This window comes from Saimiri boliviensis, chromosome 12 (assembly GCF_048565385.1).
Source record: "Saimiri boliviensis isolate mSaiBol1 chromosome 12, mSaiBol1.pri, whole genome shotgun sequence".
Taxonomy (NCBI): domain Eukaryota; kingdom Metazoa; phylum Chordata; class Mammalia; order Primates; family Cebidae; genus Saimiri; species Saimiri boliviensis.
The window spans coordinates 113,952,924-114,070,628 of record NC_133460.1 but is presented as its reverse complement, the minus strand read 5'-3'; the positions used below and the strand labels follow the sequence as shown (position 1 = coordinate 114,070,628).

Here is a 117,705-nt window from a genome sequence, read left to right as displayed (position 1 = left end):
CACCATTGCACTCCAGCCTGGGCAACAAGAGCAAAATGCCATCTCAAGAAAAAAAAAAAAAAAACGTAAATAAGACTTTAAAGTTTACTATGAAAAGAATGCAATAGGCAGGAAAAAAAAGACATCATGTCATAAAACAAGATACATGTTCTGATTATCATTTTTAGGCAGATTGAATGTAAATGAGACATAAAACTATCCGTGAGTGGTACTTAGAAAAGGATCTCAGAAGAATGCTCCCCAAATTATTACCAAGCTCACTCCAGAGAGCGAAAGCAGAGGAGCACTAAAAGGAGGCCCTTCACTTTCACTTACACGCTTCCTTGTGTCACCTGCATGTTTTCCAATAGCATGGACTGCTTTTGAAATTTAAAAAATAATGAAATTGTAATGCACAAGGGAAATGTGCTATCGTGAATCCTTTTCAAAAAAAGCAGTAATCACCCCTCAAATGTGGCTGTTTTATAAATGCTGATTTTTCTTTTAAATGGAATTTGCTGAAAATAGGACAAACCAGCTGCAGAGCAGACTCTTAAAAAATGCTGTGAAAACTTCTGGATAACACTTTCATTTCTGCCCTTTTAGTAGTTATTATTGTAGGGGCTGAGAATCACTGACAAAAGAAAGATATACAAATTTACAAATTTATTTGATCACAGTTTTCTAGTGACACAGAAGCCCACAAAGTGAAGACTCAAAGATACGGGGAAAACTGTCCATTTTTATGCTTCGGTTCAACAAAGTATGGGCAGTTGTGTAGAAATACGACTGGACACAGGGGTACGCTCTTATGCTAGCAGAACTGACTGGAGCTTTGCAGATGCTGACGGATGCCCCGCCCCCCAGCCCCCTGCTACCCACCGTGGTCAGTCCCACCAGGTTCTTCAACAGCCATCAGTGGCAAGCCCTGGGGCCATCACAGCCCTTCAAGCTGTTTGAAGACAAGATTCCAAAGACAGCAGAACACTCTTGTGCTCTGAGCAGGGAAAGAAAGGATTTTGTCATAAGGGTTCCTGCTTTCACAGAATTATTCCAGGGTTCCTGTGTTAGGGTGGTGACTTCACACGCCATAATGGCACCGTGGCAACTCCATCTACAGGGAGGAATATGATGATGAAAACTTCAGCCTGAAGCATACAGGTCCGGGCTTGTTGTCCATGGCAAATGCTGGACCCAGCACAAACGGTTCCCAGTTTGCACCTGCACTGCCGACGCTGAGTGCTTGCATGGCGAGCGTGTGGTCTTTGGCAAGGTGAAAGAAGGCATGAACACTGCGGAAGTCCGGGAGTGCTCTGGGTCCAGAAATAACAAGACCAGCAAGAAGATCACCATTGCCGACTGTGGACAACTCCAATCAATTTGACTTTTGTGTTTTATCTTTTACAAAGAACAGACTGGGAAAACCCAGCAAGGCCTGACTGGTGTTCAGATTCTTCCTGGCCTCTGGGCAGCCTCCTTCCTTCTGGGTAAGGCAAGGGCAAGACCTTCTCTAGAATGGGGGTCTCATGACGTATACAGTCAAACAAGATAGGTCAGATCATATCTTTTTGGCCAGTTTTTTTGTTTGTGTGTGTTTGTTTGTTTTTGAGACAGAGTCTTGCTCTATGACCCAGGCTGGAGTGCAGTGACACAATCTCTGCTCACTACAACCTCTGCCTCCCAGGTTCAAGCGATTCTTCTGCCTCAGCCTCCTGAGCAGCTGGGCCTACAGGCATGCGCCACCACACCGGAATTTAGCCATGTTCTATTCCTTCTTGTGGGTGTGGGGGGGTTCCCATAGCCTGAAAAATAAAGACTTGGGGCTCTGGGCCTGGGAGCTGAAGCTTAGGCCTGAGACCTGAAGCACCAGTGGAGGATGCTCTCCTAGCAGCAAAAAAACTCCACCTCTTGCCTGTGAATTGACTGTATTTTAAAGGGTGTGTGTGTGTGTGTGTGTGTGTGTGTGTGTGTGCATGTGAGTGAGAAAGAGAGAAATTGAGGTGTAATTATTTTGCTGAGTAATGACAACTAACATTTACGGCTCCTAAACAGGCAAGGAAATGATTTAGCTGTGAACTTTTCATGATGCCGCATTCCCTCCAGCCGCCCCGTGGTCCTCAGCCAGCGCAGTGTGGAAGAAGCCGGGTGGGGGCTGCAAATAACCCACATGGAGAGGAATGCCCAGTCAGCCTCAGGAAGACTGGGAGGGGAGGTCCCACCTGATGGGGGTCTTTGTAAACCCTACCAAGAAAAGCCGAGAAACACAAAGAGGGGCAGGGAGAGAAAGCAGGAAAGGGTGTTTTAAAGAGTAAATCCTGGCCTTAAAAAGTGTTGTTTCGAGTAAAATGGCCAACGTTTCCTTTCTTTTAAGAGAGACTCTTAAATTCCAATTACTCCGCCCCCGAAGACCAGTTGAGAATAACCCCAACTGGAGGGAATTAATTTCCTTAGGAATTTCACTCTTACAAGATTAATGGAGCCCCCTGCAGAGAAACAGTAAAACTGTAAGTACAGTAGATTTGCACCTGAAGGATACATATTTTAATTTCTCTTCTCAAGCTGCGATAACATCTTCTCCAGCTACTATAAAAAGCATAAATGAGCACCCGCACGTCTGCTGAGGACTTGCAACCCCAGGCTCCCCGGGAGCAGCCCCGCGCCGGCCCCCCACGCTGCTCGCCCGGGCGCGGGGACCGCGACGTGGGCGCGGGGAAGGCAAGGCCCGGAGCAAAACGCCTCCCCGCGAGCCGGGTCGACCCAGCCCAGAGCAGAGCCCGTGGACCAGATTATCCTAAGTGGGCCTCTACCCCACCCCAGCCCCGCCCTCGCTCAGGGACAATTGGCCTGGACCGAGAATGGGGGAGCCGGAGCAGTGGTCGGCCTCCCACTGGCCCCTCTGGAGCCTGCAGCGGGGTTCAGCCTCTGTCCATCAGACTTCCTGGCCCCAAACAGGGGCCCTGGGAAGGGTCTCCCCCAACTCCAGCTTGAGAGCAGCCCGTCCCTTCTCCTTAGCCCAAGCCACACTGGCAATGGGGACCCCCTGCCTGCCTCACCCTAACCAAGGACCGGTCTGGGACGGGAGTTGGGGATGGGCCGTGAGGACCCTGCTCTCAGCCCCTAGGAGTCCAGAACTTATCTGGAAACACATGAGCCGATTTTCTGTTCCCTTTCTTGCCAGGAACTGCTTTTATTGGAAGAACTCTATGCATATGCCTGCTATAAAGGTTGTTTATGCTGTCATAGCTAGATTTTTATAGGTTGTATTTTTGCTGCAGTTGCTTGAAAAATAATTATTTTCAAAGAAAAGAAGAATTACATATCCAGTAAACTAAATAAGACTCACTGTTTATTAGAGACCTCTGACAGCTCCTCAAACGCGAAGAAAGATTTCCAAGCAGTGGATGGACAATTTATGTGTAAGTTTATTTGTAAAACAGATTTCAAGCCATACTTCATCTTGGCTCTGCCAATAAAAATGCATTCCATTTCTTTTCAGAAGTATGTCTTATCTGATGGCTTCACAGTCATCTGGTTTCCCCTAAGAAGCTGAGACTATCTGGATAAGTATGTGTCCAGTAGCCTCATCTAGCTTTGGGTTCAACGTTGTGGGTTGCTATACAGCAGGGGAAAGTCATTACGTCCCATAAGAAGTTCGCTAGAAGAAATGCATTTATAAGAAATGTAGTTTATAAATCCAAACCCAGCTGCTGCAATCTCTAAAAATCATTTCGTTAAAATCATTTTTAAACATGGTTTTAATTGTTTACAATTTATGGGAGGGGGACTCATCTTGGGAGTTGCCTCCCCGTTTTCCATTCCCTGCATAAATTCTCGTCTCCCACCTAGGATGAGCCAGGAGTTGGGCATGAATTGTAGCATCAGATTCCAGCCCGCAGGTGGCATCAGCGACTCTTCAGGCTGGAGAAGCGGTGGCCTTTGTTCAGTGCCACCTTTATTCAACCTGAGAAACCGCAGCTGAGAATTCACACAAACTGATGCTGTATTTGTGGAGGCTGTGCCACCCAAAACACGTGCTTTTCCCCTGCCCTGCGAACTTTTAACACCTTCTTCCCTTCTCATTTCAGTAGGCTGTGTATTTGAGATCCTGCAAGGCTTATCAAGACTGCACTGGCCATATGAAAGCATGTGAACACAGGAGGGAGCGAAGAGAGCCCTCCGTACACACTTCCCAAGCATCCTTACTAACCCGAAGGCCCCGTTCCTGAGGCGACGCCCCAGACACACTGTGCGATTTGTTGGTCACTGAGTGCGTGTACCTAATCACCGCGGATGCTCACATGCAGCTGCACCTTCTCCCCTTTTGTTTTATATGTAAATAGTATTGCGTTCCATTGTGTCCTTAGCCTTCGAGTCCAGCTGGAGTTGATTTTCTGCTGTTATTTGTAGTTCTTGTTAGATAGCTAAGAAACTGAGGACACAGATAAGCTTTCCTTTGTGTCACAAACTTTTTTTTTTTTTTTTTGAGATGATTTTGCTCTGTTGCCCAGGCTGGAGTGCAGTGGCGCATTCTCAGCTCACTGCAAGCTCTGCCTCCTGGGTTCAAGAGATTCTCCTGGCTCAGCCTCCCAAGAAGCTGGGACTACAGACATATGCCACCACGCCCGGCTAATTTTATGTATTTTTAGCAGAGACAGGGTTTCATTGTGTAAGCCAGGATGATCTCGATCTCCTAAACTCATGATCCACCAGCTTTGGCCTTCTAAAGTGCTAGGATTACAGGTGTGAGCCACTGTGCCTGGCCTTTTTTTTTTTTTTTTTTTTTTTTTAAATAGAGATGAGGTCTTGCTATGCTACCCAGGCTGGTCTCCAGCTCCTGAGCGCAAGTGATCTTCCTGTCTCAGCCTCTCCAAGTGCTGAGATTACAGGTGTGAGCCACTGCACCTGGCCAACAAACTTCTGATTGTTACAGAATCAGATGTAATTCCTCAGAGATCTGAGAAGTTCTATAGTCAGGTTCTTTCATGCCATCTGGCTATGAGAGCTCTCGTCCAAAGGAGGTCCCTTCCCAGACACTGTGTCCCAACCCACGCTGCCTCCTCGGAATGTGCCCTCTCTTCTACTGACCTTGGCATTGTTTCACAGGCTGCTTTTGCATCAAGGCATGACCTCCCAGTGGGGACCTCTGGAGTGGCCCCTGGCACAAGGCACAGTCGGCCACTCCTGCCTGTAGAAGGAAATCAGGGTAGAAAGGTCTGGAAAGCACTAAAAACACACACAGCCCTTACAAACACAACTCAGGTACATGCTAAAACACACACAACCCTTACAAACACAACTCGGGATACACGCTCAAACACACACAGCCCTTACAAACACAACTCAGGTACATGCTAAAACACACACAACCCTTACAAACACAACTCGGGGTACATGCTCAAACACACACAGCCCTTACAAACACAACTCAGGTACATGCTAAAACACACACAACCCTTACAAACACAACTCGGGGTACATGCTCAAACACACACAGCCCTTACAAACAGAACTCGGGATACATGCTAAAACACAACCCTTACAAACACAACTCGGGGTACACACTCTAACACACACAACCCTTACAAACACAACTGGGGTACACGCTAAAACACACACAGCCCTTACAAATGCAACTCGGGGTACATGCTAATCATTCTGGGCTTCAAGCTGGGACCAAAGCACAGCCTCCATAGCTAGTTCCAGCCTGCAAGTAGAACACCGTGTGGCCACTGATTTAACTAAGTTTCAACCAAGTCGTGTTCCAGGTTGGGTGACTAGAATGCGACTTGGTTGCAACTTAGTTAAATCAGTGGCCACACGGTGTTCTACTTGCCCAGAGTCCTCCAATGTCCGCCACACCTGCAGTGGCTTCCTTCCCATTCTCTCTCTCCTCTAGAATACAAGCGGCATGTCCCCCACGGGCAGAAAGATGGAACCGGACTATTTCGGTTAATCATCTGAATTTGTGTTCCTGAGTTTCCTCTGGGGTTGTCCATCCTGGGGCTGCATGCACACCGGCCCGCCACAAACGCCGCCCCTCCCGCGGAGGTGAGATGGGCCGGTCAGCGCAGAACGCCCGCTTCTCTCGGCACCCACTGCTCGCTCGGCTCTGGGAGCCCTCCTGCCGTGGGCCAGAGAGCTATGCTAAATGAAGTTCAAGTTCCACTTCAGGAAGGTGGTGAGATGATAAAATAACCCAGGATGACGTGAACGGTTTTGTATTTGCTTCAAACTCTGAAAGGATTCATGGTTCCCACGCTCTCCAGACTGAATGGCCCACTTTGGGTTTCAATGGTGGAATGATTTTTCTGTAGAACAATGGCTGGCTTTAAGTTTCTTCTTCTAGAACAAACCAAAAGAGAAAGGAAAAAACAAACCACTCATTTTTAAAGGATGCATATGTATAAAGAAAGAGAGGAATGCAGCAGTAATGTTCTGCTGAAGGAGCTAATTTCAGGAGAGTCAAGAGGAAGCTTGGTGTTGACTCCATTCTTATCCTAAGTTTGAGGTCGTATCTATTCCTTGGCCATCCTATGAAATACGCTTTACGTTAATCAGAAGCAACATCTCACTGAAACACTTCCATGCCAACATTATCTTCAGACTTTCCCACCATAACACACACTCTTTTTCCAGTTCACCTCTGGTTTAAATAACTAGGAAGTGGAGGTGCCGGAAGAAAGTCGCCCTCCTATGAGAGACCCTAATGGGAAACCCTTTATTCCATGAAACCGAGGAAAGGAGCCGTGCTGAGCCACAACTGGCTGACTCTGCACAGACACAGCAGGGCAGCTCTGCCAGCCACCAAGCCCATCAGCAGCCAGGTGGCCAGTGAGCAGCAGCTGCCCTGAGGGCTGGTGGTAGGAGGCAGAGAGCCCAGCGGCTGAGGCTGAATGAACCAACCCAGGGCTCGGTGCCCTGCTCCCTTCTCCTCAGCCCCTCCATGGGGAGCACAATTTGGCCCCGTTTTCACGACCACTGTGTTTTATTCCTATTGTCCCAAACTCCCCGGCCTTCTTCCTGGAGGAATGCTCTCACCAGTTTGGTTGAAATCTTTTTTAGTGTGTGCATATTCGATATCACTGTGTCACAGCTAAGAGTGACCAGATGTATTAGTCAGTTTCCACGCTCCTAATAAAGACATACTGGTCGGGCATGGTGGCTCACAATGCTAATCTCAGCACTTTGGGAGGCCTAGGTGAGCAGATCACCTGAGGTCAGGAGTTCGAGACTAGCCTGAACTACATGGAGAAACCCTGTCTCTATGAAAAATACAAAATTAGCTGGGCATGGTGCCACATGCCTATAATCCCAGCTACTCAGGAGGCTGAAGCAGGAGAATTGCTTGAACCCAGGAGGCAGAAGTTGCGGTAAGCAGATATTGCACCATTGCACTCCAGCCTGGGCAACAAGAGCAAAACTCTGTCTCAAAAAAAAAAAAAAAAAAAAAAAAAAAAGACATGCCCAAGACTGTGTAATTTATAAAGGAAAGAGGTTTAATGTACTCACAGTTCCACATGGCTTGGGAGGTCTCACAATCATGGTCGAAGTCAAAGGAGGAGCAGTCACATCTTCCACGGTGGCAGGCAAGAGAGCTTCTGCAGGGAACGTCCCTTTATAAAACCATCAGATCTTGTGAGACTTCTCACTATCAGGAAAATAGCACAAGAAAAACCCACCCCCGTGATTCCCACAACATGTGGAAATTATGGGAGCTACAATTCAAGAAGAGATTTGGGTGAGGACACAGTGAAACCCTGTCCCCAGACTGCCTCTTCAGGGAGTGAATCACAAATGCATTTTGGACCACCCAGTTTTCTCCCCACTTGAATCAGGTAAGTATATAATTCCTTGCCCAGAGCTGATATTGGTCATAACTGTATTTGCCTTAAAGAAAAGAAATATGCCCTTTTGCTGGGCTCAGTGGCTCATGACTGTAATCCCAGCACTTTGGGAGGCCAAGGAGGCAGATCACCTGTGGTCAGGAGTTCGAGACCAGCCTGGCTAACATGGTGAAACTCTGTCTCTACTAAAAACACGAAAATTCGCCAGGTGTGGTGGCAGGCACCAAGATCGTGTCACTGTACTCCAGCCTGGCGGACATGAGCAAGAAAGACTTTGTCACATACACAAAAAAAAGAATATGTCCGGGCCGGGCGTGGTGGCTCACGCCTGTAATCCCAACACTTTGGGAGGCCGAGGCGGGTGGATCACGAGGTCAAGAGATCGAGACCATCCTGGTCAACATGGTGAAACCCTGTCTCTACTAAAAATACAAAAAATTAGCTGGGCGTGGTGGCGCGTGTCTGTAATCCCAGCTACTCAGGAGGCTGAGGCAGGAGAATTGCCTGAACCCAGGAGGCGGAGGTTGCGGTGAGCCGAGATCGCGCCATTGCACTCCAGCCTGGGTAACAAGAGCGAAACTCCGTCTCAAAAAAACAAAAACAATATGTCCTTTTATGAGAGATATATTTATTAAATGACAGTATTGTTATTTAATGACTACTTGGCCATTAATACAGCTGGATGAAGTTGAATTCCAAACGAATCCCAAAGCGTAATCCTATCCTTAAATAAAATATTCCTTTTTTTCTTCGAGGAAGGTCTTGCTCTTTCACCCAGGCTGGAGTGTAATGGCGTGATCACGGCTCACTGCGGCCTAGACCACCCAGGTTCAAGGGATCCTCTGCCTCAGCCTCCCGAGTAGCTGGGACCACAGGCTCGTGCCACCACACCTGGATCACTTTTTAATTTTTATTTGTCATAGAGATGGGGGTCTCCCTGTGTTTCCCAGGCCAGTCTCCAACTTCTGGGCTCAAAAGATCCTCTGCCTCAGCCTCCCAAAGGGGATTACAGGCGAGAACCCCATGTCTGGCCTAAAATGGTTTTTTTTTTTTTTTTTTGAGACGGAGTTTCACTCCTGTTACCCAGGCTGGAGTGCAATGGCGCAATCTCGGCTCACCGCAACCTCCGCCTCCTGGGTTCAGGCAATTCTCCTGCCTCAGCCTCCTGAGTAGCTGGGATTACAGGCACGCGCCACCACGCCCAGCTAATTTTTTGTATTTTTAGTAGAGACGAGGTTTCACCATGTTGACCAGGATGGTCTTGATCTCTCGACCTCGTGATCCACCCGCCTCGGCCTCCCAAAGTGCTGGGATTACAGACCTGAGCCACCGTGCCCGGCCTAAAATGGTTTTTTTTAAGGGATGGCTGTAAGAATCTTTAACTACTTAGCAATCCTTTTTGGTGGGGAGGTTTGTCTCTTGTTTATCAGCAAATGTAGTATGAGTTTACATGTCTTTGCTTTCATTTTATAATTTCCAATAGTCAGAAAATATTGCATTCACTGGCAATCAATTTATTTTGATTGATAAAAGGGGTTAATAAAAACCCCCTTAGAAATGAAAAGAAGGTGAATAGTAATAGATCAGTCATGGTGCCTTCTTTCTGCTATGCATAAAGAAAACAAGCTTTTTTACCACTCCCCAATAAGTCTTTTCCCCTTATTTTCTACACCTATGGAGTCATTTATAATCTTTATTATTTCCAACCACACACTAACACGGCATCAGTCATATTTCCACATGCTGGGGTTTTTTTTTTTTTCTTACTATGTTGTGAGAACTGAGAGGCAAAAATGTCCTATAATTTATATGAAAATACATGTCCAAAATGGATTATCAGACATAACCAATGTGACTTCATACACTCCCAAATAAAAAAATTTAGGATGAAATATAAAACATCATGCTAAAATTTCAGTCTATTGTTGAAACAAAGTGTAACACAGAAAGGACGCTGGTGTGTGGCATTCCGCAAACATTGTCAGGCTATTAGAAGCAGGGGCAGGTTAAGATGGGAGACAGTACTTTCCAAACATAAAGCTATTGACTTTTGCAGGCACATTTGTGGCTTATTAATATTTTTATTTATCTACGGCAGCTACGAAGAAAATGCAAAATGATAGACTACAAAATTCTTACCTTCTGTATATAGTGAGCGCTTATGGTTCCATTGTGAGATGGACTAGGGCATATAAATTATACAGTGTCATATAGATCTCTACACTGCACTGGTCATAAAGCCTTTTATTTTATTTTATTTTATTCTATTTTATTTGAGACAGGGTCTTGCTCTTTCGACCAGGCTGGAGTGTAGTGGTATGATCTTGGCTCACTGCAACCTCTGCCTCCCAGGTTCAAGTGATTCTCATGCCTCAGTGTCCTGAGCAGCTGGGATTACAGGTGCCCACCATGACACCTGGCTTTTTATATATATATATATATATTTCTAGTAGAGACAGGGTTTTATCATGTTGGTCAGGCTGGTCTCGAATTCCTGACCTTAAGTGATCCACCCACCTCAGCGTCCCAAAGTGCTGGGATTACAGGTGTGAGCCACTGCACCTGGCCTAAAGTCTTTTGATAGTAAATAATTATTTGTTTCTTTATCATCCTTAACAAGCACATTCACAATGTCAGAAAATAATTTAGGGAACTGGCTTAGATTACAAAAGTCTACATGTAGAGATATTATTTTGAAAGTTGAAAAATAGTGGATTGTTACTTTCTTTTTTGTTTTAATGAAGTATTCCTGTATTGTTATAAGGATTGCATTTAGAAAAGCCTTTCTCTTTTTTTAATCTCATTTTTATGAGCAGGGAGAAAAGTCTTAAACAGAGTCTTATAAAAGAAAATACAGCCTAAGCTAAAATGATATTGGAACGAAACAATGACTCTCAAAAACCAAACATGTGGCTCCCCCTGTAGGGAGAAGGGCAACCTTCATGTTCGAATCCTCTTGGGCTAGAAACCCGCCCTGTCCACAGGGAGAGAAGGCTGAAGACCGGGGCTAGAGAGAGAGAGAGAGAGAGACCAGAGACAGCAAAGCGTGGGACGCTCTGTAGACCGTCCTATGCAACTCCTCTTTAGTGACGTGATTTGAACACACGAACGTCAGATGTCATTAGAAAGTCAGGAAGTGGCGCCTGCCTGGCTTGTGCATTCTCACCTTCTTGTCTCACTTAACATGGAGCTGTGTCTGCTTCTCTGGAGTCTCTCCTGCAGAGAGGGCAGGAGGGCAGGGGTACCCCTCCTAGGGGCCCTCCCAGGGCTGAGCCCGAGTGGACACCCCATAGCTAACTGCTGAACGTCACCCATCCCTTGGCCTCCAGCAGGCACCCGCTCTGTGCCCTGCCTGTGCTGGGCACCAGGACACACCCGGGCGTTTGCACACCTGGACTTGCTCAGGGAGCTTAGTGCCCTGTGTGTGCTTATCTTGTACATCTCAGTAAGATGAGCAGACATGGTGCTTTTTATAAGACGTCATGGGAGTTTGAAAGGGGGAAGATTAGGTAAATGGAAGAACAGAAGTAATGGCTTTGCAACAGTTGAGTCAGAACCGCTCCTTGGCCCCGCCCCGCCACACGCAGACCCCCCTTGGCATGGCCAAGCTGAGTGTGTTCATTGGCAAATCAGCAGCCGCTCTTGGAAGCTCTCACCTCTTTGGAAGGCAGGCGACAGGAGCAGTCTATTTTATTCCTATTTTATAGATGAGGGAACTGAGGCTCAGAAACAAACACTCTTCAGTTGACTACAGGAGCCATTACCAAATCCAACCTCTCTGGAAACTTCCTGGACTCTGTGTGGTCCAGGAATGGGAAAGGCCATGTGCTCAGTTGCAGAAAGGCCAGAGTTAGTAACACCAGCTACCGTTAGTTGAGAGCTTACCAGACACAGGGCTCAGCACTCCACAGTCACAGACAGCATCTCACTTAAAACTCAGAAGTATTCCACTGAGGTAGATACCATTAGCATCACAAGTCTTAATTTTATTTCTTTAGTTTTTAGACAAGGTCCCACTTTGTCCTCCAGGCTAGAATGCAGTGGCCATTCACAAGTTACACCATAGCACACCGTAGCCTCAAACTCCTGGGCTCAAGCAACCCTCCTGCCTCAGCCTCTCGAGTAGCTAGGACTACAGGCATGTGCCACCGTGCCGGGTTTTATTACTCCCAATTTTATACACCAAAAAGGGAAGGGGACTTATTCAAGCAGCTTTGTCCAGGTGCTGAAAACTGGCAGGGTGGGATTGAACTCGACTTCCACCTGAGACACAATGCCCCTGAAGGAGGTGTGCAAGATGACAATTAGTGGTACAGAAACAGGGTTTTTTTGTTGTTATTTTTTGTTTTTGAGGCAGAGTCTTGCTATATTGCCCCAGCTGGAGTACAGTGACATGATCATGACTCACCAAAGCCTTGACCTCCTGGGTTCAAGGGATCCTCCCACCTCAGGCTCCTGAGGAGCTGGGACTACAGGTGCACACCACCATGCCAGGCTAATTTTTATATACTTTTTTGTAGAAACCAGGGTCTCCCTGTGTTGCCCAGACTGGTGTTGAACTCCAGAGCTCAAGTGATCTCCCCACCTATGCTTCTCAAACTGCTGGGATTACAGGTGTGTGTCACCATGCCCAGCCATGAGAAACAATTTTTATTTTATTATTTATTTATTTATTTATTTGAGACGGAGTTTCGCTCTTGTTACCCAGGCTGGAGTGCAATGGTGCAATCTTGGCTCACCGCAACCGCCGCCTCCTGGGTTCAAGCAATTCTCCTGCCTCAGCCTCCCGAGTAGCTGGGATTACAGGCACGCACCACCACGCCCAGCTAATTTTTGTATTTTTAGTAGAGATGGGGTTTCACCATGTTGACCAGGATGGTCTCGATCTCTCGACCTCGTGATCCACCCGCCTCGGCCTCCCAAAGTGCTGGGATTACAGGCGTGAGCCACGGCGCCCGCCCTGAGAAACAATTTTTATTTTTAGAGATGGGGTTTTGCCTTGTTGCCCATGCTGACCTCGAACTCCTGGGCTCAAGCGATCTGACATTCTCAGCCTCCCAAAGTGTTGGGATTACAGGCATGAGCCACTGGACCTAGCTGATAAACAACTTTCATTTTAATAGTTAACGTATTTTTTATTGTGGTAAAATATACATAAGATGAAGTGTGCCACCTTAACTATATTTAGGTGCATGATTTAGTAGTGTTAAGTACATTCACAACGTTGTGCAAACATCGCCATCATTTATCTTCAGAACTTTTTCATCTTCCCGAGTGAAAACTCGACCCACTTCACAGCACCTTCTCATTCCTCCTCCTCCCAGGCCCTGACAATCACCATTCGGCTTTCTGTCTCCATTCGTTTCTCTACTCTAGGCAGCTCATATAAGTGGAATCATAGTTTGGACTGTTTGTGATTGGCTTATTTCATTTAGCATTATGTCTTCAAGGTACATCCATGTTGTAAAATGTGCCAAAATTCCCTTCCTTTTTAAGGTTGCATATTATTCTACCGTATTTTTGTATGGTAGGGTATTATATATATAAACGTAAAAACCACTTTTTAAAATTAATTAATTTATTGAGACAGTCTTCTCTCTCCCCCAGGCTGGAGTTCAGTGTCATGATCTCAAATCACTGCAACCTCCACCTCCCAGGGTCAAGCGATTCTCCTGCCTCAGCCTCCTAAGTAGCTGGGATTATAGGTGCATGCCGCCACACTGGGCTAATTTTTGTATTTTTAGTAGAGATGGGGTTTCACCATGTGGGTCCGGCTGCCTCGGCTTCTCAAAGTGCTGGAATTACAGGCGTGAGCCACCACACACGGTGACCGCATGTTGTTTATCCACTGATGGACATTTGGGTTGCTTCTGACTTTTGGCTACTGGGAATAAGGCTGCTATGAACACAGGTGTGCAAATATCTGCTTGAGTCCCTGCCTTCTGTGTATATTGCCAGAAGTGGAATTGCTGGGTTATATGGTAATTTTATTTTTAATTTTTTGGAGAAACACCACACTGTTTTCAACAATGGCTAGAGCATTTTACATTCCCACCAGCCATGCACAAGGATTCCAATCTCTCCACAGCCTAGCCAAAACTTGTCATTTTCTTTTCTCTTTTTTTTAAGGGGGCCTTCATCTGTTGCCCAGGCTGGAGGAGTGCAGTGGCACAATTTCAGCTCACTGCAGCCTCAACCTTCCAGGCTCAAGCAATCCGCCCACCTCTAAGCCTCCTGATTAGGTGCGACTACAGGCAGGAGCCATGATACCTGGTTAATTTTTGTATTTTAATGAGGTCTTGCCATGTTGCCTGGGCTGGTCTCAAACTCCTAGGCTCAAGTGATGTACTCAACTAGGCCTCACGAAGCACTGAGATTTCAGGCATGAGCCACCCACCATACCCGGCCACTTTTTTTTTTTTTTTTTTTTGAGATAGTCTCACTCTGTCACCCAGGCTGGAATGCAGTGGCGTGATCTCGGCTTACTGCAACCTCCATTTCCTTTGAGTTCAAGCAATTCTCCTGCCTCAGTCTCCCAAGTAGCTGGGATTAGAGGCCTTCACCACCACACCTGGCTGATTTTTGTATTTTTAGTAGAGATGGGATTTTACCATGTTGGCCAGGTCTTGAATTCCTGGCCTCAAGTGATCTGCCTGCCTTAGCCTCCCAAAGTGCTGGGATTACATGCATGAGTCACAGCACCTGGCCATTGATTTTTTTCTTTTTGATAATAGCCATCCTAATGGGTGTGAAGTGGTATCTCAATATGGTTTTGATCAGCATTTCCCTAATGACTGGTATCATCTTCATGCGCTTATTGGCCATTTGTATATCTTCTTTTGAGAAATGTCTATTTATTTGTCTATTTTTCTGTTTTCTTTTTTGAGACATAGTCTTACTCTGCCACTTAGGATACAGTAGAGTGGTGAGATCATGGTTCACTGTAACCTCAAACTCCTGGTTTCAAGTGATCCTCCCACCTCAGCCTCTCTAGCATGAGGCTAATTCTTTGCTTTTCAATCAGGTTTTTTGTTGTTGTTGAGTTGTAGGCATTCTTTATATAATCTGGATATTAACTCCTTATCAGATATGTGATTTGAAAATATTTTATCTCTCTCTTTTTTTTTAAAGATGGGGTTTCACCACGTTGGTCAGGCTGGTCTTGAACTCCCGACTTCAGGTGATTCGCCCACCTTGGCCTCTGATTTTCTCTATTTCATGGGTTGCTTTTTCACTGGATTAGTAGTGTCTTTTGATGTATAAAATTTTAAATTTTGATATAGTTCAAATTATTTTTTCCTTTTGTTGACTGTGCTGTTGGTGTCATATGCAAGAATCCAGTATCATGAAGTTTTCCCATATTTTATTTTTTAAATTTTGAGACAGAGTTTTGTTTTGTCACCCAGGCTGGAGTGCAGTGGTGTGATCTTGACTCGCTGCAACCTATGCCTCTGGGGTTCAAGCAATTCTCATGCCTCAGCCTCCCAAAAAGCTAGGATTACAGGCATGTGCCACCATGCCTGGCTAATTTTTGCATTTTTAGTAGAGACTGGGTTTTGCCATGTTGGCCAACTGGTCTTGAATTACTGGCCTTAGACAATCCACCCATCTTGGCCTTCCAAAGTGCTGGGATTACAGGCATGAGTCACAGTGCCTGGCCCCCCAAATTTTCTTCTAATAATTAACCTATTTAACATATTAAAATAATGAGCATTCAAACCATCATTTTATAGATGTTACATATTATTTTTAAAGGTTTTCAAACTTAAGCTATTGAGAATTTAAATAAATATGCTATGTAAATCATAGGAGAGATTTGGTATACATCTTGCAGTTAGTAGTACCCAAGTGACTGATGCTGGGTAAACAGTGTGCTAAGCTAAACTGCATCCTTCTAAATTTACCTACTGCGGCATCTCGTTCCTGGGCTAAGTATCCTCCCCGCATTACCAAATGCATCCACGTAAGAATGACAGCAGGCCAAAATCAAAACTGGAGTCATGAATGCTAAGGATCCATGCCACCAAAGTGAAACCGGGGTTACTTACTCGTAAGATCTGATCTTCTGAGAAATCAGGAGAGAGAAGAAAGCTAAATAAGCCACGCTTTCATTTCCACCCCTATAAGGAAAGTAATCTTGAAATGACTGATCTGCTATTTGTTCATTCTTCCTGCTTTCCTCCACGTTTTTCTGCTGGTCAAACTCAGCCACTCTCTCCTCACTGGAGCACTTTTCTATCTTGTCTACTGCCTGGTGCATGCATTGCTAATAAAAGCCAATCAGATCCTTGAAATTTGTTGAAATTCTGACACATCGGAAAAGCAGCCACAAGTATAAAGTCCAGTGATATAAAAAAAAAATGGGTGACAAAAAAAGTCAACTAATCTAAACTGCAAGACAAACGTTTTTAGAGACCCACAACAGTACCTTATTTTCAATTTTGAAATGCAGACTCCTGCAAATCATTAGTTTTTCCCCACCTTTGGAGTAAACTCATTTGAACGGATGTGAGACTATTTACAACCTTTGTTATTTATTGTATTTATTTTATTTGAGACAGGGTCTCGCTAGCCCAGGCTGGAGTGCAGTGGTGTGATACAGCTTGATGCAGCCTCAACGTTCCAGGTCCAAGCAATCTTCCCACCTCAGCCTTCTGAGTAGCTGGGACTACAGGTGGGCGCCACAGTGCCTGGCTAATTTTTTTTATTTTTACTTTGTAGAGACGGGGATCTCACAATGTGTCCTGGGCTGGTCTCAAACTCCTGGGTTCAAGCAATCCTCCCGCTTTGGCCTCTCAAAGTACTGGGATTACGGGCACTGTGCCTGGCCCTATTTGCAACCTTTATATATACCACTTAGGGTGAGTATTTGTGAATACTCACACATTTCTGTTACAGAAATACTGTTTGACTACGGGAGTATACAATGTATCTCACCTTTTTTAAACATTCGAAAAATTCTTTTTTTTTTTTTTTTTTTTTTGAGACGGAGATTCGCTCTTGTTACTCAGGCTGGAGTGCAATGGCGCGATCTCGGCTCACCGCAACCTCCGCCTCCTGGGTTCAGGCAATTCTCCTGCCTCAGCCTCCCGGGTAGCTGGGATTACAGGCACGCGCCACCATGCCCAGCTAATTTTTAGTATTTTCAGTAGAGACGGGGTTTCACCATGTTGACCAGGATGGCCTCGATCTCTTGACCTCGTGATCCACCCGCCTCGGCCTCCCAAAGTGCTGGGATTACAGGCGTGAGCCACCGCGCCCGGCTCACCTCCCTTTTTAACCAGAAGAAAAGCAGTTCCCAGAACTCCGCCTCAACAGATCTCGCTTACTTCTCCCCGGCCCATACTAGGTCATATGCCCACTGCTAGCCAATGGCCGGCAATGGAGTGGCCCCGTTTTAATTCATCCACAAAAGGCGCCGGTCCGGGCTGTTCGGAGCAGTCAAGGGAGCTCCATGCGACGGCAGGACGGGCCTGGACCAGCGGCTGCAGGAGTCCGGGCCTCGGTGCCCTAAGACGACCGCGCCGGGCCGGAGACAGAGCGGCCGCCGGCGGGGAGGGTTGGCTGGATCCCCGGCAGCGGCCACGCGGGGCGACAGCGGCTGCGCTTCTCCCCTCCGGCCCAGCCCAAAGGCCCCGGCAGCTCGGCACCTGCGACCTCACAGTGCCCTCCGGCCAGCCGAGAAGCAGAGCGCTTCCGGGGCCCCCCACCGAGCTGCGCGCCGCGGCGGCCGGAACGCTCCGCGCCTGCCCTCCGCGGCGCCCGCCTCTCTCACCCGGAAGCGAGGCGGCCCCGAGGACCACAACTCCCAGAAACCCCCGCTGTCTCGCCCCCGCGTTATTGTCAAAGCTCGGCGGCTTCCTGAAAGAATGGTTTCTTCGGAGCCCCACGGTTGGTCCCGCGAACGGAGACGCGACACGCCGGCCTCTCTGCGAAGCAATGGCTTGGGGCAGACGGACAACGCCCACGCCATTCCAACATCCCCGGAAGTCTCTGGTCTCTGCTACGGCTGCCTGCGGTCCTCGCCTAGGCGCTCTCACGCTTCCCGCGGCGCCCCGCCCCTCCGTCTCCCCATTGGCTCCCCAGGGCGGTGTGCGGAAAGGGGCGTGGCGCGCGGGCCACTGCCGGGCCTGAGAGGCCGGACGGCCTTGAGCCTGGGGCTGCATGGAGAGCCTGGCGCTCGGCCGCTGGCGACGGCGGAAGGCGGAGGAGCTGCAGGTTCTGGGGGACGTGGTGAGCCCCCGGGGCCTGGGCGTTAGGGACGGGAGGACGGATGGCCCCTGGGCGGGCTCCCATCGCGCCTCGTGTTTCCCGGCGCGGTCCTCCCTGTGGGAAGGCCCGGCCGAAGCCCTTCACGCGCCCGCGCTCCTGCCTGGGAGGGCGTGCGCTGGTGGGCGTGGCCCGTTGTGGGCGTGGCCGACACGGGAGGGGTTTGACGCCGCCCTCCCGGTTTCGCGCCTGCGCGGACTCGCGGAACGCGGGCATGTTCCTGACCCGCGCGCTCAGTGGGGCTCCAGACCCAGGCTCCGCAAAACCTGGGCCGGGACACTTTGCATGAACTCGGTGCTTGGTGTCCGGGTCATGTCTTCTCCTGCCGTCTACACTTTACTGTTCCTGAGTCTCGTTCACTGAGCGCCTACCACGTGCCAGGCCCGGGGCTGGGTGTTGGGGGACGGGGACGGGGCAGCGAACAGCGCAGAAAATTACCCGGCATTGAGCGTACTAGGGGTGCTTGGGTTGAGTCCATTAATAGATGAGAAGAGGGTAAGATAAGATGGTAATAGGGGGACCCGCACAAGACCCAGGGTGGAAAGGTAAGTCAGGTGTGTGTGAGCCTTGAAGGATGACCAGGGATAGGCACGGTGGGAGCTGGCAAAAAAAAAAAACAGTGTTGGAGGAAGGAGTTTAGTGTCTCAGGGGAACTGAAAGAAGTCCTGCGGGACTGGAGCAGGAAGACGCCGCTTGGCGTTACTGTATCTTACCTTTCACCTATGCTTGCAAGTTGGCTAGTTCCTAACCTCATTTATTTCAAAGTTCCTTTCTAAGGGCAGCAGTGAGTAGCCAACATACCGAATATTTGCTTTTTTTTTTCCCTTTAAGAGCTGCACAGGCCTGGTAAGTGCAGGATCCGTCTTCCCAGTTAATTCGAGCAGCATTTTTTTAGATGCGTAGGGAGACTGACTAGCTTTTACCCTGCACCGTCTGTTTCCCCGCCACCCACTACCTGACCCTGAAGCCAGTGCCACTTAGGTTTCTGTCACATTCACATTCCCCCTCCAGATACCAATTGTTATCTTACTAGGATGCAGGTTACCCCAGTAATATGGTGATAGTATAGTACAGTAATATAGCAGGTTGGGGTGCTTTTGTAACCAAGAGCCTTCAAACCACGCTGGCCCTAATAAGATGGAATTTTGAAAAGCAAACAGGAAAGTGACGTGATTATGCTGATGTGTTAAGATCTTACTCCACTGCTCTGGAAAGTTAAAGGGGTGGTGGTCAGAGTGCAGGCAGGGAAGCAAGGCTTGCGGCTACAATAGTATATCAGTCGCCGGGCGCGGTGGCTCAAGCCTGTAATCCCAGCACTTTGGGAGGCCGAGGCGGGTGGATCACGAGGTCAAGAGATGGAGACCATCCTGGTCAACATGGTGAAACCCCGTCTCTACTAAAAATACAAAAAAGTAGCTGGGCATGGTGGCGCGTGCCTGTAATCCAAGCTACTCAGGAGGCTGAGGCAGGAGAATTGCCTGAACCCAGGAGGCGGAGGTTGCAGTGAGCCGAGATCGCGCCATGGCACTCCAGCCTGGATAACAAGAGCGAAACTCCGTCTCAAAAAAAAAAAAAAAAAGTATATCAGTCAGAGAAGTGACAGAGGCTTGCTCAACAGAGGGCAGTGGGGTGGTGACACTAGACAGACGTGACTGTATATTTAGAGGGAGGACAGACAGGCTCACTGATGGAGTGGCCATGGCAGGGTAATGTGAAGGGAGGAGTCCAGGGTGATCCCAGGGTTGACTTGCGCCCTGGGAGGGCAGTGCTGCTGTTCCTTGAGAGGAGTGGTGTGGAGCTGTGGGAGGCAGTGAAGAGCTCCTGTTAGATTGTGCTGTGTTTTCTATGACGTTGAGAAATTTAGTGGAGACATGGCAAATACTGCTAGTGATTGAATGGTTATCTGATTTTTCTCTTTCTTTCTTTTTTTTTTTTTTTGAGACAGAGTCTCACTCTTGCCTAGGTTGCAGTGCAGTGGCGCAGTCTTGGCTCACTGCAACCTCCTTCTCCTGGGTTCAAGCGATTCTCTTGCCTCAGCCTCCCGAGTAGCTGGGATTACAGGTGCCTGCCACCACGCCTGGCTAATTTTTGTATTTTTAGTAGAAATGGGGTTTCACCATGTTGCCCAGACTGGTCTCGAACTCCTGACCTCAGGTGATCTGCCGGCCTCAGCCTCTTAAAGTGCTGGGATTACAGGTATGAGACACTGTGCCCAGCCTGGATTATCTGAATTTATAGCACAGCACTGCTAAATTATTCCTATGATACAAGTGAGGCAACTGAGACACAGAGGGGTAATTAACTGGCCTAAGGATACACAGCTAGTTAATGGTGGAAGTAGGTTTTAAATCCAAGTCATCTGGCTTCAAAGCCTGCCCTGTTAACCACAAGGCTACACAGCTTCCCATGTGGCATTTGTGGAACTAAACTACATAGCCGGCCCAGTGCAGTGGCTCACGCCTGTAATCCCAAAACTTTGGGAGGCTGAGGCAGGCAGGTCACTTGAGGTGAGGAGCTCCAGACCAGCCTTGTCAACATGTGATACCCCATCTCTACTAAAAATTGAAACATTAGCTGGGCTTGGTGGTCTAGGCCTGTAATCCCAGCTACTCAGGAGGCTGAGGCAGGAGAATTGCTTGAACCCGGGAGGCAGAGGTTGCAGTGAGCTGAGATCACACCACTGCACTCCAGCCTGGATGACAGAGTGAGACTCTGTATCAAATAAAAGAGTAAAAATAAAAAATACCCACAAAGCTTCCCAGTGAAGTCCTAAATTGGCCATCATAAAATGATGAAAAGTGTGATGCTGTGGGCTGTCAGGGAAGGGGAGCCAGAGGTCGTTATTGATCAGAGAGAACAGGGAAGACTTAATGGAAGACACTCTGAATGATCTATCAGATTGGAATTGCTGAAATTGAGTGCCAGGCTTGAGGTTGCAATACTTCCTGACTGTTACTAAAGAATAATGAGTATCTTATTGCTGTGGTGTATATTGCCTCTTAATTTGATAAAGTTTTGTTTATATTGTATTGTGTCCTAGTTTTTGATTTAATAATCCAGATTGAGTTCAATAAAGTATCCAAGTTGTTCGACCACGTTTTCTGTCTTCTCTCTGCCTCTCTGTGTGTTTCTCTCTCACAGATGTTTCCAGAATTTAGTTACTGAGGAACAGTAACTAGTTTCTTACTTCACAACCTAGAGGCTCTGTACTCTGCATATAATACCAGCAAAGTTTTAGAAAACACAGCAGCCAGGACCCATCTCTGTAGTGACTTGGCTGGTGATTCTTGGGCAGAGCCAGAATGAAGCACCTCTCCTGTAATGTGAGTGTCTCATCACTGTGAGTTTCCTTGCAGTCTGGATAGCTACTGTGAACACGTGTCAGTTCAATGGCAATAGGGTTTATCGTTTCCATTGGGCAGACATGTTTTGAATACCTGCTTTGTCTCAAGCCCTGTCCTAGGCACTGGAGAAAAGATGAATGAAGGCCTTGCTTACATTTACCCTGCATCTCAGGACTAGGCTTACTGTGCAACTCCAGTGCTTGGCTTTTTTCACAGGAAGTCCCGCTGCTTACCACACACTGACCATACTTGTATGTTTGAGATTGAAAGTTGTCTGCCTAGAACACCTAAAGCTTCATGTCCACTCAGTCTTTCATATCTGCTGAGACTCTTCCCTAAAGAACTCTCTGAAGACCTGATTTCTTGGGTAGAGCCACATCTTAGATACTTGGGCTAGAAGATCAAGTTGATATTTATTTTCTAGTGTCATAAGAATTAATTGAAGATCCTTCTTTCTAGCTTTTTTTTTCCCCCTTTTTGAGACAGGGTCTTGCTCTGTTACCCAGGTTGCTGTGCAGTGGAGCGATGATGGCTCACTGCAGCCTTGATCTGGGTTCAAGTGATCCCCCTGCCTCAGCAAGTAGCTAGGACTACAGGCATGCACCACCATGCCCATCTAATTTTTGAAAACTATTCTGTAGAGACGGGATCTTGCCATGTTGCCCAAGCTGGTCTCAAACTCCTGGGCTCAAGTGATCCACCTGCCTTGGGCTCCCAACGTTCTGGGATTATAGGTATGAGCTACTGTGCCTGGCCTAATGTACAGGTGATTGATTGATTGATTGATTGAGACAGTTTCACTATGTCACCCAGGCTGGAGTACAGCGGCACATCTAGGCTCACTGCAACCTCTGCCTCCTGAGTTCAGGCATTTCTCCTGCCTCAACCTCCTGAGTAGCTGGGACAACAGGTGTGTGCCAGCTAATTTCTGTATTTTTAGTAGAGATGGGGTTTCACCATGTTGGCCAGGCTGGTCTCGAACTCCTGACCTCAAGTGATCTGCCCACCTCAGTTTCCCAAAGTGCTAGGATCACAGGCGTGAGCCACCATGCCCAGCCAAGTACAAGTTTTTATACGGGCATATATATGTTTTCATTTCTCTTGGGTATATACTTAGCTTTGGCGTTTCTAGATATCATGGTAACTGTGTTTAACCATTTGAGGAACTGCCATATTGTGGCACAAAGTGGCTGTACCGTTTTACATTCCCACTGGCCATGGATGAGGGTTCCAGTTTCTCCACATCCTCACCAAGACTTACTTGTCTTTTGAATTATAGCCATCCTAAGTGGATATGAAGTGTTTCCTCCTTGTGGTTTTGTTTTACATTTCCTGGATAACTAATGATGTCAAGCATTTTTTCATGTGCATTTTGGCCATCTGTATATCTTCTTAGGGGAAATGTCTCTCAGATCCTTGCCCATTTTTTAATTGGGTGAATTTCTCCTTATTGTTGAGTTGTAATAATTCTTTATACTACCTAGAAGTTCCTTATTGGATCTATTATTTGCAAAAACTTCTCTCATTCTGTATCTTAATGTTTTCTTCTAGGAATCTTGTAATTTTACATGTAGACCTATGTTCCATTTTAGTTAATTTTGAATATAGTGTGGGATGGGGTTCCAAGTGCATTTTTTTTTAAGACAGGGTCTAGCTCTGTTACTCAGGCTGGAGTGCAGTGGTGCGATCATGGCTCACTCCAGCTTCAACATCCCAGCTCAGGGAGTCCTCCCACCTCAGCCTGGAAGGTAGCTGGGACTACAAATGTGTGCCACTATGCCGGGCTAGTTTTTTTTTTTTTTTTGAGACGGAGTTTTCACTCTTGTTACCCAGGCTGGAGTGCAATGGCGCCATCTCGGCTCACCGCAACCTCCGCCTCCTGGGTTCAGGCAATTCTCCTGCCTCAGCCTCCTGAGTAGCTGGGATGACAGGCACACGCCACCATGCCCAGCTAATTTTTTGTATTTTTTAGTAGAGACGGGGTTTCACCATGTTGACCAGGATGGTCTCGATCTCTTGACCTCGTGATCCGCCCGCCTCGGCCTCCCAAAAGTGCTGGGATTACAGGCTTGAGCCACTGCGCCCGGCCTGAGTATTGTAGTTTTGTATTATGTGTTGAAATTTGGAAATGTGAGTCCCTCAGCTTTGTTTTTCTTCCAGATTGTTTTAGCTGTTCTGGGTCCTTTGAATTTCTATTTGAATTTTAAGATTGGCTTGGCAATTCCTGCAAGGAAGTCAGCTGGGATTTTTGATAGGGATAACATTGAATCTATAGATTAATTTGGTGACCTAGGACTACTTTAACAAAATTAAGTCTTCTATTTTTTTTTTTGAGACAGAATTTCGCTCTTGTTACCCAGGCTGGAGTGCAATGGCGTGATCTCGGCTCACTGCAACCTCCACCTCCTGGGCTCAGGCAATTCTCCTGCCTCAGCCTCCTAAGTAGCTGGGATTACAGGCAGGCGCCACCACGCCCAGCTAGTTTTTTGTATTTTTAGTAGAGACGGGGTTTCACTATGTTGACCAGGTTGGTCTCCATCTCTCGACCTCGTGATCCACCCGCCTCGGCCTCCCAAAGTGCTGGGATTACAGGCTTGAGCCACCACGCCCAGCCCAAAATTAAGTCTTCTAATCCATGAACATGGAATGTCTTTCCATGTTTCATTGTTTTTTTCTATTGCTTTTCTATGTACTATCTTACTTATTTTTACTCAGATTTCTTTTATTTACTATGGGTTCAATTGCTTGTCTAAATCTTTTAAGATGGAAACTAAGGTCATTGGTTTGAGATCTGTCATGTTTTCTAGGGTAGATATTTAGTGCTATAAACTTCCTCCCAAGTTCTGTTTTAGTAAAAATTTTGATATAATTTGTTCGCTTTTTTTCAGTTCAGAAGACTTTATAATTTTTCATTCGATTTCTTTTTTGATGCACCGGTTATTTAGACGTGTGTTATTCAGTTTCTAAATATTTGAGGATTTTTAGAAATATTTCTGTTACTGCTTTCTGATTTAATTTCTCTGTGGTCAAAGAACATACTTTGTATGACTTATGTTTATTGAGGCTTCCTTTATGGCCCAGAATATAATCAGTCTTGGGAAATTTTTATTCTGTTGTTTTTGGGTGAAGACTTTTATAAATGTCAAGTGAGTCAGGTTATTTGATAGTTAATTTAATTAATCAATTTTTTTTTTTTAGACAGTTTCACGCTGCCACCCAGGCTGAAGTGCAGTGGTACGATCTCGGCTCACTGCAACTTCTGCCTCCAGCAGTTCTCCTACCTCAGCCTCCTGAGTAGCTGGGATTACAGGGGCCTGCCACCGTACTCAGCTGATGTTTTGTACTTTTAGTAGAGATGGGATTTCACCATGTTGGCCAGGCTGGTTTCAAACTCCTCACCTCAAGTGGTCTGCTTGCCTTGGCCTCCCAAAGTGCTGGGATTACAGGTGTGAGCCAGTGCATCCAGCCAATGGTTTAGTTTAAATTTTCTGTATCCTCAATGGTTTTATTCATATAGCTATCAATATTTGTGAGAAAATACTGAAATTACGAATGTAATTGTGGATTTGTCTTATTTTTTTCCTTGCGGTTCTATCATTTTTTTCCTCACATATTTTGAAGCTGTTGTTAGATGTGTGAACATTGATGAATTTTATGTCCTCTTGATGAATTGACTTTTTTTTTTTTCAAGTACAATTTCCATTTTGTTTTTCTCCAGAGAATAGTTGTCTTCAATCTTTTACTCAGCTCCTTACATGGGTTTTGGTGGGGATCGTGGGGCAGCACCCGCAGGTCTAAATCGGGGTGGGGGTGTTCGGTCCTTGCGGGCTTCACGAGATCGATTCCTGACTACTTTGCTGTGAATTGCACAACTCACACAGTAATGTAGCTTCACATAGAGCTTGGGAAGTACATAGGCATCAAAGACGCTCACTTCAGAAATATCCCTGACTGCTGCGGCCTCCACTATGTTTCGAATGACGAATTTCTTAATGGCCTTGTCCTTGGGCACACATCGGGCACAGTTCGTGCAGTGAATAGGCTGAACGTGGCCACGGCCCTTTTTGGCACGACCGTTGTTCCTTCTTTTCTTTGTCATTTTCGAAGCTCTCAGCAGAGAAAGAAGAATTGACTTTTTTAATCACTGTGAAATCACCTTTTATATCCCTGGTAATATGTTTAACTCTGAAATTGACTTGTCTTTTATTAATACAGCAACTCCATCTTTCTTTTGTTCAGCATTAGCATTGTATATATTTTTTCATCCTTTCATTTTTGGTCTATTATCTCTTTATATTTAAAGTGAGTTTCTTACAGGTGGACTATAATTGAGTCTTGATATCTTTTATTCAATCTGACAATCTCTGCCTTTTCCTTTGGGTATTCAGTTTTTTAACTATGACTATTGATGTAGTTCGGATACAATCTACCATTTTCCTTTCTGGTTTTTACTTGTCCTATTTGTTGTTTGTTTACCTTTTCTGTTTTTTTCCCCACTTTGGAGATAATATCTCATTTTAATTTAGTGGGATTCCATGTTATTTTTTGTTTTATTTATTTTTTTGAATAAAGGTCTAACCCTGTTCCTCAGGCTGGAGTGCTGTGGTGTGACTATGACTCGTTACAGCCTTGACCTCCCAGACTCAGGTGATTCTCCTACATCAACTCCCATGAGTAGCTGGGACTACAAGCATGTACCACCCTGCATGACTAATGTTTTATGTTTTTTGTAGAGTCTGGGGTTTGCTCTGTTGCTCAGGCTGATGTTAAACTCCTAGGTTTGAGTGATTCGCCTGCCTCAGCCTCCCAAAGGTGCTGGGATTACAGGCATGAACCATCATGCGCGGCCTCCGTGTTATTTTCATTGTTGGCTTGCTAGCTGTAGTTTTATTTGCTTTCTGATTTGGAATGCCCGTCTTTGACATATACAACCCATCTTCAGTTGATATTATGCCACTTCACATGTAAGAACCTGCAGTTTATCTACTGTTAACTTTCCTGCCTTTGTAGTCCTGCATTTTACTTTGACATTGGCTATACACTCTCTACTTTATTGTTACTATTTCTGTTTAAACAGTCAGACAGTCAGTCGTGGGTTTTTTGTTTTTTGTTTTTTTGAGTTGGAGTCTCCCTCTGTGGCCCAGGCTGGAGTACAGTGGCGTGATTTCAGCTCACTGCAACCTCTGCCTTCTGGCTTAAAGTGATTCTCCTGCTTCAGTCTCCCAAGTAGCTGGGATTACAGGTGCACACCACCACGCCTGGCTAATTTTTGTATTTTTAGTAGATACGGGGTTTCAACACATTAGTCAGGCTGGTTTCAAACTCTAGACCTCATGATCTGCCTGCCTGAGTCTCCCAAAGTGCTGGGATTACAGGGGTGAGCCACCATACCCGATCTGACAGTCAGTCATCTTTTTTTTTTTTTTTGAGACGGAGTTTTGCTCTTGTTACCCAGGCTGGAGTGCAATGGCACGATCTCAGCTCACCGCAACCTCCGCCTCCTGGGTTCAGGCAATTCTCCTGCCTCAGCCTCCTGAGTAGCTGGGATTACAGGCACGTGCCACCATGCCCAGCTAATTTTTTGTATTTTTGGTAGAGACGGGGGTTTCACCATGTTGACCAGGATGGTCTCGATCTCTCGACCTCGTGATCCACCCGCTTCGGCCTCCCAAAGTGCTGGGATTACAAGCTTGAGCCACCGTGCCCGGCCGACAGTCAGTCATCTTTTTTTTTTTTTTTTTTTTATGAGAGGGAGTTTCGCTCTTGTTACCCAGGCTGGAGTGCAATGGCGCGATCTCGGCTCACCGCAGCCTCCACCTCCTGGGTTCAGGCAATTCTCCTGCCTCAGCCTCCTAAGTAGCTGGGATTACAGGCACGCGCCACCATGCCCAGCTAATTTTTTGTATTTTTAGTAGAGACGGGGTTTCACCATGTTGACCAGGATGGTCTCGATCTCTTGACCTCGTGATCCACCCGCCTCGGCCTCCCAAAGTGCTGGGATTACAGGCTTGAGCCACCGCACCCGGCCTAGTCAGTCATCTTTTAATGAAGTTTCAGTAACAAGAAAAAAGCCATACATTTATCTACTGATAATATAGTTAGCATTCCTGGTATAACTCATTCTTCTGTGTAGGTTCATCTTTCCATCTGGTATCAATTTTTTTTTTTTTTTTTTTTTTTTTTGAGACAGGGTCTCACTCTGTTGCCCTGGCTGGAGTGCAGTGGCAAGGTCTCAGCTCACTACAACCTCAAGTGATCCTACCTCAGCCTTCTGAGTACTTGGGAATACAGGCATGTGCCACCACATCCCAGCTAATTTTTGTATGTTATTGTAGAGACAGATTTTCACCATGTTGCCCAGGCTGGTTTCAGATTCCTGGGCTCAAGCAATCTACCTGCCTTCAACCTCCCAAAACGCTGGGATTACAGGCATGAGCCACTGTGCCTGGCCTCAGTTGTTTTTCTGCCTGAAAGAAATCTTCTAACATTTCTTATAGGACAGGTTTGCCGGTGATACATTTTTTTAACTTCTATATTCTGAAAAAGTCTTGATTTTATCCTTATTTTGAAAGATACTTCCACTGTGTGTGGAATTCTAAACTGATAGGTTTTCTCTTTCAATAATGTGAAAAGGTTGCTCCACTGTCTTGCCACAGTTGCTTCCATTGAGAGATCTGCAGCCCTTCTCTCACTGTTCCTCAGTGTTAAACGTATCCTTTGTCTCTGGCTGCCTTTAGTTTCCCTTTGTCAGTGGCTTTAAGCAGTTGGCTTATCATGGGCTCTCGTATAGTTTTCTTCATGATTTTGTGCTTGGGGTTATTCAAATTCTTGATTCCCTGGATTTATAGTTTACATCAAATTTAGAAAATTTTCAGCCTAGATAGATATTTTTTTTTCCAGACAGAGTCTCTCACTCTGTCACCCAGGCTGGAGTGCAGTGGCGTGATCTCAGCTCTGCCTCTCGAGTTCCAGCAGTTCTTCTGCCACAGCCTCCCAAGTAGCTGGGATTACAGGCACGCTCCACCATACCCAGCTACTTTTTTGTATTTTTAGTGGGCATGGGATTTCACCATGTTAGCCAGGCTGATCTCAAACTCCTAACGTCAGGTGATCCACTCGCCTTGGCCTCCCAAAGTGCTGGGATTATAGGCACAAGCCACCATGCCCAGCCTCAGCTATTGTATCTTTCAATATTTTTTCTGTCCCTTTTCTCTCTTCTTCTAGATCTCCCATTACACATCTATTAAGCTTCTTGATAGTCGTCCCACAGTTTCCTGATGCTATGCCTACTTTCAAAACTCTCTTTTCTGTTTTTGATTTCTGATAGTTTCTACTGCAGTGCCTTCAAGTTCATGAATCATTTTTCTGCAATGTCTAACCGTACACTAATTACATCCAGTGCATTTTTAATCCCAGACATTATAGCATTTGATTTGAATCCGATAACATTTGATTTTGATCTAAAATATGTTTCCGTTTAGTATTTTGAACATATATGGTTATATTAAGTGTTTCAATGTTCTTCTCTGCTAAATCTAACATCTGTGTCAGTTCTTTGTTAGTTTTTGTTTTATTTTATTGAGACAGAGTCTCCCTCTGTTGCCCAGGCTAGAGTGCAGTAGCTCACTGAAGCCTCCGCCTCCCAGGTTCAAGCTATTCTCATGCCTTAACCTCCCAAGTACCTGGGACTACAGGTGCACCCCACCATGCCCGGCTAATTTTTGTATTTTTACAAAAATTAGAGACGGGGTTACATCATGTTGGCCAGGCTGGACTTGAACTTCTGAACTCAGGTGATCCACCTGCCTTGGCCTCCTAAAGTGCTGGGATTACAGGTATGAACCACCATACACAGCCCTATTTTGTCCATTTCTGGTCAGTTCATACAGAATAGTAAATCTTCTTGGTCCAACTTGGCCCAAAGAGGAAGCTGGTTAATACATTTTGGGTCAGAGTTTAAAAGAAAATGAAGGCCGGGCGCTGTGGCTCACACCTGTAATCCCAGCACTTTGGGAGGCTGAGATGGCTGGATCACTTGAGGTCAGGCATTTGAGACCATCCTGACCAACTTGGTGAAACCCCGACTCTACCAAAAATACAAAAATTAGCTGGGCTTGGTGGCGTGCACCTGTAATCTCAGCTACTCAGGTGGCTGAGGCAGGACAATGTCTTGGACCCCAGTGGGGGAGGGTGCAGTGAGCAAAGATCGCACCACTGCACTCTAGCCTGGGTGACAGAGCAATGATCTATCTGGAAAAAAAAAAAAAAGAGAGAAAATGAAACACATACATATATGTGTACATACAATAATGTTAAGTTTGAGAGACTCCTTTAAGAGTTTGAGAATGCTAGGGCCGGGCGCGGTGGCTCAAGCCTGTAATCCCAGCACTTTGGGAGGCCGAGGCGGGTGGATCACGAGGTCAAGAGATCGAGACCATCCTGGTCGACATGGTGAAACCCCGTCTCTACTAAAAATACAAAAAATTAGCTGGGCATGGTGGCGCGTGCCTGTAATCCCAGCTACTCAGGAGGCTGAGGCAGGAGAATTGCCTGAACCCAGGGGGCGGAGGTTGCGGTGAGCCGAGATCGCGCCATTGCACTCCAGCCTGGGTAACAAGAGTGAAACTCTGTCTCACAAAAAAAAAAAAAAAAAAAAAAGAGTTTGAGAATGCTAATGCTAAATGCTTTCTGCCCTGTTTCGGTTTAGAATATTTTTAAGATTGTCTTGGAAAACGTAGTTTGTGCACTGCAGCAGCAGCTTCACTGCTAAGTGAAACCGCTAGCGATGTGAGTTTTCTGTGCCGAGTGCAGCCTGTCAGCTGTGAGTGTGACTTTATGTAGCTGTGCTGTTGTTCCCTCTGTGGATTCGTCTGCAGGTCCGACAGCAGTCTGGTGCTCATTGGCAATTGTGGTTTTCCTTTCATGGACACCCCCATACAGACCATGCCTTTAGTCCAGAAATGAGCAAGCTTGAGCCTTTATTTTGATTTTTCAGCCTGGAATGTTTTTGACACAACTGTGGAAACTTAGATGTGAGTAAACTATAAAGTTCCAATTCCACCAATTCCTGGTATTATGAATAGCCACTTCTGTTCATAAAGAGGCTGAGGATATTTTGCGTGTACTCTGCTCTGTGGTTGTGTTTTAGATCTGATATTGCCAACAGTTGAGAAATTACCCAGTCAAGCTCTAAGTCCTTGTCAGCAAAAGCACTGAAACATATTAATGGCTTTAACTCCATTCAAGCAACCCTAAGGGGTCTAACTTAACAAAGTGAGAAGATTCAGGCAGGGCACAATGATCGAAGCCTGTAATCCCAGGACTTTGGGAGGCCGAGGTGACGGACCACTTGAGGTCAGGAGTTCGCGACCAGCCTGGGCAACATGGTGAAACCCCGTCTTCACCAAAAGAATACAAAAACTAGCTGGGCATGGTGTCACACAGCTGTGGTCCCCAGTTACTCAAGAGGCTGAGGCAGGAGAATCGCTTGAACCCACGAGGTGGAGGTTGCAGTGAGCCAAGATCATGCTACTGCACTGTAGCCTGGGCGACAGAGTGAGACTCTATCTGAAAAAAGAAAAAAAAAGAAGATTCAGATTTAAATTTGCTTGTTTTATCCCATCAGATGCAGGTTTGATAGGTCATCTGCTGAGTGAGATCCCCACCATGAGAACCTGGAAAATCCCAGCTGTTGATGCGGCCGTGACAGAAGCTCTTACCTTGCCTTTCTGTGGTCAGTCTTCCCACTCTAAATCATTATAACCCATTCCTCAAGAAACAAGGTGTTGCATTCTCTCACCCATTTTTCATTTTGAAAACAATCTGTTGAGCTATGTTACACTGTTATACTCAGTTTAATGAGATTCCACCATCATCCCATCTAGATATAGGAAGTCGATTAATGATAATTCATCTTTAGTTACAACCCTAATGCAGGTGTTCACCCTGCCAGTTATCCAGTTATGCCTAACCTCAATCATTTTCTTTTTTTCTTCCTTGCTTTCTTTTTTTTTTTTTTTGAGACGGAGTTTCGCTCTTGTTACCCAGGCTGGAGTGCAATGGTGCGATCTCGGCTCACCGCAACCTCCGCCTCCTGGGTTCAGGCAATTCTCCTGCCTCAGCCTCCTGAGTAGCTGGGATTACAGGCACGTGCCACCATGCCCAGCTGATTTTTTGTATTTTTAGTAGAGATGGGGTTTCACCATGTTGACCAGGATGGTCTCGATCTCTTGACCTCGTGATCCACCCGCCTCGGCCTCCCAAAGTGCTGGGATTACAGGCTTGAGCCACCGCGCCCGGCCTCTTTCTTTTTTTTGAGATAGAGTCTCACTGTTTCACCCAGGCTGGAGTGAAGTGGTGCGATCTTGGCTCACTGCAACCTCCGCCCTCCAGGTTCAAGCAATTCTCCTGCCTCAACCTCCCAAGTAGCTGGGATTATAGGCGTGCAGTACTATATTAATATTTTCAGTAGAGTGGGGTTTTGCCACATTGGCCAGGCTGGTCTCGAACTCCTGACCTCAGGTGATCCACCTACTTTGGCCTCCCAAAGTGCTGGAAATACAAACATGAGCCAGTGCGCCTGGCCAATCATTTCTGATTTTTGGCCGGTTTCTTTATACATGACACAGAAAAGTCACAGTGTGGTTAGCATCAGCAAGGAGGTCATTTTCTGTGCTTCACCATCTCTTTCAGGTGTCTGTTTTGTCCAGCGCTGACCCTGGAAGGACTCTGCCTTGGTTTCTACTTCTTTGATTACCAAGTGCCCAGAACTGAGTGAGGCACATAGTAGGTATTCAGGAAAGGCTTTTTGGTTGACTGACCTGTGAGGGGGTATGTGTGTTTAACTGAGAATTAATGAAAGGATTAAGCAAATGCATAGAATTGTTGGTATTTTCAAAACATCATTTGTTTAGGGAAAAACAATTCATTTGGGGAAAATGCCATCAGTGTGCCACATGGTCACCTTTTATTATCATCACCTAGCTACTATCTTTTTAGATTTCTCTCTTGCAGTTATCAAGACCATGTTATTTAGGTGTAGAGGTATTTTTGTTTTTGTTTTTTTGAGGTAGAGTCTGCCTCTGTCACCCACGCTGGAGTGCAGTGGTGCAATCTCAGCTCACTGCTACCTCTGCTTCCCAGGCTCAAGTGATTCTCATGTCTCAGCTTCCAGAGTAGCTGGGATTACAGGCATGTGCTACCATGCCCAGTTAAGTTTTGCATTTTTAGTAGAGAAAGGGTTTCCCTATGTTGGCCAGGCTTTTCTCGAACTCCTGACCTCAAGTGATCCTCCCACCTTGGCCTCCCAGAGTGTTGGGATTTACAGGTGTGAGCCACTTCGATTGGCCAGGTTTAGAGTTTTAAATTTTTAGAAGTGTGTAATTAAGTGTTTTTTAGTAAATTCACAGCTGTGCAGCTATCACTCCTAACCTCAGGTGATCCACCTGCCTTGGCCTCCCAAAGTGCTGGGATTACAGGTGTGAACCACCACACCTGGCTGTTGATTCCTAACTTTTTAATGATTGCCATTCTAGCTGGCTTGAGATGGTATCCTGTTATGGTTTTGATTTGCATTTCTCTAATGACCAGTATTGATGAGCTTTTTTTATGTTTATTGGCCACATAAATGTCTTCTTTTGAGAAATGTCTGTTCATATCCTTTGCCCACTTCTTGATGGGGTTATTGGTTTTTTTCTTGTAAATTTGTTTAAGTTCCTTATAGATCCTGGATATTAGCCCTTTGTCAGATGGATAGATTGCAAAAATTTTCTCCCATTCTGTAGGTTGCCTGTTCACTCTCATGATAGTTTCTTTTGCTGTGCAGAAGCTCTTTAGTTTAATTAGATCCCATTTGTCAATTTTGGCTTTTGTTGCCATTGCTTTAGGTGTTTTTAGTCATGAAGTCTTTGCCCATGCCTATGTCCTGAATGGTATTGCCTAGGATTTCTTCTAGGATTTTTGTGGTTTTAGGTCTTAAGTTTAAGCCTTTAATCCATCTTGAGTTAATTTTTTATATAAGGTATAAGGAGGGGGTCCAGTTTCAGTTTTTTGCATATGGCTAGCCACTTTTCTCAACACCGTTTATTAAATAGGGAATACTTTCCCCATTGCTCGTTTTTGTCAGGTTTGTCAAAGATAAGATGTTGTAGATGTGTGGCATTATTTCTGAGGCCTCTGTTCTGTTCCATTGGTCTATATATCTGTTTTGATACCAGTACCATGCTGTTTTTTTTTTTTTTTTTTTTACTGTAGCTTTATAGTATAGTTTGAAGTCAGGTAGCATGATGCCTCCAGCTTTGTTCTTTTTGCTTAGGATTGTCTTGGCTATATAGGCTCTTTTTTTGGTTCCATATGAAATTTAAAGTACTTTTTTCTAATTCTGTGTAGAAAGTCAGTGGTAGCTTGATGGGGATAGCATTGGATATATACATTGCTTTGGGCAGTGTGGTCATGATATTGATTCTTCCTATCCATGAGCATGGAATGTTTTTCCATCTGTTTGTGTCCTCTCTGATTTCCTTGAGCAGTGATTTGCAGTTCTCCTTGAAGAGTTCCTTCACGTCCCTTGTTAGTTGTATTCCTAGGCATTTTATTCTCTGTAGCAGTTGTGAATGGGAGTTCACTCATGATTTGGCTCTCTTGTTTCTCTACTGTTGGTGTATAGGAATGCTTGTGATTTTTGCACATTGGTTTTTTTTTTTTTTTTTTTTTTTTTTTTTTTTGAGACAGAGTTTCGCTCTTGTTACCCAGGCTGGAGTGCAATGGCGCGATCTCGGCTCACCACAACCTCCGCCTCCTGGGTTCAGGCAATTCTCCTGCCTCAGCCTCCTGAGTAGCTGGGATTACAGGCATGAGCCACCATGCCCAGCTAATTTTTTTTTGTATTTTTAGTAGAGACGGGGTTTCACCATGTTGACCAGGATGGTCTCGATCTCTCGACCTCGTGATCCACCCGCCTCGGCCTCCCAAAGTGCTGGGATTACAGGCTTGAGCCACCGCGCCCGGCGCACATTGTTTTTTTTTATCCTGAGACTTTGCTGAAGTTGCTTATGAGCTTAAGAGATTTTGGGCCAAGGTGATGGGGTTTTCTAGATATACAATCATGTCATCTGCAAACAGAGACAATTTGACTTCCTTTCTTCCTGTTTTAATACCCTTTATTTCTCTCTCTTGCCTGATTGCTGTGGCCACAACTTCCAATACCGTGTTGAATAGGAGTGGTGGCAGAGGGCATTCTTGTCTTGTGCTGGTTTTCAAAGAGAATGCTTCCAGCTTTTGCACATTCAGTATGATACTGGCTGTGGGTTTGTCATAAATAGCTCTTATTATTTTGAGATATGTTTCATCAATACCTAGTTTAATGAGATTTTTAGTATGAAGGGGTATTGAATCTTATCGAAGGCCTTTTCTGCATCTATTGAGGTAATCATGTGGTTTTTGTCATTGGTTCTGTTTACGTTTATTGATTTGCATATGTTGAACCAGCCTTGCCTCCCAGGGATGAAGTCAACTTGAACATTATCACAAGATAACTAGCTCCCCTAGAATTAAGTTGCCCTCTTACTTTGAGTGTTGGCTTGCTCATCTCATAACTTGCCTTCTCTTTGTCAAGCTAAACTTGGTCAAGAGTATGTACTGAAAGCTTGAGCATAGTAGGCTGAGGAGTCTTTTTTAAAAAGGACACAGTATCAAGATGTTAAATCCAGTTGGTTAAAGCTCCAGCGTGCCCTGGTAATGCAGGAGTTCAGTGTGAGAATCCTAACTTCTGCCCCTCTTTAGTTAATGCAGTACCAAACATCATAGAAAGAAACCTAAGAGCACAAGGTCATTCTCCAAATGAAAACATAGAAAAGGAACGTTTACTTGGTGGGAAGCATGCTTTCTTTCTAAATGGCAGTCTCTGGGGCCTTAATCTTGCGCCATTCAGCATTACCTGTCTGTGTTTAGACCAGTGGGCATCCATATCCGCGGCTCCATCCGGCAGAAGCAGCTTTATCGTGGTAGGACTTTTAACTAAACTGAACTAAGAAACCTCCCTCAGCCAACTGTTCCTGGTAGCTAAGGACTCAATTACCCAGCATTACACACATACGGTATATTCAGCATAAAGGTCTTTAGATCTTCAGCATAAAGGTCATTAGTCAGTAAAAATTCTCAAAACACTTTCAGAATGAAAGATTAGATTATTTTATTTTATATAAAATATATTTTCTTATGGACTTATTGTTAATTATATTCCCAAATTCTAATGATTTCCTTTGGCATTTTAATTAATTAATTAATTAATTAATTATTTTTGAAATGGAATTTTGCTCTTGTTGCCCAGGCTGGAGTGCAATGGCACAATCCTGGTTCATCGCAACCTCTGCCTTCCAGGTTCAAGCGCTTCTCCTTCCTCAGCCTCCCCAGCAGCTGGAATTACAGGCACGTGCCACCACGCTCAGCTAATTATTTGTGTTTAGTAGAGATGAGGTTTTGCCCTGTTGGCCACGCTAGTCTCGAACTCCTGATCTCAAGTGATCCACTCGCCTTGGCCTCCCAAAGAGCTGGGATTACAGGCGTGAGCCACTGTGCCCGGCCAGCTCCTTTGGTAATTTAATTTGCTGTATATTTACTTAACTCCTATGCCAGTTCACATGGTAACACGTGTAATATGTATGCTTAATCCAATGCGTTTGATGTTGAACAGTGTGCCATTTTCTTGCTCTGCGGACTGAGGAAGGTGCATGGTGCTTTTCTGTTGAAGAGGCCAGAGAACCATGCCTCTTCTCTGTTCTCCACCCTACTCTTGAGCCCAGAGTGCAGGCTGCCAGCAGGGCCGAGGCCCGCCCCCGGCCCCCCTGCCTTGGAGGCAGAGCTGGTGCTGGGCTCTGCTCACCATTCTTGCTGTTCTCTGGCTTTGTTCTATGTTTCCAGGGACGTTAGGGAAACGTCCCCTGTCTGGTTTCTATAAGGGCTGGTTCTTCTCAGCGTGGAAACCAAGGCTTTGAATTTCATCTCCGGCAAATTGTGAAGTCTTCAACCCCCTATTCCATACAGACACTTCACTCATTAAGCGCACCTGGGACCATCGCCTCCAATAAAGGAAGAAGAATGGTTGCTCTCGCTTCCTCAGGACAGGCAGCGAGGTTCCTGAGACCTGTAGCAGCTTCGCGTCTTTCCATCTTTGAGGCAATACCATCCCTATTTGCTGTTTTAATTTAGCATCTTTTGAAACAGCATGTATTTCTCGGCCACACTGCTGCTTCACCTTTGATGAGGACACTTGATCTACTCTAGTTACCGTTATGCAGGGTCTTTGTGTACACGTAGGATTTTCCTTTCGTTTATGTAGTGCAAGCGTCTTTTTAGTTTGGCATAAGTCTTCATTTGCCTTTGTGAAGGCGGACAGCTCTCTCGTTCAACACCAGCAGCCCCAGACATCGGCGCCTCTGTGGTAGTCATCTTTCTTTGGTCCAGGCCAATCCATGACAACTGAACTATTTGCCAAGTAAGTGTATAGATTAATATCATATGTGGTCAGCTCTCAATAATCCACAGTAAGAAACAGAAAATATGAATAAATTACTTCACTCTGCTGGCTGAGTGCCACTGAGATGTCATCCTCACATTCCCTAGTGGAACCCACCCTCTACCCGCCTTGGTGGCAGAGTGTGGCTCTCCTTTCTCCTACCACAGGCTGTGGGGACCCTGGCCCTTCAGCTCCCTGTGCCCCTTGAAGAATGTCAGCTCATCATTGCAGATAATCACAAGTCTGCTGACCTTAATGTGCCAGTGGTCATTCAACCACACAGAAATGGTGTAGAATATAGTTTCATAAGTGTTGTAAATTTCATCCAGAAAGTACAGGTTCTCATTCATATTCATGCATGCCTGCTTGCTTTCCTTTTGAATAAGTCCCATGTTATTGAGAAAAGAGGAAGGGAAGTAATATTACTGCTATTAGGCTACTGTGATGTTACTGATGGGGGAAAATTGAAACTTGTAAAATTATGTGGGAAATACTTAATATTTCCGCTTTTTCCCTTTAATCCAGATGATTGAAAGTTGACAGCAAACCAGTTTTATCATAACACGCTTCCTTTGCACTGTACGGATTGAGCAGATCCTGAATAACCAGAGATTGAGAGCTTTGCTTTTAGTTCTTCAAACTCTCATCCAACTTAGGTGAACACATAGAAGGCTGCAGTATTTGCAAAAGTCCTAAGGATGATTAATATGATTACCGTAATGTATAACAGAACAAGGATTGAGTATATTTTGATATGCCACAAATGAAATACATATTCCATGGAAATCAGATTTAACTAGTATACATAGGAGAGCCTGCAGTTAAATGAAAAGAAGAAAAAGAGGAAGACAATGACGACTGAAAAAGCCCCAGGAGTTGGAGAGTACATTTGCGTGGAGAAGCCGAGGGGGCTGCAGGGGAGATGAGCTTGTGTGGACCTATGTGTGCTGTGGCTGCTGTGGACCTATGTGTGCTGTGGCTGCTGGGGTTTCTCCTGTGGAAACACAGTGGCCAGTCCTGGCAAGTGCTTATTCTACTCTGCTGTTACATGGCATTGAAAGTATTTTACATGGTTTATTTTAAGCGGGATATTGGCGATTTAGAAACGCTGGAGTACGGTGTCTAGGCTGTGAAGTCTGAAGAACATCTCTGAAATGGAATAGTGAGAGAGACTAGGGATGTCTGGCTGGAGAGAACAAACCTCCAGAGTGTCTGAGAACGATCATCAAATATCTGAAAGGATGTTTATCTCATACACAAGGGGCTTTTTTGTTTTTGTAATGGAGTCTTACTCTGTCACCCAGGCTGGGGTGCAGTGGTGCGATCTCAGCTCGCTGCAACCTCTGCCTCCTGAGTTCAAGTACTTCTCCTGCCTCAACCTCCTGAGTAGCTGAGATTAAGGCATGTTCCACACCCAGCTAATTTTTGTATTTTTAGTAGAGACGGGGTTTTGCCATGGTGGTCATCCTGGTGTCAAACTCCTGATCTACCCACCTCAGCCTCCCAAAGTGCTGGGATTACAGGCCTGAGCCATCACACCCAGCCGCTTTGTTTAAGTTGCTCAAAGGGGAATAATTAGAATCTGTGGGTTGAGGTTCTGAAGAGGCAGTCTGGTTTAGATCAATATTTCTTTCACATTAGGGATGCAGGAGATTTTTTTCATCTTAAAAAACTTGTTATTTTGAAATAGTTTTAGACATACAGAAACGTTGCAAAAACATAGTACGGAGAGTTCAAATGTATCTTTCACTTAAGCTTGTTAATAATCTTAGTATAGTTAGCAAGCTATGAAATTAATGTTGGTGCAGTGCTGTTTACTATAGAACTCATTCTAATTTTTCCAGTTTTTCCGCTAATATCCTTTTTCTGTCACAAGATCTAACCCAGGATTCCACGTTGCATTGACTTGTCGAGTTTCCCTACTGTCTTCCCATCTGTGACACTTTGACAGTCTTTTAGGACCTCAACACTTAATGATTATTGGTGGGTTATTTAGTCGTCCAGCGTTTTCTTATGGTTAGAGTCGGGGTGTGCATTTTTGGCATGAGTACCGGAGAGGTGGTGGTGTGCCATCTTGGTGCATCGTATGGAGGAGGCATCATGGTATCTATGTCGTATTACTGCTGTTGTTAACCTTGTCATTTGCTTAAGATGGTTTCATCCACTGAAAAGTTACTGTTTTTCTCTTTATTATTAATACAAATCTTGGGGAAGATATTCTGAGACTGTGCAAATATCCAGTTTCTACTTAAACTATTGCCTCCTGATTTTAGCATCTATTATTAGATCTTGCCTGCAATATTTTTTACTGTGGTATTTGCTTAATGCGTAAGTCCTTCTTTATTTTTGCATTTATTAATGAGAATTCAACTGTAAGGAAGTCCTGTCCCTTCTCCCCCATTTATTTACTCAATTATTTTTGATATGGGTAGACTAATAGGCATTTACTTTATTCTGTAGATTATGATCCACTGCTATTTTTATTTATTTTATTGCTTAAATCATTCTGGCTTTGGCTAATAGGAAATCAGTCCTTCAGGTTGGTGCCTGTGTGTTTTTGACATGCCCCCATTTTGTAAGAACTTTCTAAGTGTTTGGCCCATAAAGTGTTTCAGGCTCATTTTGTATTTTCCCTGCTCCTTCCCTGAATCAGCTGCCTCCCGTGGAGTCCAGATTCCTTTTATGGGAAAAAGGTATTTAGAAACCAGTTTCTAGGTGCTAGGTGTAATCTTGCTGCTAGGATGCCATTGTCCTTAGTGGACACAGCTAGGGTGTGTGTGTGTGTGTGTGTGTGTGTGTGTGTGTGTATGGGTGTATTACACCCGTACATAAACATATATGCACACACAGTAACCCACACATACATATTTATATGTATTTCCATATCTCTGTCTGGATATGTATTAGAAATTCCGGTTCAGCACCACTAGATTCCATGTAGCCTCTCCCTTTTCTGCATTTGTAGCTTACTTCTCCAACAGTGAGAAACTTAGCTCTCAGTATTTACAGTGAATTTAATTATTCATCCAGTGCCAATAAAGTAGTTTGAAAATTGCTAACCCTGTAATAAGCACATTTACTAGCTAGAGTACAGCATTTCTGTACAGTGCTTTGTGTCTTTAGCCTTTGAATTTCTAGTCAAAATAGCATTTTTTGCTTTCTGTTTTGAGACGGAGTCTTGCTTTGTTGCCCAGGCTGGAGTGCAGTGGCACGATCTTGGCTCACTGCAACCTCTGTCTCCTGGGTTCAAGCGATTCTCCTGCCTCAGCCTCCGGAGTGGCTGGGATTACAGAGGCATGCCACCACACTGAGCTAATTTTTGTATTTTCAGTAGAGATGGGGGTTTCACCATGTTGGCCAGGCTGGTCTGGAACTCCTGACCTAATAGTACTTTTAAAAGTTATTTGGGGTACTTCTTTTCTTCAGTGTGGCTATGCTACTTATTTGTAATGTAGTTACGTTTATTATTTTTGGATTCCAATTGAATCCCCCCACCTCTGCTGTCCTGGTTGACTTACATTTTCAATGCAGAGCTATATGCGCCTTTTCCATTTCTGTTCCCATGCCACCCTTTTCCCCAGCCCTTTCTGTAGGAAAGCAGTCTCTTTCATTTCTCAATATCCTCCCCATATTTCATTTGCAGGAATGAACAGATAGTGTCTATTTTCTTATAACCTTTTCTTTCGTACACAACAGATAGCATATTATAGATACTCTTTTACACTTTGGTTTTTGCATTTAACAGTGTACTCTGGAACTCAGTCTACACCAGTAGTTATGGAAAGCTTCCTTTTCCTTTTCTCAGTTGCATAGTACTTCATTGCTTGGATGTACCATAGTTTATCCGACCACTCTCCTGTGTTTAGGGTGTTCCCACTACATTGCACTATCGAATAGCTGTGCATGTGTTTCTTTTCCACATTGTTGGAGGTGCATGTTTAGGGTAGGTTCTAGAGGTCTCATTGCTTGGTTAAAAAATTTGCATATAGCTTTGTTAGGTATTGCCAAATTTCCCTGCAAGAATTTGTATTCTCACCAGCACAGTGGGAGGTGCCTGTTTTCCTACAGCCTCACCCACAGGGGCTGCATCACACTCTGCAATTTTTGCCATCCTGATGGTAAATGCTATCTTGATGTTGTCTTAATTTGTATTTCTCTAAATATGAGTGTGTTTGAACTTTTTTCTTCGTGTCTGTAGACCATTTTAATAGCTTTTGCAAATTCTTCATGTCTTTTCTCCATTTATATTTCAGATTTTTGGTCCTTTGTACCTCAGTTTTTGTAATAGTTTCTTTTTTTTTCTTTTTTCTTTTTTCTTTTTTTGAGATGGAGTCTTGCTCAGTCTCCCAGGCTGGAGTGCAGTGTTGTGATTTTGGCTCACTTCAACCTCCGCCTCCCAGCTTCAAGCAGTTCTCCTACCTCAGCCTCCCAAGTAAATGGGACTACAGGTGTGCACTACCATGCCCAGCTAATTTTTGTATTTTTTTTAGTAGAGACGGGATTTCACCATATTGGCCAGGCTGGTCTCAAACTCCTGACCTTGTAATCCACCCACTTCGGCCTCCCAAAGTGCTGGGATTACAGGCGTGAGCCACCGTGCCCAGCCTGTAATAGTTTCTTATATTCAAGTTACTCACCCTTTTTCTGTGGTGTATGTTGCAAACATTTTTCTTTCAATATATCAGTTATTTTTGGATGTTGTTTAGGATTTATTTATTTTCCTGTAGTCAGACTTATCAGTCTTGATTTTATTGCCTCTGTATTTTGAATCATAGTTAGAAAATCTTTCCCTACACCAAGATGAGAGAATTTTCTCCTAGGAATTGCATAGTTCTTTGTAATTAGATCTTTTACATTCAGTTCCTGATGCATCTGGTTTGGTTTTGTATGTTGTTGTATTAGTCTGTTTTCACATTGCTGATAAAGACATACCAGAGACTGGGTAATTTATAAAGAAAAGAAATTTAATGGCCTCACAGTTCCATGTGGCTGGAGAGGCTTCACAATCACTGCAGAAGGTGAAAGGTACGTCTCACTTGGCAGTGGGCACGAAAGAGAGTGAGAGCCACGCCAAAGGTGAGCCCCTTATAAAAACATCAGATCTTGTGAGACTTACTACCACGAAAACACTGTGGGGGAACCGCCCCCATGTGGGAATTATAGGAGCCACAATTCAAGATGAGATTTGGGTGGGGACACAGCCAAGCCATGTCATGGTGTGAGGTGCAGATCTACATTTCTTTTCTCCAAATGGCTCTAAGTTGTCCCAGCACCATATATTAAAAAGTCCATCCTCCTGGGCACAGTGATTCATGCGTATAATCTTAGCACTTTGGGAGGCCTACATGGGAGGATTGCATGAGGCCAGGAGTTTGAGACCAGCCTCGTCAATATAATGATTCCTCATCTCTAAAAGAAAATTATATATGTATATATAAAAGTGCATTCTTATCCCGGTGATTTGAAGCCAAATTTTCATATGTATTTCAATTTCTAAGTGGACTTTTACTGCTGCCACATTGGTGTGTTTGCCTCCTTGTATACCAGTACCTCCGTGTTTAATTACGGAGTCTCTGTGGTTTATTTTTATTATTATTTTTTTTTTGAGACGGAGTTTTTGCTCTTGTTACCCAGGCTGGAGTGCAATGGCATGATCTCGGCTTGCCGCAACCTCCGCCTCCCGGGTTCAGGCAATTCTTCTGCCTCAGCCTCATGAGTAGCTGGGATTACAGGCATGTGCCACTATGCCCAGCTAATTTTTTGCATTTTTAGTAGAGACAGGGTTTCACCATATTGACCACGATGGTCTCGATCTCTTGACCTCGTGATCCACCCGCCTCGGCCTCCCAAAGTGCTGAGATTACAGGCGTGAGCCACCGCGCCTGGCCTCTGTGGTTTATTTTAATATCCAGGAGTTGTTTTATTTTTTTCTTCAGAGTTTTCCTGGCTCTTGTTACATTTTTTTTTTTTTTCATTGTGACCGTTAGTATCAACTGGTGTAACTCTATAAAAATAGTTTACTGGGATTTTTACTGAGATTATGTTGAATTTACAAATTAATTTAGGGAGAACTGTCATCTTTATAATACTGGGTTATCCAGCCAAGAGTTGGGGATGTCTTTTCTCTTGTTCATATCTCCTTTAGTGTCTTTCAAAAATGTCTTACATTCTCCTTGTATAGAGTTTGTGCAATTCTTGTTAAATTTGTTCGTAGGTATTTAATGTTTGTTGCAATTATTTTAAATGGAGTTTTCTCTGATGATTATTTTGTATTTGAAAGCTATTGATTTTTGTATATTAATTCTGTATTAGTGAATTCCTTTATTATTTGAGTTAGTTTTATCATTGACTCTGAGGGTTTCCAGATATATATGGTTATCAACTGCAAATAGAAGTGGTTTTACTACTTTACTCCTTCTTACTCTGCTGATTGATTTCTTTCGTCTCAATATATTGGGTAATACCTGTCATACAAGGTTGAACAGAAACAGAGACAGTGGGCATCTTTGCCCTGTTCTTCATGTGGTAGAAATGCTGTTAGTTTTTCCCTATGTAGTAATGAGTTAAGGAATGTATATTTTATCATGTTTAATGTATATCCCCTCAATTCCTGTTTTCTTTAACTTTTATCATAAATAGATTTTAAATTTTGTTAAGGGATTTTTCAGAATCTATGGAGGTAATCACACCATTTCCTTATGTTTATTAATATAGTACATGATACTAAGAGTTTCCTAATAATTCTGATATCTTAGACCTCATTTCATATTTTTATATCAATATTGAAGAGCAACTGATTAGTGGGTAGTTTTATTTTCTTGCTCTTTCTGCCTGGTTTATCAGTGTTACATTTGCTTCATAAAAGGAGACAGTGTGCTAGAATCTTTTTCATAGAGCATTGGCATTACCTGGCCTTTGAAGGTTTGGGAGAATTCCCCTGGGAAACTGTCTGGTCCTGGGGCTTCTTGTGGGCTGGTTACTTAATAACTCTTTCTGTTTCTTCTGGGAAATCATCAGTTTAAGCTTTCTACTCTAATGGGATCAGTTTTGGTAATCAGATTATCCTTAGGAAGTTATCAGTTTCATCTACATTTTAATATTCCCTTAAGATTTTAAAAATTTCCTGTTTCATTGTATTTCCCGTGTCCTTTTTTATTTTCGATTTTTGTATTCACTCCACCTTTTTCTTGACCAACTTAAACTAGTGATTTGTTAAGAAGCTGTTCTTTTTTCCCTCCAAAAACCAGGATTTATATTTGTACATTAAATCTGCTTTTCTATTCCCTACCTCATTAATTTTATTTTATGTATTCTTTTTTCTTATTAATTTTAGCTTTTTCCTTTATTTTTTTCTTGGTGTATTCTTTTGGTTTGTTTTTTTTCCCCTTAGTTTTTATGAGCTGGGAGCTGGAGTGCAGTGGCATGATCTTGGCTCACTGCAGCCTCAACCTTCTGGGTTCAGTCTTCCCACCTCAGCCTCCGGAGTAGCTGGGACTACAGGCACACCACCATGCCTGGCTAATTTTTATATTTTCTGGTAAAGACAGGGTTTTACCATGTTGCCCAGGCTGGTCTCAAACTCCTGGCCTCAAACGATATGCCTGCCCCAGCCTCCCAAAGTGATGGGATTACAGGTGTGAGCCACCGTGCCTGGCTGGGAATTATTAATTTTCATTCTTTCATTTTTATTGATAAAAATGTCAGTGCAATGAATTTTTCTGTGATGACTGCTTTAAATGTATTTCATGGATTCTGATATGTAGTATTTTCATTGTAATCATTATTTTTCTTAATTTTGTCCTTTCAGTTTAGTGACCTAATAAATAATAAGACTGACATTTCCAGGTGGAGCACCCTTCTGTTTTTTTTTTTGTTTGTTTGTTAATAATTGATAGTTTATTGCATCGTAATCAGAGGTATTGTTTATGTTTCTACCACATAGAAGTCATTGGCTTTTTTCCCCCCTTTAATGCAATCAGTTGTGACTGTGCTGTGGGTTCTTGGGAGGAACGTGTATTCTCTATTATCAGGGTACAGAGTTCAATATATATGTCCCTAAGGTCAACCTTGATTGATTATGTTGTTTAGATCTGTCTCCTTACTTGTTTTCTGTATACCTGCTCTGCTTTGTACTGAGAATGATGTGTGAAACCTCCTGTTATTAGTATGTTTCTAATTGTGTTTGCCCACATCTCCTGTACTCTTTGATAAAGGTTGTAGTTGTATTATTTGGCTCATAGATGTTTATGAGTATTATGTCTTCACTGTGGACTGTGGCTTTCAGCATTAAAGAAAAGTCTGTGGTTGTATTTAACACTTTGGGGCTTGTGTTCTATGTGATCTGCTCCTGCTCTGTTTTTATTTTTATTTCCTTAGTATACCTCTGTCCATCCTTTTTATTTTTAGCCCTTCAGAATCACTTGATTTTAAGTGCATCCCTTGTATACAGTGTATAGTTGGGTCTTGTTCTTTTAAAATTTTGGATGTGGAAGGATTTGTATTTTCTAGTGATTATTTGTATTTAATTCTATTTAATGTCCTTAGGTATGCTGTTTTATTATTTAACCCTTTATTGTCTGATTAGCAGTTTTTTTTTCAGTATCAGTTAATACTCACCTATTGCTTATATAATAATGAACTACACAATAGTGAGAATTCTCCTCTCTTCATTCTTTTTCCTTTATCTCCCATTTTTAATGTATCATTTCCAGTCTGTCATAAGATTGCTATATTGTGTAAATGCATTAAGTGAAAAAAGTTCATTAAGAATCTATTAAATAATAATAGTACAGATAATAAACACATTTTGCAAAACTCATAGAGGTGCTTTGCAAGTGACTGAAGAAGTCGGGGAGATGCCAGTGTACCATGAAGTGTGTTCTGACATCAAGTGTCCAGCAGTGGGTCCTCTTGGGCTGGCTGCCAGGGCTCCTGGGGTGGATTGCTGGCCCTGGGCCAAAGTGGCCTCTGACTGTTCACAGAGGCCCTCCTGTCTCTGAAACGCCAAGTCAGTTACAACATGGCTGCCCTAAAAATACACAAAATCTTGGGACTTTGGAACTGAGCACTTTTTTTCTGTAGCATTAGAGCATTCTGATTGTAATTATTTTCTTTAGTTCACATAGTAGTAAAAACCAAATGCTAACTTTCCCAAAGGTTATCAGTTATAGACTGTGTGTGCAACCTTTGAAATAAATAAAACTAATTTGTTCTTCAGTGCCAGTGAGACAGAGAAGTAGTCACATGTGAATTATTCATATTGTATTAAGAAAGTATGTAATTTGATACCAAGCAAAAGCGTATAACTAGTTTCTTAAACAAAATTTACAGGTTTTGTACATTTTCAATATCAATAAACCAGTCACCATAGTTTATTACAAGAGTTTCAGCCAAAATTGTTTGAAATTACTATTTTAAATGTACAAAGCTAAGTAAATATCAGACAATGCAAGAAATAATGAGGTTAAATGTAATTGATGATTGTTATTCTGAAAAGATAAAGTTTAAAGTCATCTCCTCAAATGCCCTATAAAGTTTTCCAGCTCCACAGGGGTCTGTATTTGCAGCTGAAGTTTTCTGAAAGCAAATTCAATTAGAGTGTTGTGTGCTTTATGAGACCATCTAAAGTGAAATTTTGTTTGTTTCAGAAACGGGCATGCAGGAGATTAGAAGCCAGTGGGCATGAGCATGGCTGTCACCAGCTGAACGCCTGTGCTCTGGCGTCCTGGGGACCAGAGGACCAGGAGCCTCCATCAAGAGCCCCAGCACTGAGGCTAGAGAGTGGCCAGGGGAGGCCAAGTACAGGGGTATGTTCCTTTGCCCACCAATCCAGTTGTGAGCATGTTTAAATATGTTAATAGAAGGTGTAAATAATCATTGTTCTGATGTATCTGCAACTGTGATTTGTTAAATAGATTTCTCAGAATGGCGGAAGGAGCTCAGCCCAGCCTTGCATAAGATGTATTGCAGGGGAATCTGTAAGTGCATTAACCTTCTTGCTGTGACATAAAAGATAGACTTCTTCTTAAATATTAGATCCATAAAACAAAGTTAATAAAAACTGCAATTACGTTTCTGAAGAATGAGGAACATAAATAAAAAGGTGAAGATTGATTTAAGCTTTTCTTAGCGTTCTATTGGTCTACAAACTAATTTGTGTCCAGCTTCAGATTGGAAATAGAAATTGCAAATACATTTAAAATTCCTTCTGAAAACAGGGTTTAAGGAAGGGACCAGGCCACTGGATTTGGTTAAAATAGAGAATCATTTAAGGACATCTTGGAGAAAAGATCTTTCTCATTTAATTTTCCAAATAGGAATCAACATTGCTTTGTTCTTTTCCTTGTTTATGCTTTTCTTGCATGTTTCTATCATAAACTTCACATAAATCACAGATTTCAGAAGGAAACACAGTGTTCACACCATTAATTCAAAGTAGAGGGAGGTCAGAAACTGCCAGAGTCAGATTCTCAGTCTCTTCCATTGGGCAGAATATAAAGTATATATTAGCATAATAATACCTTTGTTATTAATTTTGAACGTACTCCAAGAACAAGTTAATATGTCTTTGATAACCTCTATAATTCTTGGGTTTCTTTAATTTTAAATTTGAAATCTTAATATTGTAATAAAATAGAATTATATTTAAATTCCACATAGAAACCAGGAATTTGTGTGTGTATATATGGGTATTTCTGAGATTGCCCCCTAAAGATCTTTAGAGCAATGTATTGCTCTGTTTTTGATAAGCAAAAGATTGAGTCAATAAATTATGGAGATCCTCAATTGACACACTATAAGCTACTGTGTTTTATAGTGATAAGCACTGATTTTCTTTCAAACAAAGACCTAAAACCATGACAGCCATCACCATATCTGTTGACAGGGTGAACCTCGGATTATCTGAAGTCCTTAGACGAATATGAAAACAAAGTTTAGTATTAACCTCACTCCATGAAGGTATACTTTGCTACTTTTCGTACTCTCTCTTTAGAAAAATTTTTTCATAGGTTATGTTGCATTCTATGGTATAATTCTGAACAATGGTGAAGTTAAAGATCCAGCAACTTGAATTTAGTGTGTTTAGGTTGATTCATGTAGAATATGAATGAATAATGCTTACTTTGAGAACTGTGTCCCCATTGGGGTTGAATTCTGTGTTTGCTGAGACCAACCGATGCCTTCTTTGTCCCCCGTCCCCCCTCATCTCCATGGAATGCATCTTTCACATCCCCCCATCTGTTGGAGGCAAACACTTGGAATGTAGTACAAATTCTTAATGCTTTGAGAGCTTGTGTTCTGGCATGAATGGCTTAAAGAAAAAAAATTTAGTTCAAGCAACTGATTGGATCATTTTCACTAATATTCTGTTTGAACAACAGTACCTATTTGATTAGGGTTTTTCCTTTCTTTGTAATTCCCCAAGCTTGCCTCTGTTACGTTTCATAGGAAATGAATCTATGAGCAGAAAACCTTCATTGATATGTAAATATCATTTTTTTTTGCTTAATACTCAATATTCTTTTCATCTAAATTTCAGAAACTGACTTTAAAAAATCAGTTTCCTTTTATTTGTAGTTATTCTCAATAAAATTTCACCCAGGCTTGGGCGTTTTAATATTTACAACCACTATTTCTGAAAGTCTAATGTAAATAAAGATTGAAATGTGAATTTGAAAAGTCACACCTCTTGATATTTGAACAGACTATAGCTGCATATATCTTCTTTTTCTAATAATATGGCTAGTTTCTCTCCTAAGCTTTTAAAATAATAAGACACTATTTTTGTATTATAAAACATCAAAAGGTTCAGTGTTAAATAAAAAGCAAATAGTATTTTTAGAAATGCAAGATCCCTGGGAATTGTACTTAACAATAAATCACCAATGGGGAACAATTCCAAATTTCAGAAGACTTTATTAAACTTGCAGCTCCATTCACAAATACCTGCTGACATGTGGGCCTGCCCACTGTCCCGTGATGCCGTAGGAGGCTCAGAATGGTTCTCTTGGTCAGAGAGAAGCCAAGGTGATATCAGGGGTGCTTTGTGTGGAATTCCTAATGGGAGACTTGTATGTGATTCTCAGTTTATTTGGTGGCTTTTCTCCAGTAAGCTCCTTTGCATCCTGAATTCTCTGGTGTATTTTTGACCTTAGTAGGATGTCAGCTGATCTGATCTGTTCCGCTCTGCTCTGAATTCTCAGTATAGCTGTCTGAGCTTGGTGGTCCTTCTGTTCCTAAGCTTTTCCTTACGTTTATGATTGAGTTGTTTCTCACACATACAGGGTCTCGATATTTCTCATATGCAAGGACTTTCTCTGTAGACCTCTTCAAACTCATTTTCCAAGTTTGCATTTCAGTCTACTTCTGTTGACCCATTCAGGCTCATTGTAACCACTGTTACAATAGTTACTATTTCAGGAGTGGCTGAGGTGGTTTCTTAGAGTAATTACCATTAGCGTTCACCTCCTGCTGTACATTATTATTTAGGATCATCTCCTTGTACCCTGAATCACCCTGCTCACGTTACTGACGACGGAAATGAATGTGGTGGGATCCCGTCTTGCAGTGTGCAGGGTGTCCGCTCCCGCCCAGGGTTGGGCTGTTCCCTCTCCTTGTTGTGTGCTGTCTGGGGCTGCGAGCCGCATAGAGGATGATTGCCATCGCTAGGAGGCTTCCTTTCCTGCCACCAGTGGCTCCCCCGCTGGGCAGGCAGTCGCCTGGGCTACAGGCTTCCTTTTCTGGATCCACGCAGCTTGTTTTTGCATGGGCCACATGGTAGCCAAGTGTAAGACGGAAAGGAAGCTGCTCCTCGCAAATTCAAACCAATTAAATGAAACCTTAGGAGGCTGCCAGAGGTCTCCAAAATAATCAAAAGATGGTACATAAAAAGGGGAGGAAGGCTTAGAAGTCAGAAAACTGTAGAAAGGATTTAGGATATTGGTTGAGGAGAGGGGTGGTGATATCTCCTCAGCACCGTGTTTTCCTAGAGGTCTCCCATTTCTGATATTTTGTAGCCTCTCAGTGCTGGAATCCTCTGGGATCTGGAAGGGGCCACCCTCAGATCCTACTGGGTCATGGTCGGCCTGTTGCCTGGGTTTTTCTTTATAAATTATCCAGTCTCAGGTAGATCCTCTTTTTTTTTTTTTTTTTTTGAGACGGCAGTCTCACCCAGGCTGGAGTGCATTGGTGCGATCTCTACTCACTGCAACCTCCACCTCCCAGATTCAAGCGTTTCTCTTGCCTTAGCCTCCCAAGCAGACCAAGAGGTCTAGTTAATGCACAGTTCCACAGGCTATACAGGAAGTATGGCTGGGAGGCCTCAAGAAACTTCCAGTGGTGGTGGGAGGCAAAGGGGAAGCAAGCATTCCTTACCGTAACAGCAGGAGAGAGAGAGGGAGAGGGGAAGTGCCACACACTTTTAAACAACCATATCTCGTGAGAACTCACTCGCTATCATGAGAACAGCAAGGGGAATTCCACCCCCGTGATCCAGTCATGACCCACCCGTCTACATACGTGGGGAGTATAACTCGAGATGAGATTTGGGTGGGGACACGGCACCGAACTGCATCAGCTCCTCTGTTGGCTTCTCATCTCTTCTGTCATTTGTGGAGCCAAATCTATGATACATTCCCTCTCTTTGAAATATACCTAGATTGGTTTCTGTTTGCTTACCTATGCTAATCAGCTAATGAATGGACAGATTCTCCTGGGGAGAAAAGTTGCTGTTTCTAACAGAGGTCCTTGGCCTTTGTGGTCTCCTGCAAGGGCCCAGTCAGTAGCTGGCAAGTTTGGCACTCCAGACTGCTGGCAGGGCCGATCCTGGTCATGAGCCACGTGAGTCTCCAGAGCCTGGACATGAAATTTAAAAGTACCGTCAGGCCCTTCAGTGTTGCCCATCCCTAATGCTCCTTCACTCCCTTTTATCTGTGGTTTTGTTTTTTTGAGACGGAGTCTCGTTCTGCTGCCCAGGCTGGAGTGCAGTGGCGTGATCTCTGCTCACTGCAACCTCCGCCTCCTGGGTTCAAGCAATTCTCCTGCCTCAGCCTCCTGAGTAGCTGGAACTACAGGTGCACTTCACCACAGCCGGCTAATTTTTGTATTTTTAGCAGAGACAGGGTTGGTTTCACCAAGTTGGCCAGGCTGGTCTCAAACTCCGGACCTCGTGATCCGCCCACCTTGGCCTCCCAAAGTGCTGGGATGACAGGCGTCAGCCTCCGCAGCTGCCGGTTATTGGTGTTTATTGCTCAAACTAGTTGGGAGCTACTACTGAAAAGCCAGCATGCAAAACACGATGTTTCCTGGTGTTGTGGCGCCTTTGGTGTGTATGGTGTGTGTGCACGTGTGTGTCTGTGTACATAGGTGGCGTGTGTGCGTGTCTGTGTGTGTGGAGGCAGGCAACGCAGGAGTGGAAATCAAGGGCAGCGGAGGGGAGGAGTGTGGTCCAAACCGATTGTTTTGGCTCCGTTTTCCCTTCTAGGGACAGCAGGAGGAGCCAGAGTATGATTATTCTGATTCTAAATGGATGCATTTTTTTTCTTTGTATTTCTTTTTATCTCCAAATGGGTGACCTTTAACATGTTTCTGTTTATTTCGTTTACACATCTGTAAATTATTGGTCATGGCTTGCTACGTCTGCGTCACCTATAAATACTGCACTAGAACAGGAAACCTCGGAACCCACTGATCCCTGCCCTCCTCCGGTGCCTGCGGTGACGGCTGAAAACGCTGCCTGTGCTTTCTAGGGCGGGTCCAAGTGTCAAGCTGGGGACAGGGCCGAGGATGGAAATGTAACGTTCTGACATCAGTGAACAGAGATCGATGTGCAGGGCCCTGCTCTTTGTGTCCTGACTCAGCCACAGCTGATAGCACACATCCTTGTCAGTTCATTCTTCCTCTGTCCTGAGAGAAGAAAACACAATCACGGAGGATCAGCAGGAACTTCACTGTTTATTCCAGTAGAATCAAGTTGTGCCCCATGCACTTCTACCCCCAGGTTTGTCAAGGATCCTGGGGCTCATTGGTCTAACCCCGTCAATTTATGATGAGGAAAGTGAGGTCCCCAGGGGCTCAGCGACTGGCCTGCCACGCACCGTAGCTGATTGGGAGGCAGGGGCCTGAACATTTGGCTTGGAGCCCCCTCCGCTTTATGCTCTCTGGCTGATCTGTGTGTTTGCAGGCAGCATGCTGGCATCTCTCCCTGACGCTGGCAGGCCAATGTCAATCTCGAACACCCTCTGAGAAGTGTGGCAGTGGTAGTGTGGACTTTTGTGGACTTCATCCCTAGACACAGTGAGACGTTCTTGGCTAAGACACAGGCAGATCCACTGGAACTGTGAGGGCATAAGCTACACCACAGAAGAGTCTGGCTGTGTCATTAGACCCGAATGTGAATTCCAGAACAGGTGAGTCTGAATAGACCGCTGACAAAATCTTCAGGTTTAGCTTCTAGCAGTAGCTGACAGTGAGTAGTTTCTCTGGAATATGGATATTGAAAAACTACCTTTAAAAAAATTTAACTGTTACTTAGATCATTTTCTGGTGCTGAAGGAGCTCAAGGACTTCAGATGACTAGAAGAAAGAAACAAGTTCACTTTTGTCTTCCTACAAATGTGTTAGATAAAACCAACACAGATGTGTCCCCCTGCTGCTGCAGAGACTCAGGGTAGAGTCTGAGAAAAACACACAGTTGTTCATGTAATAGGTGAAGAGAGGAAACAAAAGCAGAGCTGTTGGGACTAACACACTCTTTAGTGGCCATTACTGGGTCTGGGCACTTGCTGGGTTTGGTCCTAGAGTGCACCAGGGCTGGGAACTAGAATGCTCATGTCCAGACATAGATGTGATGTTGGCCTTACAGACATGTGGGAGCCAGAATTTGGATCCTTGCATGAAGTTTAGAGCCTTGAAAATCTGATTATACCTGAAAAGGGGACTGGAAATTACAATACCAGGCCCTGCATGGGTGTGGGTTCCAAGTGTATTTTATCTCAGTTGTATAGGAACCAAAAGTAGAAGCACTGACATAGAAACAGTTGCAGACCATTGAAGTTCTTAAGGCCTTGGGTGGCGGCAGATGCAGGATTGTCCTGTGGGCATGCTTCCACCACCCAGTGCATGGAAGATTCAGAGATAAAACAGCTCCCACTGAGGATAAGATCACAATAGAAAAATAAGCACATAAACAAATCTGCTACCATGGTGAGAAGAGGGGTCAGGAAATATAGCAGGCAGTAGAATCTAAATCTCCAGGAATCTGAAATAATAGAAGAACCTAAAGTTCTATATAAAGTACAGGCACACCTCATTTTATTACATTTCACTTTATCATGCTTTGAAGATATTGTGGCTTTTATACATTGAAGATTTATGGCAACCTTGCATTGAACAAGTCTATTTGGTGCCATTTTCCCAACAGGATACTGTCACCTCATGCTTTTGTGTCTGCATTTTTTAACAGTAAAGAATTTTAAAATTATGGTATGTACTTTTTTTTAGGCAGAATGCTGTTGCATACTTAATAGACTACAGTATATTATAAAATGAAACTTTTATATGCTCTGGGAAACCAAAACATTTGTGTGACTCACTTTATTGCAGCATTCTGCAACCAAGCCTGCAATGCCTCTGAGTATACCTCTGAGGTATACTGTAGTTATTTTACATTTTGAAAAATGATTAAAAAAAATAGAACCGTAATAAGAAAGGAAGACAGTTTGAAAAAAATACTGGAAGTTTTTTTAAAGAAGAACTAAAAGTTCATGATATGTTCATTGAAGTTTTTTTAAAAAGTCATCAGATTAGACACAGTTAAAGACAGAATTAGTGAATTAGAAGAAGATAGAGCTGGATAAATCCCCCCAAGCATAGCAAGAGAGATAAAAAGATGGAAAGTATCAAAGTGTAATTGGGGGTAGTCATAGAGGAAAGAATGAGAAGGCCCATTAGGAAATCCAGAAGGAAGGACTTTAGAGAATGTTTGAGTAGAATAGTTGAAAAGATAATGGCTGACAATTTTCCAGAATTGAAGAAAGGCATATATGGTCAAACGATTTTGAGGTAGAATAACAAGTGAGGGAAATTATCCGTCAAAGATCAAGATATATTACAAACCTGTGACCACTAAGACAATGTGTTACTGGCCCAAGCACAGACTAACCAATGAAATAAAAGTGAGATCTTTAAACATGCGTATATGGCAGTTTGAAGCCATTATGAATCAGATTTATATAAGCCTATAAATTGTGCCAGGGCAATTAGTTATCCATATATGAGGAGAGATAAAACTAGATCCCTGCGTCACAAAATTCTAGGAGGTGGGGGCAGGGGTGAGAATTAATAAGAGACTAAATATGGAAAAAAAAAAAACCTTTTAACATTTTCAGTAAAAAATATAAAAAACGACAGCCAGGCGTGGTGGCTCATGCCTGTAATCCCAGCACTTTGGGAGGCTGAGGTGGGCTGATCAGCTGAGGTTGGGAGTTCTAGACCAGCCTGACCAATGTGGAGAAACCCCATCTCTACTAAAAATACAAAATTAGCTGGACATGGTGGCATATGCCTGTGGTCCCAGCTACTCGGGAGACTGAGGTAGGAGAATCGCTTGAATCCAGGAGGCGGAGGTTGTGGTGAGCCTAGATCGTGCCATTGTACTCCAGCCTGGGCAATGAGAATGAAACCCTATCTCAAAAAAAAAAAAAAAAAAAAGAAAAGAAAATATAGAATCTGACTACGTGTATTAAGACATGCTACATATCAGAATTCCTTCACCGTTGTCTAAGAAAGGTCTTTGCAGGAAACACATTTACAATGCCCGAAATGGAAAGCTGGGTATCTTGAATACATACGCGAAGCTACGTCCAGTAAATAAATGGGCATATTGGCTTGGCATTTCAGAGAAGAGGAAACTAAAAATAGCCAATAAATATAAGTAATTGTTCAACCCTCCTAGTAATTTAAGGGCTTGCAAATTAAACCATAAAATTAGCAAAAAGAAACATGTCTGGTGTTATAAAGTGGGTGAGGGTGTAGAGTGAAAAGATATGTTCACTTCCTTGGATGCCATATAAATGGGTAAAGCTGATGGTGGGCATTTCTGGTGACCTAGAAGCTACAGTCCTAGGTATGTATATTCCCTAATAGATGCCCAAGAAAGATCATACAAAATATTTGTTGTATTTAGAAGGCTGAGGCGGTCAGATCACTTGAGGTCAGGAGTTTGAGACCAGCCTGGCCAATATGGTGAAACCTCATCTCAACTAAAAACACAAAAACATTAGCTGGGTGTGGTGGCACATGCCCGTTGTCCCAGTTGTGTGGGAGGCTGAGGCCAGAGAATTACTTGAGCCCGTGAGGCAGAGATTGCAGTGAGCCAAGATTCCGCCACTGCATTCCAGCCTGGGTAATGGAGCAAGACTCTGTCTCAAGACAAAACAAAATGTCTGTTGTAGCACTGTTAGCATAAGAAAAGCCAGAAGCAACCTAAATGTTCATTAATAGAATGGATAAATGAATTGTGATGTATTTCCTCAGTGAAAAATTATACACAGCAGTGAAAATGGATCAAATGGATAAAAAAGGAAATTACAGAAGAATCTATATAGACTGATACTATCTAGATATAATTTTAAGCATGGAAAACATTGATATATACATCGATATACTAAAGGCATAAAAACTTTTGTGAGTGTGGTAAACAACTTCAAAATAAGGGTTATTTCTACTGAGTGTAAGGCAGGCATCCCCAAACACGGCCCGTGGGCCACATGCGGCCCCCTGAGGCCATTTATCCGGCCCCCCGCCGCACTTCAGGAAGGGACACCTCTTTCGTTGGTGGTCAGTGAGAGGAGCACAGTATGTGGCGGCCCTCCAACAGTGTGAGGGACAGTCAACTGGCCCCCTGTGTAAAAAGTCTGGGGACGCCTGGTATAAGGGCTCAGAGTGCAGTGTTTTGATGGTATCTACTGTTTTATCTCCTAAGTTATGTGATGCTTCATGAGTGTTTGTTACATTGTTGTCTATAGCATTTTTTGTACATCTGAAGAATCGTGGTGAGCTTGAGCATGATGTATCCACACATAGATATGTCATCGTGACACTGGAGGACATCAAAGGCAGAGAAACATCTGTAGAGCTGTTAGAGAGAAATGACTTGGCTAAGCACAAAGGGATGATAATTTGACAACAGATCTTTCATTAGTAGCAGTAGATGCCAGAAGACCATGGAATAGCATCTTTGGAGTGCTAAGGGCACACACCTTGGTGTGCGTGTGGACAGGCTGTACTAGGTCTAGGGCTGGGATAGCCACTGCACTGGGTTCCTCTCCCCATCCCAGAAAATTCAGTTACCAAAACTGACTCAAGGACAGAGAACATCATCAGATCAATAACAATGGAAGAATCTGGGAAGGTTATCAAAAAGCTACCATCACGGGTATTTCACAGATTTGACAAGCCTGTATAAAAGAACACATAGATGATTTAACGTTAGAAAAACGACTACATTGTCTGATCAAAGGGAAAAAGGAAATCACCTATTAGATGCAGAAACGGCATGCAGTCAGACGCTAATCCCATTCATGATACATATTCAGAAACTCCACAAACAAGAAATAGAAGATTTTCTCCTGAAAAAAATTAAGGATGTGATACTTAGTGGAAACTTCGTGTTGAAGAGAAAAGAACGAGGATGCTGCTGCTGTTGGCACTTCTACTTGGTGTGCTCGGGCTCCTAGCTGGCATGATGTGATAAGGAAAAAAGAAACAAGGGCATAAGAACTGGAAAGAGAAAAGACAAAAAAAATTTTTTTTTTTTGAGTCGGAGTTTCCCTTTGTCACCCAGGCTGGAATGCTGTGGTGCGATCTCAGCTCGCTGCAACCTCCGCCTCCCGGGTTGAAGCGATTCTCCTGCCTCAGCCTCCCAAATAGCTGGGATTACAGGCATGTGCTACCATGCCCAGCTAATTTTTTTTGTTTTTTTAATAGAGATGGGGTTTCACCATGTTAGCCAGGATGGTTTGAATCTTCTAATCTTGTGATCTGCCCACCTTAGCCTCCCAGAGTGTTGAGATTACAGGCGTGAGCCACTATACCTGGTGTAAATTGTTATTTCCAGGTAGTATCTGTGTATATATAAATATATACATATATATGTATATAGAGAGATTATATATATATACGTATTCCAGAAAATCTACAGATAAACCACTAGAACTAATATCCAGCGAGGTTGTTGAATATAAGATGAACACACAAAAATAGAGAAACTCTTCTTTACTGCTAACAGTCAATTAGAAGAAAACTCTCTTCACATGATTGTGTCATGAGGCTGTGAGTTACTATCTAGTGTCCTTTATTTCATCCTGAAGGCCCTCCTTCAGCATTTCTCGTAAGGCAGGTCTTCTAGCGATAGATTTTCTGGTTTTGTTTATCTGGGGATGTCTTGATTTCTCTGTTATAATTTCAGTGCCATTGGTTCTGTTGGGTATCGAAGGAGGATAACAGCAACTGACGGTCTTTCTTTTGGCACTTGGAATGTGTCCTTTCGCTGCCTCTCACTCCCGTGATGTCATGAGAAATCAGCTGTTACTCTCAGTGGGGCTCACTTGCACGAAGTATGTCGCTTCTCCCTGTCTTCGTTCAAGATTTTTTAGATCAAGATCATTTTATTATGATGTGTCTAGGTGTTGATCCCCTTGGGTTCATCCTAGTGGAAGTTAATTGAGTTTCTTGGATATATAGATTAATATTTTCAAATCAAATCTGAGAAGTCTTTGGCCATTATTTTAAAACTATTCCTTCTGCCCCTTTCTCTGTGCCCTTTTCCTCTGAGACTCTGGCTGATGTGTGTGTTGGGACACTTGATGCTGCTGCACAGACAGGTCTCTTTGAAGCTCTGTTCATTTTCCTTCACTCTTTTTTTTTCTCTCTTCCTCCAACTGGATAATCTCAATTGATTTCATGTTCATTGGTTTGTTCTTCTGTCTGCTTAAATCTACTGTTGAGCCCCTTTAATGAATAATGAATATTTAATTTCGTTCATACTTCTAAACCATGGAAGTTCTGTTTAGTTTATATGTATAAAATTCTCTCTTTATTGATAATTATCTATTTGGTGAGATACTGTTCTCTTTTGCATTAATTCTTTTTTTTTTTTTTTTTTTTTGAGACTGAGTTTCACTCTTGTTACCCAGGCTGGAGTGCAATGGCGCGATCTCGGCTCACCGCAACCTCCGCCTCCTGGGTTCAGGCAATTCTCCTGCCTCAGCCTCCTGAATAGCTGGGATTACAGGATTACAGGCACGCGCCACCATGCCCAGCTAGTTTTTTGTATTTTTAGTAGAGATGGGGTTTCACCATGTTGACCAGGATGGTCTCGATCTCTCGACCTCGTGATCCACCCGCCTCGGCCTCCCAAAGTGCTGGGATTACAGGCTTGAGCCACCACGCCCGGCTTCTTTTGCATTAATTCTTAATCACAATCTTTTTTTTTTTTTGAGATGGAGTTTCTTGTTGCCCAGATTGGGGTGCAATGGCGCCATCTCGGCCCACTGCAACCCCCGCCTCCCAGATTCAAGTGATTCTTCTGCCTCAGCCACCCAAGTAGCGGGGATTACAGGCATGCACCACCACGCCGGGCTAATTTTGTATTTTTAATAGAGACAGAGTTTCTCCATGTTGATCAGGCTGGTCTCAAACTCCTGACCACAATTGATCCACCTGCCTTGGCCTCCCAAAGAGCTGGGATTACAGGCATGAGCCACTGCACCTGGCCATGATCTACTTTAGTTCTTTGACCATATTTACAATGGCTGAGCTGAAGTCTCTGTCTGTTAAGTTCCTGTCTGCGCTTTGTGTTGTTTGCCCCTCTGGGTCAGATCCACTGCCCACCTTTCCCAGCATTGTGTGCAGGAGGCCAGCCTGCATGGCTTACATCTGTGGATGCCTGGGCTCTCCCACTTCCCTTTGGGCTCAGCCCCTTGGAGATTTGGGGCAGGCAGCAGGAGACTGGAGAGGAACGGCAGGGTACGTGGCCATGTCCCCCGGCCGTGCCACTGCTCCTCTGGAGGAGCCAGCAGCCTGTGGCACATCCTCCTTCTGGGTTCTGGTAGCTGCTGCTGCCCTTTATGCCTTGGGTCTGGTCCCTGCACTGTCCCTCATGGCTCCTAGGACAACTCTGTGAGAACCCTTTTGTAGTGACCCCTTGTGAGGTCTCCTGTTAGCCCATGTATCTATTTCCTGTTGGGGTCGTGAGTGGTTCAGAAGGTGCATGCCCACTTTCGAGTGTTGACACCTCCAAGAAGGAAGGAGGAAGATGAGGCAAGAGCATGACAGATGCCCATCGGCATGGGGTGCAAGGAAGGGAGGAAGATGAGGCCATCAGCGTGGGGTGCAAGGAAGGGAGGAAGATGAGGCCATCAGCGTGGGGTGCAAGGAAGGGAGGAAGATGAGGCCATCAGCATGGGGTGCAAGGAAGGGAGGAAGATGAGGCTGTCGGCGTGGGGTGTAAGGAAGGGAGGAAGATGAGGCTGTCGGCGTGGGGTGTAAGGAAGGGAGGAAGGTGATGGGGTGTAAGGAAGGGAGGAGGGTGAGGCAAGAGCATGACAGATGCCTGTCGGCATGGGGTGTAGCAGGTGTTATAAAGACGTTTCATCATGCAAAGATGCATACACGCCAAGACGGGTGACTGTCTTAGAGGTCCGAGCTTCTGTTGTAGGCCTTTGAAGAATTCTCTTGAGAAGGGACAATGTTTTGTGGCAGTAGAGATGAATCTGCAGTTGAAGGAAGAAAAAATGACTCCTCTGGCAGATAGTAATGGCAGGAACCATCAACATCTTTAATCCACAGAGGGCCGCTGTCCTTCTGTCACACAGGTGCTACGGAGAAGCGGGGAGCTGCCACAGCCAGGCTCTGCCTGTTAGGGAAAGGTGGCGTCAGCAGAAGGGAAGGGGATGCGGGGCGCAGCTCTCTCCGCCCCCAGGCTGCAGGGATGCCTTGCAGCTGGATGTACCGGAGGTGAAGGCGTCAGCCTGGCTGTTTAACATGATGGTCCCACGTGGAGTGAGGTGTGTCCCTGTTGCCCTGCCGTCCTTGCCGGCCCCACAGACAGGTCGTGGAGAGCCCAGTGAGGAAGGCTTCCGAAAAGGAAGGGGGACGTTTTGAGGGAGTTCGTGAGTGGTGGCAGGCCCTGCAAAGACGTCGTTGCTATGAGAGATGAACGAAGGGCTGAGGCTGCAAACGTGTGCCCCAAGGGTGTGGAGGAGAAGACGCTGGGCAGCGGGGGCAGCCGGTGACAGCTGGCCCCGGGCCCTTTTCATCCCAGCGTTGGAAGCAAATAAAAATTTCCTCTTCACAAATTTTGTTCTCTTGCTCTGTGGAATTGTGTTTTACCAAAAGTGGAAAAGGGTTTTCTCATTATTGCTTATCAAATCACTTTTCAAGCCTGACCAAACAGGAGGCAAGGCGTTTTAATTGTCCACAGTAAAACCCACGGTTGACATGCAGTGACCCTGACGCTCCTGGTCAGGGTCAGGGTCAGCCATCAGACCTGCCTCTGGTGGCTGGTGAGGGCACTCTGTGAGTCCCAGAGTCTGAGGACCTGAGGTCCCACTGGCCCAGCCCTTGTCTAGATTGGGGTCAGTAGCAGGCTTCTCTTTGCGTGTCATTGGGGGCTGCTTGCTTTGAGAGAGACAGAGACAGACTGGGTTGTGTTGAGAAGAGAGAGTAGGACAATGTAGGGGCTTGAGATCACACCAGGGGCGAAAGGTTTAAACGAGCGATTTCTAAAGGCTCCTTTGTGTCTAAGATTCTGGGTGGTGGCCAACTGCGTTGGCATACTCCGATAATCCCAACACTTTGGAAGGCTGAGGCCGCTGGATCCGCAGTCCAGGAGTTCTAGACCAGCCTGGACAGCATGATGAAACTTTGTCTCTACAAAAACAAACAAACGAACAGAATACAAAAATTAGCCAGGTGTGATGGCAGGTGCCTGTCATCCCAGCTACCCAGGAGGCTGAGGTGGAAGGATCTCTTGAGCCCAGGAGGCTGAGGCTGCAGTGAGCCATGATTGTGGCACTGCAATCCAGCCTGGGTGACAGAGCCAGACCCTGTGCAAAAAAGAAAAAAAATTCTGGGTCTCCGTCTTCAGATTGATGTGGCTCTGTCTTTGTCCCCACGTTTTATCCATTGCGTCTCAAACATGTCTTCCAGATATACTCCTCCTTGAACAGGCAGGGAAGGCTGCGTCAGGAGTAAGACGCCTCAGTGAATAGCTTTAAAAAAAACCTGTGTTTTTTTGAGTTATGTGGTTGGTGATGATGAAGTGAATTAAATAGCATTTCCCTGCAATCCCCTGTCTCTCCCCTAAGAGATGCCCCCTGTCTTTCGGGCCCCGCGCACCCTATGAAACCTCCAAGTGCGCCTCCCAGGCTCCTGCTGACCACGCCTTCGGTGCACGGCCCAGAGCCACGATTCGCCAGCTGGGTTCCTGCACTCAGCCTCCCAACAGAACAGGTTCCTGTCCAAAGAAGTTCAGGAAATGCTGCGTACTTTCCCCTACCTTTCAGGGATTTGATGTCCATTAGACTATGAAAGACCTTGAGAACTGCATGAAGAAACTTGTTTCCAAAATGTCCTTTTGTAAAGGGATACCTGCTGCACGTGTGATTCCCGGAATATTCTGGGAAGTGCGGGCCTGTTGAATAAATGCAGCACCTGTATTCACCGTGGCAGCCAGGGCCCCTCACACCTCAGTGCTGCCTGACCCCCCAGACAGCTGCTCCCATCCCTGCCTTGTGTGCCACAAGCCCCGCTCCAGTTGCCACAGACAGCCTGTCTGGTCCTGGCACAATCTAACCTCGTTCTTACTGCTTGGGATACGCCCTCCCACCTCCAAAGATTCTCTTGCTCCTCTGTGGCCCACCCGAGATACTTTTCCTTGTGTGAAGCTTCTTCAGCCTCCTCACGAGGCAGGGTCACGTGCTGTCTTCCCTGGCTCCTGTGGCACTTCATCATAATTGGTGAAGGAGCCGTCAGTGTCACTTCAGTACTCTGCTGTCTGATGGTACCTCCAGGCAGGGCCAGTCTCTCCTGTCTGGTCCCCGTGGCTCAGGGCAGCCATCATCGAGGACCAGACTGCTTTGTTCTCCCAGCACCCAGCCTACCCAACCCTTCCTGGGCTGCAGCCAGCCTAGGAGCCCATTACCCCAAGGGTAGAATCCTTGCAGGACAGGGAGGCCGTGTCTGTCTCTGCCTGTGGGCCAGGGAGCCACGCTGCTGTGTGCCAGGCGATGTGGCCAAGTGTGACAGAGATTCCTAGATGCTAACGAGCCTCTCATTGCACAGTGGTGCAGTGTCTGGCCAACAGTCTGTCCCCAGCCATCTGGTTCTCCCAGGTACTTCTGCGGGTGAAGGTGAGGGGACGAGAGGCCTGCTCCACAAGATGGGTGGGGGTTGGAGGGGCCCTGGTGGGGACTGCCATGAGCCTCTGGTACTCCCAGATGTCCCTGGTAAGAGGAGCCACTTTGGTGTTGCTTTTGTGCTGAATCTTGATTCAATCTTTAGACATTAAAAAAAAATTTATTTCATGAATATATGAATATTATTTTTATTCTCTTGTTATTCCTCATAGTACTATAGGAAAGACGCTTTGGAGGCCAAGGTGGGCGGGTCACCTGAGGTCGGGAGTTCAAGACCAGCCTGACCAACATGGTGAAACCCCGTCTTTAAAAAAAAAAAAAAAAAAAAAAAAGGAAAGAAGGGAAGTAACATTTATTAAAAATGTTCTATGTACCAGGCACTACTGGAAACGTTTTAAATATCTTAATTATGATATAATATATATTAATATATCTATAGACAGATACCTCAGAAATTAAGATATCACAAGCAGTCATTTTAAACGTAGTGCTTTGTGTTGGCAAGTGTATAGCCAAGGTGTATTAATGTGGCCAAGGTAAACTGATTCCCGCCACGTGCTGTTTTGTCTTTGTAGGGACATTTTAACCATACCAAGAATCATTAGGAGATGCAAGCTGGAAAAAAGAAGATTCCAGCTTCGGTTCCGAACTCTTCATGTTGCAGCAAATGGGAATCTCCTACAGATGGGTTTGCACACCTGCCTGTTCAGATAGCAGCTGGTGCCGTCTGCCGGTGGGGGAGGTTTGTGTGTCCTCTCATTCTGGTGAACCCACCGTCCTCTGCAGGAGAACCAGGAATCCACGTCACTTCAGAAGAGCACCCAACTCATTACTATGGACTGCAGGCTCCTCTCGAATGTTCTTGCTTGAGAGGGGATCAGTTGCATTATTTACAAGTCAAAAGTCTGGTGTCAAACTTCCTGTGAGCGTGGGCACTCATGGCCTGTGGAAGCCCATCCAGACGCAGCCCTGCCATTGTGATTTTTCATTGTTTTGCCAATGTACCCAGCGCTGCTTACATACTCTTTCATTGAAAGACTTATTTTTATATTTAAAATGTTCTAATCTGGAAGTGAATTTTACTGAATGCTAAGGTCCAGTCTATTCCCCGACTGAAGTTACCAGCGACAGGATCCCTTTTATATTAAAGTGGAAATTACTCATTTTCTCTTGGGTTTTCAATGTATTGTCTGACAGTGAGGCTGGCATTCTTTTCTCTGGGTTTGAAGCTTCCTGAGATGTCCTGTTTGTAAGCTCCTGTCCACATCATGTTATCTGCAGGGATGGTGTTCCCTCCAGGGACGTCCTCAGCACTGATTTGGGAAGAGCCCACTCTATAAATAACCGTGGCATTGGGTCGTGGGGAGAGTTCCACATGGGAAAGATGGAGCAGAGGAAGACAGGTGTTGAAAGGAGGCTGGTGAGAGCCACCTGGGATACGGATTATCCAGCATTACAGGACATGTCTCCATTAACCTGGGTGAGATCCCAGAGCTGTGACTAGATTCGAAAATGTCAGTCCGTGCCAGACAGCCACAGCCAGGAGGGAGGGAGGAGGTGTTGGCATTTGTGACCTTAGAAAAGATTTTTGTGGCTGGGTGCGGTGGTTCATGCCTGTAATCCTAGCACTTTGGGAGGCCGAGGCGGGTGGATCACGAGGTCAGGAGTTCAAGACCAGCCTGGCCAACATGGTGAAACCCTGTCTCTACTAAAATATAAAAATTAGCCGGGCTCGGTGACTGGTACCTGTAATCCCAGCTACTCAGGAGGCTGAGGCAGGAGAATCGCTTGAACCTGGGAGGTGGAGGTTGCAGTGAGCCGAGACCACACCATAGCACTCCAGCCTGGGCAAAAGAGTGAGACTCTGTCTCAAAAAAAAAAAAAAGGTTTCTCTGAAGAGCTTTAATTTGTTCTTCTCTTCAAAATGAGATACACGTCTTAATTTTTGTGGGGAAAAAAACTTGGTTTCACAGCACGTTCATTTTATGTGTGTAAACTCTTCCTTCTCACCCTCGTTTATGGAGAGAGCAGGTGTCCACGCGGTGTCTGTTGGTGTTTTGTAGCAGAAATGGTGTGTGTCCCTCGCGCTGTTTATATGAAGCTGGCTTTTGGTAGAGAACAGTCCCCGGGCATCCTCCTGCCCCACGGAAAATGTCCCCACTTGAGAGTCGGACAGATATGAGTTTCCATCTCATCTCCGCTGACCATCTCCACGTGTCCTTGATGAGTCCTTGGGCTGATTGGAGCCTCCAGTTCCCATCTGTGTGGTGGGAGGTCGCCGTCGGGTTTGTCCTTAGCCTGGAGTGTGACCTCTGTGCTAGCACCGTCCCTCCCGGTGCACAGCCCCTCCAGCCCGAAGCAGGCCTTCTGCTCTGGAAAAGCAAAGCCCGCGAAACGTGACCAGGTGACAAGGACGAAAGGGATGAGGTGCAGCTGGCCGGAATGTGGGTGTACATGTGTTCTCTAGAGGGACAGAATAGGATGGATGTGAACATGAAGGGGAGTTTATTAAGGAGGATCGACTCACACGATCACACGATCAGGTCCCACAAAAGGCCATCTACAAGCTGAGGAGCAGGAAAGCCAGTCTGAGTCTCAAAACCCCAGCAGTAGTGAAGCCAACAGTGTGGCTTCAGTCTGTGGCCGAGGGCCCAAGAGCCCCTGGTAAAGCACTGGTGTAAGTTCAAGAGTCCAAAGGCTGAAGAACGTGGAGTCTGATGTTTGAGGGCAGGAAGCATCTGGCATGGGAGGAAGGCGGAGGCCCGGAAGACTCAGCCAGTCCAGTCCTTCCATGTTCTTCTGCCTGCTTTATTCTGGCTGAGCTGGCAGCTGATTCGATGGTATTCACCCAGACTGAGGTTGGGTCCGCCTCTCCCAGTCCGCTGACTCAAATGTTAATCTCCTTTGGCGACGCCCTCACAGACACACCCAGGAACAGTTCTTGGCATCCTTCAGTCAAGTTGACACTCGGTATTAACCATCACAGTGGAGATGTAGCAGCTTTCTCGAGGTGCTGGAGTTCCTGGACTGTGAAGGGAATGCAGGAGCTTGTCATTGGGTCCCTGAAATGGGGGATGGCAACAGTGTCTTCGTGGTTCCAACCATTTTAGTGCAGGCCATAAAATAGAAGGCTCAGAAATTCCAGACCTTCCTCGGTGTGGTCCACACCTCAGTCCCAGCCTGGTCTGGCCTTTGCGGACAGAGGTCCTGTCTACAGCGTGGTTGTCCTCTGGCAGCTGCCCCTCACCCACCTCCTGACTTGCTGTCACAGCTTCCCTGGCATCTAAGCTGGCCTTCAGCCCCACTGCCCTGGCTCCAGAGTCATCCCTGGCCACAGGACGGTGTCTGCTCTCCAGCCCAACCCGCCTCATGCTGGGATTACCTGGAAGAGCTTGCCCCGTGCAGCACGGTTTCTCCCTGCCAAATTAATTTGTCAGCACCACAGGTACTAAAACAGATTAGCTAATAGGCAAAACCTGCATAGATTTCCCTAAACTGGGTCTTGATGTACCCGTGACGAGCGTGAAATGGGATTATCCCTTTAAAATGCTTCATCTTTGTATTCTTATCAAAAGAGGAGGAAGAAGACATTTTCTTACACCCTGAGGAAACAGCCTGGGCATTGATGTGTGTGTATTTCCATTAGATACATTTTCAATTTGTTCTTTAATTATAATCTGCTATTGCTTTTGGGAGGATATGGGGGCTAAAAATGTCAAAACAGACCTTGAATAATTTCACAAAGTAAGTTTATAATTATGGTTTCTAAGCCAACAGCTTATGAAACATTTCAGATCATTCAAAAGCATGGTAAGTGGCTAACAAAGGTATATTAACATCATTTGAAATGTTTTTCCTTTTAAAATATAGTTTATTTCCAAATTTGTTTTTAAAACAATAAAAAAGTATACTTGAAATCCATACTTATTAAAGAAAAAACTATAAATTTTAGATAAAAATGAAGTCATCCATAATCCCATTACTCAAAAGTAACTCATGTTAGCATTTTGATGTATGTCCTTCCAAATTTTTTTCTATGTGAATATATGCTCTTGAGCTTATAGTTTTAAAATTGATACTGTATTTTGCTGTTTCTCAGGCTGGAGTGCAGTGGTACAGTCATGGCTCACTGCAGCCTTGACTTCTCAGGCCCAGATGGGTACCTCCTCAGCCTCCTGGGTAGCTGGGACCACAGGTGTGCGCCACCACGCCCAGCTAGGTTTTGTATTTTTTGTAGAGATGGGGCTTCACCATGTTGCCCAGACTGGTCTTGAACTTCTAGGCTCAAGCCATCTGCTCACCTTGGCCTCTCACAGTGCTGGGATTACAGATGTGAGCCACTGTGCGCAGCCTAGCGTATACTTCTAATGTTAACACCATGTACGTCTTTTCATGTCAGTATGTATTAGACCATTTTAAGTATTACTGCTACACAGTATACCATTAAATGGAAACGTCACATTTACCCAGTTCCTTCATAATGAGTGTGTAGGTTCTATCTACCTGCTTCCTATTACAGAAGTTGCTGTCTAAACATCCTTATATTTTGTAAAGCGTTGCTTATATTCATTAGAACATTCTAGAAGTTGCACTGCTGGATCAGAGGGCACCTTCTGGTTTTCTGCCCTCTGGAAAGGTATCAAGAGCCCATGTCCCATCCCTCTGCACCAACATTGGCAGAGCCTTTTTTTTTTTTTTTTTTTTTTTTTAAACATGGAGCATTTTGCATGCACAAAAGTAAGCAGGTTAAACAAACAGGACGTGGAGCCCCGTCAGCTCTCATCCAGCTCCAGTGACGCTTGGCCGCTGCCAGCCCTGCCTGCCTCTTCCCACTTGCTTCCTCTGTTAGATGCAAATACCAGACAGAATATGGCTGCAGCTGTGCTGTTTTTTCAGTGTGTCTCCCAAAGAGACTTTCGAAAACCAAAACCACAATACAATTGCCCCTCCTAACGCAAAATTTACAGTAATTCCTTGTATCATGAAATACCTACCTTTTGGTCAAATTTCTACATGCTTCATCAATTTCATAATAATTGTTTTTGTTTTGTGTTTTGCAACTTGCTTGAATTGGGATCCGCATCAGGGCCACGCACTATGACAAGCTGATGGGTTCCTAAGTCTCTCTCTATGCAGGGATCTTCCTTCCCTCCCTTCCCCTCCAGAAACTGGATAGTAGAGTTTATGCTAATTTTGCTAATTATATCTCCCTGAGGTTTTACCTGCTTCACTGACCTGTGTTTCCTATATATCAGTAGATGATAAGTTGGTAGAAGTGTAAGCAGATTCCATTTTGAATTTTGGGCAGGGCTCCTCTTTTGATGGATGCCAGTGTGATCTTCGCTAGCTGCAGTGTTCATTCGTATGCCACACACTGCTTTTCGGAGGTGCTCACTGGCCATGTGTGTCTTTTAAAAACTTTCCACCTTTGCCCAGTTTTCTATTGGGGCATGTGTCTTCATTACTTATTTTTAAGAGTTCTTTTATGTGTTAAGGCTATTGAGTCTGTTTTTCTCTCATGTTGGAAATATTTTTCCCAGTTTATTATTTTTCACTTTCTTTTCAGTAATGTTTATATACCGTTTGCCACACAATTTTTCCCTGTCATACCTGTCAGCCTCTTTTTTGCTGGCGTCTAGCCTTAGAATCATTCAAGAAAGGCCTTCCTTTCCCCAAGGTCATGTACATTACATGAGTTGATTGTAACTTATACATCTACGTTTTTGCAGAGTTCTGACATTTAAAACTTTAGCTGCAACTTTCTGAAGGGTAAAGGGTGATACATCCATTTTTTTCCCCCAAATATTAACCAGTTATTCTAACCACGTATTTTCTATTGACTGTCTGTTCCATTTTTATCATACACGGGATAGTTTCTGTACTTGCTTCTCTGTGATTTGATCTTTCTCATCTGGTGGCCGTACACTGTGCCTGTGTGGGGGTGGGCTTTCTATTAAAATATAACACACATGCTGAATAGTGAATACATGTGTGCCCAGGTCTAGTGCACCCGCATGGGTATGATCAGCTTTACGATCATTTTGTCAAATCTCAAAGAAATACCCCACGTAAAGTATTGATGGGTTTGTGCTGATTATTGATTAATTGTAGGATAAGGGGTAGCTTTACAGTATTGAGACTTATTCAGACACATGGCATGTTTTGCTCTGATAAATGCCTCCCTGTTTCGTTAATATAGGTCCTGTACTTTCAGCTCATCCCAGGTAATCTTGGTTCAATGACAGTTTCTGTTTATAACTGTTATACCAGATCGTTCCTGGAAAAATTGCTGTTTCAAACCTACTAGTGCATTTTCCCCAAATGCAAAGGGAAGGAAGCCCATCTTTCCTGAGCACACTGTATGTCAGACACTGTGCTGAGTACTTGACTTACATGATCATGTTTAACCCCCAAAACTCCTCCAGAGAAGAAGTACCTTCGTTGTACTAATAAGAGAGGCTCGAGGAGGTTGCATCACTTGTCCATGGTCAGATGCTGGGGTCAGGCCTGGCCTCCTGCACAGCAGCATCTGCCTCCTCCAGACCCTCACCGCTAGAGCTGCACATGGGTCGTGGGGTGGCAGAGTGGGGGTGGGTGTCTGGTTGAAATGCAGATTCCAAGCCTGGGGCAAGGCCTGGGACTCTGCGTTTTGAATAAGCTCCCAGGAGATGCCACAGAGCACGCTGTGAACATCAGAACTGTTACGGCACATTGTCTGCCCACGTCACTCGGGACACAGTAACATGCAGTCTTGTGGAGGTGCAGGCGATTCCCTGGCTGTGGAGTGGGAAGCATTCTGGGGAATAATTTGAAGAGTTTACCTTTCCAGGCTAGGAAGACCCTCACCTTCACCTTGGTACCACTGCCTAAGTCACGACATCTGGGGGCCTGGGCAGGCTGCCTGCCTGGGGCTTCTCTGCCATTTACGAACTCAGTTTCCTCATGTGTAAAATGAAAATAACAACATACCTGTGTCATCACTCACTGAGAAGTCAGTGACACAGTTCTGTATCTGAGGCTCTTGGAATGGAGCATGATGGTTATAGCCACTGTTACTGCATCCACTTGCGCAGGCCTCAGAACCTGCCAGTCCAGCGCCCAAGGACACAGGGGTGAAGGAATTCAAGCCAGCTCTCAGCCATGTACATGCTGACCCTGTTGTGAAGCCCCCTGCCCCCCAGAACCACAGGCCTTTCGGAGAGGCTGCCTCAAACCTCGTTTTCTCCACCCACTGCCTCTTAGCTAGGATTCATGATTTTTATGCCGTTTTTTGAGGACCTTTAGAAACTTCTGGCCCTCCAGTTACTTACCAATATGTAAGAGTGTTTGGTGAGGATTTCCTGGGCTTGGTGTCCATGGTCACAGTGAAGTATTCAGCAGCTTGGTAGGAAGACGGGGTGGTCCTGGTGTAAATGTGGAAGGGCCCAGAGGGGACAGCAGGGAGTTAGTGTTTAACGGGCACTGAGTTGCAGACGGGGAATGTGATAATGTTGTACAACAGAGTGAAAGCACTTAATGCCGCCGAACCAGACGCGTCAAAACGGTTTAAATCATGCATTTTGTGCCGTCTATATCTAACACCATGAAAAATTTAAAACTCAGCTGGATGTGGTAGCTAACGCCTGTAATCCCAGCACTTTGGGAGGCTGAGGAGGGAGGATCACTTGAGCACAGGAGTTGAAGCCCAGCCTGGGCAACACGGTGAAACCCCATCTCTACAAAATATACCAAGAAGAAGAAGAAAAAAAAAGAATAGGTGGGCATGGTGATGCATGCCTGTAGTTTCAGCTAGCAGGAGAGTCACTTGAGCCCAGGAGATTGAGGCTGCAGTGAGCCACGATCACGCCACTGCACTTCAGCCCGGGTGACACAGTGAGACTCTGTGTAAAAAATAAGGAAATGAACATAAAAACTCTCGATGGCTCAGCCCTTCCTTTTCTCTGTAAAATGACATTGTTTCTTTTCCTCATTTTTCACTACGGACAAGCCAAGTATGAGTTTTCGGGCACCCACGTGAAGGTCCTGGGGTGTTCACTCTGAATGCCTGGCTCAGGGTGGCCCTTGCTGTTGAACCCTGTGCATACAGTGGCTCTCGGGGGTGCTGCCCTCGTCCTGCTCATGACGCACTCCCCTGGCTAATCTTCCAGTACAGCAGAGGCCACTGGAGCCTGGAGCCATGAGGGGCTGCACTTCCCTGTGGGGATGAGCCCAAAGACCACCAGTGGCTTGCTAGGGTCAATAAGGGTTAATTGCACATTTACTAAATACATGGTGATGTTGTTAGTCCTAAATCGGGACAAACAAGATTTCTGACATCTAAATTTACTTAACGTGAAAATAATCACACCAAACCTTAAATTGCATTTACTCATTTATTCAGTGATCATTATTAAAAAGAGTAAAGTTATTTAAAAAGTTAACAACCATCAGCCACCAATGCAGTTTTCAGTTAAAATGATCTATTTCATCACTCTTCTGGAGAGGCCCATCTTTTTTTTCTTTCCAAGACAGAGTCTTGCTCTGACACCCAGGCTGTAGTGTAGTGGCGTGATCTCGGCTCACTGCAACCTCTGCCTTCCAGGTTCAAGCAAGTCTCCTGCCTCAACCTCCTGAGTAGCTGGGATTATAGGCATGACCACCACGCCTGGCTAATTTTTTTGTATTTTTAGTAGAGACAGGGTTTCACCATATTGGCCAGGCTGGTCTCAAACTCCTGACCTAGTGATCTGCCTACCTCAGCCTCTCAAAGTGCTGGGATTACACATGTGAGCCACTGCGCCCAGCCAGGTGAGGCCCATTTATTCACATTTCAGGAAGCCAATTCAGTGATGATCCACAATTCTTAATTCTTTCAAACATTCTTGACAGGCCTTTTAATAATTAATTTGAATCAGCAGAAGAAATGAAATCTCAGGAGTCTATAAAGGCGCTGGCCAATCACTACAAGTTGTTGATGGTCAAAAATGACCTATGGCCATTCCTATGTCGTTGGAGAAATGTCCAAAGCCCATTTTTAAATTGGACTGTGACTTTTTTTGCTTTTGAGTTGTATGAATTCCTTATACATTATGGAAATTAACCCTTCATCAGATATGTGGTTTGCAAATATGTTCTCCCATTCTGTAATAGCCTCTTTACTCATTTCCTTTGCTGTAAAGAAGCTTTTCAGTTTGATGAAATCCCACTTGTCTATTTTTGCTTTTGTACCCTGTGCATTTGGGGTAATATCCATGAAATTAATTCCAATGCCATGAAGCTTTCTCTCTCTCTCTTTTTTTTCCAGGAGTTTTTTGTTTGTTTTTTTGCTAAGCATTAGCCTATTTGCTGAAATCTAGGAGTTTTATAGTTTTGAGATGAGGGTTCAATTTCATTCTTTTGCATGCGCATATCCAGTTTTCCCAATACCATTTGTTGAAGAGACTATTTTCACCCATTTTGTATTCTTGGCACCCTTATTGAAGAGCAGTTGACCATATATGGATGGATTCATTTCTTGACTCTATTCCATTGTTCTATAGATCAGTCTTTACTTTAGTACTGTCCTGTTTTTTATTACTGTAGCTTTGTAATATATTTTGAAATCAGAAATTGGGATAGATGAAAAGATACACATTGTCACTACTCATCAGGGCATTGCAAATTAAAATCACAGAGAGAGACCACCTCATACTTACTTTAAAAAACAAAAGACAAGTATTGGTGAGAATGTGAAGAAATTGGAAGCTGCACACACTGTTGGTAGGAATGCAAAATGGTGTCGCCACTACTGCAGACGGTGTAGAAGTTCCTCAGAAAACTGAAACAGCACTACCGTATGATCCAGCAATCCCACTTCTGACTACGTATCCAAAAGAATTATAATGAGATCTCAAAGAGATGCTAGAACTCCTGTGTCCATTGTGGCACTTTTCACAAGAGCCTAGATGTGAAAACAACCTGCATGCCCACTCAAAGGCAGCGGATGAGGAGCGTGTGACATATGCATATGAGGGAATATTATTCAGTCTTTGAAAAGGAGGAAACCCTGTCCTATGAGACAACATGGACAAAGCCAGAGGACATGATGCGAAGAGAAACAAGCCAGACACAGGAAAACACAGGCTGTGTGATTCGCTTCCCTGTGGAACCTGGAAACTGAGCTCAGAGAAGCACGAATAGAAGGATGCTTGCGGCGGCCGGAGGAAGGGGAAAACGGGCAGTTACAGATCCGTCGGTGTAAAATTTCAGTTATGGCAGATGCATAGATTCTCGAGATCTGTGAGCAGCGCTGTGCCTGTAGGTAACAAGGCCGTATTATATACTTAAAACTCCGCTGAGAGGGCACATCTCATGGCAAGCGTTCCTGCCACAATACAATTAAAAACTAAAAGCACGCCGACCCGTGACCCATGGTGGCCTTTGGAGGGAGGGCTCACGCTGCTCTTGTGCTTTCCATTTGGGTGCAGATACTCTCGCTCCCAGGTAGGAATCGCCCCATCCCAGGGTGGTCCCTAGGGGCCCTCCACCACTCTTCCTGGGACCTGCAGTTTTTCCTTGAGTTGGTGCTGGGCCAGCCTCCTGGCAACGGAGGGGGAGGAGACTCTGACAAAGCCTCCTTGTCCTTCCAGATGGTTCCACTTAAGTCGTGGTTTCGCTGGCATTTGTAGTAATTGACACATGCTCTCTGGGCCCCTTGTCCCAAAGTCCTGGCTTCTGAGGAGCCCTTGGGGCTGCTGTGCTACTCGCAAACTGCACCGAGTCGCAGCTATTCCTCCCCTCCAGTCTCAGGCCCAACAGCAAGCCCCTGACACAGATGGGAATGTTCCTGTGAGGGCCTCGCACGCCCGGGGCCTTGTTCTGGAAAACACCATCACAGAGGCAGAGGCGAGAACCAGGGGGTCTGACTCTGTGGTCCCGAAAACCTTAATGAATAACAGTTTTGTTTTAGCAGCTTAAAAAAATGCTGCAGCAGCTGAAGTATTATTTATATTTTTTAAGCTTTCCATCAGTCTAGAAACTTCTAGCGTTACAAAACCCAACATTCTGTCACTGCCTGCCCATATTTCCACTGCATACACAATTCACAGAAATGCGCAAGACTGTACCCCCGACTTGGTATTCCTGTTGGCTGCAAAGGTTTACCGTATGAATGATCTCCACCAACATTCGACTAGAGTTAGTAGCGTTTGGAAAACATTCTTAGACCATGCATGTTTTTCTCTTCAGAGTGAATGCAAGAATTTTCAAATGCTCTATGAATGGTGTTATTTATCTTCAAGGGTACTGAGGCCCACAAAAGAGCAACACGGATGAGTTGGCCACCAGTCTTATTCACTGATGTCCTGGCCTAAGCTCTTACTTCAATCCTGCATTTTTATTAAAATAGCTCCTGATGTTAGAATGGGCAGCTTATGTTTGCGATTAGACAGGTGCAGTGAAAGTCTATGATGACAAAGTCAGGGGGTCCAAAGATTCAGCTGTGTGACCCCAAGAGTACCGTGGGGCCGACGCAGGCTGGGGCACACTTACTGAAGCTGGTCTGGGCGTGAAGCCCAGCTTGCACCTCACTTGTCCTGGCTGTGTCATCTGGGGCAGTAAATGTCACGGGGATGCTTCTGGGTGTGGAGGACTGTGGTGGGTATTCCCAGCTCCCATGGCTATCTTCTCCAGAGATCGCCCTGGTGGTTCAAGCTGCCACACCTGGAGGTGTCTGGAATCACTCTCCGTGATTGGGTGGCCCAGGGCTGACCACTGTCCTGTGTGGGGTACATGGAACCCCCACTTCTTTGCCTCAAGGAGCTCCATAGAGCAACATGTGATCCCCGTCGGGCCCTGTCCAGGGTTTCTAACCCAGGACAGGAATGCATTGTAGAGAAGCTATTTTATACAGGCCAGAAGGACGTATGGTGGTGGCCAGCTGGGTGTGGGAGAGGGAGATGGGACTCCAGTGAAGCGGGGGCGGGAGAGGGAGATGGGACTCTTTGCAGCCACAGAAGGAACGTCAACACAGCAGTCACCGTTTACTAAGTTTAACAAAAGCAAAAGCAAGCATGGCCCAAGTGTTCTGTTAATTCTGGTGAGAACATGGTTTGCTATGTGTTGTATTTTTCCAGTTTTTGTGTGTTTCAAAAATTAACCTTGACTAAACGGCAAGCTGGCTGAGCAGTGGAATCTCAGGACCGTGATGGCAGCCAGCGTTGCCTCTGTCCACGCACAGGCCGGCGTGTTTTGCACATAACAGCTCAGTGGTCCCTCTGCAGCCTGAGATAGGACCTTCATCCATGACGGAGGCAAGGAAGCCAGGGCACGGGCCAAGGCCACACACCTGACTATGGCTGAGGTCAGCGCTCGAGCAAGGAGGGACTGAGCCCAGACGGAGAGGCGCCAGAGTTTACGTCCTGTGTTAAGAGCTGATTCAGTTGCCACATGCTCTCTAGATTCAAAACAATCTCTTAGAATAATTTCTTAAATAGCATCTGAGAGATAATGCATGCTTCTTTAAGTGAAATGAACTCAGATGCTCCCTGTTGTAATTGAGGTAGAAAATGTCATGTATAGATGTTCAAGTTTTCTTTAAAAAAACACATTCTTTTAAGGCCTTACTACCGTGATTTTCATTTTGCCTTTATTTTGTGACTAAGGTGATTCTGATTCTGTATGTATGAGTGAATGGACGGGCTGGTGTGTGGGGAGCCACCAGGCCTGCCTGCAGTTTTCACCTCCATGTAGCTGGGACCACGGGCACACACCGCCACATCTGGCTAATTGTTGTTGTTGTTGAGGTGGGGGTCTTGCCATGTTGCTCAGGCTAGTCTTGAACTCCTGGGCTCAAGAGATCCTCCTGCTTTGGCCTCCCAGAGTGCTGGGATTACAGCTGTGAGCCACCATGCCTGGCCAAACCTATTCTTAATGAGGTTCTGAGGAACTTCAGGAGCCACGGCCACAGCCAGCACTTGCCGGGGCCAGCGACAGTGCAAGTTTGGGTGTGAGGCCGGCCCGTTCCTGCCTCTCAGTCAGGCGCCCACAGCCTGCGGGGAATGCCTCGCCCTGGCGGATCCCACCACCTGTTTTGTGTTTCCGAATCCTGCCCTCAGCCTCTCGTTTTTCCATTTTGGCTGATGATTTTCTCCTGTGTATAAAAGCTATGCATGCACACTGCTGAGGCCCTGAAAACACAGAGCACTTGGAGATGAGATTTTAAACCACTTGGTTTAATCACCGAGGCTTTTCCAGCCACGATTAAATGTTGCTGTATTCCCCTCTTTCTCTCCTTTGATTCTGTAGCAATTCCGTCTACAGGGATAGAAATTCAAATTAACCTCTTAAATTTTTCATTTAATATTTAAAGCACTCCCCATGACTTTTGAACCTCCCTAATCGTTATTTTGAAGAGGGCTTCAACTTTGAAAATCCCTGATTGGGCCCTGCCAGTGGAATGGTCTCCCTCCTCAGGACTCAAAGCGGCTCTGAGACCAGGAGTTGGAAACCAGCCTGGGCGACACAGCGAGACCCTGTGTCTAAGAATAGATGAATAAAATTTAATGGGCGATATGGTGCAGACCTGCACTCCTAGCTGCTTGGGAGGCTGAAGCAGGAAGATTGTTTGAGCCCAGGAGTTCAAGATCACAGTCAGCCATGGTTATACCGCTGCACTCCAGCCTGCGTGACTGAGCGAGATTCTGACTCTTAAAAAGATGTCTCTCAAGCTCGTGGCTTCGTTTGCACTGTGTGGTCTACGGGAAGACTTGGTCCTCCAGAGTCTGGAGCTTCCCTACCGTGGGGCCGCTGAAGAGCTTCCCTACCGTGGGGCCAGTGAAGGCCCTTGAAGTCTGAAAGTGACTGAGGTCGCCGCACATCTCAATTCCCTTGGCCCCCCATGGATCTGGAACAGCCAGATCCACTTGCCCTCGGACGCGAGTCGGGACTTGCAGAGACCCTGGTGTCCCAACAGAGGGTACTGGGGACGTAGGCCAGTGTGTATCCAGCCAGTCCCAGGCCAGGTCATGATGGGGCTAAGGATTGGGGTGCCAGAGAGTGGAAGCCCCAAGAGAGGGAACCTACTGTCAGCCAACCTGCTCCCAACCTGGCCAGCAGGAGGGCACCCGTAGACTGGGGCTCTACCCTCTGTCAAGGCAGGTGGGTCCATGGAGGGGCCACAGGCAGGTCAGCTTTCCCCTGGGCCTGCTGCCCTGCAGCTGTTGGGGTGAGCTGGACAGCTGGCCCCCAAGCAGCCCTCATCTATCCACAGAGGGCGGTCGGGCCTGCCATCCGCCCCTTCCTGCCCCTCCTCCTCCCTGACCTCTTCCATCTCTCTGCTTACTGGCTTCAGGGCCCAAGGTGATGGGGGCCCTGGGATGCCCCACGACTGGGATAAAGTCCTGTGATGAGCCACGGAGGCAGAGACAGGAGACAAACTGCAAACAGTACTGAGGGGGAGGCACCTGGCCCGAAAGCCAGGCTGCCAGGCAGGAGCACTTGATTTTTGTCTGCGCTTCAAAGGCAAAAACAGCTGGCCCCCAGAAAGGAGGCACGCCCGCGCTGCAGGGGAAGCCACGTGACTTTCCTGGGCTAAATCAGAAAAAAAAAAAAAAAAAGTTTCCAGTGGATTTTTATGGAAATGACATTGATGGGAGGGGGGAAGCATCTCTGATGGAACCTAGGGGCCAAGGCCACCGCATTAAAAGAAAAGGATGCGACAGCATGTCTCAGGCAGCAGGGTCATGTGGCTGGGTGTCACCTGTCCATGGATTTAGGGACAGGAGTGAAAGAGAAGGTGGATCCCTCATCATTCAGCTCTGCTGGCTTCATCCAGGTCTGACTAGCTCTGGACGCAGGAAGCCTGGAGTGTGGGGGCCTTAGTGGGTTACTTAGTGCTGGAATCCAGGAACTTGAGAAGGCAGCTGCAGGTTGAGAGCTGTGGGCACCATCAGGGCATTAAGGCAGCCACAGGGAAGGGGGCTCTGGAGGACCCTGTATGCCCTGCCCAGACCCGCCATGCCTGTGCAGATGCTGGGGTGGAGAGCAAGTAGGGGAGCAGACTGCCTTTATTTCCCTTGCAATGATAGCAACAGGAACAAAACTAGTTTCACTTCCTGCGCCCAGCCAGTACCGCGGCGCTTTACTCCACGGACTTTTCATCCCCACGGCCACCCCATGGGTTCCACACCAGGCTCCCCTGTGCGATAACACCAGACCAGAGGAGCTGCAGAATGCACTCAGCGCACCCGCCAGGCTCACACGGGACTGGGTGGCTGCTCCTGGAGCCCACCTGGTTATAGGCAGGAGCCTAGACCAAGCTCAGTGCCCCAGTGTGACAAGCCAGGTGACCACATGGATGCAAGACATGTCTTCCAGAGAAATACCTGGATTACAGTGTTCACGCCTTTCCTTGCAACTGAACAGCTGTACTGTTGACTAGAATACAGAACATTAAAAAGCAAGTGTGCACGCTTACACACAAACACACCTCAACGGTGGGCTCCCACCGCCCACCTCCCCATGCTGGCATCCCCAGAAAGGTCAGGGAGCTCCTCCTGGGGGATGTGACTCGTGCCTCCTGGGAAATTTAGGCCCAGGAGCTGCATAGACTCACGGATTAAGTGAACCTCCCCGTCCAGGTGAGCGGGAGGCGCAGGTGAGCAGCTGGCCGCAGGTGCATGGCCCAAGGCACCTCCCAGAAAGGACACGCCCAGCCCACGGTGCAGGAGACAGCAGTTCCCATATTTAAAGGAGCATGGCCGGCTTCCTATCTGAAGTGTGTTTCCCCGGAGAGACCACCACCATTTGATCTATTTTTGATTAAAATGTAAAAATTAAAAATTAAATCAAGTGGTAGCATAACTCATCGGGGAAAACACACTTCGGTTATGAAGAATTCCCTACAGTAACCTCGAGACTCTTGCGGCAGCACTGTCTCGTCTGTAGGTGGTCTTTTTATGTCACACATAATTAAGAGGAATTGCGGTGAGAACCACCGACGACTGCCTTCCGCGTGGGGTCCCGCAGCTGGCGCTTCTGGAGCAGGTCCCGGGGGAGGCGCCGCGCGGGGGAGCAGCCTGCACAGGTAGGGCCGCGCACCTGCAGGGAGCCGAGGGTGCCCCCCGCGTCACCCATCATTGCTGTGCCCCGTGTCCCGTCCCTCGTGCCCCACGCTGAGCCCTTCCCCACCCGCTCCACCCCACTCCGTGCCACACCCTGCGCCCCATTCCAAGCCCCACCTAGCACCTCACGCTCCACCCCTTGGGCCCTGCCTTTTCCGGTGCCCCAGGCACCTCCCCTCATGCCCATGCCAGCCCCGCCCCATGCCCTGAGCCACTCTGCCCGTCCCACGTTCTGTCTGCCCAGAGCCCTGCCACGTGCGTCCCCCTGTGCCGTGCCCTCACGCCCCACCCTGGTCCCAGTCCCGCACCCCACGCCCGGAGGCTGAGGTCGCATCCTCGGGAGGAGGGCGGCTCCTTTCGCCCCTGCAAGTGGCAGGCACGTTACCCACACTACGGACTCAGGCAGAAGCCACAGCCGGTGCCACCAGCCTTCCTGGGACTGGAGGCCACAGGTGAGGTAGATCTGACTGCTCCTCAGCTGGGCTTTGGGTCGGGGCGATGGCCTTTGCCTCCTTGTTCGCGGCTGTGATTTTCCAAGTCCTGGTTTCACGTCCGGTTGTGTGGGGTGTGGCTAGACATACCATGGCAGCCTAATGACACCTTGGCTGTGTTTACTTTTTGACACCTCTGCTTCAAATGAAAATGCCAGAGAACAGAAACGTTCTCGGAGTCAAGGTCTGGAGGCGGCACCCAGGGGCGCAGGCCACGGTTTCTGGGCGTGGGGCTTGCGGGAGGCGTCCTGGGGGTGCAGCCGCAGTGCTGGGGGTCCGGCGTCGTTGTCCCTGTCTGCGCGGCACGGTGGGCGGGGCAGCCAGAGTTGGGGCTGTTACCTGCTGGTTTCAGTTCGAAGACATTTGACGCCTGTGTGTTTCCTTTTCTGTTACCAAAAGTTCTGGAAGCCGGGCCTCGCTGTCGGGAAGGCATGCATTTCAGCAGCGCGGGAGGGCAGGCCTTGCTGAGCCTGCAGGCAGAGGCCCAATGCCTGGCCAGGTGCCTGCCCTAGAGGCTGCCTGCCCAGCAAGGAAAAGCCATTCGAAGGCCCCGAGTGCCCAGAACTGGGACAAAGCTGTTCTCTCCCCTCAGGAAAGCCAGACCCATTCTGTGTCAGGTCCTAAACTTTCTCCATGGGGTGGGTTTTGTTCACCTCTACAGGCAATGCGGGGACTTTTGGAAGCCCTGACTTCTGGATGGCACCTGGATGCCAGAGAACAGAGGGCACAGGAGGGGCGGGGCAGGAGGGGCTGGTAGGGAGGCACTGGGGTGCGGCAGGCCCTGGGGCATCAGCCACGTGCCAGTGATGGGCTCCTAGACCTGAGCTCAAGGTCTTCACCTTCCTGAGTCAGGGCCCTGCCTGCGATCCGCACACTGGTGCACACGGCTGGGCATTGCTGTTGGTAGTAATGGCCTCTCTGTTTGTGGCTCTTGTTCCACAAGCCATAGGAAGCCCTTTCTGGGTACAGAGGTGGTGAGGGTACATCCCCAGAGGAAGTTTGTGATTTCCCAAGGCCAAGAAGTGGTCCCCTGACAAGTGCATCCACCGGGTCGTCTGGTTCGTGATTCCCTTCCCTCCCGCTGGCACCTTGCACACACCCCTTCCACCAGCAGCCAAATGTTCTGGAATGTAAGAGCCAAGCGTTCATTTCCCGGAATTTGCTGATCTGCAGCGGGGTGCACTTTGTAGCCCAGAGTGAGGCCTGTCGGAGCCCTTAGCAGAGCGAGCAGCTCACCTCAGCGAGGCCCCCTTCCTCAGCGGCCACCCTGGGTTCCCAGCCCCTGGCTCTCTGGCAGCCCTGGCTGGAGCAGAAGTGGAAGGAAGGAAGAAAAGCAAGCCCGGGAGTGATGGGGAGCACGGGCTGGGCTGGAGGAGGCATCGTGGGCTGCAGCCGAGACCTCTCCACTCTCCTCCTCCAGCCCAGCCCCATATCCTATTTCTTAAGTCACAGGGACTCTCACCTCCAGTTCCCAGCTTGGCCCCCACCCCAGGCTCAGACTGTCTTCAAATGCCTTGGCCACTTTTCCCACCGAGGCTTCTCCTGACACAATGCAATGCTGGGTGGCTCCTCAGGTCCCCACACCGCATCCCCACAGCCTCGAAAGCTTTCCTGACCAGGTTCACAGGTCGGCCTGGTCGGACTGGAGGAAAGGACTGTCCCAAGCGTCTTTCCCACCTCTCCCTCTCCCGTCTTCCTCTCCCTTCCCCCACCTCACTCTCTCTCTCCCCTCTCTCCTCCCATCTCTCCCCCTCTCCCCTCCTCTCTCTCCCCCTCCTTCTCCCTCTCTCTCCCTCTCTCTCCCTCTCTCTCTGTCACAGCGTGCAAAGACCCCTGGGCACTGTGAGTTCCACCTTTGCGATGTGCAGAAACTAAAAAGCCTCCCATCATGAGCTACAAGTAGCTTCCACCTCCAAGAGGCGATGCTCCACAACTGCTGGGCACCTGCTTCTTCATTTTGGTTTAGTTGCTGGGATGGGCGGTGCCCTCATTATGCCAAGGCAGGGCATGGACACCTCTGGAACAATGGGATGGAGGTGCTTCAACTTCTGGAAGACCACACCCCTCGGGGAGAATGTCCAGGTGTCAGGCACAGGAGAGATGGCACCTCTGACTCAGCAGGAGACCAGGGCGCCTGGGGGTGCTTCCCCCAACCTGCCCCTTGGTCTGGGCGTGAGTGCCATGGTTGAGGTAGGGAAAAGACCAGGGTTGACAGACAGGCTGGAACAAGCAAAGTTGCTGAGCCGCCCAGAGAGCAAAGTGCAACACAGAGGGGTGAGACGTTTTCTCACCTGCCTGTCTTGGTAATGGTCATCTTGTAAAAATTATACTTTCCGGGCCGGATTCAGTGGTTCACGCCTGTAATCTTTGGGAGGCTGAGGTGGGCGGATCACGAGGTCAGGAGTTCAAGACCAGCCTGGCCAACATGGTGAAACCCAATCTCTGCTAAAAATACAAAAATTAGCTGGACGTAGTGGCACAAGCCTGTAGTCCCAGCTACTTGGGAGGCTGAGGCAGGAGAATCACTTGAACCTGGGAAGGGGAGGTTGCAGTGAGCAGAGATTGTGCCACTACACTCCAGTCTGGTGACAGAGCAAGACTCGATCTCTCTCTCTCTCTCTCTCTCTCTCTCTTTCTGTCTCTCTCTCTCTACACACACACACACACACACACACACACACACACATACCTTCCAGTGGGATATGGCTTTAGGGGGAGTGTTAGAGTTGCGTGTTTTGTGTCTAATCAGCTGGTAACTTTTCCCATTTGTTTTAATATTTTAACAAATCTCTTCGGTTTCCTAAGAATATCAGCATGTTTATAAATAATGATGATCAACTTTTTGCGGTATAACTCCTCGAGAAGCACACTCTTAGGTTATGACAAATTCCCTGCAGTAACCTGAAGACTTACAGCAGCATCGTCTCATCGGTAGGTGTTTTAATTATACTGGCCTCTTAACTTCCTTATTCTAGAAAATGTATTGTTTTGGAAAATTCAGACATACTCAAGCATGCGAGGCCAGTGAGCCTCCACACCCCTCAGCCAGCCGCAGCGGGCATCAGCGCTTTGCACCTCACCCTGCTGCAGTGAGCATCAGCGTTTTGTAGGCTGGCTTCCTCACTGTCTCCGAGGAGTTTTTCCTGGAGTGTATTAAGGCAATCCATGATTCGGCCTTAAATGCCTCGGTATGTGTCTTTAACAGCTAAGGATATTTTCACACAACTTATTTATACATCTAAAAAATGATCCATAATTCCTTAACACAAGCTGATAACTCAGTTCACGTTCGAGTTCCCTCCAAGCCATGACGTCGGCCCATCTTTCCCTCCTCGTCTTCTCAGTTTCCACCTTCTCATGCTGGCTGTACTCATGTAGGCTCTCCAGAACGTTGGCTGAGGTGATGAAAACAGTCTGTGGCTTTCAGCAGCTCTGGATCCAAGGACAAAGAGGTGGATCCAAACCTGACAGCAAAGAACTAATTTCAGATGCCCACGGTGCCACAGCAGAGTGACGGCCGAGAGGAGGGGTGGGGGCCAGAGTGGAAGGAGGTCACCCATCGGAGGGGCTGAGAGCAGAGAGGGCTTCCCGGCTCCAACCTGCAAACACACCAGCTAATTGTCCAGGACTAAGACCATTTGAGGAAACGATGGTGAAATTGATCACAGTGTTTCTTCTGAGGAAGTGAGCCAAAGAAGCTTTCGCATCTTTATCCGTTCACAAACCCTTCTAAGAATGTAAGTTTAATCAAATTAGCAGATTTGTCATTCTTCTAATATGTTTCCTTTGTCAGTTGATTTAGCTAACAAACCATCTGAAAGTGGTTAACATTTGCAGAATGATTGTTGCATTTATGTGATAATTCTACCCACATTTTCTGATTTTGCCTAATCAGTCTAGCCCTGAATCAGAAAGTAACAATCATCCCCAGAGAGGGTCTCACATTCTCTTCTTCCCACTTGATGCCCGCAGAGCTCTGCCTGTGTGTGTGTGTGTGTGTGTGTGTGTGTGTACAGGTGCACACGTGAATGTGTATATGTGTGTATATATATGAGTGTGCAACTGTGTGTACACAGGTGCATATTTGGGTATGTATGAACATGTGTGCATGTGTAATGTATATGAGTATGCATGTAAATATATGCTTAGGGTGTGCATGAGCGTGTATATATAAGTGTGATTATGTGTACATGTAGGGCATATGTGTGTATTGTATGAGTGTGCATATGTTTGTGTGCCTGTGTTACATGTGTTTATGTGTGAGTGTGCACATGAGCATTTGTGTATATGCATATGTGTGTGTGTGTGTGCAGAACCTATTAAAATTATACATAAAAGCCTTTCAAATTTTTTTCACTTCATTTGTCCTGAAAAGCTGGATGTGGTGGCTCATGCCTCTAATACCAGCACTTTGGGAGGCTGAGGTGGGCAGATCACCTGAGGTTGGGAGTTCGAGACCAGCCTGACCAACATGGTGAAATCCTGTCTCTACCAAGAATACAAATTAGCTGGGCGTGGTGGCACGTGCCTGTAATTCCAGCTACTCAGGAGGCTGAGGCAGGAGAATTCTTGAACCTGGGAGGCAGAGGTTACAGTGAGCTGAGATCGCGCCATTGCACTCCAGCCTGGGCAACAAGAGTGAAACTGTCTCAAAAAAAAAAAAAAAAAATTGTCCTGAAAGTGTTTCCTATGGCCACATCTCATCAGCACAGATGGAACTCATCCTTCTGAAAGCCGTGGTTCCTGCATTGAAAAGAGGAACGATCATTCACATAGCTGCTATCCTATTGATAGACACATGAGTAGCTCTCAAATTCTGGCTACAGCAAAAGATGTTAAAACTCTTAAGTTAAAAATGCAAATCAAATTGACAAGATATCGTTTTACCAACAAGTTGGCACCATGTTTTAAAAATGACAGTGGTGCCCGTGAGGACGGTGGGAAATGGGCACTCGGCCATCGCTAGCAGCAACGAGAAAAGCATTTCCAGCATTGTGGAAGACAATTTGGCAAAGCTTATTCCTATTTGAAACGCCCCTGCTTTTTGGTCTGTTGTGGCCTCCTCGGCACTAATTCTGTGCTTAGATTCACTTAGGGGTCGGGCTGCTCTGTCCATATACGCTGGCTTCCCAGCTTTGTCACCTGACCTTCAGAGGGAACTCAGTAGGGGTCAAACTGGTGATACCTGTCAGCACACCTAAAGGTTCAGGTTTGTGGAAACCATCTGGACTCAGGAACCAGAGCCTCAGTATTTAGGTGTTCGCTGCTTTGCCTTCAACCTCAAACACAGCTTCTCCTGGGCAAGATGGCGGTTCAGGAGCCTGGCCTCCTGGGAAGTAGAACAGATTTCAACCCACCTGCCCTTCAGCGGAGGGAAGAGGTGATTCCATTAGGCTGGTGCAGCTCCTTCCAACCGCCTGCCAAGGCCTCCTGGGGGTCTGGGAGTGCTGGTGGTGGGGGTCCACACTAAGACCCAACGTCCCTTCCCATGCTGGCTCGTGCCCAGCAGTGACCCCCAGAAGGAGGCCAGTCCAGCTTCCTGAATCCCCATGGCCCTTGGTGCCCCCTCACTGAGCTGTAGGCCCCACCACGGTGTTCCCTTCATTCCATTCATTTCTTTTGAGATGGAGTTTCACCCTTTCACCTAGGCTGGAGTGCAGTGGCATGATCTCAACTGCTGCCTCCCAGGTTCAAGCAATTCTTCTGCCCCAGCCTCCTGAGCAGCAGGGACTACAGGCACCTGCCACCACGCCCAGCCAATTTTTGTATTTTTAGTAGAGACAAGAGTTTCACCATGTTGGCCAGGCTGGTCTCGAACTCCTGACCTCAGGTGATCCACCTACCTTGGCCTCCCAAAGTGCTGGTATTACAGGCGTGAGCCACCACGCTGGCCCATTCTACCCTCTTGAATAAGGCCCTTCACCATCTGGAGGCTGCAGGGTGAGTGGAGAGTCTCGGGAGACTTGCTGCTGTCTGATTCTGATGTGCAGGAAGAATGTGACTCTGGTACTTGGTGTCTGTGAACAAAATGATCCACTTCCTAAGCTGTTTTGCAAAAGAAGCCTTCAAGGGATCTTCACCCTGGAGAGACCCAGAACTCATGCCACCGTTGCACAGCAGGGGTCAGGCTGCTCTGTCCATAACAGGGACAGGCAGATGTTAGAACATGGTCCTGGGTGCTCTTTCTGGTCTGCTCAGCAACAGGCTAGCTGGAATTGGGATGCCTTCAGCCCAGTAGGAACTGGGGGCTGGGGCATGGATCCCAGGCCTCCTGATACTGCTGCTGAATTTCCCAGCGCTCTCCTAGGGAGGGGCATCCAGGCTCAGCTAACTCCCACCCCAGCTGCTCATGTTTCCTGCTAATGAAAACACTCAGCCTGTGGAAAGGGAGAGTGGCAGGGGACAGGTCCCCTCCCGGAGCATCCTCACTAAGATGCCAAGAGATTGAGCTTCCAGACCTCCCTCTGCTGACTTCAGAGTTAGCTTCCCCAGGGAGGCCAGTTTCTTATCCCAGCCCCTGCACCATACTGTGTGATTTGCCACATCCATAAATGGTTCATGACCAGGGACTCACTGGGGACAGCAAATTGTTAGTCACCCACTATGCTTTCCTCTGAGTCATCCACGGCACCCTTGGGCAAGGCTATCGACCCAAGGAGAAGAGCACATGAGACATAGGGAGGCTTCCCAGCAGCAGAGGCCAGCCTCCCTGCCCGCAGCACAGGGGTGAGAAACAGGCCCAGGGAGTCCATGAGTGTGAATATTATGAGTCCACTTGGCTGGGCCACAGGATACCCGGGTAGCTGGTGAAACATTATTTCTGGGTGTGTCTGTGAGAATGTTTCTGGAAAAGGCCTTGCAGTCGGTAGACTGCATAGAAACACTGGTGAGATCAGTGTGGATGGGCAGCCTCCCTTTCATCAAAGGCCTGAGTAACAGGAAGATGGGGAAGGGCACATTTGCTCTCTCTGCTTGGTCTGGGCCGCCCATCTTCTTCTATCCTCAGATGCTGGTGCTCCTGGTTTTCCATCCTTCAGACTCACTGGAACTCACAGGACAGGCTCCCCTGCTACTCAGGCCTTTGGGCTCCGACCGGAACTGCACCACAAGTGGTCCGGGCCTCTGGCTTGCAGACCCGTGTGTGACTTCTCGGCCCGCAAAATCACATGAGCCGAGCCCGTAAGAAATCTTTTCCCATGTATCTGTACATATCCTGGTGGTTCCCTTTCCCTGGGAAATGCACAGGATAATGCACAGATGGAGTGGCACCAGCTGGTGCTACATTATTCCTGGCTGCTGGGGGGACAGAGCAGCACTGGCGGGGCTAGTGTCCCTGTCCCCGCTGCTGGGGCGACCAGCTGTCCTGGTTTGTCTGAGACTGAGCCTTTCTTGGGTTGCAGGACTTTAGAGCCAGTATCAGAACATCTGGGCAAACAGGGAAGAGTGGTGGCTCCACACAGGACCTGCCAAGTCCCTCCCTGCCCGGGGCAGCCCTTCCCCGCCCTGCGCTCAGAGCCTGCTGGCCCGTCACTCCCTCCTGCGTTGATGCCATCTCTGCCTCCGGAGACCAGCTTAGCAGGAAGAGGCATACACAGTCGGTGCTTAATGGTTGTGCTCTGTGCTGCACTGTGGCGGGCTGTAGGCAGGGCCAGCAGATAATAATTGGGAGGGCCACCCAGTCCCAAGTTCATTAGCCGGGGAGGCTAAGGCCAAGGATGGCGGCAGGCATGGCTCAGCCAGGGCGGGGGTGGGGAAGGGCCTGGGCGGTGGCCGGCACCCACACCTCCGTCTGTCCTGGCAGGCCCTTTGCTTTCCATCATTTACAATGAGCAAGTTCTAATTAATAAAGTAATCCCCCAAAACCATGTTCCTCCCAGACTATGAGCCTTCATCAGAGGTAAGGCTGCAGGGACGTGTTACACAGGCTCATCAAGACCCTAAGTGAGGCTGTGGGGACTACCCTCATCCCAGAGGCCCCCAAGACAGACACTCCTGGATGAAATAAGCACAAGCCAGGGCTGCAGGGAACCGCAGGCCGGAGTGGCCTTGCCTAGGCAACTGCCTCTTATTCACCAGTCGCCAAATTTCTCCTGGTAAACAGCATGCAACCGATGGCCCGGTTCTCATGCACAGAAGCAGTGCTGAACCCAAAACTTCAGTCAGCGGCTGGCCCCCTCTCTCGGGCCACCTGTCACCTGCTGGCCCAGTGGCTGCGGGGTCCGTGCCTCCCTCCGTGCCTGTACCTGCTGGTAGCGGCCACATGTTACTCCCTGTCAGGAAAGAATTAAAGAAAGCATCTTGGGTAGGAAGCAATTGTGGAGGGTGGAAGTTTCTGGCCAGGCAAATAAATTGGATTTAAGTATATTACAGTCATAATCTTTTTCTGCCCCTCTCCAGACGGTCTCTGTACATGGAAAAATGAGAATGTATTCGCAGACAAAGCTTGACCTGAGGGAGACGCCTGCCGGAATCTGGATTTTCAATAACATAAGACAATAAAGCTTAGACTTCTAACCTGCCGCAATATGGGAAAAGTATAAAGAGCTTAGCTGCTAATAAAAGGGAAGGGTCTTCCCCTCATATTTGAAGATCCGGACCCCCCAGAAGGACACTTCGTGAAGATCACGGTGGGTTAGCCGGGATCATGCAGACACGAGGCCCCTTGTTGACCGATTGTCTGACAGTTGTCACGCATGGGTCTGATATTAATAAGGCCCGCGTTGATTTCCTTGGGGTATTTTTGTCCCTGCGAGTGCACAGCCTCCGCTTGTGGCTGAGCTGAGCTGCAGCTGCCCTCGTGGGAGGCACAGGTGGGGCTGCTCCCCGGGGTGTGCACGCCTGCAAGTGGCACCTCCCTCGGTGGGCTGGAGGGGAAGGGGACGTGCTAAGGACAGAGGACACAGCCAGGGCCACTCCCTTGGAGGCTGGGCACACGGGTCCTCCCTCAGCAGGCAGGGCGGTGAACTGTGGGCGTGGGGGTGAGCCTTCTGTCTCGCTCGCTCATCCAGTACTTCCTCTAGGATGCAAGCGCGTTGCCGGCAGTGTGACTGGGGTAACTGGGTGCAGTCAGCGGGAGGAAAGCGGGGGTGCTTAGTTAAAAGTGTTCTTTGACAGGTAACATACAGCGGAAGCAGCGGCCCGGCCCTGGTGAATTTCAGTGCTAAGAAGCCTTGCTGCTCACCTGTGTCCTCCCACAGTGCAGAGGGCATCGCCCTGTCCCCATGGTCCCCACCCGGACTTTCTCCAAGGGTGCTCTTCAGTGTTCTCTGCACTTTAAAATGCCATTGAGGCCAAGCTTTCCAAAACAGTCCAATTCTGCTTGTACCAGGTGCCTTCCTGATGGCACCTCACAGGAGCCAGTCCCATCCAGAGCGCACGCATCCTGCTAGAGGTTTCATCTCCAGTGTGGTCCCTGGTGGGAAGGGCAAGCAAAAAGTGTGGGATGCTGGGTGCTCCAGGACAGGCCCATGCTCTGTGCACCCGCTGGGCACCACTGTTCTCTGGGACTCTGCACCCCAGCGCCCAGGGTTCACTGAAAAGAAAGCAACACAGGACGGTGCACACTTTGGTGGGCTGCATGCCTGCGTCACTGCCGTGTCATATCTTGGGGTCCTAGGACACTTTCTACAGTGAATCAGGGCAATCTCCAAGCCGTATGGGCTTCCCACTTTTTTGCCAAATACTACTGAAATGCAGGATGCTCACAGGAACCATGCAACCAGGTGGAAGCTGGCAAGATGGAGGCGGCTCCTCTCAGGGTAGAGGCTCCAGGCAGGGCTTGGAGAAATGGCCCAGCCCAGGGTATTCTGGGGACTTGCAGACGGAGCTTCCTGCTTCTGGGTCAAGTCATCAGGGCTGCCAGGAGCCGGGGCTGAGCCTTGAGATAGGGGCCAAAGAACCATCTCGTCCCCTCTGGCCATCGTGGCAGCCACCTGGACAGGTGCTTACTATCGTTCTGTGACAGGAGGGCCTGAGGTCTGTGGATGGTGTCTATGACCTATCGGGCTTGGAAGACCAGTGTTCAAGACCCCAGATGGGCTTCTGGTCAGACAGGCCTGGCATGGGAAGTGGGCACCCAGCTGTGTCACTCCCTGGTTCTGTGACTGCATCTTCCTGAGTCTCAGTTTCCCCATCAGAGTACAGGAGAAACATGGAGCTGCTATGAACTGAATTGGGTCCCCCTAAAATGCCTATGTTGAGGCCCTAACCCTCAGTGTGACCCTATTTGGAGACAGAGCATACAAGGAGGTAGTAAGTGTTAGATGAGGTCCTAGGGATGGGGCCCTGAGATGATAGAATTTGTGTCCTTGTAAGAAGAGAAACCAGAGAGCTCACTGTCCTGTCTCTCCAGCAAGTGAAGATACAGCAAGAAGTCAGGCATCTGCAAACCAGGAGAGGAGTGCTCCCCAGAACACAGCCATGCTGGCTGCGGCATGATCTCAGACCTCCAGCCTCCAGAAGGGAGAGAAAACCAGTTTCTGTTGTTGAAGCCACACAATCAGTGGCATTTTGTTATGGCAGCCGGAACAGACGAAGACCACTGGGCAGGTAACTGAATTAACCATGTAAAGCACCATGTAAATTAACCACGTAAAGCAGGGAGGCCCAGGATGCAGTGAGCACATGATGTGTGGGGTCTACTCACTTCCCAGCTGTGTGGTTTGGCGCCATTCCCACGCCTGCAAAATGGGAATCATGGCAGCTACCACCCTAAAGATGGGGAGGATAAAGCGAGACAGGACGTATGGGAGCACTGTGAAAGTGATGAGGGGACAACTGAGGCCTGGGGGCTGGCTGCCTAAATGCCCCATAACATAGGGGCCATGAGGCAGCTGCACCCCTTTGCAGCCTTTGAGGAGAGGGTCGTCCTCAGCCTCTGAAGGACAGTGTTATGGCTGAATTGAGTCCCACCACATTCATGAGTTGATATCCTAACCACCAGTAAATCAGAATGTGTCTACTTTGAGATAGGGTCTTTAAAAGTCCTAAAGGTTAAGTGAGGTCATTGGAGTAGATCCTAATCCAATATGGCTGGTGCCTTTAGAAGAAGAGGAGGCGAAGACACAGACAATACAGACCAAAGGATGACCATAGGGTGACACAGGGAGAAGGTGAGCACCAGCAAGCCAAGGACAGGGGCCTCAGTGGAAATCATACCTGCTGACAACTTGATCTTGGCTTTCCAGCCTCCTGAATGGTGAGAAAATAAATTTCTGCTGGTTGGGCTACCTACTTCAAGCTGCCTAATACAGGTTGGTTTGCTCACAGCTGCCTCTGCCCTCGGCCTAGAGAGAGTTAGTCTTTTATTCTTCAACCTCCTCTGATGGTTTTTCTGTCTGTCACTAAGTCACCTGCTCACAGGCCTCCCAGCTTTGTGACAGGTGAACAAAACACTTACATGTTAGAAAAAACATGAGCATGACCTTAACTCCTACTGGACCAAAACCTCTTGCAAATAAAAACTACAAACTCTAGACAAAAACAAAAAACAAGCTCTACTCAATTCTCTGGTTGACCTTTGAACTACACATGCTTTTAGGCAGACTCAGTGCAGTTTAGCTAAGGATAAAAGGTCTAAACTGTGATTTGAGCTGATTCTAAAAAGACAAATTTGCCATTTAAGTTCAATATATGGATGGCCCGAGAAAACAAAAAAAATTAACATTCTCTGGAAGATTAGAACAGAGTCCAGGACCTCTGCAACATAATGTTCCTAATATTCAGGATACAATCTAAGATTGCTTGACATATGAAGAACCAGGAAAATGTGACCCAGTTTCAATCAAAAAGTCCATCAACTGAGAACAATCCTGAGATAATAAAAATGTTGAAATTAGAAGACAAGAATTTAAACAAAAATATCCTAATGATACCTAATGAAGTAAAGGGAAATATGCTGGAAAGAAAAGATAAGGAATCTCAGCTAAGAAATAGGAACTGAAAATATGGAGCAATTGGAAATTCTGGAAATGAAAAAATGACAATATCTGAAATTAAAGATTCACTGATTGTCTTAATAGCAGAACAGAGATAAGAAATGGAGATCAGTAAACTTGAATAGAGATAAAATTTATTCTGAAGAGGAGAGAGAAAAATGATTTAAAAATAATGAACAGAGCTGTGGGACCCTGGGGGATAATGTCAAAAGGTATCACATAGATATAATTTGAGTCCTGGGAGTAAAGGAAACAGAGGATGGAGCAGAGAAAACATTCAAAGATATAGTGGCCAAAATGCTTCCTACATTTGTTGTTGAGACACACAAAGCTCTGTGAACTCAAAATTGGATGATTTTGTTCTTTTCTTGCTTAGAAAAAAAAGTGCAGCTTGCTGCCAGCACTCACTTGATTTTACATAAACGTGCTCTTTGAGGCTGAAACAAATCTGACTAATTTTCAATGTGAAAATAAAATATAAAGCTATTCTTGGAGTTATTTCTAAACAGAGCTTTCATCAGAATTGTCTGAATCATCAGAATTGTCTATTCCAGAAAAATCTGATTCATCAAATGAATCTTTGGCCAACAATTGTTCAAGAATGATGGTACCATCACTTGTAGGAAAGCTACATTTTCTAGGATTTGACATTTTCAGCAATCAAGAATTACTATATTTAACAACTGTTCAAGAATGACGTTAGCATCATGTATAGGAAAGCTACATTTTCTAGGATTTGACATTTTCAGCATTCAAGAATTACTATATTTTGTAAATGAAAATACCATGACTGAAAACAGAATGCTATAAATAGAACAACGTATTTTGTTTCCAAAGTTGATATACCAGAGTGATGCAAAAATAATAATAAAAGTGAGCTATTTTGTGGCAAAATTGTCTCAGGGTAAACACTGCAGTGCCACCCCAAGTATTCTCAGGGCAATCAGGAAAAGGGTTACAGAAATCTATGCCTATGCCTTTTGTTAAATTGCTGAAAACCAAAAGAAAGATGAAATCCTTAAAGCACCCAGAGAAATACTGGACAGATTACACATGGAGGAATATTATTTGATTGACTGCAGACTTCTCATCAAAACTATGAGGCCACAAAGCGGTGGAACAATACCTTTAAAGTTACGGAAAATGCAATAGTCAACCTGGAATTCTGTAATCATAATGAAGGCAAAGAAAACCTAGAAGTTCTTTGAAGGGAGATGATACCAATTGTAAATTCAGATTTAAAGAAGTAACGAAGAGTATCAAAACTGGGAAAGGTGTCACTTTTCCAGAAATGAGGAACACAAAACAGAGGGAAGAAACAGAAAACAAATAATTAGCACATGAAATCTAACTGTATCAAAAATCATGTTAACTGTCAGTGGACTGAGCATTAAAAGGTAGAGATTGTCAGAATATATTTTAAGAAGAAAGACCCACATTTTACAACCATTAGGAAAGCTACTATCAATAAATGAAAAAAGAACAGATGTTGAAAAGATTGTGGAGAAATCAGAGCCCCTGTACCTTGTTGGTGGAAACGTAAAATGGTGCAGCTGCTATAGAAAAACAGTATGACAGTTCAAAAAATTAAACATAGAATTTCCATATGATTCAGCAATTCCACTTCTGGGTATATATCCAAAATAATTCAAAACAGAGTTTCAGAGAAACATTTATATACCCATGACACCCACATTCATAGCTGTATTATTCACAATAGCCAAAAATAGAACCAAAGTTTATGGATAGATGAGTGAACAAACACATGTGGTATATCCAAACAAAGGAATAGTATTTAACTTTAATAAAGAAGTAAATTCTGATACATGCTACAACATGGCTAAACCTTGAGGACATTATGCTAAGTGAAATAAGCCAGTCATAAAAAGACAAATATGGCATGATTCCACTTACTTACGATATCTGGAGTAGACAAACTTATAGAAATAGAAAGTAGAATGATTGTTGCCAGGGGCTAGAGAAAGAGAGAAATGGGGTTATTGTTAATGAGTAATATGGTTTTGGTCTGTGTCCCCACCCAAATCTCATGTAGAATTATAATCCCCAGTGCTGGAAGAGGGGCCTGGTGGGAGGTGATTGGATCATTGGTGGATTTCCACTTGCTGCTCTCATAATAGTGAGTGAGTTCTCATGAGATCTGTTGTTTATGTGTGTAGCCCCTCCCCCTTCTCTCTTTCTCCTGCTCCAGCCATGTGCCTTCTTCCTCTTCACCTGCCACAATTGTAAGTTTCCTGAGGCTTCTCCAACCATGTTTCCTATACATCCTGCAGTACTGTGAGCCATTAAACCTCTTTTCTTTCTTTTCTTTGTAAATTACTCAGTCTAGGTAGTTCTTTATAGCAGTGCAAGAATGGACTAATACAATGGGTATAGAGTTTGTTTTGTAAGGTGACAAAGTTAAAGAGATTGGTTGCACAACAATGTAAATATACTTGACACTACTGAACTGTGCACTTAAAAATGGTTGAAGTGGTAAATTACATGTTATCTGTATTTTAACACAATGGAAAGTGAAATTTTTTAAAACGCAAGAGCTAGCTGTAACAATTATTTTAAGAATTCACTTCAAATATGAAAACTTGGGCAGATTCAACATAAATAGTTGGAGAAAGATATACCATGCAGCCAGTAAGCATAAGAAAACTGGAGTGGCTGCATTAATATCCAGTGAAATCAATTGCAATATTAAAAGAGATAAAGAGAATTAAAAGAGATAAACAGGGACACTTCATGATGATGAAAGAGTCCGTTTATCAGGAAGACATCACTAATCATAAATATGTATGTATCTAATAAAAAAAGAAATAAGGCCAGGTGCAGTGGCTCATGCCTGTGATCCCAGCACTTTGGGAGGACGAGGTGGGTGGATCACCTGAGGTCAGGAGTTCAAGACCAGCCTGGCCAATATGGTGAAACCCCATCTCTACTAAAAAATACAAAAATTAGCCAGGCATGGTGGCAGGTGCCTGTAATCCCAGCTACTCAGAAAGCTGAGGCAGGAGAATTGCTTGAACCCGGGAGGTGGAGGTTGTAGTAAGCTGAGATCACGCCATTGCGCTCCAGCCTGGGGGACAAAAGTGAGACTTCCCCTAAAAATAAAAATAAATAAAAATAAAAGAAGAAATAGACAATCATACAGTCTTAGAGATTTTAGCAGCCCTCTCCCAGCAATTGATAGAACAAATAGAGAAGAATTCAGTTAAAATATAGGTGATATGAAAGATGACTGATGACCTTAACCTAATTGATATTTATAGGACACCCTGCAACTTCAGAATACACATTCTTTTCAGGTGGGTGGTGTGTTCTGCAAGATAGCCCACTGCATACTGGAGCACATAAGTCTTAGTACATCTAAGCAAATGAGATAACGCAGAAGATGTATGCCAAGCAAAATGGAATCAGTTAGACATCAATAACAATAAGATGTCCTGAAAAGTTCCTGTGTTAGACAGAGTAAGGTCACTGCCCCCGGCCCCACCCCTCGCCCATCCCCAAGACATCCATAGCCTAATCCCTGGAACTTGGGAATATGTTACCTTTCACGGCAAAGGAGAATTAAGGTTGCAGATGGAATTATGGCTGCTAGGCAGCTGACTCTGAGAACAGGAATATTATCTTGGGTTGTCTGGCTGGGTGCAATGTAATTACAGAGGCCGATTAAAGTGGAAGAGGGAAGGGAAGAAGCCATCAGAAGGGTTTAATGTGAAAAAGTTTCTGCCGGCCATTGCTTGCTTTGAGGATGAAGGAGGTGCCCGTGAGCCAAGGAGCGCACAGGTGGCCTCCAGAATCCAGGAAAGGCAAGGAAATAGATTATCTCCCAGAATCTCTGGAGAGGAATGCAAGTTGCCTGGTGCCTTCGTTTAGCCCAGTGAAACCCATGTTGGACTTCTGACTCCCAGAACTGTAAAATAATACGTTTTGTGTTAAGTCACTAAGTTTGTGGTAATTTATTATGGCAGCAATAGAAAATGAATACAGCCCCCAATTTCAATTCACTAGGGTTGCTACAATGATAAGGTTTAATTAGAATTAAGGAGGATAGAAATTAAAGAGGAGCCTGTCTTGGAGGAGAGCCGCATCTGGCTGCTCCTGCGCCTCCCTTCCCTGCCACTGCAGTGGGGTCTGGACGGCAACGCTCGCCGTTTTCACAGTTGGTTGGATGAGGACTTCCCGTGCCCAGCATAGTGGTTGGGTAGCATCCATCCAAAAATTCACGTCCACTCAGAACCTCAGAATACGACCTTATTTGGAAGTGGGGTCTCTGCAGATGCAATTAAAGCTCGAAAAGAGAGCCGGCTGCATGAGGGTGCAGGAAAGGACTCAGACATGGTGGGGAAGGCACCGGGACTGGGAATGCAGGCGCTGGAGTGTGAAGGATGCTGGCAGCCCCCAGCAGCTGGGACAGAGGCATGGGATGGGTTTTCCCTTGGCGCTTCCCAAAGGTACCAGCCCTGCTGACACCTCGATTTCAGACTTTAGCCTCTAGAACTGTCAGAGAAAACATTTCTGTTAACTTAAGTCACCCAATTCGTGGTCCATTATGGCAGCCACAGGAAGCCGATCTGCCCAGAATGCTGATCTCCTGAACTATCACCACCAGAAGTAGATGCCCAAGGGCCCTAGGAGGAACCCGGCTGCGATGCCGGCTGCAGGAGCAGACACGGGGAATCACACTCACTCCTTCTTGTTCTTTTCTGTACCCGTCTGCCCGCAGTGAAGCTCCTGAGGTGTCAGTGGGCTCCCCTCCACCTTCACAGCAGCCCTTACCCAGGAGCTGCCTGGCCTCCTGCCCCTGCCCGTTCCCTGGGTGCTGACATAGGCCTGAGACTCGCTCTGCCCAGGGCCTCGCTGGAGGCCACATCACCTCTTACACACTGAAGCCACCCAGCGTCTGGGACTTGTGGATGTGGAGTCTGGCCCCACACACTGGTTGCCCTGTCTTTGCCTTTCCTTCTCAAGCCTCCTTTCAGGGCTGGCAGAGCTGTGGGTTCAGAGGGCCCCACCATGCCCGTCCCCCACAATTGCCAGGTACTGAGGACTTGTCCAGAGCCCACCTCTCACTCAGGCCAGGAGAGGTATCGGGGGTGTTGTTAGAGAGGCCTGTGCAGCCAGCTGGCTGGGCTCACCCAAGGAAAGGGGACCCTGGCACTGTTGGCTGGGTGCCCAAGCAATGCCCAGGACAAAACGAAGAACCCTTGCCTACAGCCCAGGGCTCCTGTTTCTACACAGGGGCGTGTTTGGAGTGGTGGCGCTTGAAGTGTCGGGCCTATGCAAGACTCTCAGATGTAGACGCTTAGCACTGAAGGCATCGTCCATTCAGGATTCAGGTGTCCCAGGGGGTCATCCCTTCAACAGGACAGGCAGCTGAGCAGAGGGCCTGGGGCCCTACGTCCAGGGACGGCCCTTGCCAGGCTCTCCTGCTGAGACAAGTTGGGGAAGAAGCAGGTGGGGCTCTGCATGTGACACTCTCAGGACATGCACCAAGGAAGGGGTCTTGGCCCCTGGCCAGTGCAGAGCAGCTCTGGGGCCTTCCGGCAAGTGTCCTGATTATTCCAAGTGGCTGCAAGCAAAAGATTCAAGGCTGAGGGGCTGGCAGTTGTCAGGATTGCGGTGGTGGCCATTCAGGGTCTCAGGATCCGCCACGGAGAGATGTTCGGGGATCTGCAGTCAAACCCACTGGAGTCCCAGCTCTGACAATGACACTGACTCGAGCCCCGCCTGCAGCCTTGGCTCTTGCTGCATGCTAACTCAATCTGCCCTTGCTTCACCCCGCGGTGGGATAGCGCGCCTGCGGGTGGGGCTGTAGTGCCCCCTTCCCCATCTCCCTGAACGCTGACTCCCAATTTACCTTTACCTTTACCTGGCTGGTGGGATAGCGGTCCCTCTTCTCCCAGCTTGCAGACGGCAAAGGTGTGGGGTCCTCCTCTGCCCTACCCTCTGCGCACACATCCCTGGTGTCACTCCTCTTATTATAAGGACACCTTTCCCATTGCATTAGGGCCGCACCTTTAGGACCTCACTTAATCTCTGTTACCTTCTCGAAGGCCCCGATTCCAAATACAGTCACAGTGGGGGTGAGGCTTTGGAGCTATGAACCAGGAGGGGCACGGGTCAGCCCCTGACATGCATCAGCACGCGCTCCCTCCCGGCTTGAGTGTCAGTTGAAGCTCCTGATTGGCTTTGGCCCATAGAGTCTCATACAGCCCAGAACAGAAGCTGGCCCACCACTGCTCCGAAGCAGGAAGGCTGGGAGCCCGGGGCGAGGGCCTGGCCCGCACCAGCCACACTGCTGCGGGTGTCTGTACCTTGTCTTTGACCCTTCCATACCTGCAAGACCAGGGGTAACAGTCCCATTTGCAGATGGTGGAATCGAGTTTCTAGGAGGTGAAGCCGTTTTCCCTAGGCCACTGGGCTCCTGCATCCAGGCCTCAGAGACAGAGCCAGGCCAGAGACCTTCCCAGCCTTGTCCAGGGTGAGGGGCCAGCACATGGTATGCTCACGCACCCTGTGGATAGCATTAAATGCCGGCACTAATGGGCACGGGGTGCATCTCAGAAAATTTTTGTGAGCCATCCTGTCTCCAATTGGCACTTTTCTTGTATTTGTAGAGGCAACTTGTAACCTCCTTCCAATGAACATAAAAGAGAATGAACCTCCAGCTGCCTCTGACATCTGTGTTCCAGGAGCGAGTGTTTCTCAGGTGGGAGTGAGTTGGTCTTAGGGGCTGGGTGTGCACAGCAGGCTCTTGTGAGGTTGTTTCCATCATCTGCAGGAGACAGGCACCGGCTGATGGTGGCCAGAGGTGTGTGGGGGGGGGGGGACAGGCTTGAAGCGGGGCGGGATGTGGGCTAACAGGGTGGGCCGTGAGGAGCACTCACCCCAGGTCTCCGCTCCTGGCATGTCTCGTGGGGTTGGGAAGCTCTTCATGGCATCACAGAGACAGGATAGTGGGCCACTAGGGCCAGGCTGCCAGGCACACACTGCCACCGCATCCACTGGAGAGCTGAGGTCGTGGCTGTCTTGTTCTAACAAACACATCAGCAATTGCAAGACGACTTCCTGAGCAAGGACGTGAAGTGGGAGGGAAGCCTGCCGGGAAGGGGCCGCACATGGATTCTCATGAAGCATAGTCTGAATGAAGGAGACCAGGCCCAGCACCCTGCGGGAGCGGAACCACCCTGGCCACTTTGACTTGCACAGAGAAGGTGACCGTGGTTCCTGGGGAGGCTTGTCCTGCCAAGCCAGTGGGGTCCCGGGCTCAGGATGAGCAGTCCAGCTGACACATGGTTCTGTGGTCCGGCCCCCATGGACTCATACCTTGCGCACCCAGGTGTCCTGGCTTGGCCTGGGCCAGGTTTGGAGGAGGCTGATGGTGAGCTACACCAGGGTTGGGAGGGAGGCCGGGAACGCGTCCCATCCTGCGCCACTATGTCTGCAGGAATCCCCAAGCTCTTTGACCTCAAGGCGGCTCTGCTGGCCCCACCCAGCTCTGTGCCCTGTGCCCATGAAGGTTTGCTCCTAGGACAGCCAACCCGGGCACTCCCCACCCAGGAGTCTGGATGGTCAAAAGAGGGAGCAGGCACCCTCTCCCACCTCGTGAAGCAGGGCTCAGAAGTGGGTGTGACCACTGCTGATTATAAACAGAATAGTCTAAATTAAGGGAATTTGAGTTGAATGTCAAAAGTCAGCCCTTGTCGCTGCAAATGTGAGCTGGGTGGCTGTCCCGTTAGCAAATCGAGGGTGGAGCTGAGGCAGTTCCTGGATCCTTCTGAGAGGAAAACTACTCTTGGCCTCATTCCTTCTCTTGTGTGGGGCTGGTACCACCTGAGAAGGCAGGGCTGTGCAGGAGAGTGGGTGGCACCCTGTGGCTGCCAGAGCCAGCCCAGCAGGACCCCCCACAGATACATCGTGGGGGCTCAGTCACCTCATCTGTCAGATGGGGATAGGAGCATCTTCCCCACTGCATGTGGGGAAGAACAAACCCATCCAGGCAACGTGAGCTTGGCCCCCCCGTTCTGACAAATGTCAAGCCCTTGACAGACAGCGATGGTTGCTTCTCGAATCCCTGCTTTGCCAATGAGGCGCCAACGGTTTCTTCTCTAAGTGCACGTAGGGTTCAGTTCAGCAGAATGATCCTATCTGGCGATTGATTCCTGAGTGCCTCTGTGGGCGGGGCCAGCCTCCAGGGCCTGGGCGTAGGAGGCGGAGGCAGATGCAGGTGTAGATGATATAGTTACTGCCCCTGAGGTCATTGGAAAAGTGGGATGTCCCGCAGCAGAGGGAACCCAGAGGACAGGGCAGGGCCCAGGAAGGCACGGAGCCCACAGAGCACTGAGAGGGAGCGAGGGCTTTGTGCTGCGGGTGCCCCACGCTGCCTGGCAGGGCAACCCAAGGGTGCAGGGTGGCTGGGTTGCAGCATGGGCTTCGGGGAGCTGATTTTTTCCAGTGTTTCCCTGAATCCCTGAATGAATTTCCTAGGACTGCAATTGCAATAAATGGCTGCAAGCTTGGATGGCTGAAATCAACGGGCAATTATTCTTCCACAGTTCTGGATGCCAGAAGTCCAAAATCAAGGTGTCTGCAGGGCAGGGCTCTCTCCCAGGGCTCCGGGGCAGGGCCGTCTGGTCTCTGGGATCACCGTGCTCGCTGGGTCCGATGGCTTGCAGCCACTGCATCCCGTCTCCCCCTGCAGCAGCACAGGGCCATCTTCCTCCGTCTCTGCGTCCTTTCTTCTCCTTGTAAGGACCCCAGTCCCTGGGTTAGTGCCCACTCTAATCCAGCATGACCTCCTCTCCACTAACGGTATCTGCAGACACCCTATTTCCAACAAGCCCCATTCTGAGGTGTCAAGTGGATATGGATTTGGGGGACGCTGTGCAACCCACTCCAGTCTTTTTGGGAAGTCTAAAGAGCAGCCCTGCGGCCCTGGCTTGGAATGACTTTGATTTTTATTCTCCAATTGATGCCTGTAATGCCCCCCAAAGCCGCATGTGATATTGACGAATACTGCAAGTGTTTTGCATTCTCCAGGATGAGAACGGCATGGGCAGGGAGTTCTGTCCAGGGGAGCCAACTGGACCTGCGCTTTCTCCTCTGGGGAGGGGAGGTGCTGCCCCTGCAGCTGAAGCTAAGCCTTACAGCAATGACCACAGGGCAATGGGTGGGGAAGGAGCTGCTGGCCTCGGGCTCCGGAACTGAAGGGCTGAGCTCTCCGGGCACCCCTGCACACTCCATTCTTGCCCCTCTCTGCTGGCTGTACTCACTGCAGCCCCCACTGCTTTAGCTTGGACTCATTTAATGGGACTTCTTAGGGCTCCTCTGCTTGCAAGTGGTAGACACAAAACAGGGACTGGCTCAAGCAGAAAGAATGACTCAGTGAAAAAACCTGGAGACACCTGAAGAGCCACTAAGCTACTAGAAAAGCAAGAATGAGCCAGACTCCGGACATGAGCTCCAGCCACAGATGCCACTGGGGCCCTCCTGCTCCCTCCCTACTCACCTCCCTTGGCGAATGGGCCATTGGCTTCTTTCATTCGCACTGAAAATTGGCTTTCTCCGTGGCAGCCAACAGCTTCCAAGGGGATCTCAGCTGACAGCGAGAGCCTCAGTCTCACTCCACATCCAGAAACCTCAGAACAGCACTCATTGCCTCCCAGTCAGCAGAGGCCAGCCGGGGATGAGGAGACCCCAGGGGAAGGTGGACAGGGCAGGCAAACCGGGGACGTCCACACCACGCCACCAGCACACAGTGATCTCTGCTTCCGGGAATGGCATTTGGAAGCCACTAGGCAAATATTTGTCATTTGAAACTCGTTTCTTGTGCAAGGCTGGGCAAGCGCTGGGTCTGGAGCTCAGAGCAGCCACTGGAGCCATTTGGCTGGCACCTGCTTGTGCTTACAAGTGAGTGATGCTCCAGCACCAGTGCCACCAGCTTATTCCAGGGCCTTGAGGTGCAGTGACCAGGGAGGGTGTGGAAGCTTCTCTAGGCAGGGACGCCATGCTCTCGGAGGGCCTTTTCCATCAGCTTGCCCGCAGCCAGCCTGGCAGTCATCCCCACTCCCTGGATTAGGGATTCCAAGTCCCTGGGCAGACAGTGCTGGCTGTCACCGATGCAGCCTCGTGTTTCTGCATGCTTTTCAAGTGCAGGCGAGCCCATCAGCAGCTCAGAGAAGACGGCAGGAAGCGAGGCGCAGAAGGGAGAGGAGGAGAGGCAGACACACAGTACTTGGGCCACACAGGCAGATGAGTATTCTCCTGGGAGTGAGCCAGAGAGCTGGGGGAATCTCTGGCCCGGAAGACCTCCCTCCAAGGGCTGCCCAGTGCCCCTCAGAGGCGGCCAGAGATCAAAAGGGTGACTATCTGAATTGGGAATTTTTGATGACAGCTTGAGCAAATTTAGAGGATTTACTGGCTTAGAGGGTCTAGAAACATCGATGGCTTCAGGCACGGAGTGACCCATATATCAGGAGTCCTGAGGCTGGATCTGCCCTGCCGCCTACACGCAGCCAGGGACTTTTGTTCGAGTGTCGTCTTTGTCTGCTTCTACTCTCCCGTGGCAAAGTTGAGTAGGTATGGCAGAGACCTTTGCCTGCAAAGCCTGCAATATTTATTGTCTGCTCCTTTACAGCAGAGATCAGCTGGTCTCTGCCCCACAGCCCTGCTGTCCAATATGGCAGCCACTGGCCACACAGGGCCCCTGTTTTCTGCACTCTTGAAATGCGTCTAGTCTGAATTGAGATGAGCTGTCAGTGGCAACAACACTACACACCAGGTTTTAGACTTAGTGTGAAGAGAAGAGTGTAAAGTAGCTCATTAGTAATGTTCGTGTATTGATTACATCGTTAAGATGTTTTTAACTTGTTGGGTTAAATAAAACATAGAGTTAACGTCACCTGCTTAGTTTTACACTTTTTTTCAAAGATGGGGTCTTGCTATGTTGCCGTGGCTAGTCTTGAACTCCTGGGCCCGTAATCTTCCCGGCTCAGCCTCCCTACTAGCTGACAGGTGCAAGCCATTGAACCCAACCTATTTTTACTTTTAACGTGGCTGCTACAAATTTTAAATAGTATTCATGACTCCGTTTGTATTTCCGTCAGAGAGTGCTGATTAAGAGGCTCAACCATGTGGACTGTTTCTTCCACATCCAAGGCAGTTTTTCCACACAGGGTGGACGAGCTGGCTCCCAGCACCGTCTTATTCAGATTGCAGCCTATTAGTGGACCAGGAAATCTTGGTCATGACTATATAGTAGGTCAGGACCGGAATTTTTGAAAGATAAGATAGAATAAAATAGAACATGTTTGGAGCAAATTTCACACTGCAGATGAGTGCTGGTTTGCAAAACCTATTTTAGTTATGCATTATTTATTTCATCCACCAAAGTGGATGTGCCATGATGTTATAACCAACCAAGAAAGAGAACACAGCCAATTAAAACCTGGTGCAAGGTACTGACGACAGATACCTGGAGCAGAGCCAGCGCAGCAGCCTCCTGGTACTGTTGAGTTTCCTCTGTTCTGAGGGATTTGCGTATTTCTCCTGTCTTCAGTTGCATCTCCCTACACACGTCCTGGTCACCAAACACAGCAAGGGCCAAGGGATGTCTGATGCCTCTCTGCGCCCAGCTCTCCCGAGGTATCCCTTGTGTTTTAGCAGAGAGTCCATGGAAATGGTTTTGAGTATGTGCAGCAAGAAGGAGAGGCTCTGAGACTCTGGCCAGCCCTGTGACCTGTCTGCCCTGCAGTTCTCAGACAAGCGTGGTGAGCTCACCTCCCTGCCACCCAGGTGGGTGGGGGTCCCACTGCCTGCAAGTCCTCCCTGCAAATGGCTTCTTGGCCTTGTCGGTGCTGACTCCATGGCAGCCAACAGGTCTCGATGAGTGGGGTCCACCCTGTCGTGCTCCTCACTGCAGAAGCCACCGAAGTCCCAGGCCTGGATGAACACATTTGAGTTTACGTGGGTGGTGAAGCCTGAGCGTTCTTTGAACTGGGCATCCAGTTTCTCTTTCGGATGCACAAAATGAGCAGAGACAGACTTCTTGCCTCTCCTGGGTAACGGTGGCAACCTCACCCCATTCCCTGGGCATCACTTTTGTGTGCCCCACAGCCTGAATGCCAAGCCTTCTAAAACAGGCTGCAGGGCCATGGCATGGCTCTGGTAAGTGAGTGCGGACCACATGGCTTTATTAGGAGGCTGGAAAGTTTTGGGCTATGTATTTAATGAATTTTGTATTAAGATTTAACACAGATGCTATCATTGGCATTTCACAACGCTGTTTGGAACAGATGTTTAATACTAAATGAAGTGACTATCTGGATACGGCTATGCATCGGATACCTGACATTAAAGAAAAGGGCTTCAAATGCAGTGAGGTCCTCTTCCAGCAGTGGTTTTCAGCAGGAAGCAATGAAACATCCAGCTGGGCTGGAGCGGGGAGGATGATCTTGAGGGAGCTGGGACTGGAAACCTGGGTTCCCTGGTTGGACAGGCTTGGAGAGTGGGCTTGCTCTCTGAGCCAGCACAGCAGCCCCCTCCTGATGTCGGGAGGGGCTTCTTGAGGGCCCAAAACTGCTGCATCCCAGCTGACTGCCAAGGCTGGTCCAGCCCAACACGCCAGCTCATTCTGAAGAAGCCTTGGTGGATTTTTCTCTCGAGCACAGATTGTTCTAGAAAGGCATGCTAAGCCCTTGCAGCCTGATTCAGGAAGCTGAAGTGAAGTTATGGATATGCGACAGCCCCTGTGTGTGATGATGCACACTGTGTTTCATGAACACTACAGTGTGCTCATTATGGTTTATTTCATAAGGAGAGGCACCTTAAGAACAATTTATTCAAATATTAATATCTCTTAAGGGAGACATCATCAGCCTGACTAGAAACATTATTATGGTAAAGTCCTGGGGAAAATCTTGCAGAGCGAGGCAACAAAATCAATGAAAAAAATTCCAGCACCATGTGGCCTGTGTGATGAAGGGTACGAAGACCCTCACTACACTGAGTTGCTCTGGCCGCCTCAGAAGGGCTGCTTGCAGGCAGGGCTGGTCCCCTGCCCAGGGGACCACCGGCCACCCTGACTGCAGCCCAGGAAGGCCCAGCTGGCGGAGAGCCGTGGTTTGCCCCCAGGGTGGGGCTGGAGATGGGGTGCGTGTGAACCCAGGGAGAGGGCAGAGAAGTTAGCTGATGCTTCTGTCACTGAAGGCAGGAGGCCAGGTGATCTGGGGTAAGTCACAACTTCACACTTATCAACCAAAAGGCCTCTGGTGAGTTTCTCAAAACTTTGTGTCTCTGCAGCTCAGTTTCCTCCTCCGTAAAATGTGAATGAGGCCATGACTTGGGAGGGCGAAGTGGGTTAATGAGGGTGCAGTGCTCAGACCAGCACCTGGCACAGGATTGGCACTATGGCAGCGTTTGGTACCGAAGCTGCTGTCATTATTAAAAGCAGCTGCAGGCCTGTGGGCCAGTCATTCCCTCTCCCTGGGCTTCAGGTTCTTCCTCTGCAAAACGGAGAGAATCACACTAGGCAGCATCGTAAACAATCAAATTTACCGATGGCCCCAGTTGGCATTGACCCGCCCTGCCTGGCTCTCTGTGGACACAGCCACCTCCCATCCCCGGGACCCCCGCTCCCGGCTGCCACCCAAGCCTCCGGACTCTGCCCGGAGAGAGGCGGGCCGGCGGTAGCCCCAGCTGCAAGGCTCATTTGGAAAATGGAAATGTGCACCATAACCCCATTTGTCACGCTATCCTGCTCCTGACAGCCGCACACTGCCGTCCAAAGGAGAGATATAGACCTAACGGGGAAAATCTGTTAAAATTGACATATCAATTAGAAGATTTTAGAACTGGAAATGTATTCTTTGTGGAGTGTTAGGATGACTTCTTAGGTGATGCTAAATCAATATCCCATACTTGGGGTGAATTCATTATTTTGTTTTACGAGAACTGTCTGGTTCCTAACTTCTTCCTGTGTTGCCTCTTCAGAGCTGCCCCAGGAAAGCCACAGATGAATCTTTTAGATGCCAGCCATGGTTCTGACCCAAAGTCCCCATGAAACAGTGAAAGACCAGGGAAAGGGGCAGACGGTTTCAAGTGGATCCAACGTCACTAAAGGGAGCTGTGCTCTCCCGTCCACCAGACTCCAGCGCAGGGTCCCATCCTTGGGAACAGTCCCTGGGACCCAGACTGGCCCCCTCGCCCTTGTAAGCCCATTCAGGCCCCGGTCCCCTATAGCTTCCTTCTGCTTTCTTCTTATTTTTTACAATTTCAACTTTTATTATAGATGAAGGGGGAGGTGTGCAGGCTTGTTACATGGGTATATTCCATAACGCTGAGGTTTGGGGTGCAAATGATCCTGACACCGAGGTGGTGAGCACAGGACCCAGTGGGCAGTTTTTCAGTCCATTCCTCCCCACCTGGTCCTCCTCAGTGTCTGTGGTTCCCATTTGTATGTCTGTGTGCATTTAATGTTTAGCTCCCACTGTAAGTGAGAACATGTGGTATTTGCTCTTTTGTTCTTGTGTTAATTCGCTTAGGATAATGGCCTCCAGCTTCATCCCTGTTGCTGTAAAGGACATGATCTTGTCCTTTTTCAGAGCTGTGTAGTATTCCATGGTGTATGTGTCCAATCCACTGCTGGAGGGCACCTAGGTTGAGTCCACGTCTTTGCTATTGTGAATAGCACTGTAGTGAACAGTCAGGTGCCCGTGTGTCCTGTGCATAGAAAGAATTATTTTCCCTTGCCCTTCTCTCAGAGTGGACACCAGAGGAAGGACCATCTCTCCCATGAAGAGGGAGGGGACACTTCTGGCTACTGTTCTGCTGACCAGTCAGGTTTCCATGTCCTCCGAAATGCATGGGAGTCTTGACTAGTGGCTGGCAGAGGGATGGTGAGGACTTGGGGGGACAGTGGCGAGGGACAGAATCTGGAGGGGAAGAAGCAGCACAGAGCGGCCTCACTCCCACCCCTGCTCCCCAGTTCCCAGCCTGCCTGCCTGGCCCCAGGCCCACTGGGATAGGGCCCTGAGCTCGGCTGCTGCGCATGACCAAAGCCCTGGAGGGGAAAGTGGAGAAGGTTTCCGGATGACTTTTGTCTCTGAATCAGCGCTTTCATTCACATCCAAGAGTGCGCCATATAATAGGAAAACCACGGCATTCCATGTCAAATGAAAGCCTGCAAACGAACCACTTGTTTTGGTAAGTATGAAACAGCTCTCCTGAGGAAGCGGCCCAGGCCCCGGGCGATAGCAGTGTCTGGAACCAAGTCCCCGCGCTCGGTGTGACCTGGGCGTGTTCCAGTGGCGGCTGGGGCGCCACCGGTGGTGGGGATGATCACAGAGGCCAGGCCATTGAGCAGGGAGCCTGAGAGCCAGAACACCTGAGACAAGGGTAACATATAGCCTCGGTATTTCGTGGGCAAAAATTCAGTCTTTATGATTAACCCTTGTGAGTGGCCGGACACGCCACAGCCCACCATCGTTTCTGCATCTCTGCGATGGGGACCGGATCCTTCCCGCCTTGCAGGGTTCTCCCAGTGCTGGCTGGTGTCATCTGTTATGATTATTCCCGCTGTTGTTTTCAACCCACGTGACAAGGGATGGAGTCTTCCTGGCTGGGCAGTGGCCTAACACTTGTGGCGGCTGGTTGACCGGACAGAGACACACCCATGTCCTGGCCCAGTGCCCCATGCCCAGCACCACGGCTCTGCCATGCCAGCACCCACCTGGGCTGCTCGCTCTGGCCTCTAGCCCTGTTCACCCTCCCCAGTGCTCTATGAAGCTGGTTGATGGACTTTTCAGCTTTCCTGTTTCGATAATGAACTTGACTTAGGCTGCACATCACATGAAGGGTCCCTGAAGCCCTGAGTCTCTGGGATCCTGTGAGGACATCCCATTCGTGCCCAAGTGAAGCGTCCTTGAAAAGAGAATGGAAACATTAGTGAACACAAAAAGCCAGGACAACTCTGCTGCTCACTCGGGCAAGCATCTGCAGTATTCCCTCCCCCGCCATGGCCTGCCTTCTCTTCCGATAGCCTTTTAATATCAGGCGGGCATTCGGGAGTGACTCCGAGGGAGGGTGGGAGCAGAAGACATGCTCAGTCACGTGGATGGGCGGGAGCAGCTGCACCCAGAAAGACCCACCTGTGAAACCCGGGTCCCCCAGCTCCCAGCTTCGGGGCCTCAGGGAGCCACCCTGAGATTTTGAGCCTGGAAAACCTCACTGCTGGCATGAGAGTATGAGGCTGCCCGGACAGACAGTCACAAACTGAATGTATTTAAATTTATTTTAAAACCACAGACATGCATTCTCTCACAGCGCCAGAAGCAGAAGTTCAAAACCGAGGTGCTAGCAGGGCCGAGCCCCTCTGGAGGCTCTCAGGGAGGGTCCTTCCTCGCCTCTTCCTGGTTCAGGGGATCCAGACACTTCTGGGCTTGCAGCCGCACCCCACCGGGCTCTGCCTTCTCCTCTGCATTTGTGTCACATCTCAGCTGCACATCTCTGTGAGGACGCCCACCAGGATGATTGCGGTGCGCTCCGCACTCAAGAGGCTTCACTTCACAGCATCTTTTACCATTAAGTTCATAATAACTTGCTTGCCATATAAAGTCGCATTTGCAGGTTTTAGGGATTGGGTCATAGACACATCTTTGGGGCCACCATTCTGCACACTCCATCACCTTTCAGACACGGTGGATATCAGAGGAGATGTCACCTGGTTTTCGATTGATGGCCCTGGTTGCTCTTGTTCAGCCTGCATGAGGCTGAACACTGTGGCCAGGAGTGGAGTCACGGGACATTGGCCACCACTCTGCCCCAGCTCTGAGCTCCAGTGTTTTACATGCAGGATGAGAGGTCCCCGTGTCACTGAGACTCTGGGGGCTGCTTATGCGCTAATACCACTGGGTACCGAGGGCTGCTGTGTGCCTGGTCCTAGTGGAGTGGCTGTGCTGGGGAGGGCCCTATTCATATCCCTGGGCCCTGGTGTCCTGTGCTGGTCCTGCCAGAGAGCTGCCAGCACCGTCCTTGCGTCTTACAATGCCACCTGCCTGGGGTCCAGCCCCACCATGGCCTCAATCTCCCAGGCCTGCTCCTCTGCTCCAAAGCTCCCCTCACCGGGGGAGAGATCCAAGATGGCTGATCACTAGCAGCTCGGGATTGTAGCTCCCAGTAAAAGCGCAAAGAACAAGAGGATGCCACACCTTCACATGAATTCTTGTTGCTCACGCACCAGGAGATTCCCAGCGGAGGAGCCCCACGGGTCGCCAGCGCGACTCCTGTGACTGGCGAGGCGGTTTTGCCGGCGCCTTGGAGTGACGGTTCTTGGTGCAGAGTCAGAAAAGCACCATCGATCTTAACGCCGCTGATTGAGTCGGCGCAGTGGGTTGCTCAGATTTCGGCGCTGAGAATCAGTAAGTTGGACGTCCACTCAGAAACCCAATTACAAAGACGGTAAATACAAAGACCACAGATGGATAAATTTATAACAAAGGGAAGAAAACAGCCAAAAAAGGCTGAGAATACCCAAGATCAGAACGCCTCTCCCTCAGCAGGGGATCACAGTTCCTCATCAGCAACGGAACAAGGCTTGATGGAGAACGAGTGTGTTCCAATTATGGAAGCAGGCTTCAAAACGTGGATAATAAGAAACTTCTGTGAATTAAAATAACTTGTTTTAACACAATCTAAAGAAACTAGGAACTTTGAAAAAAGGTTTGACGAAATGTCAACAAGAATACAAAATTTAGAGGGGAAAATAAGTGAATTGATGGAGCTGAAAAACACAATACGAGAACTACGTGAAGTATGCACGAGTTTTAACAGCCGAATTGATCAAGCAGAAGAAAGGATATCAGAGGTCGAAGACCAACTCAATGAAATAAAACAAGAAGACAAGATTAGAGAAAAAAGGATAAAAAGGAACGAGCAAAGTCTCCAAGAAATATGGGACTATGTGAAAAGACCTAATCTACGCTTGATAGGTGTACCTGAATGTGACGAAGAGAATGAATCCAAGCTGGAAAATATGCTTCAGGACATTATTCAGGAAAATTTTCCCAACCTAGTAAGGCAGGATACTATTCAACTCCAGGTAATACAGAGAACACCACAGAGATATTCCTCAAGAAGAGCAACTCCAAGGCACATAATCGTCAGATTCACCAGGGTTGAAATGAAGGAGAAAATACTAAGGGCAGCCAGAGAGAAAGGTCAGGTTACCCACAAAGGGAAGCCTATCAGACTTACAGCAGATCTCTCAGCAGAAACCCTACAAGCCAGAAGAGAGTGGGGACCAATATTCAATATCCTTAAAGAAAAGAACTTTCAACCAAGAATTTCACATCCAGCCAAACTAAGCTTCACAAGTGAAGGAAAAATAAAGTTTTTTTGTGAACAAGCAAGCACTCAGAGATTTCATCCCCACCAGGCCTGCTTTACAAGAGCTTCTGAAAGAACCACTACACATAGAAAGGAACAAACAGTATCAGCCTTTCTAAAAAAATTATCAAAAAGAGCATCAATATAATGAAGAATTTACATCAATTAATGGGCAAAATAGCCAGCTAATATTAAATGGCAGTATTAAACTCACATATATTATTATTAATTCTAAATTTAAATTGACTAAATCCCCCAATCCAAAGACAGACAGGCAATTTGAATAAATAACTAAAACCCATCAGTATGCTGCATCCAGACCCATCTTACATTCAAGGATACACAAAGACTTAAAACAAGGGATGGAGAAGGATTTACCAACCAAACAGAGAGCTAAAATAAATAAATAAAAAGCAGAAGTTACAATTAAGCAACAAAGATTAAAAGAAGCAAAGAAGGACATTATACAATGATAAAAGGATCAATGCAACAAGAAGAGCTAAAGATCCTAAATATATACGCACCCAATACAGGAATACCCAGACATACAAGACTTATAAAGAGACTTAGACTCCCACATAATAATAGTGGGAGACTTCAACATTAATATTAGACAAATCAGTGAGACAGAAAATTAACAACTATATCCAGGACTTGAACTCAGATCTGGAACAAGTAAATGTAATTAACATTTATAGAACTCTCCACTTTAAATATACAAAAGATACACTCTTATCAGTACCACATCATATCAACTTAGAAGTTTAAATGAAATTTTGGTTGGCTCCTTGTTTGTTATTCTCTTCCCTCATTTTCTTTTATATCTTCATCAGTAAGGACAATTATAGGCATACCCATATTTAGACTGCATTCTAGCCTGGGCAATAAAGCAATACCCCCATCCTCTCTCCCTCTTCCTCTTTCTCTTTCTTCCTCTTCTTTATTCTTTTTCTTATTAAAAAAAAAAAGAAAAGAAAAATTTGTGTTAGAAAATAATAGGTTGTTTTAAACACTTTCTTTAAAAGCCATCTTGCTTTTTGTTGGAAGCCCTATCCTATTAAAAACAAAAACAAACAAAAAAACAAAAAAACGGGCTGACTGGCTTTGGGTGGCCTTGCAATGACATGTGCGTTGGAAGCACTGCACTGTCTTCTCCCACAGTATTTCCCTCCTTTTAAAGATCTAGGATATATATAAAATGGCACCCCCCCCAAAAAAAAAAAAAAAAAAAACTCCCCTCACCAACCTCCCACACCATCCTGCATCCTCCGGATGCGCTTGGAGGGACCTCACCAAAGGAGAATTTGTGGATCTCCTGAACACCGCCTGCCCCTGCCTTGGGCTAGATTTCTGGACTAAGTACACCAGGCAGGTGTTTTCTTCCCGAACCTCAGAAGCACAAATGAAGCAGAATGTGGAAATCCAGATCTCGGCTGAGAATAAGGAACAGAGTGGTATTGGCAAGGCTCCATTCTGATTCCAAATCCAGACTTTTCCTTTTGGGCACAAGGCCCGCTGTGACTGCGCTTTGCCCACGGGTTGTCATGCTTTCCTGGAAGCGCACGTCAGGGGTGACCGCAAGGAAACAAGCTTCCGAAAGCTCTAACACGCATTCCAGACCCAGGCTGCCTCTGGAACTGAAAGTCCGTTTTGTTAAAAGTGGAAAAATCAGAATACTTATGACACGCTATGAATTTCTGCTCCAACAATGTTCATCTGCCCTAAAACACCAGCCAATACCCGTAAGTCACGGTGATTACAACCAGGCGACGGTCGGCGAGCCCACAGCGGCCGCAGAGCCCTGCGTCAGACACTCTGCTCTGAGAAAAAGAAATGGCGCTTAGTGTCTAATCCAGCTTCTAATTATCCACTCCAAGGACAAGGTTTATTACCAGGCCCTTTCAACAACGACGGGATGGATACCGAACCCGATTCACGTTTGCCCCAAACGGCCGTGACGCCATCCAGAGATGATGAGCCTGCTGTGTTTACCTGCAAGTGCACATGCGTGTTTCCTGGATGCTCACGTGTGTTCTTGCTGCAGCTCAGCCAGGACGCAGACACTGAGGATTCTCACCTGGGCTGGCCCGTGGGCACGTCCCCTTTTTTCAAAACCAGGAAGGCAGTACCGGCAAAGCCATGGACGTTCGCATTCGTAGAAACTGTTTGGATCTTCCTTTTTGTTTTTTCCTCCTTTTGTCAGTCCTTATTGAGTTCCTACAAAACAAAAGAGGTAGCTTATTGCAGGAATTCATCTAACACAGAAATAAAGCAGACATAGCACGGAGGTCAAAGTGAAAGTCCCTGTCACCCTTCTCTTCCCATACCCTCTCCCTGGAGCAAAGGCCAGCAGCCAGAATTTTCTATGTACAAACATACACATCCTCTTTTAAACAGCTCTGTTGAGATACAATTCAAATATAATTCAATTTACTCATTCACAGCGTACAATGCAGACGTTTCTAGTATATTCACAGATGGGTACGCCCATCCTCACGGCAGCTTTAGAACATTTTCAGCACTCAAAAAGAAATTCCTCCCGTTTTAACTGTCACCCTCCCCACCTCCACCCCACCTCATGCCTTTGATCAGCCTCCCTTCTGTGTCCACAGAGTCCCTGGCTGCAGGCAATTCAGGTAAATGGAGTCGTACAGTATGCACTGTCTCGTCCTCTGGCTTCCTGCACTTCCCGCTCAGTGTCGGAAAACACGAAGAATCTGCATGTCCAGCTTTTCTGGAAATTGGGAGGAGAGAGTCACCTGCACCCATCCCACGTGGCACTGGCTCTGCAGGAGCACCTGCCCATCACCCCAGCAACTCCGCCCTGGCCACCCTTCCTGGCTGGCACTCCCGCGCCTGCCTGGGCCCTGCGATTCTGAGCTGTAGATGCTCCACCGATCGATGTTCAGGCTGCTTCCTTTGTGTGACTGAATGAGCTAGCAGGAGATCACTCTCAGATCGTACTGTCTTAAATGGCCTGGTCACTTCCAGCTCGCCCTGCTGCTCCAGCATGGGGACCCTCCAGGAGCCCCGGCTGATGCAGACGCCTCCCTCCTGCACAGGCTCCATGACCACCCAGAGTGGGAAGCAAAGCGGGCTTGAAAACAGAACTGAGACCCTTCAACTGCTTATCAGGAAGTGACAGGTCGCCCTCCCGTGGACATGTCAAAGGTCAAGGGATGTGTCCATCTGAATCGGGAAGATTTGCCAATGGCACTGGGACTCCCGCTTGGGTACCAGCTGGGCTGCAGGACATCCTGGTGCCTGCATGCTTGGTGGCTTTTGGTCAGACACCGCCACATCGCCTTTGATTTTGCCTTTCTTGCCATAGCCTACAAGTAATGCACCCCCTTCTAATTACGGGATAAAGTGCCTATGTGGCCTGTTTTTAAAAGAATGGGAGGAAATAGGCACCGTGGTTTGGGGAATACTCCGTGCACACTCGGAAGCGCGGCTCCGTCGGCTCCGTTGACCCTGCTCTCACCTGCGCAGCGGACCTGGGAAGCCCTGCTCCCTTCAAGGACCCGCCCTCATTATCCAGGTGGTCCTCAGAGCCCTGTTTCTTTCCCTTGACCCACCTCCCAGGCTACAGTCACTGCATGGGGGAGAGGAGCAGCCAAGCTGCCCTGAACCACCCTCAGGACCTTCTCCCGTCTTCCTTTATGGAAAGGACCCCTGTTGAGTACCAGCTGAAGCCACGGATCCCCAAGAGACTGCCTTTTCCAGCCCTGAGCAGCTGGGCCACCTAGGACTGGTGCCACCCCTGAGCAGGCTCCTTAGAAACAAGGCTGCTCACCCCACACCTTCCTCTCCTCCTGGCCAAGAAGCAGGGGCCTCACAGCAGCGATGGAGCCCCAGGCGGGAGCAGCCCCCGGGCCTGGGGGCTGGAGGGCCCTGTGGAGCCAACTGGGTGCCCCTCTCAGCACTATCAGAGGCTGCATGGGCTTCCCAGGGCTGCATGACAAAGTGCCACCAGCAGGTGGTTTATAGTAATGGAAATGTTTTATTTCACGGATCTGGAGGCCGCTTTCACATCCAAAATCAAGGGTGTCAGCAGGGCTCTGCTCCCTCCGGGTGCTCCAGGGCAAGGCTCCTTTCTGTCTCTCGCACTTCAAGGGGTTGCTGGGGTCCCTCTGTGTTCCTTGGCTTGGAGCTGGAGCACAGTGATAGCTGCGTCTGTCATCACATGACATTCTCCCCGCCCGTGTCCCTGTGTGGCCTCTCCTCTCCTCATAAGGACAGCAGTCAGTGGGCTAGGGTGTGTCTCAGTACATTTGGCATTGCTGTAAAGGAATGCTGAGGCTGGGTAATTTACAAAGCAAGGAGGTTTGTTTGCCTTACGGTTCTGCAGGCTCTACAGGAAGCATGGTGCTGGCATTTGCTTCTGGTTAGGACTCAGGAAGCTTCCACTTGTAAACCAAAAATAAGATTCTAAGCCCTACAACGATCTCAATGAACCCTTCCATTCAGCCAAGGGCATTCCAAAGTCAGCCTGAAAAACTCATTCAGGCCACGGTGGGAAGGGGAAGCTGGATGGGCCTCATTACCCCTCCCCACTTTTGGAATCACTAATTAACAGACTCTTTAAGCCTGATAAGAAACGTTTACAATCTATTCTCTCTGAAGCCTGCTACCCAGAAGCTTCATCTGCATGATAAAACTCTGGTCTCCACAACCCCTTATTGTCACCCAGACATTCCTTTCTATTGATAATAACTCTTTCAACCAACTGCCAATCAGAAAATTCTCAACTCTGCTATGACTTGGAAGCCCCCACGTCAAGTTGTCCTGCCTTTCTGACCAAGCCAAGGGACATGGTACATGTATTGATTGATGAATCGCATTGCAGCAGGAGCGGCTATGAGAAACAGACCTCTCGAACACCAAACCGGGAAGGAAGGGGTGATTTATTCGGCCAGGAGCAGGTGGCACAGTGGCCTAACAGCCAAGCTCAAGCTCACAGAGAAAGTCCCTGCCCTTTTGAAGGCTTACAGCTCCAGAAATCACATGTGAAAGGGTCTTGGGCCGTGGAGTAGGTGTGGGGAATGTGACTTAGCTGGGGCTTTGATCCTGTTTAAGGAAAAACAATGCCTTCTGGAAAGGTTCCTCCACACCACGCCTGCGATCTATACGGGGGTGATTAAGGTGGCACTGGGTCTGCCAGCCGTAACTTCTCCTATTGAAATGCAGTGTGGAAGTCAAGGGGGGGCTGGTCTTAGATGCTTAAGGGTGATTAAGGGTCTCCTCCCTCAACATCTCTGCAGAATGGGTAACACCAAGCCATGTCCTGACCACCTCAGGCACATGTTATTAGGACCTCTGAAGCTGTGTCACGGAGACGTCCTTAACCTTGGCAAAGTACACATTCTAAATGGATGGAGACCTGTCTCAGATACTTTCAGCTCACTTACTCAATCCTGCCAGAAGCGCACCAAGCCATTCACAAGGGATCCGTCCCCCGGCCCAATCACCTACCACGTCCCACCTCCAACACGGGGGATCAAGTTTCAGTGTGAGGTTTGGCTCTGTGTGAGGCTGTGGCTGAACCAGAGGTACCACAAGCGGCTTCTGCTGCCAGCATCAGCGTCTGGACAAGGGGAACATGGTGACGCCTGTAAGCTCAGAGATGCCAGGAGCCACAGGGTCCCCGAAGAGGGTGTCACAGCATGTCGCAGCCTGGCTATGCACAGTGGCCGGACTCTGCACTCCGTGCTCACTTGCTTCGCACACCCCGCACTGCCCCACGCCTGGCTCACGTTGACAGGCGTGGGATCCGGGCTGGTGTCACAAGCCAAGCACAGCCTGCAGGGCCAAGGGAGTGGAACAAGACCAGCGGGTGCCAGCAAAACTCAAGCAGAGGCGCCACCGGCCACAGAGCTTTCCAACAGGTAAAGCAACACCCAAAGGATCCTGTGACCACAGGAATAAAGACAGCCATCACTGTTCGTGATAGAGAAAACACTAGAAATTTCCCTATTGCCTCCTGTAATGGAACCAATGGGGGAAATAGTTAAATAAATAAATAAATGTAGCTTTTTTAAAATATGCAAATTGGCGTTAAGAGAATAAAGCAATTTACAGAACATTAAAAAAAAGTGAGGTTTGGAGGGACACACATCCAAACGGCGTCAGGGTGAACCCTCAGCCTGACCAATCACATCTGCAGACACCCTGTTTCCAAAAAGGTCCCATTCTGAGGTTCTGGGTGGATGTGATTTTGGGAGGACGCTATCCAGCCCAGTACAAGGAGAGAATTAACATCTCATTTAAACTGCAGTACCCTTTCAGATGCTTGGTTACAACAGCTTAGCCTGTACCCTAACACACTAACCAGCCAGGTTACTTCCCTGGGAAGCCAGGGGTCAAAGCAGCCAAGAAGAGCTGACATCTTGAACAGAGGACATGCTAACCTCAGAAATAGAGCATCTTCCTATAAAAAGGAAGATGGTGCATCTCACAGCCCCTAGGTGAGACCCTCCAGCTGCTGCCATGAGTGCCTCTGTCTCCAGCTTAGAAAATTCCCCTGTGAATCCACTGCCATGGGAGACCCAGCCTACATTGTGGCAGGGCCTGTGCCAGCCCCTCCACGTGGTGTCTGCTGGAGGTTGGAAGGACTGCCTGACTGTGCTGCTCTACCCTTGAGTCCTGTGTCAAGGGTCTGTCTTTCTGCACCGGAGTTCCCAGAGCCCCAGGGCAGGACCAGGGTAAATGCCTTTCTGCCCTCTGCATGCCCTTCAACTCTCCAGCCCACACCCGAAGTCTTGAGCAGGGAGCCCCAAGTTGGACAGTCCCTCTCCCAGGCTCCTGGCTCTGTCCCTCCCTTTCCCATGATCTGTGGGGCAGCCAGGCATGCTTTCCATTCCTTCCCTGTCCTCAAAGGACCTTTTTAAAGGTAAAATCCCAGGATCTGATCCACCAACCCTAACTTACAACATGCTAGATATTAAATGATTTTAGAAAGTCTTTTGTTTTTAGAAATGCCTGTACTCTAAGCCTTGCTGTAAATTCCAGCTTGGATTGGAATGTCAGAACCTGAACATTATTTATTTATTTGTTTTTTGAGATGGAGTCTTGCTCTTGTTGCCCAGGATGGAGTGCAGTGGCATAATCTTGGCTCACTGCAACCTCTGCCTCCCAGGTTCAACCGATTCTCTTTCCTCAGCCTCCCCAGTAGCTGGGATTACAGGTGCCCACCACCACACCCAGCACAATTTTGTATTTTTAGTAGAGAAGGGGTTTTGCCATGTTGGCCAGGTTGATCTCAAACTCCTGACCTCAGGTGGTCCACCCACCTTGGCCTCTCAAAGTGCTGGGATTATAGGCGTGAGCCACCGTGCCCAGCTAAAACCCGAACATTAACTTTTTCTTGCGGCAGAGATGCTCACCCACCCTCTGCCCACAGAGGTGGATGGATGCCCCTGGCTACCTGAGAGAAGGTTGTCTGTGTGCAGAACAAGAAAAAGAACACAAATGTCCAAATATTAACCCATTACATGGAGTTATCCTTCTCTCAGGGAAATGGTGCAGAATTCATCTGAGCCACAACCAAAAACCATGTAGGCCTTTTATGATTATTATAAAAAGGATAATATGTGTCCATTTGCAGAAAAATTAGAAAATCCAGACAAAAAAAGTAAAGACAAAAATTAAAGTGTCCACAATTCCTTTCTCCATCCATTTATTAAAAACAGTCATGCATCACTTAGTGTCAGTGACATATTCTGAGGACTGAATTGTTAAGCGATCTTGCCACTGAGCTACACACCTGTACAGCACATCACTGTGCCAATCCTGCAGGTGGCTGTATGAAGGTATTTGTGTATCAAAATATATCTAAACATAGAAAAGGTACAGCAAAAATGCAGTATTAGAATCTTATGAGACCATGATTGGATATGCAGTTCATTGTTGACCTAAATGTCGCTATCCAGTGCCTGACTTTACTAATTTTGGGTCTTACTGGGCTGAGCTGTGTGTGTACAGTTGTGAGCTAAATTGGTGCTTGTGGCTCCCCTGGTCTAGTCAAGAAGCAGTGAGAAATGGATGAACAGACAAGTGAATACATTGTGAATTCTGATAAATACCAGAAAGTAAGGGAAAAAACCCACTCCACTTGTAACCACGAGACCCCAGGGAGGTCCCTCCTCTATCTTGATACCAAAAAAGTATTCTATAGATACCTGTTAAATGTTTAACTGAAAGTAACTGTGAGCATTCTGGAATGTATTTTTCCAACACATATGGAAAATACAGATTTTTCTAGCTGTGTGTACACATGTACATGCATGTGACTACAATTGAATCATGCTATTATACTGATTCATAATCTTTTTTAAACATGTAATGTATATTAAGGACAAATTTTTGTGTAACTAACTATGTATGTCCAGTACTAGTTTAATGACTGGGTAGCATTGACGATATGCGTTACCTTCATT

At 47.0% G+C, this 117,705-nt stretch overlaps 1 protein-coding gene and 1 pseudogene across 3 annotated transcripts; one reads left to right on the top strand and one right to left on the bottom strand.

Annotated features, from left to right (window-relative positions):
- Positions 1-17,591: 17,591 nt before the first annotated feature.
- Positions 17,592-77,850, top strand: C12H10orf143 (chromosome 12 C10orf143 homolog). 3 transcript variants are annotated; one of them, XR_005578383.2, is made up of 5 exons: positions 17,600-18,056; positions 46,595-46,753; positions 46,862-46,924; positions 47,833-47,906; positions 62,941-77,850. XR_005578383.2 is itself a non-coding variant. In XM_010333331.3 (4 exons), the coding sequence occupies exons 1-4, from the start codon at positions 17,988-17,990 to the stop codon at positions 62,968-62,970; spliced, it is 321 nt and encodes a 106-aa protein (XP_010331633.2). In that variant the 5' UTR covers positions 17,608-17,987; the 3' UTR covers positions 62,971-77,850. The 3 variants fall into 3 exon arrangements, 2 of the variants coding, with proteins under 2 accessions (XP_039320897.1, XP_010331633.2); XM_010333331.3 differs by lacking the exon at positions 47,833-47,906 and having other exon boundaries at positions 17,608-18,056; XM_039464963.2 differs by lacking the exons at positions 46,862-46,924; positions 47,833-47,906 and having other exon boundaries at positions 17,592-18,056.
- LOC120362497 (small ribosomal subunit protein eS26 pseudogene) lies at positions 25,155-25,556 on the bottom strand (annotated as a pseudogene).
- Positions 77,851-117,705: the final 39,855 nt, after the last annotated feature.

What these genes read in the sequence shown, in the direction of transcription:
- C12H10orf143 (XM_010333331.3), top strand. Translation starts at nt 17,988, where the DNA reads ATGGAGAGCCTGGCGCTCGGCCGCTGGCGACGGCGGAAGGCGGAGGAG. An exon ending in TGCAGGTTCTGGGGGACGTG is followed by an intron (nt 18,057 to 46,594) that starts GTGAGCCCCCGG and finishes TGTTTGTTTCAG; the next exon opens with AAACGGGCATGCAGGAGATT. An exon ending in GATGTATTGCAGGGGAATCT is followed by an intron (nt 46,925 to 62,940) that starts GTAAGTGCATTA and finishes TTGTCTTTGTAG; the next exon opens with GGACATTTTAACCATACCAA.